Source organism: Thunnus thynnus, chromosome 21 (assembly GCF_963924715.1).
Source record: "Thunnus thynnus chromosome 21, fThuThy2.1, whole genome shotgun sequence".
NCBI classification, from domain to species: Eukaryota; Metazoa; Chordata; class Actinopteri; order Scombriformes; family Scombridae; genus Thunnus; species Thunnus thynnus.
The window spans coordinates 14,239,534-14,351,398 of NC_089537.1; the positions used below are offsets into that span (position 1 = coordinate 14,239,534).

General features: G+C 40.9%; 3 protein-coding genes across 4 annotated transcripts; all 3 read right to left on the bottom strand.

Annotated features, from left to right (window-relative positions):
- Positions 1-3,784: 3,784 nt before the first annotated feature.
- Positions 3,785-93,091, bottom strand: stau2 (staufen double-stranded RNA binding protein 2). 2 transcript variants are annotated; one of them, XM_067577654.1, is made up of 16 exons: positions 93,001-93,067; positions 91,620-91,671; positions 90,937-91,144; positions 89,653-89,783; positions 89,265-89,424; positions 86,191-86,326; positions 69,012-69,171; positions 64,685-64,792; positions 57,505-57,717; positions 56,892-57,029; positions 53,289-53,417; positions 50,786-50,843; positions 42,444-42,802; positions 31,193-31,306; positions 6,501-6,566; positions 3,785-5,263 (listed from the first exon to the last, which is right to left on the bottom strand). In XM_067577654.1, the coding sequence occupies exons 3-16, from the start codon at positions 91,133-91,135 to the stop codon at positions 5,228-5,230; spliced, it is 2,007 nt and encodes a 668-aa protein (XP_067433755.1). In that variant the 5' UTR covers positions 91,136-91,144; positions 91,620-91,671; positions 93,001-93,067; the 3' UTR covers positions 3,785-5,227. The 2 variants fall into 2 exon arrangements, with proteins under 2 accessions (XP_067433755.1, XP_067433754.1); XM_067577653.1 differs by lacking the exon at positions 91,620-91,671 and having other exon boundaries at positions 93,001-93,091.
- A 2,011-nt stretch (positions 93,092-95,102) lies between these two features.
- ube2wb (ubiquitin conjugating enzyme E2 Wb) lies at positions 95,103-104,281 on the bottom strand. The gene is made up of 6 exons (XM_067577983.1): positions 104,184-104,281; positions 103,175-103,266; positions 100,180-100,282; positions 97,757-97,912; positions 97,562-97,637; positions 95,103-97,474 (listed from the first exon to the last, which is right to left on the bottom strand). The coding sequence occupies exons 1-6, from the start codon at positions 104,196-104,198 to the stop codon at positions 97,461-97,463; spliced, it is 456 nt and encodes a 151-aa protein (XP_067434084.1). The 5' UTR covers positions 104,199-104,281; the 3' UTR covers positions 95,103-97,460.
- A 2,204-nt stretch (positions 104,282-106,485) lies between these two features.
- eloca (elongin C paralog a) lies at positions 106,486-109,300 on the bottom strand. Its single transcript, XM_067578204.1, has 4 exons — positions 109,192-109,300; positions 108,648-108,673; positions 108,259-108,402; positions 106,486-106,873 (listed from the first exon to the last, which is right to left on the bottom strand). The coding sequence occupies exons 2-4, from the start codon at positions 108,649-108,651 to the stop codon at positions 106,683-106,685; spliced, it is 339 nt and encodes a 112-aa protein (XP_067434305.1). The 5' UTR covers positions 108,652-108,673; positions 109,192-109,300; the 3' UTR covers positions 106,486-106,682.
- Positions 109,301-111,865: the final 2,565 nt, after the last annotated feature.

Below are 111,865 nucleotides of genomic sequence, written 5' to 3' on the forward strand. Positions count from 1 at the left end.
TGTCTCCTTCACTGTCTATTTTGCTGAAGTCCATTCTCAGTGTACGTGCACTGGAGGTTTCCTCACACTTGTGAATGTTTCATAATGGACCACAATTGTCCTCCAAACTAGTTGGGATGTCACAAAATCATGCTCATACACACGTCTTACCTTAAACCTGAGGTGAGCATGGAGAATCTTTCCATCTTCAGTAGTAAATGTGAAAACAGCTTTCTACTGTCACACTCTGAACATACATCATTGTGCACAGTGAAGCTCAATAATCCAAGTGAAGTAACAATAAACAAAACACATTTTTGAATCAAGGGTGAGTTTAAATTTTTTTTAGGCCAAGGAAAAAAAAACAAAAAAAAAACAATAAAGTGATTCATCTTCATCGTCTTTGCCAGAAATGTCTTTTTACTTGTGTGTAGAGGACTCCTAAACTCTGCAGGAAACTACTGCTTTTAAATGAATTATTCATGGGAATTAAATATAATAAATTAAATATTAAAAAAACTATTTTTGGAATCTGGACAAAATGTTTTGCAAGAGAGAGCGAGATGACAGTCTTTCCCTTGCAAAATTTTTTTAGAAATACCAAGGTCACGAGCCCAAGCATGACGGCTTGAACTTTGTATTCCTAAATCTGGGTCAGACTAACAGCAGTGTTTTTAAAACGTCCCATCTCGGGCCTTTCTTCATCACTTTCCTTCTCTCTGCAGTCAGTTAGCAGCTGATCAATTCTAGATGAGTCATGAAAGTTGACTCAGCCTCGAGTCCAAACACTGATAAAGGAGAAAAACAGAGTTTTAAGACTTAATAAATCTTAATAGGTCTCACAGTGGTAATCTTTTACCCAGAAAACTGAGCTTTCTAGAGGCTCAGACCACTCAGAAAATGAATTACCTAATGCAATTTAAATGTTTCTGGAATGAACTAATAAACTACTCAAACAAAATTTAGCAGTTAAAATATTAAAGCTGTTGAGTTCCAAAGTAGAGAGCAGACCAGTCTAGGAGTTAAAATGATCCTCCACACATCTATCAGTGTGATAGCAAGCACTCATCTCTCCACAGAACAAATTGATTTCCTGGTCAGTGACAGAGAATACACCCATTCTCCAGACGCTCTGATTGTTCTTCTCGAACCTCCTCGGTGCATTACAGAGAAGCGCGGAGATGTCAGTGCCTCAGCCCGCAGCACGCAGCGCTCCTCTGCCGTGACTAATCGGGGCTGGATAAAGTTGCTCAGTGGCAGATTAGCTCTAATATGAGGGAGAGTTGTACTGACAGTTTCGATCCCTCTGTGTACAGAAGCAATCAGCACCACTGCAGCCACTTCCAGCTACTGTTAGTAGCCATGTAGCTCAAAAAGACCCCATTGTGTGAAATAAGCCTTTATGTGGTCTGTTTAAGTACACATAAAAATGCTTTTGACGTATCCAAGAAAGAAAACTATTAGGATTTTGGCTTGAATCGTTGCTTAGACATTCATCAACATCTATAGGATTTCTCTCACTCTTTCATCTTCCTGTTAATACAGTTCTAATTTAGAGGACTTCAAGGGGGTCGATTGCACATAATTCAGATGGAAAAATCAATGACTCTAGCATTTGCTTTTGCATGCCATGGACAAGCTCCACAGCCCCATTGATTTTGTTCTATTTTGGGCTGTAAGGTTCACTTCCCATATTGGCTGGTCAGAGCAAAGCAATTCATCTTGGGCCTAACAGGGCCTCAAGCTGGTCTGCCACTACCTGAACAAGCTTCTGGAATAGAGATCTGCTGCTAATGTGTGTGAACAGCCTTGGCGCTTCTCAATGGCTAGCAGATGTAGCTGCCAGCTGAGTCCATTAGTCAGTGAAGCTGAATTAGACCACCGTCGTCCCGTTTCGTTCATTCATCTCGCTAATGGGAGAGAGCAGAGTTGGTGATGCAGAGGCGGTTTATGTGTTGGGAGGACAACACAGGTGATGGGATAACACGTAGAAAGCAAGTTAAGGTGCTGGAATGATGCAACAAGAAGTATGCGACAGATAAGCTGCAAACAATCTATCCTTGTGCTACCAGTCCAGCTGAGAGTCATAAAGACCAAGTTAAAGATTAAGTGTCTCTATTTGGAAAAAACACTAAGTGATGAAGACTATTACAGTCTCCAGTACAAATTAACCGAGTGTCGTAACATTAAAAAAACTGTAGTTATTCATTTGTAAAGCTAAACTTTCAAATAGCAAAGGTGAAGGACAACATGAAACAGCATATTTGTCCTCAGAAAGTGATTTGTTATTTTGGGTTGCATAGTTACAAATGAAACTGTTGGTTGAACCAGTGAGTCATCCTGAAAATACTGCAGATATTTTTTTTTTTTTATTGTCGTCAAACCTCATGAAAAGGCCAAAAACCACATTACAAATTTTATGTGAGCAAAAAATGGATATGCAATATGTGAATTAGTAAAAACTTTCTTGCCATCACCCAAACATTTACTCATGTCTGCCATGTTTCGGCATATATGACATCATCTTTCGGCAGGTTGTGTACCAAACTTTTTGCTGACTTTCCGAGTTGTTCCAACTTTGGGGGGGGCGTTCACTTGAATTTTCCCAGTCCGGAACTAATTTTTCTGATTATTCTGACAATACATGAATGCCACATAAATACTTTTTAGTGCATGACTGGTCTCCAACAAACACACTATTTACTCCTGTTTGAAAAAAAAATGCTAAAAACTACAATGTCCAGGTGTTTTAGAAAATTATTGAATCTTAAAAAAAAAAAATGAAACCATGTCACTCATTTTTAAAGACAGGCTTGAGGTGAGTACTATAGATATTCTGTCAACAGTAAGAAAAACATAGAATAGCCTTTTAAGTAAGAGACACTGTATGCAGCTACATAAACCGTGGCGAGCTTTGGTTCAGAAATCACCTGCTTGCTTGGAGAGTTACCAGATGATTTAGAAATCATAACCATGAGATAAAGCCACAGATGATAATGTGTTATGCAGAGAGGTAGAATAAAAACACATTATTATGATTTTAGCTTGGTTTTCTTTTCAAACACACCACGTTATCAAAGTTCCATACTTATACTAGGTTATGTAATGACAACTGTGTGAACTCCATCCTCTGACAAAAATTGCTTAGAAATTCAATTTAAAGCTGTGCAAAAAGCTAACAAGTAGACTTTAAAGGAGTGCTTAAACATTTTGGGAAATTTGCAAATTTTTACACTTCAGTATGTATTAAACAAGATATAACATGTTAATAGGTAGGCAGATTTTGTTTACTTTTAGACAGAACAAAGCTGATTCCCTGTTCCTAGTCTTTGTGCTAAGCTAAGCTAACCATCTCCTGCCTGTTGCTTCATATCCAACGAAAACTAAGCTGATCTTCGCATCTAACTCTCAGCTAAAAAAGCAAATAAACACTTTTTTGAAAATGTCAAACTATTACCTAATTTTGATTATTTTGTCAAATTGCCATTGGGAGTGTTCAATAGATGATGATGGCCTTTCACCATTCTCCAACACAATAGGTTGCACAACAGCCTATATCATCACCCTGTTTCTCACTTTCACTATGCCCTTAGAAAATGTGTGAAGAGGATTGTATTTAACAGCAACAAGATAAAACTGTGTTAATTGCAGTTGGACTAATAATTCAGAGTGAAATGTTGTGTTTACACCTGTTAGGAGAAGAGAAAGAAAGAGACAAAAAAACAGCTTTTTTCCACATGAACTGAGGTGTTTTTACTGCATTTCAGTAACAGAAACTGCCTTATTACACATTGCACTCACAGCGATGAGGAAGACATCCTCAATGTCAGTGAACAAGTGATTCAAAGTGGTCTTTAGGGGAGGGAGCCTGCGAATCGGAGGCAGGCTCTCTCCACTCCAAAGAAGCACTCCAGAATGCAGGCATTAAAAGCACCCAGTTGATGCCTTGGCGGGTCAATACAACACACACAATGGGTGTAGATGTGATCGACAAAACTGTGGTGGGTGGGGGTGGGAGGGAGGGAGGGGGGGGCGATCCACTGACACAAAATCACTGGAATGGAGAGGACATTTTTATTCACTGGAGGACATGCAGTCGGCATGACGCCCATTCAAAACTCTCTAGAGGGCGGACTCTACAAGTTTACTGGCAGAAATTGTGCTCAAAAAATAGCCACTGTTGAATGTAACTGGCCTCTTTTCCGGGTTAAAAAGCACAACTGTGGTGGCCCCTTTGCCTCCGCTGCTGCTGGTCATGTGATGCTCCAGTGATGCTATGCCAGTGTGGGGACATGTTAAAACGGGACAGGTAGACCCTTCAGGAAGTAAAGGTCGGTCCAACCTTCACTCCCGGTTGGTCACACTTCTACTGATTACTGCTAACACCAGTTTTGTCCTTTTTGTCCACATGAAAAAAACTTTTCTGTGTTATTTTTCGGAATATGATACTCTTGCAAGTCATACACATCCATATAGATAGATGAACTCTTTTTTTTTTTATGTCAGCATACAAGGTAAGCTGGGTGACTATATATGAAGACAACAACTACAACTTTCACAGCACTGGCATTGGTTAATTTTAAATACAGTACTCAAGCATTGTTAGATTAATAAAATAACAAAAGAAAATAAAACAAACGGAAACATAATACCCCCGAAAAAAATAAGCTACTGTACGCAAGTTGGTTTCTCCCCTAAAATGTTTCTTTTGTATTTCAATGGCATGATGTACATATTTGTTTTAACCATACCAACAGACATTTATCCAAAGGGAAAATTGTCTATGCAGTGTATCACTTTGGATTTCCCTTGATTTCATACAGTACCATGCATTTATCTCATTAGTTTGTATTTATTTTATCTTTTTGACCTCTAAATTTTGAAATCATCAATAAACGTGTTAAGATAGCGTTGTCTTCACATAGACTCAGGTAATGGTGTTTTAGTCGGTCATTTCTCGGTGCACATCCACCCTATTGCATGTTGACAGGTTTTGCAGGATACAGTGGCAATCGTGGGGTGGGGTTGGGTGGGTGGGTTGGGAGTTGTGGGGACACTGTGGGTTGTAGGTCATGGGGGATCAGGGTGAAGGGTGGGGAAGGGCGGAGGAGGAGGAGGGGGGGGGGGGGGGGGGGGGGGGGGGTTGTCAGGTTTGTGTATGCCGAAGGAGGGGTTCGGGGTTGTCAGCTCCTAGACGACAGCCTTTGAATCCTTGCAGACCTGAGTGGTGGTGCCTGAGTTAGTCTGTTTAATGTCCGTCCTCCCTCCCACATGCTTCGGTGCTCTGAAAAAGACAGATGAAACTGTGTTAGGGCGGATATGGTCTAAGGATTCAAGCAAGGTGTACAACACTGAAGTCCTGCTCTGGGGTAACCTGTCCTCGCTAATTTATGAGTCATTCTTTCAAAAGGGCGATAAGCAATTTTTGTAAATGAAAGCAAAAACGAAAAGGCTGCGTCTGTGACTCAAGACACTTGACAAGTCCTTGACCTCAATTTGTTTCACAATAACTGATCAGCTGTTACTCCTGTGATGTGGGTTTTTTTTTTTTTTTAGCAGGAAGGACTGTAAATACATTATGTCTGAGGGTTCAGGGAAGAATGGATGACATACACAAAGAGCTAAAAAAAATAAATAAAGGAGTGTATTTTCACTTTGATAACTGCAGTCATTTGAAACCTTATGACCAAGAATGTGAATGGGCAAGTTAATGAGTTTTAGAGACCAAGAGAAGGGAAAGACCACACTGAGAAATGAGTGATTAACTGCACAGGTGAAAGTGTAATTGCTGCCATATTTTCCTTTCTCCTCTGACGGTGACGTAAATGAAGCTGTTAGAACGCCGTGGTTGTCTTCCTCTCTTTGTTCCTTTCCTCTTTCTCTGTGAATGAGACATGGGGCTGCAAGAAAACAGCCCAGCCTAAACTTTTTTTTTCCCAGGACACACCTACTATGAAAATACTCCAGAAATGCTGGACAGTGATTTCCACCCTGGTTTAAAAAAAAAAAAAAAAAAAAAAAAAAAAAAAAAAAAAAAAAAAAGGCCCACGGTTTTCCTATTTCTTTCTCCGCTGTTGTCCTTCCTTCCTCATCCTGGAGGAGATATGGAATGAGGGGGAGGGAGGGGAGGGATGTGGAGAAAGTCCTATTTTCTATAGCAATCATGACTGAGCCTTAGCGGTGATAGCCATCATGCAAAGTATCGAGTGCTGACAGGATTGTAGTCCATGTAAATATATACGCCTACTGTTTCTTTTCGTATGGAAGAAAAATGTCGAGTGGAAATGTTGGACGTGTGTGTGTGGGTGGGTGGGGAGGGAAGCTGATGATGGGCCTGCCCACAGTGCTGAGGATTTGCAATAAGCCACATTGGCACACACACACACACACACACACACACATCTGGCTCCTGACTAGACAAGCCTCTGTCTACACTGATTGGTTGACTAGTAAAACATCCAACACTGAGTGAGTGTGGTGTGCCTGTCTGTGAGCTCGGCGTGATGCGCGTCCTGCCGTACCTTGATGGGGCCATCCACCGGGTCCAGTCCCTGCTCCGACAGCTGTTTCAAGGCACTTAGAGCAGCCTGAGAAGAGAGGGAACAACAGATGGTTGAGTGAAGGAGGGAGGAGGGAGAGAGGGAGGAGAGTGAGTGTCACCCTTCAGCTGCTTTTCAAATAACACTTACTCTGGGAAACCTGATGCCAGCAGGACACTTTCCCTTCGTTCTCTGTTGTCTTTGGCTTCTCCCCTCTGACTGTTTATCTAAAGTTATTGGGTTAACATTTCCACTTTATGTTTTGGCTGCTCTGCATATTCCTAAGTCAATATGAGTGACATCTGTATTCTCGATGACCACAGCTTAACGAATAGCAGCAGGTCTGAAATACCCATAAATCATAAAGATTTAGAAACACGGTATGCATAATAAGCCACACCAAATAACCATAAATGAACAAAAAACAACAAGTGACCGTGTAACATTTTTACTGTTAATTGCGTAATGACTTACTCATGCTCTGTGGTTGAGAGGGGAAGCGTTTAGTGCAAAATGACACGCTATCAAGGGAATATTTCGCTTTGAATTTACTGTGTTTGCCACATTCAGTTCCTAATCGCAACCAGACATGTGTAGCAATCTAACACCACACCGTTAAATAACTATGTCTTATCTGCGTTTCTGTGCATTCACACTATGCAGCTTGAGTGACTTGTTCCTTGTGCCAGGCGTGGATCAAAAATGCCATGAGGTCATTTCCTTCCTGTTCATCTCCCGCCTGTCTGTGCCAGCTATAAAGGCTGCTGGTGATGTGAGGAGGGTCGGCTTGCTATCATAATATATGCAACATGTGTGGGAGTCGGAGGGGTGCGGCGTAGACTACCACACATGCTCAGTTAAGTGAGACAGGGAGATAAAATTGATTGGAAGAGGTGTTTTAGTGATATTTTCTTGGGATTTGTATGGGAACTTTAACTTTAAAGTATTGATCCTCTCCTGTTGTGACAGTGTGCTGCTGGTTGGAGAAACACTGACAAAACCATCGTTACCAATTGCAATCAATGTAACAAACAGAAACCACTTGTTGACCACTTCTAGAAAAGGTGTGCCAAGATGAACTGGTCAATCTGATCTTAACCAGGTTGCGGGTCCAATCCTGACACGGATCCTTCCGCCATCCTAAGTATTGGCTCCAGATGTGCTCGCCATCTTTCCCCTTTTCTTTCTGTCTCTGTCTCCCAGTGTGGGCTGAGTTGGAGTAGAGGGGGTAGCTGGAGAATATATCTCCCAGCTGAGCTGACACCACTGGGTCTGGCTGTGCATAGTGGAACACATTTAACATCTCTCATCCTCCCCCTCTCTTCCTTCCATACCAACTATCACTGTGAGGAATGGGGTTTGTCTGCCTGTGCGTGCGCATGCACATGTGGGACCACTGTTGGAGTACTGTAGATACAAACACTACCTAAAGTACACACAACAGCCTCAGGAAATCTGTTCTCCTGCAGTACATTTGTCACTCAATATCTGTGACATAAGAACTCAATGTGTTATCATGCTGTCTAACAAGGATTTAATTATCCTTTAAAAGCACCACTGATGGCTTTAATTGCGTGCTTACTATTGTTTTGTCAATGTGGGTGTCACTGTTTTCAAATGGCCAGACAATTAATGATGATCATCAAACATTATGTACAAAAGCACAATAGCAAGACTTCAACACAAAAATGTTATTCAAGTTCTTTTCAGCAGCTGTAATTTAGTTTCTTGAATCCTAAAAAAATATTTTGCTTTCAAAAACTAATTGTAGACACATATCCTACAAAGAGCTCCTTTGTTAGTTTTGATTTGATGAGCATGAAAATGTCAAGTTTTCATGAATATTTAACATTGCAGAGTCATTTATCCAGTCTGTGGATTCTATGATATAACTTGCTGTAAATGCAAGCCATTATTATTGCAGTTGTTTCAGATTCTGCAGTAATTGTAGTGACACATTTACTTTTACACAACTGGGATGTGGTCCCTGATGCTTAGAATGTTTAAGCCTATAGTATTTCTTTTCTTCAAAATACTGCACATGGTAAATTAACATTGCTATGAAAAAATTAGGAAAAAAATTTCCCACAACTCCAGTTCATCATTTTGCACACATCTGGCTCAGTGGTCAGAACTAGCTTGGATCATTTACACTCCATCACTGTTTAATCAGAGTCAAGATAAGGCATTAGTGGCTCTGCTTAGTAGATGAGTGAGATGTGATGACTGGCTGGGTTTACCTCATTATGAAGCCCACCAACGTCAATCTGTACTTTATTCTTATTACTTATAACAATTATGTGGTGCTGACAAATTAACTATTCTCCTCACAAGTATCTTCAACTGGGAGACATTCTTCTGATATTCTCAGACACACAGACAGAGATGTCTCCGCATGAATAACAGCCTTTCTTTAAGTTCATATACACGGAGAGGAAACATTCATCACACTTTAATCCTGTGAAAATATAAATCCCACTGCATGGCGTATCAATGTGTCTCTATGGAATGCAATATGCAGAGGAGGATGTTAGAAGCTATTATCTGTACGCTTGCGTCCAAAATCATTTTCAAAGCGTTTAACTTCATATTATGAGAAACATAAACCAGGAATCATAATTTATGACTGACAGGTGCAAGGGTCAAAATCTGGTTTGTATCCATCAAATTGACGAAAAAAAAAAATCTCAGATGCATATACATACTGAAATATCTGCAACAATATAGTAGGACTAGTTTGAAAAATTGATACTGTTGGGTTATACTTAAGACCTTTCTCCAGAGACTCAGAAATCAACTGAAGCCCCTCTAAGTCTGTAACAGACAATTTATGGTGCAATGTGTTTTTTTTTCTCTGTGAAGATCTGACAGGCAACAAGATTTAGAGCTTGAATATACTTGCAGAGATTTAAGGTGACAACCCTGTAGAACATGACAGCTGAAGGAATGTTTTCACAATTACACTGTTAATAAACATAAATCATATCAGGGGACTCTTGATATAACAGTCAGATGCTTTTTTTTTTGTATGCATGTAGTACCATCATGTCATCTTACAATGACCAGGACTGTCCACACATACTGAAGCGGAAAAAGTCATTAAGATAAGGGTGAAACTTAACACAGCCAGATTAATCAAGGACACTTGATCAGCGTCACACCTGATAAACAACAGGCACAGATCAATCTCCCGTTTTCTCTGGTGACCTATAAATTGTAATCACAACCAACTTCCCCATAATTACTTCTTGTTTGTTGTATTTATTCAATCGGTTTGGGGGCCTTTCTCTCCTGAGTAAATAGCCAGAGCCCATCTGTTGGGGGGGGGGGGGTGACTGGAGATAAACAGCCATAAATCAGGGGCTTGACGGTGGCAGCGCTGCTGATATACGACAGGCAGGCGTAAGGGCCGAGACAGACAATCTCTGGGCCCTGCAGCTCAGCAAAGGACATGGAGCCTAAGACAAATACTGGGCCTATCTGTGGGAATGGCAGCCAGTGAAATCATTATTATTCTAATGAGATAAGTTGGCCATCGTTAGTGGCAGCCGCTACACTGATGCATCAACACCACAAGAGTATGTTTAGTCTGAGGCCGTGACACACAAGGTGGAGGTGTTCCATCTCTGTCATGGAATAAAGAGAGAGTAAGAGGTGGAAAAAGTGTGTTGTAGAAGAAAATGTGCAGAGAAGCTGCTGTGCGCTGAGTCATTTGAATATGACTTTGAAGTTGAAGCTTAAAACTGAAAGAAAAAAAAAAGGTTAAGTGGCTACCTCTTGAGCCGTGTTCAGACAAACACAAGCATTGCATCAAAAAACAGAGCCTCATTCTCTTCAATGAGATCAATGTGTACACACAGGGAGTGCTGTCGCAGAGGCCTCCAACAAAACACAGGGTAGTTCGGCTAAAATCATTTGATGCAACACAATGCACTGTCATCCAACAATGCAAACACTTACAAGTGCAACATTCTAGCTATAACACCTTGTAACAAGAACAGTGTAATACCCTTGATACCATGAAATTGTCAATTTAGACAAAGAAAACTACGTGATAGCTTTCCAGAGTTATAAAGTCCTGCTTCATAATATTATAAGCGACTGTGTAATGTTTTTGCATTTCATAATGCATCACTAAAACTGGACTTCCTTGATTGTATCATCTTTCATTGGTACCTGTGGCAATGCGCCCACACCAACGTAGCCCCTTGAATTTGCTACAGGACAGGTACTGAAGTCACCCTCATCACTCCCTCTTCACCTATCCTCTTTCCTCACCCCAACTTCAGAAAACAAACCAACCCTCACCATCAATCCAAGACTGGAAGCCAACCTGAATCACCCCACGGCCACTTCACACATGGACTTATTCATCTATCTATCTAGCTGTCCCTAGTTCAAAGGCTTGGCCAAACAGCGGTCGAATGTGATGGCGTCTGAGGAGGATCTGCGACCGTGGCCGAGCTCCTGATGTGGAGTGACAAGGGCGAATCATTTTTCTGGGCCTGCTGCGCTCTTAATGGCTTCCCCGACAGAGGCTTCGCTTCCATCAACGGCTTAGCCAAACAAAGGCCCAGTCCCTCAGGAGTCCGTGGCATCGGCCTGATGGATCTGATGGATCGTTGGATCACATTGACCCTGACAAATCAGACCCCTGTGTCAGCTCTCACTGCTGGACTACTGGGATCTAGTGAAACAATGAAGACATTTTTGGGAATGGGAAGCTGGCTGAGGAGAAAAGGTGTAAAAAAGAACAAAGGGAAGAGAGGGTAAGGCTGGAAAAGGGGCAGATAACAGAAGAAAGAAGTGGTTGTTGGGAAGGGAACCACAGAGAAGAGAGGATGGGAGACTTCTATCCTTCCATCTCCATTGCTTGGCCCTCTGGCCCTTAGTAGCCATCAAAGACACCAGGGAGGTCCTAATGAGGTGAAGACAACCAGCACATCATTCAGTCTCACATACTTGCATCTCTTTCTCTCCTCCTACTCTGAATCTTCAGAGTAGTAGAAGAAAGGGAGATGTTAGCCTAGTTTGCCTGTTCTCTTGACTTTATCAGGTCAGATCCAGCCAATGCTCTGTTGGAGGCCAGATGAAAGCGCAAACACCAGCTCAAAGTTTAACCCAATGACCCAGTCTCAGAGTACAGTGTGGTATTTCCCTTTTTACCGAGCAGATCCAGATTCCCAGGGCTTTCTCTGGCTCTATACAGTCCAGCTGGACGAATCAAAACCCTTCCCTAATCTTAAGTCCAGGCCAAGAGCCTCAGTGGCAGGCTCCCATCGTTGTTTTGATCCTGCGTCATCGTCTAAGTCATGTATTTGGACATCCACATCATCTAAGTGAGCCAGAGGCAAGAGAAAAGGAATGCTTGGTTTCTTCCTTGGACCGATTCTTCTTTTGATCCCTGAACGGTTCTGCAGGTGCATGAAAATGTATGCATGTGGGCATGTATACATAAAGGAAACAAAAAAAAAAAAACATTGGAGATAAAATTTTAAAGGCTCATGGTGGGGTGTTTGTTGTGTCATGCAGGCCTACACTAGACATTGTTGTCGGATGGACATTGCAATACCATGTCTGACATTTAATCATTTTTGTGTAGTCTTTTTTATGGGTAGATGGTGGAGGATTGCATCATATACAGGAATGTTATTAGGCGAGACGCACTTCCCCTCTTCTGCAAAGTACCATTCCACCAAAGATATATAGCACACCACAGCATTGTTTCATAACCACTGGCTGAACAGTTTCTTAGAACTCGAGACGACGCTGGGGTGGACTGCCTGTAACCCAAACTGCTGGCTTTTGTTGGTTCAATTGTACAATCACCATTCATGCTCTTATTCTGCAATAACATGCTTGCTGTCAGGTTTTAACAACGCCGGAAAGAGTCAGATTAACGTCGGGGGGACGGTTCTGGTGACACAGAGCTGCTGCAGAGTGGGAGGACTCCGAACATGAAGGGGATGCAGGATGGCTTCTGATGAGGATGATCTAAAGGATGTCCACTAGACTAAACAATGAGCAGAGTGGATTTCAAACAGGGTGTATTACAGGCAGCAGGCAGCACCTGGGAAGTTGGAAAAATGAGTGTATTGTCAGAGAAGTTCTGAAGCTGGATATATTGTTCTGCAGAAGGCTTGTTCTGTTTTCAAAAGGCCACATAAAACCCTGAAAGTGCTCCCTCTCTTGTGCTCACTCCCGAAAGCACAAAGAAATATGAGATACCAGGGAAGAGAAAAGCCCAGCCATCTTTCTGTCCTGTGTTAACCCTGTTGGCAGCACCATGTCATCACATCACATCTTTCTCTGATGTTCAATAAATTCTTTTAAATGTTATCTATTGCAGATTTTTTTTACTTCTGTCATCTACTCTCAAGCTTCTTCTCATCCCTTGGCTTTCATTTCCTCTGAATTCTTTTCCTTTCCTCCTACCCACATTAAAACCCTGGACAGGGATCACTGGAACATTCCCGAATAGCTCATGGAGAACACCTGTGTGTGCATGAGTGCTGGCAGTGTATGCGTCTATTTGTTAATGTGGTGTGATATGTACATGGATTCTTGAGTAACTACAGAGAAAATGTATTCAGATCCTCTGACCAAATCTCTTCCTCACTCTCGCTCCAGATTTCACATCCTCTTCCACATCAGAGGCATTGATAAAAGAGGCAGTGTGTGCCTGGCAGTTGCCTAGCTGTAGCCTGACATGACGTTAATTCCTCTGAAGTAGCACTTCATATGTACCGCTTCACTTCTTGTGTAACAGTGTAGCAACTGTGGCTGCTGTACAGCTAAATAAACTTCTTTATGAGGAAATGTATTTGATTTCAGCATACATCTCAGTTATGTGTGCATGCTGTCACATTATGGTGATCAGAATTCCTACAGCGGATGGAGTGTGTGTTTTTGTGTGTGTGTGTGTGTGTTTCAAGCTTGAGATGAGTGCTGAAGGCTGGCTGAGCTAAGTTAGTGGGTAACGTCCATGGGGCTCCCCAGGGGAGCAAGCCTCCGCTGACATGGGAAGCCATAAATAAGGGCCCGGGGCGCAGCACCATGTCATGCGTCATTTGGGCTGGAGAGGCCTGCTTTATCCCCTCCTATCACCGAGCTGCTGAGCATGGCACCTCCTAGGGCGTAATTCAAAACATATGGGCAGAGGGCGAGGGGCAGAAGCACCTCAGCATACCATACTCCTGCCTTGTCAGCAAAGGATCTCAGAGGAAACACAGATACATCTGAAGTCAGCCTCTATGATAACACTGCAGTATAGTGAAAGTATGCCACTTTGCAGAGAAAAAGTAATTTAATCTCTAACCTTAGTTTGACAAATCAGAATTATAAAATGACAAAAATGAAACATGAAGAACACTTAATTAGTGACACTTCATTTTAACACCACAATGTAGCTCTAAACATTATTGATATATTTGTCACCAACAACTTAAACTCCTCCTACAAAGCATTCATAACAATTGTAGAATTTAAGCGCTATTTAATGAATGCTAAATTAGGCAATACAGGACAGACAAATATCTTCGCCGGTGCATGATTTGTACATGTGTTAATAAGTAGGTAACAGTTAATAAGTAATGAGACAACATGTACATATCTTATAATTGGTTATTCATAACCCATATCAGTAGATTGTAAACATAAGGGCTGGGTCAAGAGAGACTGACACATTCTTTGACCAAGAGGAAGAAAGCATGACACTTTCATTTTTCATCAAGAATGGAGAAGATGACACATTTTCATTGAGAAAGAAATCTGCCACCCACAGGAAGTTACACAGGGGGTGGGGGTGGGGGTGGGGGTGGGGGTGGGAATCTTTGTCCATTCTCCATATTGCTAACTTATTCCAAGGTTTCTGCTAAATCAGTGACTACATAAAGCATGAGATGAGATACAAGGCATGAAGAATGCATTGGTGAAGGGACTACTGCGTGTGAAGATAAGGCCAGTGACTCACCAAAAAGACCACTGACTAAGCTGAATTGCTCAACAAAAAGAAGGGTCCTTGAATTTTCATGGACATACACCCCCCCACCAGACACTGGTGAGACATAGTCTAGGGTGGACAATTCCTTTTTGACTCATTCATTCACAACCTACAGTATGTTTCACTTGTGTGGATGACATACACAAAAAGTAATGTTGCTTCATCAACATTACTATGTCTTTAAGTCATCCAAAGGATTGAAAATGCTTCACAAATAAAGGGAACGAGATCATCAAATGTCAGACAGAAGATTCACCTCATGGGCTAATGCTTAAGTCATGGTGGGAGTTTCCCTTTTCACTGTCCTGTATAGTTTAACTTTCCATCAGGTTTCCCCAGTGACTCCAAAGCAGTTTTACATCACTTCATGTCCACCTGCAGAGATCCACCTTTCTATGCCGGAGGGAGAAGCTTTTATAATCTTGAACAATTGGACTCAAATTGCCCTGAGGGAGCCACGAAAAGCTGTGGGAAGAAAAGGCAGCCTTCAGACACTCGCTCTCTTATCAGCGTAGAGATACTGATCGGTCCCAAGGGGCGCCCCACTTCTCCTTTTTCTGCTCTTCTTTGCTTCTTAATCTCCCTTTCCCTTCCACTTTTCTCTATGTGTCAACTATCTACCATATAATGATTCTTATAACTGTTTTCCCATGCTTGTTTTCCTGCCAATTTTCATTGTCATGAATTCAAATGACTAAATCACCCTGTTTACTTGGCGATGAAGCGCACAGCCTAGTTAAAGTGGGCAGTGGTACAAGCAGTGGTTGGGTGGGGATGCAAATTTGATGGCTGCTGCTGTTGCCTGGCTGCTATACAACCAGAGGAAGAGACCTTTTCTATCCACAGCATGGAAGCATGGGCAGCCCACACCAGATGTAGGATCCAAGGTCTTAATCACTCCCTGTCATTTGCATAGATAATAAACTTAGTAAAGATACTGCAGTGGGCCGTATCAATCGCTAGTGAGGATATCAGCATGAGTGTCAAAGAGCATTACGGTCTGTTATCAGCCCTTCTCTTAAATTAGAATCCAATTATTTCTTCATTGTTGGGTGGGTGATAGAAGCCAAAATACTATTTTTATTAAAAATGGTCTGAGCAGATGTGGAGATGGGTCCAATGTGTCATCAGAGCAACTACTTATAACTTTCATTACTTTACATAAATTATAAAACCTACTGTTCCATCACAATGATATCTGCTGGTTGTCTTAAACTTCAGTTCTCATGCTTCAGAACTCTTCTCTTTCCAGGGTTTGCTTGAAATAAGTAGTTCCTGCGACGTTTCATCCAAACGTGTATGAAGCTGCATGTGTTTATACTTTTTCCGAACAGCCACACTCAAAAGGTGGGGTGAAAAAGTAGGCATACTTCTCAGATAGTCGGTTTAGAAAAGTAACTAAAACTATCGGACGCAGTCTTTACAATTTCAACGTTTGGGGCGGGGAAGGCGTTTCAAGGGCTGTTTGACGATCCAATAAGCGCTTTGTCTGAAGTGTTCTGACACCTTTAGACCCACAAAAAAAAGGGTGACAAGATTTACGGAAGACACTTACAGGTGTGGAAAGGCAAAAAAAAAAAAAAAGAAGAGAAACTTGGGAATGTAGTATATGAAAGGGTTACGATAAAGGGTGAGGGGGAGAGGGGCTAAGTGTCTTTCTGTGACAGCCGCCAGCTGCATGCAATAATCCGCAACCCTCCATCACAAAGCCCCTTACATTTTCATGCCAGAGACAGCAGTGTGTATGAGAGAGTTGATGTCTGGCGGACCATCACATCCGGTAACAAGAGAGGACACGCAGTCAGACGGCGTTTTACACCTTCTTCCTCTTGTCTCTTCCTCCCTGTAGCTCCCTCAGCTCCTTTCTGCGTTAACTTTTAATCACCTCATACACACAAGGGACACGCCTGTAAAACCTGTTGCAGTGTTTTATAATTTGCCATGGATCCCCGCAAGGCCTGTGACTGTTTCTCATTACCCAGCATGCTCGCTGGGCCTATAAGATGTGGATGGACGTTTCGTCTTATACCTAAATCCCAAGAAATACTGAGTGGGTCTGCAACTCACTGTGTGACAGGGGTCGATTGAGACCCATCATGCCTGAGGGAGCCCCTGAAGTGTTATGTAAACCCTACTATGTTCCTATGGCAACTGGCAGTGTGTACTGCAGACACAGATTATATATAAGGCATGTTTACTGAAAACAATAAATTCCAATATGCTTATATCAAGAGGCAGGCCTTGCTGGGTAAACCTCCTCCAACCAGGCTGGTTTCTGATGAATAGGTCCAGGGGCCACACTAACTAGCCAAAGATGGATCGCGATGGGGAAAAATGTAATGTAATGCACACTGAAAACATATGTCTTTCTTAAAATGTTAGCATAATGCCATTACCGTGTTGGTTTAAAGCAAGCAGGCCTGCCACAAAGTGTTCATAAACAAGAGGAACAAATCTCAACAGGAACAAAGCCGTGTTATGGATTCAGTCTGCAAACACTGATGTGAGCCAAGACCAGGCGCAGAGTGGCTGACGTGACGAGCAAACACAGACTGACGTAGGAGTGGTGGGCCTCACATGCAGAATAAAAACAGCATGATATGATCCTCTCTAAAGCTGGATATAAAGGCAATTAAATAAGTCTTGTATGCCACAATTTCGGCCAGATAAAATACTTTTAAAATATCGTATTTCCCAAAAGTGTCATGGACTAGACCAATTAAATGACTGGATCAGCATATCTCACTTCCAGTTTTCTCAGAAATAACTAGCCTTCCCTGAAGTGTTTAAAAGGTTTAATAGATGCAGCAATGTTAAACCCTTTCTACACTCAAGTACACTGGCATTACACTTTTTCTGGAATAACAAAGTTCAGAGGCTATAACCCATTATTTGTCAGTGATGCGGTGATTTTATCCACAAAAAGGAGCAAGTACTTAATCCTCGGTGGGCAAGCTTTTTACGAGCCACCTCACACATTTTTACAGCATGGCAAACAGACAGTAAACACCAGGAAGGCGCTGTGCTTTAACACGTGATTAAGACACAGCTAATTAGATTGCGGACAGTAAAACTGTGAGGAGAATCGTAAAAAGAGGGAGCAGGGGCAAGCCTGAGCGAGGGATCAGGTACAAGCAGCAGACGTTTAAGTCAGGACACCGCAGGCCGCTGACAAATGATCCGAGCTTGGGTTTCTCATTTCTGCTGCCTTCTCTGCGGTGAAAATGTAAATAGCAGACTTTCTATGTTATAAAAGAAAGACCCCCCCGACATACACATAAGCCCCCCATGTCCACCATCCATCCATCCCTCCATTCTTCTCCTCCCTCTCCTCCTATGCAGTGGTTGGTCCCATGAAACAGGGGTCAGGGTACTAATGGAGGACCTTGTGGCCTTGTGTGCCTCTGGAAACAACCCCCCTCCCCCCCCCCACACACCCTGCTCTCTTATAAATCAAACAGGCTTCATTGAGAGTGGCAGAGTCCTCTGATGTCCCAGCCATGTCTCATTTCAAAGTCCTCCTGAAGGCTCACACGGTTCCACGTTTACTCACTGGGCACAAGGGAGATATGTGTGTGTGTGTGTGTGTGTGTGTGTGTGTGGGTGGGGGGGGGAGCGGGATACTCAAAGAGGGAAAGACAGACAGAGAAACAGAGAGTGAAAGAAAAGAGAATGAGTTTTAGTTAGAGAGAAGTAGAGGGAGATTAGGAATAGAGACAATGTCCCGGAGGAAAAGGGGGCCTCTACAACAAATGTTTATTTAGTAACTATGCTGCATTAGACCTCTCAATTGAAAGCATGTACAATAAATCACATCATTTTGGGAAAGTCATTATGGCATCACTCTACAACAATGTTTGCTAGTGGGCTTATGTGAATGTAGCGCAGAAAAAAAAAAAAGCCTTCATCTGTTGCATGTGTGCAGTTGACGGTGCATCTATAGAAGTGCAATCAAACCATAATTCCCCTCTCTCCATGGCAAATTGAGGTTTGCCTTCTATAGAAGTATAAGTGATCGTTGAGATAATGACATTCTGTGGTTTGCTTGAGTCTATGCATTCATAACAAAGCCAGATGACTACAGGTTTTGTTGTTACATATATAGTCTCCCTACACCATCATCTGGATGGAGCAGATAGCACATCATCAAAACAGCGATGCATAAAGACACTCTTGAGGCATAAATGAAAAGGAAACAATATATTTCTCTGCAATCAATATATTTTTTAAAAGACAAAGAGTAGCAAAAGAAAAATATCAGGGACCCTTACACAAAACCTTGGGGGACACCTAAATAAATTACTTTTTTGTTACGAGAAGTCGAAATACAATTTAAAACTCACACTGTGCACCTGGGACTAGTATCATTTATCATTTCAGTGGATCAAATTCAGAATGAATGGTTGCTAAATCACTGCAAGCCTCCAAGCCTGTGATAGCTGTCATATTCAACAGGACTGAGCAAGACTGCTAGTTGTGCAGCTAGCTAAGACATGCAAAAGGACAGTGGATCTCCTTTTTCAAAAAAAAAAAAAAGAAAAAGAAAAAAAAAAAGGCTATGCATCTCCTGTTTCACTCATCACTGTGATTTCTTCCTCTCACATTTAGGTAGTGACAGTGCGGTTTGCTTAATCTGCCCTTATCTCCTTTAAATGCAAAGAGTTGGGCTGAATTTGCATGTGAAACAGAACACAAGGTGTCACTTGTGACTTTATTTATAGAGGAGATTCAGAAGATCCATGAAGATACTGTTATGAGTCAGGTAGGCAGGCAGACACACACACACACACACACACACACACACACACACACAGTGTTTACTTAAACCGCAGGAGTGTGTGACACCTCGGTCGTAACTGGTGTTAACCCCCAATGTGGCTGTTGTTTTGAGTGTTTCAAAATGTCTGCTGTTTGAGGCCTGAGAATGCGTTAACATCCAGATGAGAGGAAGGTGGTGCTGGGGGGGGGGAGGCTGGGAGCAGGGAGGGAGGGGGGGGGGGGGCTCAGACAGACAGAAAAACATTCCCCAGTCGCTACGCTCATCTCCATAACTCAGTACGCAGCCACAAAGCACTGATCCTAACATGGGACATTCACGACCTGACTCCCACCACTGGAAGCGTCGTTACCTGCTGCTGAACAATAAGGGTAATTTAGGGCCCGATTCATGACTGCAGACAGAAGGACTCATCTTTTTGACCCCTCCCCAAAAAAAATCTGTTTTATATCCTACGAGGCACATTTCCAGGCAGGAGGAGCCATGTCTTGTATGTCTGTGGACCTGTCGGTGAAATTTGAGTGATAGCCTATAATTTCAGAAAGACATACTGTGATCATATTGTGTATAATGGAAATCAAAAACAACTTTTACAAACAAATAACATCTAAGCATCTGGGAGATCCGATTTCATTAAGTCAGGAAAGCAACAAAAGAGGATAATTACAAGCAACAATACAGGCCATTGTGTAAAATGTGCGATTGTTGTTCTATGTATATGTGTGGTTGTATTTATGCCTGTGAGGTAAACGTGTGTGCCTGCAATTACTGTCAGTGTGTGATTTGCTTTTGGAGCACTTTATGATGATTAATTCTTAGAAGCTCTTAACCACAAGATGTGTGTCACATATCAAGTTAAAGGGCTTTTTTTTACATTCAGAGCTTTTCCATGGAGTGTTGTGATACAGTGGTTACACCATAGATGTTCAATGCATTGTGCAACTCTCCAAGCGTGGGACGTAACTAACAGCGTCAGTGTTGCTTTGTGGTCTTATGTTTTGTCCGTGTACTAGATTGGGGGGACTAGGAAGCAGTGGAACAGGAGTTTAGCCAGCCTTTATGGTGCTTTCACATCTAACCTGTGGATTTGGTTAAAATGAATTCTAGTGCCTTCTGTTTAGTTTGGTTCGTTTGGGCTGGTGGAAAAACTGTCAAGAACTCCGGATATGGGCTAAACTACCAGATTGAGACCACCTGAAAACCAGGGTCTCCAAATGGATTCTGGTGCGGTTTGTTTCAGATCTGAAATCAAACAGACCAACCACAGGATTTTATTATAGTGGCTATGTGATTAGCATTATTTCAAAAGCTAAGCAACTAATAAACCCATCTGCTGATTGTAAACTGTTCAGGAAGTGATCTTATAATAAGCTGTATAAGCCATGTGTGCCAATCATTTGATAACCACAGTAACATGTACCTGCGTATCAGCACGTGATTACAGGGATATTCTCTGATGATACTAATAATCTCTTATTTCTTTGTGAACTCTTTGTGACACCAAAGAATGTAAATGAACACATAAGAGGCATTTAAGTGCAGCATGACATTCTGTCTGTCACCACAATTTGATTTCCCCACAAGGGTCCATGTGGCGCTGATGATGCAGCATGACAGTCGCCAAAACTGTCCACTCAATGAATTACCTGTCAGTCTGTATAACTTCATGTTTACAGCTCTTGGTGCGTTTATAAAAAGCCAGTGTGAACGCAAACCGCACCAGAAATAAAAAGCAACGTTGTATAACATTTTTCCTTGGTCCAAACCAAATGAAAGTGTCCTTAAACACATCGCCTTAACAACTTTGTGTAAAGCTGATTCTTTCATGAGGGCAAATAAAGAAAATATTCATTCATGCTCACTTTCATGTCTTTGAAGCAGAGGCTGAGCATTTCAAAATATCTCCTTAATATCCCTCTGCTGCAATGCGGTTTGTATATTGGGACAACTACATACAATAGGAGACAATAAAACAGTTTGCATAATGCTGATTATGAAACAAAGGAGAAATGTTAACCTTTGGAGAGTGAAAACCTAACCGTGTTGGTGTTAGAAAAGGTGTTTTCTCCACAGGTGACACATCTCACACGTTGTCACAAGGAGATGGCAAAGCAGAGGAAAAGATTAAATACCTGGCCCTTATCTTGGGGACCTTTTCAGCGAGGCGAACTATCACTCAGTATCAAATGACATTACGTTAATGAGCCAAAGACGCCTCAAAGAGCGGTAGGTAGCGAATTAGCTTGCCTGGCTTGCTTATGCCTCCCATGGGGGTGATGAGTAAAGGGAGGTGTGATTGGTTTAGACCTTTAGCTGTGCCAAATTTGTGTGTGTGGGAAATCACACACACAGCCTAACGGCAGTGAAGGCTGCAAGGCCACTGCTAAAACATCTTGCTCCTCTTAGCACGGAGGTGATAATGAATCTAACACATTTGTTGCCTTAAAGCAATCACACTGGTCTGACAGGTATGAAACCAACAGGGAGGGAAAACAATTAATTTGTATCCACATAAAAACAGATATAATCCGCGAATTAAAAAACACTTCCTACTCACTTTCTTCCCCAAATGCTTAACAATAATATCTAATCACAATGATAACACTACTACAAGTACTAAAATACTACTTATACTACTACTAGTAATAAAAAAAACCCATTTACCATCACTTGTGGACAAGGCTTCAATGTTTTCAGCTCTCTGAATGTATCACATCAACAATTCAGCTGTCAGAGAAATTCCACATTATGGAATTTAATCTAAACTGGCAGGTAGGGTAACACTATCTGTCAGTGAAATAGCACTCATGCTCACCATATATTTAAGTGTCTGACAATTTTACACATCTCTGACAACTAAGACGGGTCAAGTTACTTTCCTAGCACATACTTTACAAACACATGCCAACAGCCTGGAGCTCAGACACAAGCATTTCAGTTTTGTTTTCATAAGGGCAGAACAGAAGTTATCATCTGTTATCATCTGGTTAGCCAGCACTTGTGGGTAAATAGTGAGAGAGGCCTGCTTAATCATCCCTCATAAATGGGTTATTTTTCTTAGATGCATCACTGCCAAGGCAACAGAATGTACTGTAGACTGCACAGCATGACTCTAGTAAGCAGTTTAGTTTTTGCAAAAACACTATTTTGTAACAGATTGTTTCTGTGTTCATTCAAGTCTTGATGACATGAGTCACATGCAAACCAGTTTTGAGGTAATGTCTTCACAGCGCTGCACAGGAGGTTTATGTCAGTGTTAATTCATACTGCTCATGCAACATGACCCAAGTTCGGCTGCTTTGTTACACGGTGTTAAAGGGTCGATTCACTTAAATTTTCTCACTCTTTACACACAGTATGTACTGTTTTCATCTGACTTTCATACTTTCTACCAAACAAAACAGTCCCTATGAAAGCTCTTGACAACATGTTTTGTGTGTTATCTTCATTAATGGGGGGTTTGTTTTAGAGAGAAGGAGATGTCACTGTTAAATATTTTGTAGTTTTTCATTGCTTTAAGCACTACAGACAAACCTCTATTCATCTCTGTTGTACTGATAGAAGCAGAAAATTCAAAGCCTGTGGTTATCTCAAAACCTATACTATCCTATCTATCCTATACTATTAAAGGTAAATATAATCTCTCAATGAATTTTGCTAGGCAGTTGTCTAGGTAATCAATTCAAAATACCAAATATTTGCTAGTTACAGATTTTTAAAAATGAGGATTTGATTGTTTTTCCCTTTTTTATATGATTGTAAGTTGAATATCTTATCTATCTTTTTAACTTTGTAAGAGGAAACAGATGAGCTTTTCCTGCATGGAAATTCAGTCAGGTGCTCTGCCTTTAAAAAAAGAACAGTCTATGTTCTCCAGAACAAAGTCAGGAAAAAGGCTGCACTCCGTAGATAAAAAACAGATTGGTTTTCACAATCAATGGCTCAGCCCATTGAAATTCAACTAAAAGAGCCCATTGACTGAGAATAAATGAATCTGAAAAACCAATACATGAGCTGATTTTTTTTGCTGTTTTTTTAATTATGGACTGTCGCCTTTTTTCCTGACATCTTTTTAACTGTTGATCAGACAAAAGAGGCATTATAACACATAACTCATGGTTTTTGGGGCAGTTTTGGACACTGATAATACAAGAGGTATTTCTCATTATTTGTTGATACAATGCCAGCCACACCATAGAATTTCATTTTTGGACTTTTCACCATTTTCCATCTTAGGCTGCATAAAGTGTGAACTATGTGAACAATGTGAGTTTGTTGCTCATCTTTCATACGTTTCAAAGTCAATCTGGCTCCATTCTACTTAAGTGTTTGCATGTGTGTAACCATATGTGTTTGTGTGTGTGTGCGTGTATGTTCAGTTCCACACCATGTCAACTCTTAATAGACATGCTAATGTTCCAAGGGGCCACTTGGAGCTATCAATGAGTCCCCTAATGGGCAAGTTCATGTTTATTCTCCCCCCACTGGCCACTGCTTCCTCTGGTGTGCAAAGAAAAAAAGACAGTCGCTTGTATCCCCAATTTTCTCATTCCCTGTCTCCATCAATCTCTCGCATCCCCACTCAATCAATTTCTCTCCAGCTCCTCTTCTCCGGTGCCCCCGTCTCTCCCCCCTTTTCCTCTCTCTCTCTCTCTCTCTCTCTCTACCTCTCTGAATCGTTTACCCCCTCTCCCTCCACCTCCTCCATCATTCTTTCACTGCTCCTCTCCTCTCCCGTCACACTCTAATCTCCTGGTCTGAAAGGTGTTTCCTGAGGAGGGCATGCGGGAAGACAGGTGGGAGTGATGGATCGTACCGTGGATGCTTTACTTTGTCTTCTCTCCGGGGCGGGAACAGGGTGGGGGAGCAGTAGGGGTCGGTTAGGTCTACGGTGGGAGTCCTGGGTGAGGTGGTGTTTGGGAGGGAGGCGAGGTACTAGCTCCTTTGAAAGGTGGTGTTGAGGGGAAGCAGGGGAGGTCTCTTTCACTGTTCCCCCTCTGGTTCTGTATGATGTGAGCTAATTATAGTGAAGAATGAGAGCTGTGCACGCATGTGCTTCCTGCTGCAAAGTCTGATCATGTCTTCTTATATATTCAATTAACTGTATTCAGGACCATGGATCATAGTCTGGGATCATCTTCATATTAAATTGATTTTACTTAAAATACTTAAATAAAAACACACACAAACTGCCAATGATTTATTTTAGAGCAAAAATGCAAGTTTGCACATCAGAACACATTTTTATATGTGCAGCAGTGATGTGATGAGTTCCATGTGCCTTACTGTCACCTATCTTACAGCATCAGTTTCAGACCACACCGGCCTGTGTTGAGTGAAATCAACATATCCGCCAGTACATATTTTTCCTCTGCACACAATAAAATAAAAATAAGTTATTCTTCTGCCATAACTTTCATCTGTACCACTAAGATCACTAATATGATCAATATGATTTTCATAGTTCTGACCACTTTCAAGAATGTCATTAAAACTGTTACTCCGACAAGCCCTCATAATACTTCCATTTCCTTTGATGAAACGGCGAGAGCATTGATGCATTTTCTCAGCTCAAACAAGAATTTTCTACCCTGCCAAAGGCCCCTCACAGCCACATTTTCTTTCCACCCAGCTTATATTAATAAAAGGTCTCAACTTTTTACAGTTAACATCTCTTGGTAATGTAGCATCTCTAAGAAATTGTGCAAAACTTAGCAGGTAAGCCTAATGTTATTCACACTGTTACTCTGAGTTGATGATGCAGGTGAGCTCTAAACATTTATAGTGGTGAGTATACTGTCTATAGTAGTTGTCCTGTATTAGATCTCAAACTTAACCAAGGAATTAGGTTTATCAATCTCTGTATCGATCTTGTAAATGCAAAAAAAAAAAAAAAAAGAAATATCTGCAATGAAATCTCACAAGCACAGCTCATGCCACTATTCAGAGTTAATAAGGAAAAAATTCAACCTTAATTTGAGTTCAAACAGCATAGATATTAAAAATAGATTAAAGTTCATCTCAAAGCCAATGCTTTGGCCAACATTCAGCAGTTTATAATCTGCATCATACTTGATATCCCACATTCATGTCACCCCTTCACCTGTTCAACCCAGTAATAGTGATTCCCCAACTCTATGAACCTTTTTGTGTACAGTTCAAGCTTGCAAAACTTTACTTTGCTCCAGAATGCACAGGATTTAACAGAAAGCTCTTCCACACCAAGTACACTTGTTTCATCACGTACACTGTGCCTTGCCTAGTCAAAACGAGAGTGGTCACCCTTGTATGTACTCTCGGTCATAACAGTACTTGCATTTTCTTTTATGACCTCTTGCAGTGTTGCAATGGAGTCTTTGGCCTGACAAAACTCATAGAAGCCACAGATGAACGCTTCTGCGGGCCAAAAATTTGAATCATCGTTACGCTCAGCTGTGACATGAAACTAGCCAAATATTTTTTATCTATTTTTCAAGCTTTTGGCATGTTGCATTTAACCCAACCCTTCAATGTGTCAACATCAGGTTCAAGGGAAAACAAAATAGCAAAAACACTCACCATTTTTGTCTTAATTACTTGTATAATGCTTGCTTTCCCACTCCCCACTCCTCCTATATTTTGAGATCATTTGCCTACAGAGAATATAATTCTGCTAACTTGACAATTACTGCATAACAGCAACCGCCTTCCACATAAGAGTCTGTGATTGAATGTTTTTGGCATTTTAGTATTGTCAGTGTCATTGCTTGCCACATTGTCAGAGGGACACTGGTCACAACTCTCAACATTTAAATCCTGTCAAGAGGGTTTCATCAGATTTCTCAGCTACAATGTCCTTAAATGACTGACTGAAAGCTCCCCGCCAGGTCAGCACGTTCAAACAACACCGGCAGAAGGTCATCAATGTAGTCAGAAGTCTAGAAATGTCTGCTTCACACTCATTCAAAACCTTGATGCAGATTAGGCCCCACTCCCTCCACACACACAGTGATTTAGGATACCTCCAGGTGCTGTGTTTGGTTACACAACACTAGCACATAAAGAGGAGACAGACAAGACAGATAAGCAGGGAGGAGAGGGTGTCCGACAGCTGCCTGCCTGGTTGGGTAACACTCCAGCGGGACCCCCTGAGAGGAGCCCAGCCTGGGGTAATGTCTGCGCTCCAGTCGGGAAGGAGGACTTCAAACACAAGCCCCGTGCAACCTCCACCCCTCTCCAGCTCCCTCTCCTGCTGTTCTCCTGAGCTCCACGGGGGATCTCTGAAGACCATCCCAGCAGTCACCACGCCATGAATCAGTTCGCTGCCACCACCTTCTCCAACTGTCACTCTTTTTTTTTTCTCCCCTCATTTGACCCATCTTCAACACATCCCTAAACAGATGAATGAAAGCAGGAATGTGTGCAACATCCTCACCACTGACCCTCATTATCACTGCCCCTATAGCCTTGTCCCTTCATCCTTTGTTTCCTCATTGCAAGCTCTGCTTGCAGCAAAAATCTGCTTACAAGGGACAAGGTCAGATGCCCAATTAATTTCAGCAGAACTGTCCAGTGTTTTGTTTGTGTAGGGAGTTTTGGATAACCTGATGGCATGAGATCTGTATGTGTTTGTGAAACTGGCGTAAGATAAAAGAGGCAGTCAAGAGAGCAAGCATGTGACCAAATGGTGTTGTGTTAAGGCGATGTAAGCTTAGTGAAAGGCCTTCTCACAAGGGGAGTCATAGTACTATGTCAATGAATAAGGTCTGTTCATAAACGGGCTGCGGAAGACTTAACCTTTACTTAGCTAGATGACAAACTACAAAGCGACGAGAGAAAAACAACATTTCCTGGGAGACTGAGGAAAACTGGCAAACTTCACAAAAAAAAAAAAAAAAAAAACGGGACAAAAATCAATCCAAAAAAGCGGACCTCATTACCTGAAAACACGTCTACAACACATTTTAATCCTGATTCACTATGTTCAACATGTCATATCAAATCAGCTAAAATGTGCTCTTGCTGCAGGAAACCCAAGCAGCCACAGCTGACAATCTGGCAGACAGGGCCCCTGGGACCGGGGTGGCTCAGCTGAGGACATTACTGCACGCAAACTAACCCCCTTCACCCCCTCGCCCCCCCACCCACCCACCCACACACACATACACACATACACACACACACACACAAATACACACACAGAGTCTGGTGGCAGACAACAGTCACCCTGTCATCTTCGATTGCGGCCCGCTCATGTTGGACCAGCGACACCTCAAATGCAGCTCAGTGGGTCTTGGCCCCCCTGGTGTCCTACTGCCGCCACAGAGGGACTGCCAAAGAGTTACTTCAGCTCTGGAGAACAAACACAGAAATCGGCCTCTCTAAAAAAGCATGTAGTCCTGTTGAAAAAGATGTCTAAATATATCCCTATGCCGTGGCCTTTAATTTGGCTTTGATATCAAGTGAGTGAGTGGCTTTAGCTGAACAAAATTGATATGACCTTGAGAGTGTTTGAGCAGACTCAAAGGCTGGAAGTTTGTTTTCACGGAGTAACTCGTGGTTGTAAGTTCAACTGCGCTTTAAACAAGAGGCCACCTAAAAATAATCCTGCAGCTGAGTATGGTAACTGAGAACAAGAGGCCAGGGTTAAACACTGTTTGTACAACACTTCTGTTCAGTCAAAAAGCTGTCAACAAGTGCAGTTTTTTTCTCCTTCTCATTTATGTGGCTCAAGATATTAATTAAACATCCTGTAACCTAAGGCTGAAACTATCAAAAAAAATAATCATTGAGAGCCAAAATGGAGGACATGTTGACAAACATCTTCGGCTCGAGGCGAGCCTCAGCTAGCGTAGCAGCCTATGGGCTCACATGTGTTTGGCAGATGGCACAGAGTGGATGGCACATAAGGTCAGAAAGAGCACTCAGCTGTATATCTCTCACACATACAGGCCCTCCGGGAATGTCTGCACAAGGCCAAGGATTATGGCACCTAAGCACAGCGGTGTGTGTTTATGTGTGTGTGTGTGTGTGTGTGCACTTGTTGATAAAGAGCAGACCGTTGTTAAAATTACACTGACAACACCGCTGCTTTCGATCATGAAGGTTTACTGTCCAACAGCAGGCTGTACAAACATTTTTACTAACTCTGCACCTTTTACAGGTAATTATCTTTCACAATTCACGTCTCTTTCAGTATGTTAAAGATACAATCCTCCCAAAAGCCCACATTTACTGTACATCTAAGCTCTTTGGGAGCATGACCTAGTGCACCAGGGGCAAAGAAAGTAGGAGGAGTACATAGTGGTGGGAGTCTTCAACCAAAAACAACAAAGTTTTGTCCCTTTAAGCATTATTTATAGTAAGCATTGCTACCACTATTACTACTGCTGCTTATCTACATTTGGCTGATTAACTGATGAGATTACATTTTTCATCTGTAAAAGGTTTTGTGACCATGTACTCCTCAAGGAATCGTTTAACAGCCATTTGATGGAGGCTAATTAAGTGTGGTAATCAGTAGCTGATGTCTCTCTTTCTGATTTAACATGCTTTGATGCTAACTCTTTTATAGCTCTCATCCTTTAAATATTAAGTCTGAAATGCCACCAAAATACACAATGAAATTAATTGAATAATCAGAAACGCATCTTAACACTCTAATCAATGTAGGCATGAGCAACAATTGCTTTTTTTGTGAAACAAAGTCACAAAGCTGTAAATCAAACTGATAAAAGAACGTTTCCAATCGGAATTAATTAACCCACTTCTTGCTTACGTTCCATCCGGTGCTGTCTTGCCCGAAGAAGGTGCGGTAATTTCCTCAGCCGCTCATCCATAACTGGAGTCCACATCCTACACATTTTTCCTTCATACATCACGGGCAGTGAGGTGTGGAGAGGACTTCCTTTGCCTGTTGATCTTTATCAATCGCTCTTGTCTATCTGACATAAACCTCCATGAGCGCGCAGATAACATAGCAGGAAATTCCCAGAGAGATGTATAATGAAATGGACTGGAGCCACCACGCGTTACTGTATCAGTTGTGTGTATGTGTGTGTATGTGTGTGTGTGTGTGTGTGTGTGTGTGTGTGTGTGTGTGTGTATGTGTGGCAGAGACGGTCTCCAGGAAAAGGTTTATCTCTTCTTTGCTAGGAGATCCCCTGTTCCGTCAGATTTACAATGTCTAATTACATAGATAAAAGTGAGTGTGTGTGCATCAAGGCCAACATGTGGCACTGGAAACACGTGGAACTCTACTGAGCTATTAATTGGCAACTTAAAGACATGACGATCCAAATATGTACAACAGGATGCCTGAGGTTCAGCAGGGCAGGAACCTATTCTACTCACTTACAGGTAGGACCTTATTAGTATGTCAACAACCGCCCCATCCTCACAGCAGCATGCATCACCATCATGGTAAACTCAACCTAGTGTATGACGCCTTCAGGCCTACTTTGTTCAAGTGTCGGAGTTTGGGGGGCTGCTGATGGTGACCCCTTATTGTTACATGCTCCCTTTGTGGTCACACTCCTCACTGTACTGAGAAGAGGGAAAAGAAAGGCCTTCTCTAACAGTCGGTCATGCCCCAATGCTCCTGGCAACAACAGGTCCTGAGGACGCAGACCTGCCTGGCCTATATTGGCTTGGCTCTCAGTTAGCGGTGGCGGCACTAGCCCCCTGTCAGCTGTCCCATTCAGGGCCGCGCCGGCCCTTTATTAAAAGCTTTGAAGACTGCTGAACAAAGGGGCGTCCTATGTTTAGATGATAGAATGTAAGCAACTGGTTTTCTGCTTGGGCAACACAAGACAAAGAGCCTCCTTCTGAATACGGAGAGTAAGCGAGAGAGTGAGTGAGAAAACTAGAGAGGGAGGGAGCGAGAGGAAAAAAAGGGTACGCCACAAGTTGTGAAGATACTCCATTAGATTACAGGATGGCGATTACTTTGATGGATTGAAAATCGTGGAAGACTGGCAGGTGTGTGGGAGGCATGTCAGAAAGAAATGCAGTGAGCGATTATTATCACAGGTGGTTTTGATGCCCTAGTGATTAATAATAAAGCCACAGAGCCAAGGCTTCTTTCTTAATTAAAGGATCAGACCCCTGCCAAAGTCTGCTCACAGTATGGTCCATATACTGTACTAACACTACATATACTATAGGCTTCACTTCACTGAAGCAGGGTAAGCAGAACCTAAAGGGTAGAGGCTGACCAATATTATTTCCATTTGCAGGTTATCACAGATATAATGGCATGTGTGTGTATGTCGGTAGATATGCTAAAGGAAATCGTAAAGCAGTTAAATGTAGCAATAAATGGTTTATTGGAAGCATTTTTATGTACAGTACCAGTCAAATGTTTGGACACACCTTCCCATTCACCTGAATGAGAAAGTGTGTCCAAACATTTGACTGATACTGTATATCTAACTTTTCTGAATGTGTCTTTAATTTAGGATTGTGTGTTTATTTCTTCACAATTTAAAATTCAATTCAAATGTATTATTATCTTAGTGACATCTTTAATAATAAAGTTTATTGTTGAAGTATACAATTTTTATGTTATTTTTTTTTAGGTAGAAAAAAAAATTAATGAAAAAATACAGCTTTAGGATACATTAACCTAAAACTGTATGAAGCGTTTTTAACCAGCTTCATTCAACAGCCTTTAAATATATTGCTGATCTATCATGTGACTTACAAATAAGTGCTGCTTATCAGCTGATGCCAAGACGACTCGGTTTAACTTCTTGATGTAAACTTTGATATACAGTATTTGATTCTCATGCACTGCTTCTATAGCACTAAGCATTCAACAGGTGTGACACCCACCTTCCTGTCACTTGCATACACACACACACCCACACACCCACACGCCCACACACACACACACACACACACAGTCACAAATACCTGGTCATGGCTGGCTTGGAGGGTGCTCCCGGTGCCGTGGAAAGTCATTTGCACAGGGGAGAGGGTCAGATAGGTCACAAAATCCTTACCACTCTGTGCATCACTGTACTGCACCTGGAAGAGAGGGCAAAGTTAGCCAAATGCAAATACAGGAAAGGATCAATCAAAGCAAAAAAGACCAGAGAACCTGAATCATCTCCAGTTTTCAGCGGGATACAGTCTTGTGTTTTTGGAAGTGGTTGCCTTGAGAGTAAATCTTGCATGTCTAATTGCCACCACAGAGCATTTGTGGACAATTACTCCACAACATACAGAGATGGCAATGGAGGGGGAATGAATTTAAGGGTGTGTATGTGTGATTGGGGGGGGGGTTGGGGTGGGGCGGTGGGTAGCGATGACATCACTAGCGACCCCTCATCATTGAGAGGTTAACACTGCAGGCATTCCTAAATGCTGTGCAATCAGGACTGTTATGACATGATGCTCCTTTGGGACAGTCTGCTCCTGAGATCCAAGGGCTTTGGTAATACTGCCTGCTTGTTTGCCCTAATTCTCACTGCCTCTCACTCTGTACACGCGTGTGTATTTGCATGTGTATGTCTTTGTATGTGTTTGCCTGGCCTACTTATGCCCAGGACAGCTGCAGGCATCTTAATAAATGGCACAAATAACTAGAGGAGAAGTATCCGACGGATGCAGAGAGACAAAGGGACAGACAAAAGAGAACATTATTGAATCAAAGTGGTTTAATACTTCAATGAGCAAATGCAAAAAGTAAGCTAGCAGGTATGGAAGACTGTAGCTTTTAACATGACAGAAGTACAAATGGACTGCACTTCAAACTCCTTAGATAAATCAGGCATAATAAAAAGGCTATTTCTAGCTTTCACAGTAATGGTGAGTGGAATTTCTTAAAACACCATACATCTAGGTCAATATATAATTTCCATAACAGCTAATATTATACAACACTGTGGTGAAAGCATGCTGATGTCAGTATCTGTTGGATTTATATACAATGTGTGTGTTGCTTTGTCTCTGTATATTTTTGTTGGCTGAGAGGTTTTAAAGTTATTGCCTTCTTTTAATCAGCAAAAAAATGTCGGAGTGTGTGTTTCAAAGTTTCAGCTTATCTAGCCTACAATTTGTTGGCCATACGTGCTGAACTTGTGTGTCTGTGTACGCACATGTATATGATCTGTGACTGAAAGCTTCCAGAGCGAGGCGTGTGTGTCTCTCTCTGAATGAGTTATGATCGTATGTGGAAAAGTGTGTGTGTGTGTGCGCGCTCCAGCCTAGCCAGACACATGGAAGTCTGCCTGTAAAGACGCAGACCCATCATAACATACACAAACACGCGAAGATATGAACATGTGTGCACACAGACGGATGAATAAACACGCAATATTACGTACGGTACATGAGAAGATGCACACTGGCGCGCATACACACACACCTGCTGATGAGGAGATGGGCCCACGGTGATAAATTGTGGAATGCTATCTGTTATGTGTATGAATGATGAATGTAGTAAAGTGAGCCGTGGAAAAAGCCCTCTCTGACAAGTTAATCTCTAATAAATTCTCCAGGCTTCATAAGGAGAGAGAAAAGAGAGAAACAAAAAAAGAGGAGGGGGCTTTGGTTTAACTAAATACATTTTGCCTCTCCTGGCGTCTCAGGATTAAGAAAATGATTGCTGGTAACAAGAACCCTGTTTCAGAAACTTGGAAATGTGTAAAAATATTCCTTAAAGTTACTATAATGGTCTTTCATTTTGTGTTGATTTTAGCGGCCCCTGTGGACAGAAGTGGTAGTGTTTTCCCAGAATGAAAACTGCATTTCCCATGAGCACCACTGCTTTGTGTCATAAAGATCTTGGCTAACATGTGCATTTGTTTTGGAAGTAAGTGAAAGAAAGAAGCTACTTATTTTTAATACTATTTTTCTTTGTTAAACACAGCTGTTTGCAGGATGCATAGCGATGAGTTTATGTGTCTATTTATGGCTGTGTAAGATTAATAATTGCAATATGATGATGGTGAAGCAAATTAAACTTTGTTTTAGTACACTTAGGTTACATGTAAGGCTGTATTCACCACCAAATCTGGCAATGCGCCACCTTCCCGCAGGGTTGTACAGAGGTTTGGGTCTGTTTATTTGTGCTTTGGAACATAACTGCTGTGAAACAATCAGAAAATGTTCTATTTCTCAGATTCACTCCTTTATTCTTGCTTCACTGCTGCTCCCTCTCTTCATTCACTCTCTAGCTTGCTTAACCACCGCTGCTGTCTCTGCCTCTGTCTCTCTCTGGCTCTCAGCTCCCTCGCATGCTCTCTGTTTCTCTCGTCTTTTTTTAAAATGAATCGGGAAGCCAACAACAAGTCCAATTGTACCTTTTTTTTTAACGTTATCAAGCGTGTCGTAAATCCATTCCTCTGATTTTAGAATCCGAACCAGTGGCAGGCATTTAGAATACAGAAATAGCCGATCTTTTCGCTGATGGTCTCATTTGCTTATGTAGGTCATAGAGGCATCAGAGGCATCATGAGACTGTTCCATAACCACTTAAAAGTTCCTTGTAGTAACTTTAAATCTTCTGAATTCAACCTGCGTGTGAAGAGGAACAGAACTGTGTGTCTGTACTCCAGGGAGTGTGTAGACGCAGATATGAATCTTTGTGTCTTTGTGTGTGTGTAATTGTCCAGTATGCTGCTTCATTTAGGCAGTATAAAGGCCTGTGGTTGGGAGCCTGTGATGTATGGTGTAATCATGCTGTCTGATCAGCAGGCACTCCACTTGCTTCATCTATTGCAAGCTGTCGGGACTCCAGCCGAGGGTGAGGCCCTGCAACGGTGCTGAAGGAAACAGACATGCAGTCTCCCTCTACCACTTTAAAGAGATTTATGCTCGACTATATCAAATTTCTAATAATTCCTTACTTTACCTATTGTCTGCATGTATGCACACATGCATGTTCAGTTGATGGAAACTACCAATTACAAAGCATCTTTGATCATAAGTCCCTAACACAGGGTAAAGCTTGTGTAACAAAATACCTTTGAAATTTACCAGAAACTATTTGACTCATTCTAATCTTTCTGTTCGATTATGATCACATTGTTTTTTGAATATCCATTAACTCTTACAAATTCTCTCGATTCTTTCTTATTGCTCCCCCGCCCCCCTCCACCCCGCCACCCCTCTTCTTACTCATAATGCATCCCTAGCTATCAGAGAAGGTGGAAACTCTTTGAATTTCCTTTGCTTTTAATTTGCCTATATCCTTATTTGCTAAATGTCTTCTCTTAGGAGTTTTTCTTTGTTAGAGATTTTGATCTGCATCTGGAAACATTGCTGTTGAGGGCCTATAATGCCAGTTGACACACTGTATGTGATGTTCGACTATATAAATAAACATCACTTACTCCAACCACCAGCCAAATTCTGGCTAAAACAGCGAATTTGGCAGGTCACCAATCATCACCTGGAGGTCTTTTTTTCTTGGTGGCTTGTTGATAAAACAGCGCAAGTGCCTGATTACTTTGAGGATTTACCAGCGACTCTGACTTGCAGGCAGGAAAGAAAGTTGCCCGGTCTGTCAGCATCAAAGAACATCTCGTTTGAGATGATTTGGCGGAAACTGAAATAACGAGCATCTTAAAAACAAACAGTCTATTCTCCTGTCCAGCACGTCTGTTTTGAGTGCATGTTTGTATGCATCTGTGAGTGCATGCATTCTAAACAGGCCTAACTAATCATCCCAGGTCCCAACTCAGAAAACAGCCTCTAATCCACTTCCTTTGGAGACAAAGAAGCAGGGGAGTTACGCAAGGCCTGCGATTGATCGGCGGCACTAATGTGGAACGACCTCTGACATCTGGCTTCTAAAGCTGGATGGCTCCTCTTCAAATGCTCCTCTTCATCCGAACAAACACGAACATGCACAAACTAAAAAAGCAATCACAGTCATAGCACCCATGTAGACAAGCTCAAAATTTATGTTAAGTGCAAAAATATGCATGCGCAGACCCACAAACTCAAAATGAAGGTTTCAATTTATACAGACATGAAAATGCAGGCGAAAATACACGTGCAAGGACAGAGATGCAAATGTCCATATCGTCAAGTTTGGGTTACACAATACTGTCAAGGTAACTGCAAAAACAAATACGTATTAGGTGTGTTGTTATGTCATTCCACTTAAAACCACAGAACACAAGCACTGCAGGACAAAGAGCTTGATTCCAGAATAAGCAAGAGTGCAAACTGTGGAGAGTCAAAAAGCACGGAAATAACTTCGACTTTACTATAATAAACAAGACCTCTCAGCTGAGGAACGCTGTCATTGTTGGTGAGAAGCAATTAGAGGTCCATGCCGAGCCACTTCAGTGGAGACCTCTGGGGTCAAGAGTGTTTTAAGCGCACTGTTGATATACCTTTCACTCCTCTGAATGGCAGGAGGATGGGGGCAAACAAAAGCCGCTACTCTACAAACTTTTGAGTGCACTTTGCTCGACTCACGGAGAGAAGTCACAAGACGATGAAACAAAGTGAGTCCCAAGTTCTATTGAAGTCAGATCATTATTGAGAGCTTCACAAATAGATTTCTCAGAGAAATACATGTTGGGAAATAACCTGAGTGACCGGAAAAACAGACACGCCTGTATAGTGTAATACAATCAAATTAAAATATAACTTTTGGAGACAAAAATATTTAAATGCTGACATTGTTACAAAGCTGATGATTCAGCTATATGACTTGACTATGACTATGACTCTGTGTAGAGTACTGCAATGTGCCTCATCAGTGGAAAAGGAACTCTCTTTTTTAAAGGAACGGTTCAATATTTTAAACCGTTCCACCTCCTTCTTGCTGAGATTTAGATGAGAAGATTGATACCACTCTCATATCTATACAAATGAAACTTGGAGCCAGCAGGCCATTAGCTTAGCTTAGCATAAAGACTGGAAGTGGGGGGGGGGGGACTGCTAGTGTGGCTCTGTCCAAAAGGTAAAATATTCTGCCTCCCAGCACCGCTAAAGCTCACTCATGAACGCATATCTTGTTTGTTTAATCTGTACAAAAACGAAAAGTGTAAAATCAACAATTAGGGGTTTTACGGGAAGTTATGTGCGGGACGATTTCTTTGTAGTGTGCGCTGACTTCCCAGAGTCTACCAGCACCTTAACACCAAAGCAAATCAAAAAAAAGTACACTGCTCGCCCATGACTTTGCAGTAGTAGAAAAACAAAATCTGGTTTTAGTGCAATGTTTGCTTTCTTAAGGAGAAACATTCAAGATTAAACATTACTATCAAACCTTGTCTTGTTTTCTGGACATCTTTGTTTTAGCTTCAGCACCATGTCCAGAGAGATTTGGGCACAGAAAACCCCACAAAAGGGCTTTTTCATTATGTTATTATCCATCATTAAATTATCATCAAAACACTCGGGACTCTGTTTGCAGTTTGTGAAAGAGCTCATTCAGTAGAGAAAGAGTTTAAACTGGTGGAAGAATGCAGACCAGAGTGTTTCTTACAACAGCGGCTAGTGTGCAGATAATGAAGAGAACTGTTTGGATTCCAAACAAAGTGCCAGGTTAACACACCCTCCATCTCCCCATGCTGGGATTGTGCTGGCACACAACTGCTATCTCTGCCTAGCATTGAGAATTACATGAAATATGATCAATAATATCAAAATACAAAGAACAAAAGCAAGCAAGCAAAAAAAAAAAAAAAGAAAGATTATGCTGCATATTCAAATTTGCAATATGTTGTTCTGGCACTTGAGGGTATTTGATTTAAAGGTTTGCAAATGGGCTTGATTGTGGTGTAAAAACATCATCACTCAGTTTTGCCAAACAGACACAGTTGCAGGCATACGCACCGACACGCACACAGAGGGCCACCATGTAAGCAGAGAGACTGTGCGCCGAGCCAGCACAGCATTAACAGTCTGATTTATACCACCGACAAAACTTGTTTTCGAAGATCGCTATTCACACAAATATGCCGCAGAGCGCAGCTGGAAGCCATCATGCTGCCGCAAAAATCAAACGTGGTGGGATTAGCCTCCCCAAAATGTATTTTCTATTGCAAATCCCAGAGTAAACAGAGAGTAGAGAAATGAGACGATGACAAGAAGGTTGGAAACAAACTGTTAGAGTCTTTGAACGCTTGGACCAGATCAGGCGTTTGATGTTGATACAGAGAGATGAGAGTCAGCAATGAAGATGAGGAAAGGAGGAGGAAAAAGAAGAAGAAGGTGGAAAAAAAAAAAGGAGAGCGAGAAGAAAAAAAAAAAGAGAGGGTAGAAACTGCCAGGCAGGGTACAAGGTGTAGTCGGCACTATTTGAAGTGGTTTTTTCTACACAGCCAAAGAAGGAAGCAGAGGGAGAGAAGAACAAACAACGTGAAAGTGTGAGAAATCCTGGGAACCGAACTGAATGGATATCAACACCAGCCACCCGCCAAGGATAGTGTTTTTATTAACATGGGATTTCCAACATTGAAGTTCTGATTCCAGCACAGCAAAGACCACAGGCCCTCCCCTCTTCTCTAAATCCATCTGCCAAGTTAAGCCAGTCATGGCTAGATAACATAACTCAGCTGATAGCTATCTCTGCTGTGTAATTGCGTACGGCTTTAGCAGGTGGACAGAACTGATAGATATAGTAGATACCATACAGCCCTTTCAGACATGTCCTGGGAATTTTATAGCACAGTATGCTGATCTCTGATTGCCATATGTGAGAGGAAATTAACATTTGCTAAAATGTTGCAATATCCTGTGTCACAATGCGTTAAGATCTGACCCGTATGAATGTGTAAATACTTTTTAACTTTTTATATCACACATGGGAGCGATCCCGTGGTGGCAAGTGCAGGCATCGCACTTTATATGCACCGCAACAGTACTAACTAATCTATCAGATTCTGCTTTATGCAGAGTTTTATTCCCACAATCAAAACTCTACAGGCGTAACTCCAAAACAAAAAGTGATTCTGTCATATTTTCCATTATTAAACTCACAACACAACCTCATGAGGGGTGTAATTTCAAATTCATGCTGAAAAGGTGCTACATTCACGATACCTGCCAGTTACTTAGGAATATGGCTTACTGTATTATGCACAGCAAAAAATAATGAGAGCTTGCTTAATGCATTGCGTCATATTGTTTTTTTTTATGCATCTCAGTAAGGTTAACCTGCTCTATATACAGTATTAAATAAAAGATCAATCCAACTTATGAGCGGAACTTTTTTGAAAACATTTGGTCTCCCAAGCAGACATGATTTAAAATGAGGGTTTTTCTGTTGTTAAACTAGCTACTGCACGTTGCTTTGAACGAGAGCATGATTTATAGCTCAAATGATATACAGATGTAAACAAATTAGGTCCACTCATCTCAAACTCATCATGAATCTGATCTGATTCTATCAGATTTATGTTTGGGCATGAGTGGACCTAATTTGTGATGTGCACATAGCAGGCTGAAAATCATTTCTGGATGGGAAGTTGAAAAAAAAACAAAAAAACATCATCATCATCGTCATCTTTAAAAAAAAACAAAAAAACATCATCATCATCGTCATCTTTAAAAAAAAAACAAAAAAAAAACAGGATGTGTAATCAATCCAAATTGCACACATGCCTGAACACTGGCCACTGATGTAAGTGGAGACGGGTTACACCTCTTTGCCGTCAGTGTCTGACAGATCATTCATTCGGAGTATTGGTCTGCAAATAAAACACAGCGTGTGATGACGCATACTAAAGCTGCTTTCACATGAAACTGGCTTTTCACACACACACACTTCCTCTCTCTCTGTTAATTTCTGCTCACTTTCCTCCTCCTCTTGAACTCTTCTTTGACTCAACCACAAATCACTCTGCTAGCCCGCATTAAGACATATACAGAAACGGAGAGAGCTGCTCTGTTAAAATAATTTCCAATATCCAAGAAGAGTATTGAAATGCAAATAGCATCCAACAGGTGTGCAGGAATGAGAGAATAAATCAGCACTGAGGCGACCGGTTTGTCCAGGTGTGTTTCGTGGCTTCATTTGAGTCTGATGGGTGGAAAAAAAAAATCATCAAATTTCCATCAATCATTGATCTTCCATTTAAAAATGTCTTGCTTGCTTCAAAAGGAGGTAACAGTTAATAATCTGAAGCGGTGGCAGTCTATTAAGTAATGTGATGGCAGAGTAAATGGGCAGCTGGTGACTGCAATGTCAGGATCAAACCCTTCAACATCTCCAAACTACACAAACAGCAAGAGATATTAGACATTTGTGAAGTAGTAATGGAAGCAATAAGGATGGAGGAAATGATTATGATGAAGGTGCAGAAAGACTGAAACATAACAATAATAAACCAGAGAAAGCAAAGAAAGAGAGAGAAGGCACAAAAAGAAAGAGGGGGAATCTGTTACGTGGCTCTTACTCAGTACTTCATCCTTGGTCCATGTGTTGTCTATTACCTCCTGCTTCTTTGTTTCTGCCCTACTTCCAGCGCTCATACCCGCCGTGCCAACAACACGCCAGCCAAATTAATAGGAAATACACACACACATACAAACACACTGGAATAAGTGCCAGCATCCTTGCTCCAAGTTGGCGTGAGTACAACACACTGTTGCTTATCCAGTCAGAGCTTCCACCAGAGGCTATTTTCCAATCAAATCAAAAGAAGGGGCTTAGCAGGTAGGCCCGGGCTTTTGTCTGTGGAGCTGGATGGATGAAACAGACACTATGAGAATGTCCTCAGTGCTTGCTTTAGTTGCTTTAATCCAGTTTTGGGTGGTCATTGTAATCCGCTCACTTGGATAACATAATTACAATACAAAAACAAAGTAACTAATCAGACCAGAAGATTATTATCAAATTACTACAAAAAAAAAAAAAAACCCATCTCACAGTGGATTTTACTTGTTTGTAGTTCGGTGTGGTCGACACAAAAGCCAGCCTGACACACAAAGCGGCACATGACGTGTCCAATGGAAAAGCAGACAAGTGCGCTTTTTGGCGAAAACATTTCAAATCTGTGTCGGTTTAGCCCGCAAAAACACATGAGAATACATAAGCCTTAAAAAGTCTGCCTAACATGGCTGTGTAGGCAACCAGAGGTTCTCATTACAAACCCACATGATACGAAACATCCCCTCAATGGAACACATATTGTCTGCATACTCGATTACAGCCTGAATTCTTTGCTTAAGCAACACACACATGGAAATATACAAATACACTAACGCTTGTGTGTCTATTTACTGACATAAACGCGAGTAAGGATGCATAGAAGAAAAATAAAGTCATATTTATGTAAAGTAGTTGTACAGTATGAGAACGACAAGGGTTTAAACTTCACACACGGGCTTATCCCGACTCTTCCATTCCACTAAACAGAACCTGCTGTGTCTGTATGTGTGTGTGTATGTGTGTGTGTGTGTGTGCATATGTACAAGTGTGTTTGGGCTTGGCCAGGCAGCAGAGCTCTCTCAGGTTACACACACACAGGAAGGCTCAGAGCAATAACAAAGGCCTTTCAAAGGAACCCTCAGCAGGTTAAGATAAAATGTTTTCGCTCAAACTGATAAAAAGCATCTGCAGCTTAAATGAACAGGCGCTGGTATTAGTGGCGTGGTATGCACCGCAGATTGGCCGGCTGATTAAAACGGACACCAGGTTGTCTCTCTTTCTCGCACACAAAGAAAAAGACGCACACGGAGCGCTAAGAGTGTGTGTTCTGTGTGTGTGTGTGTTCTCTGTGTGTGTGTGTCCAGTCCGGTAATGACAGAAGCACCTGTGAGGTTTAGTTCCAGCTCTTAATCCATAGCTTGCCAATAATGTCCACAGTTCTACACTGTAGACTCTTCACTTGAGGCCACTTGTCCTGGAGGAGGCTCTCATCTCACTTTCATCTCTTCCTGGAAAGGCTTTTTCTACACAATGTTACATGTGCACAATAACCCCCCCCCACAGCATCACCTGTAACTGCTGTGTATATGTTTGTGTATACGGCACACATGCTACATAATGTGTTTTGATACAGAAAGCTTGCATCTCTTCTGTGGAGAGGTTTCAAGTGATGTGTTAATGTGCAATTTTGTTTCTTTATAACCACACAAGTTGACCAAGACCACATGTGTATTTACAGCAGTGACCCAGAGGGAATAGAATCAGGGCATGAGTGTGTGTGGCAGGGCTTGTATTTATGCATGGTCACGCTCACATCTGTGCTGTCACTTTAGCGTGAGTACATACTCTATGACTGTACCACTGGGTGTCTAAAACTTTTTTTTACCAACTTTAAATGATGACTTTTAAGACCTAATTGATGACAGTTAAAATGAAACACGAGCCTACATTCCACCACTGAAATAAATGTGAAATTGGAAACAATTTATGTATCAAAATAGACGCTTCCATGATGGAAGTTCATGACTGAACTACTCTAAAGGAAAATTCCAAGTTTTTTACAACTTGAGTCTTATTTTTTTAATGTTAGCCATGTTATGATATCATTATAACCAGCAAAGTAACTGCAGATTACTCTGATGTGTACATCTTGAAACATGATGGTCAGACAGGCCATAAAGAAGAGGTAAAACCAAGAGTGACTGCATCAAAAATGTTGGTAATACTTGTATGTGTGCACAACTATAGAATTTTTAAAATTGTATTAGTTTATTTACCAGGGACTGTACAGGTAAACATTTTTACATACAGGTAAGCAATGCAGTAGATGTAATATATTACAGGGCATCTAGCTGAAGCTAATTTGCAGCCCCAGTCCCTGGTTAGGCTTTTAAAAAGAGATTCAATAGTATAGTAAGGAGTATATGTCAAAGTTGGACCAGTATGACAGTCTGCACAGAGTGATGGATGTTTACTATTGACAGTTTGGGTAATAATTTCACACTTTGCCTTTGCTTTGACCTTTAAATAAGTTTGGCTAAACTGTGAGATCATCTGACTGTTTCTATTTTTTGAGCTTTCTGACTTCCCAGATCTCAGCAATTAACTTGGTGAGCATGATTTTATTAAAACCAATAGGAAAGGATTGTAAAAACAATAAGTGTTGTTATTACTGCCCAGATCTATGAAAGAGCTAACTCACTAGAGAACCCAGGCTGCATGAAATTGGAACTTTCCCTCAAGATGCACGTTTTAACATTTTTCTGGATTTATAGATGTAGCATAGTAACATAGCAGCAGCACGTCCGCTCCTTTGTGTCTCACCTGGAAGCCCTGGATGCGAGCCAGGTAGTCCAGCTGCTGTGCGGGTTGCACCGAGACGCCGCAGGCCAGGGCCGAGTTCTTCCCTTTCATGGGCAGGGAGGCGTCGCCTGTGGGTGACTGGCCGTTTAGCAGCAGCTCCCTGGCCATGGTGGCTGTTGGGCTGGGTGAGGAGGCTGAGCCGCTGTAATATGGAGGGTGTCCTGGGGGCAGCGGGGCAGAGCAGGGCCCCATGTCTTTGGATGTCATGTAGTTGACGGAGCCACTGCTGCCGCCGGGGCCCGGAGCGCTGCCCCCCTGCTTCCTGCTGGCCTCCATCTCCTGGTAGACGTCGGGGCTGAGGTGGAGCAGACCCTTCTGGGCTGGAGGAGTCAAGGAGAAGGGGAGGGAAGAATGATTGTATGGATGGATGGGTGGAGGAGAAGAAGGTGAGGGTAGGAAATTGGGGAAAAGAGAAGAGAGAAAAAAAAAGGTTATCATGACTCTCATTTGCTGCTGAATTTATTTGCATACACATTCCTCTCTCCCTCTCACTACCACACAATGCCAGGGTGAGTTTGTGTATGCGTGTGTTCCTAACTGCCCGTTTGTGTGTGTACGAGCGTGTGTGTTGGCTCCCAAACTGGCATTCCATCATCGAACGTAGATGACAGTTTCATGTGGTTTGGCAGTTCCGAACACTATCAAAGCATCTGCTGGGAAACACACACACAGCCTCTGTCTTTCTCACTCTGTAACACAAACATCGAGACACAAACGGAGCATCTACCAATATCAACAGAGCAGTTATGATTTCATCTTTGATGAGAAACAGCACTGTCAGCCAACCAGCATCCAGCTTCACCTACACTGTCTCTTCGAACACAGACAATCGGATCTCGGAAGCTGTTTCAGTTTCAGAACGAGGTTCTTGTGAGAATATTTCAGTGGCTTAAGGAAACGTCCTGAGCGATTTGGATCGGAGAGGCTGAGGCACCTTTGTTGTCTGACCGGCTTTTATTTAACAGGACACAGCTCGATCCAGACATGCTGTGGTTCTAGCCAGCTGAGCGCAACAGCTCTCCAAGACTATGTTCCAATTCAGACCATTCGTTTATGTTGGCTTCCTGCACTCTGACATCACTGTCCCGAAATGGTCGTGACAGGTGGAAGGAGGAAACACCAGCGGGTTTAGGTTCAGTTCTTTCATCACTTTGTGGCTACGATGGAAGTGAGAGGAAAAGAATATGAGGCGTGAAAGACAAGAGAAGAGGAGATGTGAAGGGAGAGAAAGGATAAAAGAGAAGGATGAGTTGGGAGCCAGTTCAGATGGAAGAGGAGGTGGGGATGAGTGGATGTGAAAACCATGCAGAGCCTCCGAAGCCCAGCCAAGGTCACCAGAGACAGGAAGACCAGCTGTGTGTGTGTGCGTGTGTGTGTGTGTGTGTGTGTGTGTTCTTGTTTGTGTGCGTACGGACCAACAGCTGGGAGAAAGCACTGGACTGAGCGCATGACTGACAGGCCACTTCCTGTTTGAGTTAACATTACCATCACACATACACACACACACACACACACACGCACGCACACACACATACACACATGCATACACAAAGACGGAGAGTTTTACGCACTTGTAGCTTACTCTAGACTAAGGGTTCTGGGAACCTGCAGACAACATTTCCCATTATGAACAATGAAGTTTGCTTTCCAGAGGAACAGAGAAGCTGAAGGAAACCGCAATAAAATTCAGGACTTATTACTCAAACTACAACAAACTGCCCCATGCCAGCAATGACACAACTGCTAGGATTTTTTTTTCCCCCCTCCCAATCTTGATGACAACTTTAATCTGAATTTACACAAGTAAAACTCACAGGCCTGTGCATTCTGAATGTAGCATCATAAAAAAAGAAAGGTGTTAGCCAACATGACATCAGCTGTGGACAAAGAGTTTTGAGGGGGGAGGGGGTGAATGTAATCCATGTGAGTGTGTATGTTTGTCTGCTGAAGTGTGTGTGTATGTGTGTGTGTGTGCGCGTGTGCATGTGAGGATGTTTGCGTGTGATCGAGTGCTTGAAGCTGGTGTCAGATGGCAACCGAGAGCGTGAGAGCAAGAAAGAGCAAGAGTGAGACAAAGGAGGAGAGACGGCGAGAGTGAATAAATAAGAGTGACGGAGTGTATTTGTGCGTGAGGACGTCGGACGGAGATTGTGAAATTGTGTACATGAAGTGGGAGCAAGTTGGAGAAAGAGGAGAGCAGCGGGGTGGGGGTGGGGGGTGGGGATGGAGGGGGGGTGGGGGGAGCTGAGAAGTAGGGAATGAAAGAGTAAGGGAGAGAGTGTGTTTGCGGTGCTGGTTCCAGGCAGTTTCGGAGGGGTCCCACCCAGACTCGGCGTCCGGTGGGCCAGGGGAGCGCTGGAGGGAAGCCAGAGCCAAGCATGAGACTGATCGAAAACAGATAGGGCCGGAGCCCGCCGCTATAAATCACCACAGTGGAGCAAGACCTTCACATAGTTCACACATGCACACAATGCACAGACACACACACACACACGCGCACAGACACACACACACACACACACAGCAGGAAATGAAATGTGGCAACTCGAGTGAAAAGCCCTGCTGCAATACCCATGGGAATAGAAGGGAGAAAAATCACTCTCTTCTTACTTCTTTTTCTTCTTCTTCTTCTTTTCTTTTACGCTCCCTTCCTGTCTCTAAGCCACCCTGTTTGTTGTAGCAATGCATCCCACAGCTCACACAGGGCAAAAGACAGAACCACACACACACACAGACACAGACACACACACACACACACACAATGAGTGCTTGTGGTTGCCTGAGGTGTGAGTGTGGAAGAGCAAGAACGGAAGGACAGAGCAATAAATGAGCAGCCTGTGACATATTTACCTAATTTTCTCCCACTTTGCCTTACATAATTCAGCAATGCTCTTTATGTGGAGTATGTAAAGTATGACGACCGACCACATTGAGAGAATTAACTCCCTTTTTGGACGTCAACAAACCACACCCTTTAAAGTTGTAATCCTTAAGAGTTTTCTATCAAAACCATTTGTTGTACTATTCATGGGCTGGAGTTTTCCAGAAAAAGTCATTCAGTATTTCTGTAAGTGAATCTCAGTGCCTGCCTTGACTATGCAAGATTCAAATTACATACTAAATGCAAGGAACTCACAGGAAATGATGTACCGCTGTAACGAGTAGATTAATCAATTAGTCAATCGACAGACAATTAATTGGCAATTATTGTTGTTAATTGTTTAAGCAACTTTTTGAGCAAAACTGATAAACATTCAATGACTCCAGCTTCCCAAATGTGGATATTATCTGGTTTTCATACTCCTTTATGATAACAAACCGGTTATCTTTGGGTTTTTGACTATGGTCGGCATTTTCAGGAGTGACTATATGTTCTGGGAACTTGGGCTGGACATTCTTCACAATTTACTGGCATCTTACCAACCACATGAATAATCGGTGATGAAAATAATCATTAGCTGCAGCCCTGAAATGATGAATGCAGGTACTGGACATGATGTGGAAGATAAAAGAAGGTGCATGTGTGCAACTCACATAATACAGAACATTTGATCATGACTTCAGTATTACTGTGCTAGTAATGCTGCTGACTGTCTTCTTTGTGTCATATTCACATTATCGAGGCAAAACAGCTTTTGCAACAGTATCGTGCTGATTTATGCATTGTGCTGCAAGGACTCATGCTGCGCCAAATTTGTAACTTTGACCCATGCTGCACTGACCTTTGTGAGCATGTTTCTGACAAAGTATCTGTTCTAAGGTATGTTTGCTGCCCCCAGTGGTTAATACGATTGCTTTTTCAAACACACCTTTGGGACCTGGATTATTAAAATACACATGCCATTACTACCATTAATCACAGGTGTCGTCTAATCGACCAGGAGTGAAAGCTTGAGGATTGTAATCCTTGTAAAATTTTATTTAATAGTGAGAAGGAAGCTGTGAAAACAGCTCCTGTGATTTAAACACTTGTAAAGGCTGTCAAAAGCTGACTGGAAGAAGAAATTAGCTTTGAACTCTAATCATACACAAAGAGAACACATTCTCCGCTATGTTTGTCTTTCACAGCCAGAGTTTTCTCCATAAAACACACTTCAGCCCAAACTACAATTATCACTGTTTATCACATCAGAAATGTTACAAACATGCTTATGCCAGATCTTATTTTTACTGAGTATGCTCCAATTCTGTGAACTGATTTAGTTATTCCCACTTCTATTCAATAAACTGCATAGTCAATCAAAACAACGGACAAACCAGAAACATCTTCCATTCAACAATCATACACACACACACACACACACACACACACACAGAGAGAGAGAGAGAGAGAGAGAGAGAGAGAAAACTGGGACCAGCTGTATGTGTTTGAATGAGTTGTAAATGGTGTTTATGCAATAAAAATTATTCAGACATTAGCGTCATGTGAGTGTTGTGCGGTTTGGGGAACTTTAAAGACCTAATTAGCAGATAGTTAAGCCTCATGCTGAGTGTGAGATAAACTATGAGTGGGAATGGCACCGTACCAAGGGCCCGCTCCAAACCAACAATAGGAGTAATCACCAAATAAGAAAGACTTCGTTTCCCAGCGGGCTCTGCGCTGGAGGTATTGGGCAATGCCTGGAATTTGGAGTACCATAGAAACCACAACCACCAAAACAGTTTATATGAAAGAGCAATCATTTAGCCATAAACATAATTTAGACAATATATCTTTCAACAAATTGGACCGAATCACAGAAACGGATGCTATATAAGTTGTGGCGGCGGTTCAGTTCTCGTCTGAATACTGTATATGGAATTCGTACCAACAATGAGCAAACACAACAATTCTTCGGTGATCAGTCTTACTAGTCTGCTTTGTACTTTTCAACATGAGAAAGCTGAAACATCACATTCATTCCTCTCTCCAGACTGTAGCTGGATAGCCCGTGTCAGAGCACCGCAGCGCTGCCAAATGCCTCCATTAGATCCGAGTGACGACAGCACATTCAAATCTAATAAGGCTATCTGTTTGTTTTCCACTCTGCTGCTCAACATCGCACAGACTATTCATTTGTCCCCTAAACTGCTGTTTCTCAAGCTGCTGGCATTCACTTTGCTGGCATCCAGAGTGAAACTTCTTGCAGTGTGTCCTTTTATCAAGCTGGGACATCACTAGAAATTAAACCCAGATATTATAATGTACGTAAATCTGCTTAAGCAACACCACACTATGAATTCCTTGCATAACTTATTTCACCTGTAATAAATTAACTTCCTCCTTAGCTCCCACACTATGCGGAATAAACGGAAAAATAACTGCACTGCCAGACTCTGGAGACCAGGAAAAACAACTGAAAATAGAAAGTGAAGTCTTGAAATAGAGTTTTGACTTGAGTGAGCGGAAGGCTTTTTCTTTGTTTTTATTTTGATTACAGACAAGACAGCCAACTTCACAACAGATACAGCTGATACAGACCAGCTGTTTCCTACGAAATCGCATCCTGACGCTTCTCAGTGAAGGGTCCTTCGAGCTCTACCTCCCTCTGCGAAATGAAACAACCCTTAAGGCCATCGCATTCCCATGTAAATTCAGACATAAATCTTGTCATGAAAGTATTTTGTATTTGTCTACAGATGAAACTATCCATAAGTGGAGGATTTTTTCCAAATGAGGTGATGACTACAGCATCTGTCTTTTCCCTGTCTCTGCATTTGTTTCAGATCTGGTTCTAGATTAGGCAGAGACAAATGGATGGAAACTTTCGCTAATTCTATAGTTCTGCATTAAAGGACAGGTTCACGGTTTTTCAAGCCTGTCCTAAAACATAATCGTTCCTCCTGTTCATACTGACCATTAGAAGATCCCTTCCATGATGCATTTACAATGTAAGTGATGGGGACCAAAATCCACAGTCTTCTGTGCAAAAATGTATTTAAAAGTTGATCTGCAGCTAATATGAAGCTTCAGCCGTCCAAATTAGTCAAATCATGTAGACATCTTTCGACATCACATTATTTTTAGCGCCGAAGTTCCTCTTTTTGTTACTCAACTTCCACTGAAGCTCCAGATATCAGACATTTTTTGCACAATTATGGATTTTGGCCTCCATCACTTAGATTGAAAGTGCATTTTTGTTCTAAATTTAAAAACAAAAAATCAATGTGTGCATTTCACAAGAGCACAAACCACCGATGTTCCTACACCTATCCATACTCTAAATGGAGAACTAATTGACACAGTGCAGCATTATAAACACTTAAGACTTTAGTGAGACAGCAGATTGTCTACAAAACTCATGTCAAACATCTTGCACAAAAACTGAAAATTCAGATTGGATTTTTGTACCAGAACAGAGCTTGTTTCTCTTTTCAAAGCAGAGAAAACATTATACAATGTATCATCCTGTCCACATTGGATTATGGAGATATCCTGTATGCTCTTGCTGCTGCCACCACCCTTAAACCCCTGGACGCTATCTACCACAGTGCCATTCAAGTCATTACGGCACATAGCTATCACCTTCAACACTGTCGATTATATAAGATGGTTGGATGGCCGTCACTGGCGTCTGGAGGGCACCGGCATCCCTGTGTCTTCATTTTAAAGGCCTGCCGAGTTATTTAACATCTTTAGTTGAGCTCAGAGATAATAACCAGATCAGAGCAGGCTGCCTTTAAAAGTTTGTCTGAAGTGGGAATGACTGGTTAGAGACGCTTGTTCCTCTTGAGGGACTTTAAAGTTTTACTAGATGCTATTCCTCAGAATGTTTGTGATTGTTTTAAATAGTCTGAGTGCGACTGACGATTGTTATGTGATTGTGATGTCAATGAACCATCTTGTTGTGATCCTGTGTGTATACATAACCTGGTCTAAGGTCTCTCTTGCAAAAGAGATCTTGGCCTCAATGAGATTTCCTGAGTAAATAAAGCCTAATAATAATGATAATAATTCGCTGGGGATCTTTTGACAGCCAGTATGAACAATAGGCATGATTACAGCCAGGAAAACCTCTGTCAGTGTTCATATGAACACCTGACTGTTGTTTTAAGACAGACTTGAAAAATTGTAAACCTGTCCTTGTTTGAACTAAACAAAAGAGCAACAACAGCTACGGAGATAGCATGTGTGGACCACAAGGACTGTAATTGGTCAGCGTGGGTTGTTTGTGTTTTCTCCAAGTTTCAGATGAGAGTAGATATTGATCAGAGCGAATACAACATGAAGCATTTATTTTTTCCTTTTCAGTAACACGCATCTAGCAAGGCAATCTCCACTGCAAACCTCTTGCTCATGCAAATGAAACGTTAATATGCACCACATGGAGGTAGTCTCATATTCAGTAATGAATATCGCTCGTATCACAAAGTGAATGAAACGTTGTAAGCGCAGTTACCATGGGGAATATGATTAAAGCGCTGTGCAGCTCAATCATGTATGGTTCATCCGTTAAATGTTGCGGTGGTGATATCAGCGGGTGAAATCTGACGCTTAAGTACCGATCAAAACCTGCGACGTCGGCATCTGAGCAGGATTCCCATCAATCGCTTGTGCCAAGTATGAATCCACTTTTAGCTGCATGTTTATATGCAGTCGAAGGGACAAATGATTTAATAAAGGATCATCCTCTAAACTTGTGCCAAGCACAGATAAACTGCATCAACAGAAATGAACAGCAGTCACAAGCTGAGACTAACCAAAAGAGAAATGACAGAGATAAACAGTATGACGTACTACTTCTAACTGCTTAATATGAGCCTCCTTTGTAGCGCACAGTATGTAATATACATTATATTTTTTTATAATCTAGGTCTTTATCTTATTTTGTCTACAGCTGGTATGTAGAAGAGACGGAAAGCTTAGCAAGATACTGTCTGTAGTGTATTGTTTGCTGTGCAATCATCAAATCTTCACATATATTCTCATATCATATCATCATACATCCTGCGTGCATGTGCTTTTTGTCTCTGTGTGTGTAGGATTATGGGCATGTGTGTGTGTGTGTGCTCCTGTGTGCTTGTGTGTTAATCCTGAGTGAAAGGCTATGTTTTTTGCACAGGAAGGCAGTGGGGGGACTCCCCGGAGGGCCTCAGTGTGCCGGCCCTGTAAGCCGGTGTGAATGAGCCTGAATTCGCAGGCTCTCCACGAGGACGCACGGCCGATTAAGCTGACAGTCAGAGGCCCATTGACCAGTCACAGAGATTAAACGCCGGGCCATCTCGCCGGCTAAAACCACCTGCGGGATTGGAGGGAGCGACGGAGAGACGGAGAGGAGGAGGAGGAAATGGAAAGAGACACAGGGAGACGTGCGGATACTCACTGTTACTTGTCGCTTCGGTAAAAGACGCCTTTTGTCCGTTCCAGCCTTTGTTGTCCATCTGTAGTGATGCAGAGAGAAGGAGAGAAGGGGGAGGTAAGAGAGATGTAGATTCTTGAACAGACAGCTTCTTCACGCATGTCAGACAAGTTCCTTCCTACTGTTTGGGCCACAAAGAGACGAGCGCTCACAGGAGGGGATGCTTAAGGAGCCTAGTGTCTGTCTAGGCCAGCTACTTAATTAGGGGGGGTTTGTCAATGTTTAGTACCCTAAAAAAGGCTCCTATTCAGTGTGTTACTTCTTCTGTGGTATGCCAGCCACAAACACACGTGTATGAAACAGAGAAACAAATCATTTCTGATGTGTGTGACAGCTGTGGAGATGACATGGCTGTAAACAGTCTCTTCACTCTTCTGTCTCTTCGCGCTGATCACCCACAATCCCACGGTGGGAATGTAGCGCTACAGAGCTCCCAAAGAAGGGGAGGCAGGGAAGGATGGAGAGGGACAGAGACATAGCGAGAAAGAGAGAGAGAGAGAGAGAGAGAGAGAGATCTAGAGAAAGACAGCCTATCCTACAAAACAGGAGCTTGGCAAACACCGTTTAATCGTTCCATAGAGGTCGGGGTTGTCTAAGGATCTAGAGAGAAGTAGGCCGTCCAACTAATTCTAATAGAGATGTTTTTAGAGTTGTCAAGCCAGTGCGCAACCATGTATCAGCCGCTAACTCCATTCTGTCTAAATATTCTAGCTTGAGTATAACCAGAAAGGTCTCATCTACTGCTGGGAATTTGCCTGAGAACAGTGATACTAAATGCACTGCTTATATCCAATACAGAAGACCCCTCATTTATCTGAAAGATCAGAAATCAAAACATAGTAGTTTATGGGGCGAACAAAACAAACAAAAAAAGGCTTTTCATTGTTGACACATGCAACATGAACATTTTCAGGGTGTAGGGGGTTCAATGTTCAGTGCTTTTAGAGATTTGTCAGAGGTAACTCAACTACATAAAAGAAAACACTGAATAATGTCAGAGCTTGACTATTTAGTATGAGGATGAAGGCAAAGGGAAACATTGCAAACTGGGCTGGAGAATAACTGGAGTCATTCTGATAAGAGCAATGCACCATCCTTTAGCTACACTATACAGTATCGTGATAGTAAAATATATACAGCGGCAAATATCTACCTAATGAGATGTCTGGGGAAGGATGAATATTCTACAGTGAGAGCAGTTATGTAACATCATCTCTATCTGAATTGGCTCCCTTGAGCTTAAAACCCAACGAGGTGAATAAAGATGATGGTGATCAATGATGGCTTGCAAAACACGTTCGGATCAGATGAGCTGAACAGGTTACATAACAGGTCGACCATGTCAGCAGCACAGGGACTCATGATAAATCGGAGAAGCACCTGAGCATCAGTATTCCTTGAATTCTGCACAGGGTTGTATAAAAGAGATTCTGTACAGAAAAAAAATAATAAGAGTGTCTTTATGTAATCCTTCAGCGTGCTGCTGTATAAGTACCAATCGACCAACATCACCATCCCTAGAGCTCTGTTGCCAGTGTGGCTAGAATACCAATTGCAAGGCGTCCTATATAATAAATTCAGTGTGTGTGTGTGTGTGTGTGTGTCATTTGTAGGAAAAGGTACTTTCCTAGAAACAATCATGGAAACAGTTTATGTGGGGCTCAAATAGTGCCCTACTTACTATACATTTATATTTACCCCAAGATTGTCAGTACACAACAATTATGAATGTAATGTAAATCTCATTTGTGAGATATAATAAAACATGAATTCATCTTAAAACCACCTCTGGTGTAATCTTACACATCCGGGCATCAGGGCTAGGGGAAACAATTTTGATAATCGATTAATATTTTAAGTCATTTATCAAGAAAAATGCCAAACATTCTTTGGCACTGTTTGTTGGCAAAATAAGCGATGTGAAGGTGTCACATTGGGCATTTTTCATTGTTTTCTGTTGTTGTTTAAACTCTAATGATAATGAAAAGAATTGTTAGTTGCAGCCATATATTCTTTCCACAAGCACTGAAAAAGTAATTTAACACCCCCTGAAAATGTTTTTACTGACCTCCAGTGGTTTAACTTCTCACCTTGCTGCACTGATGTAGAAGCATACTCCAGAGCATGTCGATGCACTGTGACATCACTGTTGGATGTGGTTACAGGTACAAAAGAGCACCACACCCAACCACATCCATCAGTGATGCTCGGAGTGGTTAGGGGTGAAATAGACTTGACCTTCAATCAGAGCGGGTAGTGAAACACTTCTATTCAGCCTGGTGTTAAGTTACCCTTCCAGCACGTTTTCCTCAGTAGAGCTCTACCAGCTTACATGCAATAAGTTTAAAACTTGTGTCCACACTTACAGTTATCGGCCAATAAAATAAATGAACGGTTCCACATCCTAACAAAGCTGGAGGCATGTATATAAACTGGCTACAAAATATACAAGTGAACGATTTCATACCTCGGTGGCATTCTGAGGGACTGTGGAGGCCTTGTATCCCAGCTGCAGCAGCATGGCCTCGGCTGCGTTCCGCTTGGCCACCTTTTTGTTGGGTCCTGTTCCCGTGGCGACCTCGTTATTCACCTTCACCTGCATGAGCATAGAGGCCGAGGCGTGCACAGAAACACATGTAGATTAAAACATACAGACTGACAATATTTTCAGATTCACGACTGAGTATTATGGCTGCACTCTCAGGTGATAACGGATCACTTGATGTGTTAGTGAATACGGTATAAATGCACATTTCTCGTTGCGTTTCCTCTTCTTTTCACACTTCCATTCACTCTCGAGGATACTTTGCTTCGCTTTCTGGGCCGAGTCAGCCGTGCAATTTACATCGCACAAAAAAAGGATCCAAGTGAAGTGTTTGTTTTTCAGTGATCCCAAAACATTAAATCTGTCTACACAGAATGTAAGCAGATATTTCCAAGAGAATATCAGACGTCGTTATGTTATGCAAACAGACAATTACACTGTACAAATAACATTCTGGGAGCCAAAGCCTGTGAACAGCCAGGCCTCCGTGCACTTACTCAAAGTGGTCTGACATGCTCACTGAGTGCTCGTCTGAATGCATCAAGTAGGCTACACCATACAAAGAGAAGGAAAGCCTCAATAAATGGCTAAATTGCTTAAAATAAACACAATCGCTCTTTTTTAGTCAATTCTAAAAGATGATCAGCCCCTCAAAAGGCGTTTGACACAAGGTGGAGCCTTTTTTCTGTAACCGGTGATGGGTTCAAACAAAAGATGCAGAAAACAGAGACTCATTTGAGTCCCCGCTGCTTACCGAGGGAAACAATGTGGAAATTTTAGAAGAGTAAGTGGATTGCACAAAGGGAACACACATACACTCGCAAGGGCTTAATGTGTGTATCAAAGAGGCATGGAGAATAGATTTGAGGCTGAATTACTGCCCGATGCTAAGAGAAGCTCTGTTCTTATGAAAGAAGAGGATTATGTAAAGAGAGACAAAGAGTGAGAATTTGACTCGGAGACACGGAAAGACGGAGAGACTAATAAAAAGAAGGAGAGACAAGGAAAAAAGGGGAGAAACTGCAGTTAAAATGTTGAACATAAATTAAAACGGACTGGGGTACGCCAACTTTGCCAGTTGTTTGTCTCATACAAGAAACAGAGCTAAGGCTGACTGCTGTTGTTGGCTCCTGTAGATACACATTGATTGCAGCAACAACAATCAAAATGACAAGAAACAAACTAACTTTGTCCTCAGTTCAGTGTTTCCCATGTAGATCCAATAAATCTTCAACCTCAACATTTAAAAAGCTGATTGACATATTGTTCATAACTACAGTCCTGTCATTTTTCGCATATTTTCCCGTCTCTGACAGCGAGATTACGACGATAAAAACAACGAACAAGAACATTTTATTTATAGTCTTGTGATTCTGACCCATTCAAAATATTTACATGCATGCAATAACCTGATTACTGTGAGTAACTGGATTTCAGCCTGAGAGGACATGTGGTCGCTTAGAGGGAACTGCCCATTAAAGCATGAGTGTAAACACTTTAAATAGATAAAATAAATTACAAGTTCACATTTTTACTTTTTTTTTTTAATTAGGAAAGTTTATGCTTTGAGTGGTCATTAATGTATGTAGGCTTCTTAATCTTGTTATAACTGAATTATTTAGCATGTGCATGTGAGCGTACTGAGACTGGCAGAAATGGTAATGGAGAGCTGTAAAAGTTAAAGAGATAAAATAATTAGGCAACTCCAGTTTCTATTAAAAACTAAGCAGATCTATTTTAAGGCTGACTAAAAGTAACGTGTTGCTGCCAAATCTAAACCACCAATCGGCAGGTTTTCATAACCTGCAGACATAGCAATCTGTTTTCCTGTTATCTAGTAATGTGGCTTTTTATGCATCAGTTCAAACAGTCTAAATGACACTGAATAAGATTAAGTGTGGTATCTGATGAGGTTCCATACAAAGTCCTTGCTTCATTTACTGGATTAGTGATAAACAACAAATCATCCACAACTAGGTTAAAGATCATTCCTGCAGCAAGACTATGAAATTTTATTCTGTTAATGAATACTGTCTCCTTACCACAGCGCACATTCTGATATGCTTCTATAGTACACATGACTGTGTGTTTCTGTGTGTTTTCTTTATTTGCAACCAAAGCTTGAAATGGTGATTTAATAGCATAAAGTAGTTGGCTGCTCTATAGAGGAAAACAGGGCTGTAAAAATGGAAGTTCATCTATTCTGAGCTTTAACAGCCTGCTATAAATATAATGAATATTAAACAGAACTTTTCAGGAGGGAAAGGGGAGGATGAGAGAAAGGGGGAGAGAGAGAGGGAGTTAGAGGGATCCTAACAGTGTGCAGAGGAGACTCTCTAATTAAATTACATATTATCCACACATAAGTGGAGAAAAGCAGTACACAACTGCACTGCCAACTTTGGTGGCTTGACAATACTACAAAAAAGTATATTGGTTGTATGCAGGATTGGGCTGGGACTACACGCATGACAGAAATAGGAAACCAGATCATAGTCCCAGGAGAAAACTAAGAAACTCGTGTTCCAGTGTAAAAAGGTTATATAATTATGCTGGCTGCCTTCGGCCAGACAGAGAGGATTTGTTCTTGGTCTGCCATTGGCTTGTTCTCCTTCTTCATCAAAAATACAATGTGTATATATGATTTTTTGGTTCAGGACCATCCAGAACAAGATTATAGCCTCTTTTCTACCAAAAGTTCCAGAGGAACTAATCTCAGGAACTAAACTTGGAACTAAAAGTCCCTGTTGTGCAATCCTGTTTGTGTTTCCACCTGCATCTGAGGACCCAAGTAGATCATGCAAATTGGATCCATGACGAACAAAAAAAAAAAAAGACAGCGGTGCTTGAAATACAGTATTAACACATGAGGAAAAAACAACACAGATTTGTCCTGTTGTTCTTTGTTTGTACTGCTGCATGACTGATGTTTGAGTTTGATTTAATGAATGAATGAAAAGGAGGAATAATGGAAAAAGAAAAATGAAACTCAAGAACGCCTGTCTCCACAGTTAATCATCTGTTGCGTGTTTTATGGTTATTTATTTCTGCTTTAGAACATAAACGCCATGAAACAATCAGAAAATAATGTTTTATTTGTCTCATTAACTGGCTTTGCTTTCCTTACTGCCGCTCTCTCTCTTCATTCACTCTCGAACTCGCTCAACCGCCGTAGCTCTCTCTCTCGCTCGCCCACGCTTTCAACTTGTTCGCACTCTCTCGCTCTCTTGTTCTTTTCTTAAGACGAGTTGGGAAGATGACAACAACTTTATTTTTAACATTAACAAACTGTGAGAAGTGTCCTCCCCTCATCCTAATAAACCTATCCTTTGATTTATCTATTAGAATAAGATTCAGCAGATGATCATTAACCTCCTTTTCTTCTTGGGTATATATAACCCCTATCCTTCGCTATCTTAATCCTTCTTAAATGAGACTTCCAGTTTGTTGCAGCAGCATTTAATAAGAACCGTGCCAAAGGTGAAAAATGAAATGAAAAGAATATGAAACAAAACCAGTGTTTACCTGCATGATGAACTCCCGGCGTCGGGGCATCCCCCTCTCTGAAAGCAGCAGGTACTCGGGCTCCTTCTCCTTCTTGGCCTGCTGGATCTGGGCCAGACGGCTGATAGGGTTCATGCCCTGGCCATAGTCTGGTCCCGTCTGCGAGGTTGAGAGAGAGAGAGTGAGAGACACTATCAGTTCCAGTTATCACATTCATTTATGGTATTATCGCAATCATCAGTAGTCTACTGGGTTTAACTGAAAAGAGGAGAGTGTGTTTGTTTGTAATATACAGCACATGGGTGAACAAAATTAAATCAGATTCATCTGCAATTGATCAAGAAGCAGGAAATTATCAGTAGATCAATATCTCACTTTTTTTTTTAAATGTCTGTAACACTGAAGCTATCATGTTGTGAGTTTCCACATGTTAACTTTTACCCATTTACAAGTAAATGACTAAAACAATGAATATTGAGTTCTTCCATGCAAAAAGACATGATGACATGATGGGCTACTAATGTCACTTTTGAGATGAAAAACAAAGATGCCTTCAGATTTGAATCCACAGAATAAAATCATAGCATGCCTGTACACCCAGAACCCAGCTCCCCCCCCAGCCCAGCTGCAGTACCTTGAGGATGGTCTTGGTTCGTTTTTTGTAGTGTGTCTTGGGTTTCTCCACCGTGGGGATGAAGGGCAACTTCTTCAGGTCCTGCAGGATGGACAGAGCGGCGCGCTTCTTGGACAGCTTCTTGCTGTTGCCCTCGCCCTCGGCAGAGAACTCCCCTACGGTGACGCGGGTCAGGAAGCTTTTCATGTGCGGGGGGCCGCTTTCCTTCAACACCTGGGGAGATGCGAGATACAAGTTGGAAATTAAGGACTTGTGTAAATAAAATGTCCACAAAGTTCATTTTATTCCAGAGTTGTCAAAGATGTTTTACAGAAAACAGACAAAGAGATAACAAAGTAAGTACAAGAGACAAACAAAATGAAACCAGGCTTGTGTGTGTGTGTGTGTGTGTGTGTGTGTGTGTGTGTGTGTGTGTGTGTGTGAGCCTGCATGCACAGTGAGGGCTTCCGCACACTCCCATGAATATGTGTTTGTGTCTTTTTGTGCATGATATGTGTGAGGGGGTGTGTGCAGCGCACTCTGCAAGCAGCTACACCAGGTGGTCCACAACATCTGCTCTCAATGGTCACAGTGCTACCCACCCACATTCGCGCGTGTTACTCATATACAAAAACACACACACAGACACACACACATACACGCACAAACACACATAAGAAGAGTAACATGTTCCTAGATGACAGTCTCTAGTGATACGGGCTCAGTTTCCTTCCTCTAGCCTCTGGTCACCTGGGAGACCTAAAACAAACACCGGCTGGCGTTAGGTCATGCTTCTGCAATCACATCTACTTCCTGTGAAGTCCGAGAACAGTGCGTAAGTGTGTGCATGTGTGTGTTTGTGTGTGTAGCAGGTGGGGTTCTCCCAAACCTTATTTAGGAAAACACACTGGAGGAAGAATTAGGTTTCACACACTTACCGAGTCCAAAAGTACATGTTCAGCAAATGTGGACGCCTTTTCGATTCATAGCTCACCGACTTTCTCCCTTGCTCTCCCTCTAGAGTGTGTTTCCGCAGGCTGTCTCACCAACTCCCGCCTGTCTCCCCCCCCCCCCTCTCCCCGAACCCTCCCAACTCTCCTTTATTAGAGCTCAATTTGCGGTGCAGACAGCACAAATTGTAGCAATCAGATGCAATATAGAAACAGTTAATTTGAACCCAGTGACCGATAAAACAGATTAAACTGATAAGCGGAACCTTGAGCATTCCTCAAATACTTCACACATCAACACAGCCTAATACCAGACCATCAGGAGAACAAAGGATAATACCCCCCCTCTTCTCCCACACAAAATGTTTCCTTTCAATTAACAAATTAAAATGACGGTGCAAGTCTAGCGCATGAAAACCAAAACAAATAACTTCAAATATTAAATGTTAATCAATAAAACTTCACTGTTAGCGATAGTTACACCGATGACTTCTAGCACAGGGACAAAATACTCAGCAATTACTGCATTAACTTAGATAAAGCTGTTGATTTTTTTTTTTTTTTTTGCTGTAAAGTTGCATTTCAACTTGACTAAACGCTGACGAATCAACAGGCTCATACTTAGGTTTCCTCATCCTTACTATTCTATTGTGTAACTGCAGAACATTCATGTTAACATGGCTGACATTGACCTTGTGTTTGCTGTCAATGTACCTGTTAATCTGTCAGCATTCCTGCACGATGAGTGTAAGCATGTTTAAGGATGCGTGTTGAAGAGAAGCCTTGGAGACTAGCTGTCGGAGCTAACAGCCAAACTTACTCCCGCCCGGGGGATCCGCTCTGGTCTTGCTCATCACTACAAAACGGAAACGTAACATGGCAGCATTTTGTACATTACAACATTCAGTGGGACTAGATGCATCCCACTTCTGAATTTTAGAAACTCAGCTGATGATGTCGATGATGACACCGCACATCGCTGGCCTGCTGGTTCGGCCGGGATTATGTCACTTGGAAAAAAATAAATATGAGCTCTTAACAGAATGTAGATGTGGACGGAGCTTGGTTATGGACCAGCAGGCGCGAGTCCGATGCAAATGTAGTGAATAATGGAATGTGCAGGGCAGGAAGCTTCTTCAGCTGTCTCTGGACTCACTTTATCACGTACTCAAGCTCTCTTTCTCATCTTGTCCATCACAGGCTCCCTTAAACATGTGTAACTGTTCATCTTATGTGGTTGAGCAAGACTGTAAGCTACCCAAGAAATAAACACTTCTGCAACAGTGGTTGGATTTGCATAAAGGATAATTTTCCATACACAGATACAAGCACATACAGACAAGACATCTACCGTGTAACCTCGACATTCCTGCTTTGATTCTGGCCAGAAACATTTGTAGCATGTCATCACTATCTTTCTCTTCCTAAGTTTCCTGTCTCTCTGTACTGTCATGCTATCAAAATAACAAAGGAGGCACTTAAAAATCTTTTTAAATTGTTTAAGCATATATACTGTATATTGATTACTAAAGACTAAAGAAACTAATGCCACCCTTATCTAGTCTTTTGTCAAGGAGGCCTGTTTCTGAGTCACTACTTTTTTTCCCCCATCAGGATGTTTTTTGTTGTCTCCTCCTCTTGAGGCGACACACTTGGAACTTTCACAAATACCGCAGAATAAGTGTTGCACTGATAAGACTTAATTTATGCTATCTTAAGTGAAAACATGCAGTTACTAACAAAAAGCAAGAAATCAAATGTGGACTGAATAGGTATTAGGGCGCAGTCAACAAAGAATATGAGACAAAGTGTGCGTTTGTGAACACACATCGCACACTCCTGGCCCGGGATGGCGGCAGACGAGCTGCAGTCAGTCTCCTGGCAGACGACACGGGATCTGTGCCACACCGATGGTATTTCAGCGCTTTCATTCATTTACACGAACACACACACACACATACATGCTAACAAACACAAAAACACACCCGTCTGCCACCTAATGACAAGGATCAGGTTGTACACAGGAAACACTTGGTAATTCAAGGTTGATTTTTTTTTTCAATCCCCTTCTCTTCTTGTCTCTTCATCTCGTCTTTTTTTTTTTTTTTATATAACATGGGAGGCCTTCTCTTCGCCTTCTCAAAGAGACATTAATACCCTGAGCAGTCTGAGGATCTGTGCATGCGAGACCTCAGGTACTCTGGAAGAGGAGGCTATGGGAGAAGGGTAGGACAATGGTGAGGACTGGTAGAGGGAAGAAAAGCTCTTTTGTGATGAGTGGTGGATGGACAAGCCCTGAGGGAAGCTGCTTCTTGTAAGATGGGTGGTTCTTGGCCCAGACCCTCTTCTCTTGTGTCCTCCTTGGAAAGGGAGCCTCCGATCCAACACACAAGCTGTGATTTATAGATTGGTTCCTCTTTGATGCTGACATCTGTTTGATATTGCCTGACGGGGGGATTAAATGAGCCAACTGGCTCTCAGGGTGGCGGCGACCCTCATCGTTGCGGAGGGATGGGAAAGCAGACACTCGCTAGCGGTGACTCACGGGTAATTTCATGCCCCAGTGAGGGCAAGGATGAGATGATGTGAAAACATGGCTGCTGTGAAAGGCTTTCACATGAGAGATGACCGTTACGGTTTTGTGTCGGTTGCATGAATGCGTAACTGTGCGTGCATGTGTGTGAGTGGAGATGTGGGAGTGAACCATTTCTTCTCATTGCATCAAAGAAGACACGGTAAAGGAGATGTGACATGGCAGGGTAGGGGATGAAGCCAAACTTAGTCTAATGAGTTATAATGTAATGGACCCAATGGGCAAAGAGAGACCCGCAGAGACATGTGTAATTCACACTTGGTTTCGAGCCACAGCATAGTGGCAGTGTGAGAGCATATTGCATGCAACCCACTGATTGAGGATGAAAGTGAATCTGCTGGAGAGCCATCAGGGTTATGAGGGGGAGAAAAAGTTATATTATGCCAGGAGAGGAAGAGGATGATTGCCTCAATGCAGCCTGGCCTTCAGACAGTTTAGTTTAGACATGGCACAGGAAAATAAATGTGGTGTGACTGATATGCAGAGGAGGAGGTCAGCAGTCATCAACATCTTTATGCACAATTTTTGGGAGTAAAGAAAATAAAAAGAGAGCAGTCATGGAAAACAAACTGTTAGTCTGACCTGTCTCTATGTTCCCTCTCTACTTTAAATCATGAAATCTATTTATAGTACAGAAAATTCTGAACAAACCCAGCTTGACACCCCTGTCATCAAAAGGCACACAAATCAATAACTTGTGAAATAGGCAAATAATATTAGCTGATGAGAGAGAGAGATAGACAAAGTGGGAGAGAAAGCATGTGGAGGAGAAGTTACTGATTTACTGCTCATCAGACAGCAATAATGAACAGCCAGTCTCCAGACTGACAGCATGCAGAAGAGAGACTGTTTGAAGGAATGTGGCTGTGGTTGCTTTTAAAACCGCCACTCTCAGCTTCCAATTTTGAAAAGGGACTGAAAATGAAAGCGGTGTAATTGCTGACAGTGACAAAGACATGACAGATAATGAATCACATCAATCCAGATTTAGCTGGCTTAAATTATTAATAGCAGTTCCAGGAAGGATAGCCATGTCATGCTCTGATGAGCAAATGCATTTTAGAACAGAGAAGGGGAGAGAAAGGGGAGGATTGGACAGCTTTCCAGATAATTTTTCCAGTGTTGTGTAAACTCTTATTAGCAAGCGAAGTCAACGGAGTGAGAAGAGTCTCCCTCCCTTCCTTCCATCCTTGTCTCCATTTCCTCTCACCCCCATCCACCTTTCCCCCTAGCCTCAACACGCAACCGCCCTCTGTGTGATTTTTGGGAGTGATGGTAGGAGAGGTGGAAGGGAAGGATTCTGTGGAGGAAGGGAGGGGGCACACAGAGTAAACTGAGCCTCCCTTGTTTTTGGCACCTTGCAGAGTGCAGAAGAAGAAGAGGGGGCGATCAGGGAGAGAATATTGGATGAGTCAGCTGAGATATGGTGAAAGCCAAGGAGAACAGACCCAGCAGGTCATGTAAGGACACACAAAATTTCTTCATGGATTTTTAGAAAATTTTGGAGCAGTGGCAGTGTAATAGTTTAGGTGATGAGATTCCCTGGAATGTCTGGAGGAATCTTAACAGGAAAACCTTGAGCAAAGCAGTTAACACTCATCTTATCCTGTGGAAAACGACATTGGCAAACAGTGGAAAACTGTAGCAGCACCCAACTGAGTTTATCAAGGTCAGACTCTCTAATGTAAAACAATTCATCAGGAGCAGCTGTGAAAAAGTTCTGAAAATATGAACTGTTCAGCATAGCTGAACAAGTGCGGCAATGCAGAGGTGTCTTAAGATTTATTTCCTCTGATGGTCACTGCATGCTGGGTGTTAAATTGACTGAGGCTGACGTGACATGAAAGGGAAAATCCCCAGTAAGTTTATACATTTTTATCTTGACATTAATATCAAACATGCTCCAGGGTCTCCCACAGTTGAGGTGCTTTTCCCCATAGTGAAGGACATATAGTATATCACATAGGGAAGGCTTGTTGTGACTAAATAGATCACCAAAGATGAGATGCTGTCGGGATAGGCGAGACTCAGCAGGTGACAGTGACTGACTGATCAGGATCACACATCTTACGTTTGCTTCCTGGCAATTAATCAAGCACTTTGCAAGGTGCTTGAACAGGAAAACCTCTCCGGTCAGGTAATGATGGAAGAAAATGTCACCGTCAGCTGTATGAGGAATAACACACCACACATGTACAAGCAGCACTGCTGGTCAATCACTGAGCTGAAGTTAGCTCATTCTGATAATCACCAGCTGGAATCACTTTTTAGGCAATGCATTGAAATTAAGTTAATTTGATGCTTGATATTCCGCAGCTGGACCTGTATTTTATTTTCAATAGCTCTGTTTTAAATGCACCTTATTAGATTGGAATCATTTTGTAATTTTGGACCCACAGGCAGACTGTAAACTGAACAAGAAAAAGGCTCTTTGTATTGTACTGTGTAGTCTTTTTGCCTTCTTTGGGACATTGCTGGTGCATATCGGAAAGCAATGTTACAGACATTTTTTTCAGTGAATGGTTTACTTTCAACTGATTTAATGAATATAAGTTCGTAGTGATAAATCCAATAAAAGGTATGAAGGCATACATTAGATTAAATCTAAAATAATCTAATCTAATTTACTTTCCTATGCTTTCATACCTTTACTGGATTAATCACTACAAACTTATATTGGTTACATTGTGTAGGCAAGCACTCTTCCAAGTCAACAGAATTTAATTTTAAATTTTAGTCAAGATCTCAAGGCTCCAAAGACAACAAGAGTGTCATGTTGAAATATGCAAAATAATTCACAAGATATCTTGAATTTTCAATTTTAATAAACAGTGTGTTAGATCTGTATTTGAATCATAGGTGTGATATTTTGTCAGTGAAACACTGGAACCTTATGAGGTTCTGTCTTTGCTGAAACTGAGACCTTGGAAGATTTATTGGAGGGCTAATGTACTGATTGCTCATATGAGAGCACAGAATCAAACTTTGCAGCTAATAAATAAGAGGCAATTTAAGAGGAATACTGGTTCAAGAGAGAGTTGGAGAAAATAATCGGATAAATATAAGCTCATTTCATTTTGTTTTGCAGGACTGTATAGAGGGCTGACTACTACAGATTAATCTTACACAATCTTACTATTGCAGATGGGCCCACTATAATCAGAACCTTATCAGCTGAGTCACTTGCAAAGTCAAAGGGAATACGCCACTGATCCCATTCGATTTCCTTAAAAGGCAGTGATCCAACCAAAACTTCCCAGTCACACATTTTTCAAAACTCCGTTTCAGATAAATGAACTCAACACACGTCCTCACACAGTTCTTATTTCATTATCAGTAAGAAATAGAGAACTGCCAGTGTGATGACAGCACAGTACTCCTTCAGTTTTCTCATCGTTATCCGTTCGCAAAGCTAATGAGTTGTTTAAATTTTGTAATACTTGCCACGTACGACATACATCATGACTACTCACACATTCCCTAACTGCTTGACCTTACACCCATTTAATGACTTATCTCCTCTGTGATAACTTTGAGGCAGAAAAAGGCGCAGGAAACATGACTTGCAATTTAAAGCAGTGCCAATAATAATGCTATCACATGGTCATATTTTGTGAGTATTTGAGGATATTATGTCATTTTTCTGTCATGTTCTCACCTCAAAGTTGACTGACAGATTCCTCTTGAGGGCGATTTCATAGACCAGGCTGATTTCTGATTTGCTGGCATCAGTGCCTTCCTCAGTCTCTCCTTTTTCCTCCGGGCTCTGGAAAAAAAAAAAAAAAAAAAAAAAGGTTTACGAATATTCCTTCATGTTCAGATATTTCTGTAATTAAGTTGGAGCAATACACATTGTCTTTTGTTTTCTTTTAGATTACTTAATGATAATATGCAAATCTCTGAGTTCCTAAACTTTGGCAGCAAGTATTATGATAAATGAGCCACTGTTTAAAGTTGAGGTTTTCCAAAATAAATGGAAAGAAATATTATCTTTTGTTTTCCCCCGACTGTACCAAACATGTACAAAACCATGTCCCCGAAACTGTGGCACATCAAATTCACATCACATTTTGTGAATTACACACCTAGAAAGTGGATAGTGGCCAAGCTGTTGTCTGTTTTCTGGCAATGGCCCTTATCTGATGTGGAATTGAGAACTCAATATTCCAGATCATGACTGGTGGTCCCCTGTCTGTACAGGAAAGTCTCTTAAAAGGGGTGGTCCATTCAATTTAAGAATTACTGTACATCATCTCCCTGTTCTAGATAGTCAAATTATTATTTATGAACATCAAGAACTATATCCACGTCAAAACAGAAACTAGAGAGCAAGGACTCAAATTTGAGTCGTCATCAGCTACGAAGCGTGGAGATGATGAATAAGGAAAAGATTGTTGAGGTCGGTTGGAGAACACCACTACACTACGTGGGGATAATCATACTCTTTTAGGACCCAGACAGGCCTAACCACATCGGCATGTAACAAATTCAGAGAAAATGTTCTCAATCAACAAAGTTTGCCACCCATGAGTAGTCTATGAAGCAATTCTGGATTGATACCAGATGACTCGGGTGTCTTCAGTCATTGAGGTGTTTAAATATGTATCAGACTGACTAAATCTATAAGAATAACTTTCAGAGATTCCTAAATTGATTATTTTTCACCTCTGAATACAAGTCTTATAAATGGTCGCTTCTACTAATAAAGAAACAAGTTCAAGCAACAGGATCGTGTCAGGTGCCATACAACAAAGGGCTTTTCGGTGCCAATTGTCTATGGGAATTCAGAGTTGTGTCTCGATCTTTATCTTCTCATGTCCAGCTCTTTGTCTGATTAAGTCTGAATGGCTGTGGTCTTTCCCTTTGGGCTCCTTCTCATCTCCTGCCTCATTGTGTGACCTGATACAATGCATGATTCATACTGCTAGATCTCTTGTATTTCACAGGAAACAGTCACATGGTAAAATGCACCTACCGCACCAGGCATATATTTGTGCTCTGAGGCTTTGTTTTGCGTTCAAAGACATACATTATCTGTCTTTTACAGTATAGGCGGATGAAAATGAAAGAAACCCGAGAATGAGTGAGCCCAAAGGGCTTCAGTCCATTCTTCTTCCGTGGATTGTTTTCATTCCATTTCTATTATGCATTCATGGTTTTCATAGTTAGGTTTTCTTATGCCACTGTTTGAGGCTTTCTTGATATCAGTGATTAATAGTGTGAATTCCCTCTCTAAGGGCTGCATTTACTAGCAGCCGTGTGTTAAGAGTCTGCGTATGTCTGGGGGTGTATATTTGCATGCAAACTGGAATGACCAAGCAGATCAGCAACCTTGCTGTGACAAAGATGAATAGAACACCAAATGTGACTTTGGTGCTGCTTCTACTTATGGATCTACTGCACAGAGAGTCTTGGGAAAAGTACAACCAAGTGAAGACCCATATAGTGCTCGGAGACATTAACACCCGAAAGGAAATGTTTGAATGAACAGTGACCGTGGGCGAACAGAATGCTTCACATTCAAATCTATGCTCCTGGGATACTGGTTTCGTATTAAGGGAACAGACTCCTAGATCAAAGGATGGGATGAAGGGGATCTTTAATGGACAGAACAACATGACTCTGTCATAACTGTTTATTATCAATGACACAGTTTCCCCAGATGTAAATATATCTTTCTTCTAAGAGCACACCATCGATGCCATAAGCAAGTGACCTTTGCTCCTGGAAACTGATGATGCAGATTTCCTCTCGTAGTTATACAATTAAACCATTGATTGAGGGGTAAACAACCTGCTTTGTTCAAGATGGGAAGTGCATTTATTGAATCACAATTTTAACAGTATCACAAACATCTGAAACCACTGACAGGGATTTACAAGTAAGTCAGCAGTTTCATTATTCTGTTTTATTGCCTGAACTCCTTTGAAGTCTTTTTTTTTGTGTTTCCTAGGGTTACATCTTGTTGCTCTACCTGCGTGTAAACACTCTAATTAGAGAGTCACTGATATTTACCTGTGGTCTTCCTCAAAATAAAGGTATGACAGCCCTCGGTGAAAGAAACACTTCTAGCCTGAGGGCGTCCACACATTTACACGTGTAGGAACACACACACACACGCACGCAGAGACAGAATGAAAGACATATACTGTAGACACAATGTGCTTCAATTTGTAAAGCAAGACTCAGAAGCAGCAGCAAACAAAGAGCTCATTTATGGAGGCCGACGCCACAAGACAGTGAATCAGGCGAGTGAGAGGAGCCAAAGCGTTTTGAATAACTGCCGGGGATGCCAGGCTGTGAGGATATGGGGTAATTTGATTTCCGGTGGGAGATGATAACAACAGTTAACAGCTATGCCTGCGGGGAAACTCTGGAAAGGTACGGTGACATTGGGATTAAGCAGAAAGAAAAAAGAACATTAAAAAAAAAGTAATGGGCAAGACCCCTGGCAGGTGCAAACTAAAACTATGGAGATTGCAGGGCTTAAATTATACATTTGAGTAATTAGAGCTAAAGTGGATTTGGATTCAATCTGATGAAAGCTGGTTAAGCATTCCACTTAATAACTGCAAAAACCAGCCCAACACTCTTTATAGAGCCTCTCCAGGGAGAGAACCAGCAGATCGGCAGCACAAATCCTTTGACTTTCCATTAAGGGAAGAGTTTTCAAGTTGGAGGGGGTCGAGTGGAGAGTGGAGAGACAGTCATCTGAGGTGAACGCTGTCACAAGGTGGCAAAAATGCTGGAGAGATGAGGTTGCAATGATTGACAATTTGAGTGGAGAATGACCTTTTGTAAACTGAATGAATGAGCTTTGTGGGGGAAGAGGCAACGTTTCACAAGGTTGGGTGTGAAGGCAGCACAACTAGTCTCATGTCTAGTCTTATATAACCATTTCAGGTTCCTTATTAATAAATGTAGAATGTCCACAAACATATTAAACTACATTAAAAGATTTAATTTCATTGGGATACTCATTCAAGCAGTAAAGAATCAGGATGTTATGATAAGAATGATTTTGTTGTTTGATGTTTTGTTCCTTGATATATCAAGACTAAGTAAGAATGACTGATAATCAAGTATCAGTTGTGTAGACATACGATGCTTTTCACTAGAAATTCATTTAATATGCCCGAGTGCTGAGTGCAACTGCCGTCACTTGTAGTCAGCACTTGGCACCGTACGTGACATGAGTGGCCACTTGCACTGTTAGGATGAAGGATCCAAAGGGAGTGGAGCACTGAAAATGAAAAACACTTGCACTTATAGCGGGCCTAACACAGACATTGAGAATAATTAATAACAATTTTTCTTCCATTTATTATCACTGCACAGTACAAGTACTAATGCAATGAAGAGATTATTGCAGTTGTTCTCTAGTGCTCTTGTGCAAATAGAGCAGCATACAGTAATAAAACTATATTCATTTAGTTTACTAAACTGGACTGATGTAAAATGTACAAAGTGTGTCAAAAACAACCAAACAGTCATCGGTACAATACAGTGCATAGTTGGACAATTGTGGTTTTGTTCAGAAGCCAGAAAAGCCTATTTGAGTTTTATAGTAGTAGACTTGTATAGAGAGAAGAACTCCAGCAATTTAGTATGGTACTTCCATGAAGTTGGGGATATTTTTTTTAAAAAGAATGGTCAAAAGATTGGCCAACAAAGCTGAAAACATCTTAAGTTTTGGTCCCTAGTATGTGTCAAGATCCAAAAAAGCTGGATTGTACATTTCCTGTAATGCAACCCATATTTTTTCATCATTACGTTTGGCCCTCTCGGTCTAGTAAATGCCCAATTATAAAAGTGTTTTCACAGGCTGAGTAGTACTCCCCATGACAAGTAAACTGATCTTTATGCGTAAAATTGGTGCCCTTTTAATATGGCGGCGGGGATTCCCATGGGGGAAGTCAACAAATGCTTGTTAAACCACGCAATGCTAGTGTAAGCTTTTTTTATACGAGTTCGTGTGTGGTTACCTGTGGTGGCCGTTCAGGGATTGGTTCATTGCGGAGGGCTTGCAGGGCCTTCAAGGCAGCGTTGTGTCTGGCTGCTTGGCGGGTGCGCCCCTCGCCAATAAACTCATGACTCCCCACAGACAGCTGCACGTAGAAGATCTTAGGAACAGGATAATGGTACCTGGGAGGAATAAAAGCACAGAAAACAAGAGAGAGAGAGAAAGAAATATGTATTAGGAAAAATTATCCAAATTAGTGGATTGCTTACACCCCTTAGTGAACGTTTATATCTGACTTAAAAACACATGAAAAGCAAGCGAAGGGAGAGACTTGAACATTATGAGCAAAGCTATGAATTCACATCATTCATACCATTCCCAAATTAAAAGCTCACCACTTCATCAGGGTCAATTACTGCACAATAGCCTGTTGGCCAACCACTTGACTGATGTCTCATTGGATCTCAGCTTAGGGTTGCCAAACAAAGCACAGGAACATATATATTCTCTCCTCTTTCTTCTGGCCTTGAACATAGATTTTCCTCTCTTTCTTTGGGTCCTGACAGAGCGGGACTGAGCTGTCACCGAGCAGATTTAGAGGTCTGCAAGTCCGCGTGTGTGATACCCCCTCCTGGGTCAGGGGGAGAAAGGCTGAGAATGTCTGCCGAGTTGAGGACAAGGAAAGAGAAATAGTGGGAAAGCTAACAAGAAAAGGGAGGAATCCGGAGTTTTTAATATCCGTCTCCCTGTCTTGTTTCTTCTCTGACGGTATACACTTGAATTCACAAGGACACACAGCCACCATATGTGGCAGACACAAGCGGACAGCAGCAGCAGCAGCGGAGATGAATGAGTCTGGTGCCTCATTTATTCTGAGAAATGTAATATTTTCACGTTTGGCTGAGGCATTTAGCTTTTAATAAGAGAATGAAAATCAATATTTAGTGAACGTGTCATTAATTGCAGTACATGCCGAAGAAAATTAAAACAAGCTTTCCGAAAATTAAGCTATCCCTTCTGTCCGTGTATACATTTCTATTCATTTTCAGCTATTCCAGAACATCCTACTTGGCACTGCTGCGGCTGTGAGATGTGAGATTTAATACTTGACTGAGTACGTGTGGGAATTTGGGGAACCAGAGAAGCTCAAACATATAAGACAGGAAAACTGTGCACTGGAAGGCCAACCTAAGTTGTTGAAACTTTGGCACAGTCTCTTTCACAACCAATCACTCACACGCACATCACTAAATGTGGAGACGTCGAGTCGCAGCACCATATTCAAAAGCAGCTCAACATGTTTTTGGGGGATTTTTTTATGTTTGAAAACCACAAATACTCCCTACTCTTTTAAAATATGACAAGTCTAAGCATCTACAGCCGTGCTACGGACTCTGTGAGTCTGCTCAAAATGACAATGCTAACATGCTGGAGTTTAGCGGGTGTAATATTCACCATGTTAGTTTAGCGTGTTAGCATGCTACCGTTTGCTAATTACCACTAAACACAAAGTACAGTTCAGGCTTATCGGAGTGTCACTAAGTGTTGAAGACATTTGGTCATACACCAAAGTACTGGATAAAGTGAGATTTAGATCTAATGATGGTGCTAGAGAAAAGGTCAGAAGATCACCAAAGTAATTAGTATTTATTGTCTCAGAACCATGAGTATCCGTACCAAATTTGTGCCAAATCCGTCCAGTATATGTTGAGATAGTTCACTGAATAAATGAAAATTTTGACATGCTGAGGGCCCTGAAGGAAAAGTAACTGATATCAGTGGGATTCATCCTCTGGGGCCCACAGACATCTGTACCACATATCTTGGCAAATAGTCAAGTAGTTGTTGAGATATTTCACTCTGATCCAAAGTCAAGTCAAGTCAAAATTGATTTGTATAGCACATTTAAAACAATCACAGTCGACCAAAGTGGTGGACCAACCGACCAATCAGCATGGTTAAAAACATCTGTAGAAAAGTCACATGGAGTAAGACACACAAGCAATCAACCAATCATACAAGACCTTAAAGGACCATTTCACTGATTTTCAACCTCATCTCTAGCTATCCGACTTAGGGATATAGTGTGAAAAACGTGTGTTTCTCTGGGGCGCAGCTGCAAAATCTGTTGTTCTTCCGGCACCAACACCTCATTTGACATGTACAGGGATGTAGTTGGGGGCAAGGAAGAACTACGGGCTGTTTCAGCTTGGATTTCTCCTCTGGGTAGCCAGGGGGTGTGCTCTAGATGCCGCTCGAAAACAAAACGTCCTTGTTCACTTCTCTTCTTCTATTGCAAACCAGCTACATTTCCATGAGTGAAACTGGCATCCCAAAATATGAGTTCAGAGGATGTTATGAAGGAAGATACATTTTACAATGGATGTAAAATGGCTGACTTGGATATTTAGCCGCATTCATTCGAGCCAGAGTGGGTTTGCGGGTTGAACATCAGAAGCTTGTGCACAATGCATCCTGGTACATGTAGGCACGGTCGGCACAGCTCTGCGAGCAGGAAAACTCAGCTTTCTCAGTCAATATAGCATGCACTGAGGAATTTACTACTTCAATTGACTACATTTACCATCATGCTGATCGGACATCCACATAAAACATTTCACCACCAGATTAAGTGGTAAATAATTTAACTGAAGAGCTGGCTTGTTTATAACCTGACTGATCATCTGAAAGACCCTAATTCTTCCTTCGTCAGACTCTGTTGTAGCAATGTTTATTGTAACTAAGAAAAAACTATGGAAAAACTACACAAACAAGAGCCAAGCTGTAATAAACTAGAATTAACCTTGAACTTGGTAAAATTCTACTGAAGATAAAAGTTCCAAAAATACTGCCTCATTTCTAAGTTACTGGTGAAAAAAGATAATTATTTACAACACAATCTCGTTCCCAGCAATGAGTCAGCATTTTACTTCCAGAATTGCAGCAGGTCTTTTCTCCAGCCCCACAGCCCTCCTCTCATCCGTCTGCTCTCAGCTCCTCCTGGCCACGGGAGCCTTCCCTGGGCGGGGGCCTGCCTGGCCCTCGCACGTCAAGCGTGGCCCCAGGGTCTCAGAGGACATGCCAAGTGCAACATGGGCTCCGGCCAACAGCGCTGAGCCGAGATGGGAGCAGCTGGGGCTGGAGCACTGAGTACAGGTGCAGAGAGGAAGAGAGAGAGAGAGGGATAAGACGGAGAGCGGAGGGAGAGCGAAGGGGAGAGAAAGAGGGAAGGAAAGAGAGAGAGAGAGAGAGAGAAGAGAGAGGGACATGGAGGGAGGCCTGTGGGAGAACCTACTCTACAACGTGGGAAAGTAGTGGCTTACACACAAGCGAGTCAGCCAAGAACACAGGCGAGCACACGTACACACACACATCAAAATCATGCAGACAAAAAAGGCAGGAAGATCACGTCAGCGCACCATGGCCAGTACAAAAATCAGCACATGCTGGCTGGATCTGCCTGTTCTGTGTTATCAGTTATTATTTTTATTATTATTATTACTACAGAGAGGGAATTGGACCAGGACACCTGTAGGGAGGGTGTGGAGACTAGTGGAAGGGAGAGAAAAAAATAAAAATAATAAAAAAAAAAAAGCACCACTTTGCGTCTGTGTGTGTGATGACGTGTGTGTATATGTATCTAGTGTGACTCGTGGAAGAGTGACTGAGAGAGAGACAGAGAGAGAGAAAACATGCCATAACTCAATCAAATGATAACTCGTCAGCATTTAGCAGTGAGTAATGAATATGACTTTGAAGGCAGACGCTTCCCTGCAGCTCTCTTTAACATAGGCCACGTTTGTTAAGGTTTCTATTTCATGTTAATCATTCAAAGACTCACACACGAACACACACAGAGATAGACGCATTCAAAGATCCTGCCGTTTTTGAGCCCACACACAGTCAAACTGGAAAATAGGAGATACAGCATTGCAATTATTACTATAAATGGCAAGGTGACATTTCGGCTGGAAACTATTTTCTCCTGTGGCATGCAAAACTATTTTCCTTTTCAATGCCATGTAGAAAGAAAAAAAAAAAAACCTGCAGATTTTCTCTGCTGCTGGATATGGTACATTTGTTCTAAATTGAACAACCTACCTCTTATCCGCTTCCTCAAAACTTTCATTTTTTTAAAGCATAAGTGCGTTTGATACAGCCATATAAGTCGTATCTATCTAGTGATGTCAGTTAGACAATATTCAGTAAATATTTAATATCTAAAACAGCACGGAAAAGCACATTTAATAAAAATGTATCAGAGACATGCCTTAATATTCTCATAGCTGGCCTCTGGTTGTTTTTATATTTGGGTGTGACGTTTTCAGAAATCCTGTCTCATTTTCTGTCGTTACATACAGTAGCTCTGTGGAAGTAAAGTGAAATATGCTTCTTGTAACTCGACTCGTAACATTGTTGACCAGTTGCAGATGGCAGTGTATAGGGAGCAGTGAAAATTTCAACAGCTTTGGCTGGCAAACCCGCGTAGACCGCAGCAATCAAAACCAAAATGCAGAGTTTCCTTTTAGTCATAAATCTGTCTTTTTTGCTCATAAGAACACATCGAATGAAATTTCGTTTGGAATTTAACATCGCCCTTAACCAGCCCAGTCGACTGTAGTTGTTGTTAGAGCTCCTGTTGTCCTAGGAGAGCAACGTGTGTGCAACTGCGCCAGATTCAGACTATTTTTAACTGAGCAGGTGTCCCCAGTGGTGGCCACATAATACAACTTATTAGTCATTAAAAATTGCATAGGATATTAATTAAGTAATGCAAGACTGTTGATGCTGGCAACAGACTGCAATACTAGCAGGCTTATAATATAAATTTACTGCCTGTCACATCAGTCTAATAAAATCCTGTGTCAGACCACACAATTAGGGCTGCAACTAACGATTATTTTCGTTATTGATTAATCTGCTGATTATTTTCTCGATTAATCATTTAGTCTATAACATGTTAAAAAAAAATAGTGAAAAAATGGTGCTCAGAATTTCCCAGAGGCCACGGTGATGTATTTAATTTACTTGTTTTGTTTAAATAAGAACATAACATGTTAAGATATTCAATTTACTGTCTTACATGACAAGGAAAGACAGGATGTTGTTTCACTTGAGAAGCTGAATCCATCAAATATTTGGCGTTTTTGCTTGACTGAAACAATTAATTGATTATCAAAATAGCTGCCAATTGATTTTCTGACAATCAACTAGTGGATTAATCCTTGCAGCTCTATATGCGGTATGTTGTGGCGAGTCAGATGGTGAATTGTGGCTCTACAATGAACAGTGCCAGTCAAAAGTTTGGACATGCTTTCTCATTAAAGGGAGTAGGAAGGTGTAAAGCAGGTGCAAAGACATGTCATCAACTCACATCATCCATCTATGCCAAGGGGAGGAGGACAATGTGGACCTGGTCACCACCAGGAAAAACAGGGAAACATGAAATGCAGATTTTAAAAAGTTTTTTGGGGGGTAAAAAAAGTCTTTCTAATAAACACAATAGGATCTAAGAACACCTTTTTTGATTGACAACCATAGATTTCACCATGCTCCTCTCACAACTGTCATTAAGTGTTATTACTACCTGAAGAAGACCTACTACATTAGTTGCTGCCCCTTTAAAATCCCTTATTATTAACATGTGCTCCATATCTCACTTCTCCAGATCATAACTACCAGATTTCTTTATATTTTAGTGCAGTTTAGTTCATAGACCATCCACTTTAACAATATTAGAATAATCTAAGTATAGTAGCTTTAAAATAATTAAAGTATACTTGTGGGTTGCACTTGTATACAGCATGAAAACATATGTATTGGATTTCAGCAGAAAGCAGCAGGCAGGAAAGCAAACACAGACAAATAACACGACACGAATGAGGGAGCGTACTGGCCGTCTTTGTCTCCAAGCATCACTGAGCTTGACCACCAAGACATTTACTGGCCGCACATTCAAACACAAATAGTTGCATGCTTTAAACACAATTACACAAAAACATAAACACACACAACTGACACACACACACAAGAGCCTTGTAAAGGGGACAGGGCTACGCTGGGAGTAAAAAAAAAAAGGGTGACAGATTTTATTTTTTGGGGGGGAGGGGAAAAAAAAAAGAAAAAAAAAGCAGAAACTTGGACAGGCTTGCTCTTCCACCAGCTGCACTTTCTTCCAATCTCCTGCCAGACTTTTACTTGTTTTCCCTCCCTCCCTCCTTCCATACTTCATTCCTTGTGTCCATTATTGATTGCTTTTCTTCCCTTCTGCCTCACGCAACTGCTAATGTAGAAAATACATAGCAGTGTGACAAAACAGCCCATGTAGTCAAGTAAACATAGTGCTTAAACCGCCAACATCCTGGTGTTGAGGGGGGGTGTATTCAAAGCTCCTTGGACCGTGTCTGAGGTTAGAAACCATTAACCCACAAGAGAGAACCCAATGTGATGGTAGTGCAGCGGTTTCTCATGAAATTGCTTCTTTGTCAGTAATTGCTCATTAAGCAATATTTTTCCATGAAGCCCCATACATGAAACACAACAAGACAAATTAAGGCTGTTCCAAACCACAGATGTCTATGTTCAATGCCTTTACTGATATAATTCTAGTGGTGCTTTAAATTAATGAGAAGTAACATAAATAAGTAAATTGGATCGGAAGAGAACAATTTATTGTGCATAGCATCATAGTTAAGAGACCATGCGGGGGGATTTTTCCTTCCTTTATCAGTGTTTCTGGTCTGCAGAATCTATGAAATATTGTGTGGTGTTGTCATGTTATCCTTGTAGTTCCCTTTTTTAAAGTCCCCCCCCCCCTCTATGCAAAAATCCTTCACTTGGATATTTGATCTTCTCTGTGCAGAATGATGTATGTGCAGAGTTTTACACTGAGACTGTTAGTGTGAAACTGAAGGAGGAAAAGTTTCTCTGAGCTCACTTTAAATCTGAATTAAAACGCGTGATTTGTGACATCACAACTAGTTTGGAGCCAGTTTGGGTCCAGTATGCAACTTACACAAGAGTGATGTGGAAATTTGAAGCCTCCGGTGAAAATACACTGAGAATGGATTGTACGGGGAAGCAGAAGACATCTTGTGCTGGACGCAAAATGTCTCTTTTGAATATAAAAATGTTTGCATATTCATATATTCTGTTTTTTTCCAATGAGGGAGAAGGAGGAGATGCCATTTTTTTATGGAAAAACCATTTCAAACTCAAATTCTTATTCATAGCAGATTTTTTTTATGTCCTTAAATGTGTAGAGGGGATCACCTCGTTTATTTATACACATTAAAATATTTTGTATGTATTACTTCTGTCATTTCTATCACTTTTTACTATTTCAAGTTTTAGTAATGTATCTAAAGAGTTTTTTTTAATCATATCAGCAGGCTGTGATCAATTTTGTGCCTATATATTGTATGCTTGTTCTTTGTTATGCTAGTCAAAAGCCTGATAAGCCTTTTTTCAGTCTAATAAAGATTTTAAGCCAGTATACAGATACTCTCCATCTTTTCCAGAAAACACCATGATTGCCACCTCCCTGGGTCATAAGCATTTACTTCGCCTTCATACTGTCAACAGAGCTAAAAACCAGTAGTGCACACGCTCGCACAAAAGTGAAATTAAAAACTATATGCACTTTTAGTTGAAGACTACAAGTTAAAAAATGATTACAGTCGTAAACAGTTTAAGAAGGAGACAGTGAAAGTGTTCAGAGGTGTTGGTTTGATTTGCAAGTGCAAACAGACGGGCTTAGGGTGATAATGAAAAACTGTGTGTGTGAGAGTCCTGTAGCACTCTAAGAGAAGCAACACGCAGCATTATTCAATCAGACATCCCCTGGAGCAACTCTGACTCAGAGATGCTACATGCATTCACTGTGGAAGGTGGAAGATTAAAAGGGTTTATGTGTAGTCCTCTGTCAAAGTATCAGTGTTGCGCTATTTAAATGTGAATCTAAGGATTTTTACGGAGAAGCTTTAATGTAAAAACTCTAAATGTTCAAACACACATTGTGACCGACACACATCAAATCAGTTATTACGCTTAAGTCGCCGACAGCTCTTGCTCTTCAATTTAATATCACCGAACCTTTTCATTAAAGTCTGCCATGGGAGCAATCTTCTTACTCCCTCATATCCTTCTAGCGTAATCTTTTCGTTTCTCTGTGCTTCAGACAGCTGGTGTCTCATACTCATATCGCTGCCTTTACTGACAACAGCTATTTATCAAGAATGGCTAACAGACACCGTGCATAAAACAGAGGTTTCATAACTTATTTTAATTAAATTGTCCAGACTGACAGTGTTCATTGTTTTTGCTGTTTGTTGTGGTTTCAATTTTGAACAAGAGATTAAAGCGCTCTTTGTGCAAGCTCTGTAATTAGTCTTAGTGCCCTCCTACCATGCCTGGCTCACGAGAAGTCAGAGCCCCGTGTAAACCTACCCGAGCTCTCCTGTCACACTTTATTGCTGAGTCATAGTGGTACATCAAGTATAATTTCCAAATATAATAGATTTAGAGTACTGTAACTGACAGGTAGCATACTACAGGAAAAAAAAATGCAAATGGGCTCACTAGAAGAAGAACCAAAGAGCTGATTTTACCATTCTAGTAATAAAAGCAACTGCTGGAAAATAGTCTATTCTTTACTCATTTGACTGAAAACAGGCACCGTGTGAATAATTCTGTCTCCTTAAGCACAAAAAATATCTGAGTAATAGAAGACTTGCCAATGTGTGCAAAACAATTACACCATGTGTGCCTTTATGCGACATAGCAAAAAAAAACAAAAAAAAACAAACCCTGCTTCTTAACCCTTGTGCCCTTCGAGTGCCAACTGTTATGACTTGGCTGGCTGAGAGGATCGGCTGGCTGGGGATCAGTCTAAAATCAGACCCTGCTGTCCTCATTAAGAATATTACATTGTGACCTGCTGTTTTGTGTTCATTGTCGTTAAGAGGGAAAAACTAATTGCTTTGTTAAAAAAAAAAAAAAAAAGCCCTGGTGCCATTTTCTAAAAAGAAATCATATGAATCTGTTGTGACTTGGTTTCTATGCCAGCATACTGTGAAAGGAGCCCACTCACTGCCTTAATGACACAGCATTATAACCTGCGAATGGTTTTCTTTTATCTTTCAGTTCACCTCTAGTGTGACATGCAACTTATTTTACTGACTGATGATTGGTTTACTTAATTGACTGTTGTCATTCATTCAGTTGCAAATTACTCCTTGTGAAATGTATGAATATTGTCATACTAATTGTATAATCTATGAGTTACAAATGAGTTAATTGTGTGTATTCTAGCAGGTTTGATCTTTACTTCTTGAGTTTGATTCATTCAGTCAAGTGAGAACAATGCTGTTTAAACTTTAAACAACACTAACGCTATAAGGATTTGGATCTTTATGCTGAAGTGTGGTCTGCTTGTGCTGAGAACTCAAGACAAACCAATTACATGATGTAAAATACAGTTGCTCAGATTCCACCGTTTCCCTGTGAGCTCTCAACTGGTTAGACCACCAAAGAAGACCTGCAGCTTCACTTAACAGAACAAACTTTGTTTTGACTTTACACGCACCGAAAAGTATTAAAATTACTCGAGATGGCAAGTCCCCAAACAGTAATACGGGAGTGTGAGCCCTAAAAACAAAACTAGAAGCCTAATCCAACAGTATGTCTTCTACTGATGCAACTGAAACCAAAGTAAACCAAGTATAAATTTTGAGATTTTGTTGTATTCTTCATCACTCCTTCCAGTGATGCATCCAACCACAGAAGAATGATTAGTGACTGGAGTGTGTAGTGAAGACAACTCTCTGCTGTTCATTGCGGTAAGAGCTTAAGCATCTGTTTTCTCAGAAAAAAGAGCCCGTCCTCCCTGCCAGGATTACAGGAAGTGAGGTGGAGATAGTAGACTCATACAGTCACCAGTCACCTGTGTATTGCTGGATCATAAGCTTGACGGGAAAATGAATTAAGAAATTACAGAAAAGGCCAGAGAGTTTTCTTTGTAAGGACACATAAGCCACTCCCTAGTAAAAATAACACATTTACACTGCATGCAAAAAAGTGCACAGTTTTTGCCAAAAGCTGCATGAGATTAGCATAAAGTGGGCATGTCCGTAAAGGGGAGACTCATGGGTACCCACGGAATAGATTTTCATTCAGGTATCTTGAGGTGAGAGGTCAAGGGACCCCTTTGAAAATGACTATGCCAGTTTTTCCCTTGTCAAAATGTAGCCTAACTTTGGAGCGTTATTTTGCATGACATGGTTGGTACCAATGGACGCCTTGGGTCGTCTAGTGTCATGTGATACCAGTATCTGCGCTGTAGCTTTAAAACTGAGCCTGCTACAGCCTCTGAAAGAGAGTAATGTCGGCCGGTTAATGCACCACAGGTTGCTTCTTGTGTTTGCCGCTGTTTTTTGTTTTATGCCTGTGTAACCTGGGAGGGTACATCCTAAAGGGTGATCCCAAAATATGCCTCCAATATAGGAGTATGTCTGGAATTTCTTGAGGAGGCGTTTCGCAGACGGGTGGAGAAGAAGAAGAGCATCTGTTGATTTTTACTAACATGTTGTTCAGGTTTTTGGTGTATTTTTTTTAAGATCTGTACAATGTTAAGTGCATGTTTGACGCATGTTGGCATCTATCAGTATGTGATCACACCGTAAAGTGCAAAAAAAAAAAAAAAAAAATCGCTTTGAGTAATACAACAAAAGAAGGGGTCCGGTTTCCTACGAACATCCAGATGTGTGTTCTTGTAGGGAGGCTAACATCTCTCGCCTGACTCACCCTGCCAAACATAGTGAAAGGCAGTATTACGAAAGGTGTTTCTGCTGATGTAACCTGCTTGGTGAGTAGCGGTCACAGGATTGTTTCTACATTCAATACATCAAGGCGAAAGAGGAGAGGAGGACACGCCGTGATACACAAACATGAAACTCTACTCAGAGGGAAGGAGATGAAAGGAGAGCCCAGACTTCTGTGTCATTGGGTCTGTTGAGCACAAATCATTCCGAGCATTTGTTTATGTTGGACCTGTATTCCACTCCTCCACCCCCAGTCCCCTCTATAAAACATTGCTTTATGAGTTTACACCCATTTGTAAAATTTGAACAGATTATCCTTTGTTCCTGGCGTGTTGCCCATAGTAATTTATTTTGTCTCTGACTGAATGCATCTGATTTACTGATCTACGCAGATGCGTGATGATTTAAAAAAAAATAATAAAAAAAACCTAATGCAATAAAAAGTTATTCCTCTGAAGTCTTTACCTTGTGGGCTTTGGCAGCTCCCTTTTGTTTCTGGGTAGCTATGGTGATGGGATGGATAAGAGAAACCATATCTGTGGAATGCCTGAGTGGACGAAAGAGCACACAGTGTCCCGATTAGGCTATATGAGATTGTAAAGCCCAACAGGCCAGTGAGCTTTATAAAAAAAATAATAAACTTAAGTGGGAGAAAGTAAGCAAAAAAAAAAAAGTGTGAAGATGACCTCAGAGGATAAACACTCACCAGCCGCTTCATTAGGTACACCTGTGCAATCTAATGCAATCCAATACAACAGCTCTGAGCAGATTTGCATTTTCAGCGAGCCAGGTTGGCCCAATTAGAGATGTAGATGACAAAGTATACCTGTGTATGTGTGTGTGCTCTTTGTGTCTCTGCTGCAATTTTGCTGTCTGATGTTATTCTAATGGCCTGCAGGAATGAGAAGGCTATTCATTTTTCAAGGATAAATGTCTTTCCATCACAACTTTCTCTTTACATTTCTTACATGTGCATGTACACACTCACACACACTTTGAACCTGAGGCATGTGTCATTGATTTTTACAAGGACACTGCCACATAGCAATAAGGCAAGTCTTTGAACACAGCCATAATGCATTTTAACCCTTAATGTGCAACATACAACAGTCAAGGAGGTCAGTAAACTACTGATATCTATATTTAATGGTTAAGGCTCAATGTTTTTTTACAGCTTTCCATTAAAAAAAATACCCAGTTGTATCTTTTAAAAAAAGAGTGTGTCAGTTTTCACTGATTCTCCTGAGATTTCATGTAAAACAGCATCCAAAACTCATTTGACTTCCTGTTACAAAATACACTGAGGAGGCAGTCCTCTCACAACAGGGACAGCTCAGTTTTTAAACCCAAATTTCACCAGTTCCAGTCATTCCAGTGTTTTCCTATATTTCAACAGCGGCGCAGCACTGCTGCTAAATGATGAGCGCCACCGCTGAAATTTCCCTTTGTACATAATAATCATGACGAACGCAAACCACGCACACTTTCTCCACTTCCAGCAGCTGACTGGAGCAAGCGGGAAGAGAATGGGAACTGGTGTCCTGTACGGTCGTACAGCAGCCTCTGCTATCTGTACTCCCTTCTGCTCTCTGTGTCAGCGCGGGGGCTCAGCTCCTCCACACACACAAACACACACACACACAGAGCGGAGAGGCTGCAGTGGAGACAGTAAATCAGGTGAAGTGAAAAAAAGTTTTACTCAAGTTGACGACAAGTACACTCTTCACTGTAAATGCAATAAAACCTTTGCGAGTAAAAAGCCAAGATGTGATATAGTGATATATCAAACCACCTGTTCAACAAGCATAAACAAGCAATATGTTAATTGTTTTGTCCACCGCCGGCATGTTCAACCACAGCGCACCTGTTAACCTGATATAAAGTGTTATAAACAAGCTAAAACAAAAGCTGTCTGTATGTAGCTGCTGTAAATGTTTAGTTGATTTTGCCACGTATATTAAAACTTGTCAAATTCCTGTAAACTTAGCCACTGGCTGAAACGGCAGCCCCCCTCCCTCTATAAGCGGTACCTATTGACAGTAAATCACATCAGCAGCAGAGGAAGTAGGGCAGAGGAAAGGGTGAATCACTGATACTGACTGCTGTCTGTGTTCATTCTTTCTAAACTTCACTCAGGAATTAATTATATTTGTTTCCGGTGAGATATTATTGAGTTTATTTGAGTAACTTCGCTGTTGTACATATTATTTTTGATGCTCTCGAAAACAATATTTAGTTATATTAAATCAATTCTAATCTTGTTCTGAATTAGGATTATTTCCGGACAAAGCGCTTACCTCATCAGTGGGCATATTTGTTTCACTTCTCTTCTTGCTGATGTCTGAGTGTACTGTGAACAACAAACAAACTACAACCTGTGTTGGTTTTTTTTATAAATATTGTAATGATAATGGTCCAAAATGATGTGAAAATGCATTGTTTTTAGTCAAAGGACATCAAATGACTATGTTGATGCATTTCATTTTTTAACATTTATTACAAAAACTCATCTGAACCTCCAGAGCCCTTCTGGTGTCAAATGCTCCTGTAAATGATGACATACATGACTCTGAGGACATAGATAAACCTATCTGGAACAATTCTAAGGTAGTTTTAAGTTATTCCACTGCTGGTGTGTGCAAATATGAGTCCTGGCATCATGGGCAGCACTGCTGCTGAAAAAAATCTCTCAGATATGAATATTTGCTGGTTCTCTTAGTCTGTTATGATGGTCATTTGAATATCTTTGGGTTTAAGCAATTTAAAAAGGTTAACTTGGGCTTTGGAAAACTGTGATGGGCATTTTCTGATGTTTTTAAGACCAAATGATTGAGAAAATCATTGGCAGATTAATCGATCATGTAAATTATATTTATAGCCATATAGAAAAAACGCAATTGTGCAGCTGAATAAGCACCAGCATCCCATAAAGTAAGTAAAAAAGGCACAACTAATGGTTAAACTACAGTGTTTGCAATGCAAATCTAATGCCCACAGAGATTTTTTTCTAAATCTGATTCGATTTTTGCATGGATTTAATATTAAAAACCCAAACCAGTGATAAATTCAAGGATGCTTTTCCTTTTTAGATTAAAAATCAAAAATAAAGAGCTCTATTTAAGCTCCTGTTAGAGTATGTTTCCAGACTGGCCGATAAGACATACTATGCAGTATGGAAAAATCTGGAAGTAGTGTCTGGAAGCATACACTACTGAATCCTCTGCAGCACAGGTGATCCACTCTTCCTCTCCCTGTCCTACAGAGAAAGCAGCAACAGCCAGCCACGATATCTGAACATCATCACAAAAGGAAATGTCACAGAGCAAAGCACCCCCAGTCATTCAGCCCACTATTCTTCCAGCTGACATAATGTTACTGTCATAATCAAATGAGGGTTGGGAGGAGGTGGGTGGCCTCAGACTGTGCAGCGTTGCTCCAACAGGGAAAGTCCTATCCAAATTCCAAATTCTGACAGAACACAGGATGCGGGCGTCCCCGCCCCCTTGGGAAAAGAGGAACAGGAGGAAAATTGGGAGCGCCATGGATAGACTGGAAAGCCTGGAATGACTCATAGGAATCAGGTGTTCCAATGATAACACGGCAGTCGGGGATTAACCATGAAAAAGGTTGATGTAACCACATTTCTTGATAACAAAAATATTTTTCCTCATTCGATGATCGTTTATGTGAATCACTTGGGCTGAATTTCCATACAATGTTTCATAGCAGCTCATTGATTGATTGAATCAGGTGAAAAACATGTATCATGTTCTTAGATTCAGTGTTTGGGAATGAACAATGGTGTGGTTACGACTGCATGATAACAGAGATGAATGGCTGATTTAAACGTGGGCTTTGATGGTAAGAAATTATGCACGGGCCCTTCGCCATAAATAAGATTCATTTGGACGCTGATAAATGCACATTACATATTATCGCCATTTTTTCTCATCAGGGCACTTTCTGAATGAATCAATACTGGTCTTTGTGGTGATTAGAGCGCTGATGGATCAGAGCCAGGTTGCCCTTTTAATGGTGAGATTTTCCATCAACATGACTCCGGATCACTCTTATTCATCATAATAGGTGAGGACATGGGCATATGGAAACCTTCGCTACACTGCAGCGTCGTTAAGGTGACTGATAGTGGATATGGCCTGTCACTCCGCCACATAGTCAGTCAACGGATGAAGAGAATTCATATTCAGAAGGTCTCGTTTTCATTAATCCGGGGCTCAACTCCACTGAAAGAAAGAGACCTCGTGAAAACATAAGTGACCTTGAGATAATACATGCTCTTAAGTCTTTTCTGTGTTTCAGGCGAGCACACATCCACTCCCCCCCCCCCCCCCCCTCCCCCTCTCTCTCTTACTCTCACGCTTACAAAGTGGCATAAGAAACAGAACAGACCATGAGGGATGCTGCCTGTCTCTTAGAAACTCATCACGGTGACATATGACATTGACAGACAGATGCTGGAAAACAGATTTTCTCCTCTACCCCACAGACATTTGTCTTTCACCCCCTGTTTGTTCCTGCATGGATCAAGTAGAAGATGTGAGCCAGATGCTAGACTGTCTGCTGACTAGACTCGGTTACCCAACACTGAGACTGATTCAATGACTTTTTCTGGCAATCTATCCAGATTTACTAAATAAATACCATACATGTGGCGCCACAACACGTTACCATAAGACTTTAATGAGCTAAAGTTTATGTAAACAGTAAAACAGACGTGCGTTTCTCAGTTACCCTTTTCTGCATTTGCTGTTTTAATATGCACAAGATATGCAAATCCTAGATATTACACTGCAGAGATGCATGAAACGGATGAAAACCTATATTAATTCACTACATTCCTATCTTGCATGTTACAAAATGGGTGCTCAATCACCTTACAAAATGCACTGCTGTAAGGTTTTAAAAATGAGGACACACTGCCATCTGGAGGGACTCCCAATGTCTCCTCAAAGTGACTTAGTGTAACTAACTTTAGTTGGCTTTAACTTGGTTTTATCAAAATGTGTCAAATGTACTCAGGAACAGAGCTCTCTCTGGAGCCACATAACTCAACTTCTGTCAAGATGTAAGCACCACCTATATCACCTTGTTGCCATATTTAAAAAGATACCATAATATTTAGAACTCTAATAACACCATAAATACTATGGCAGAATAATATTTAGATTAAGGTGACATTTCAGTTAAACAGGATAAGCCAACCACAAAATGTAAGCCTTGGTTTTAACAAGAGCAATAAGAACTGTACCAATTGCTCTTTCACAATTTGCTTTACAATGATGATTTATCTGTTCTATCTTAAAAGTTGTGCCCTGTTCTTTCCTAACTGAAAGTACCACGGTGTACCTGGATTTCAAGGCAGGCAAGCAAACACATTCACTAGCCTAAATAACTCCTTCACTGAGGGAGATGGGATCATTAATTGCATCTCTGTGGCATTTTATAGAGGTCTGAAAATGACTAGATTGCTCCAGTAAAGGGGGGAAAAAAGCAAAACAAATGGAAAAACAGAGAGCTGACAGAGACTGAGTGCAAAGGGACCCATGAGGGCACCACATTACATCGGTTTAGAAAACATATGGAGTGGAAGGCCATGTCTGACACACATCTGAGCCAGTGGGATCAAAGGCATAACGCACTTCCGAAACATATCAAGACCACATCCAAACTAGCTATCCATCCGCCTTTTATCTGCACCCAAAAGCTGAAAAAAAACCTTGCCAGTGCACTCTCCGGAGAGGATAAATCCAAATACGCTGGTGTCTTGCTTTAGTGTGGATGGAAAAACCGAGCTTACGGTGTCCTCAGGCCACCTTAGACATAGCTGTACACTGTGCGGCAGTAATGTATGAGGACAACTTCCTGCCGCCACTAACTTTTTCTGTTATCAGTCATTTTGAATACCAATACAGTCGATCACACAGTGCAGGTGTGTTCCCATGGTTATGTTCAGGTTTTCAGAGAGATGTGAAGCATTAAATTGAAGCTTAATCGACTGTTTAACAGCTATGTACTTACAATTAAAACATCTCAACTCTCATAATGCAGAGCAGGAAGCGACACAACAGAACAGCTGAGACTCAGCAGAGTAACCAGATGATGGCTGTAATGCACAACTCTGGTATTTGCCAACAGAAAGATGCAGAAAAAGGAGAGATTTTTCTGTTTGTCTACTGCAAAATGACCTAAAAATACTAATTTTTCACATTTTACTTTAATAACTTGTCTTCAACAATATATTTTGACTTGATTTCACTTTGGAATATCTCAAGGATTATCGTACCAAAAGCCAACTGTTGAAGCAATTCACCAGCGTCACCCACATAGCTGTGGGACTGAAACAGTTAACAGTTTATTCACCTTTGGTTGAACATCCCTCTGAAGTTGTAGTTAGCTCTGTAGTTGGGCATGGGCTTGGGATCCAAAGGCCTGTAGATAGCTGGTTCCCCTCTCTTCATGGCCAGACCATTCAGCTCCACTGTGGGTGTTATACTGCCTGTTTGAGTGAGCGTGCATAGAAAAGGACAGAAAATGAAATACGGAAGATTAAAAACAAGGCAGTGAAAATATGCAAATCATGAAAGATTGTCAAAATATTAAATATTACTATCTGACATTTGAAAAAGCTTTAAAATTGCAAAAAATAAAAAAATAGGACTCTGAAGATAGATTGCGTCAAATTCAGTTTTAAGAATATACCACAGGTGTACCGACTGATTTTACGAGCTGTACTCTTCACCCTTTCAAGTCTCCATTCTAACCCAAAACTGCAGAACTTTCCTACCTGACTGATTTTGTATGATGCTTGCACTGCTAATCCCACAGCTCCCAACTGATGTTGCATAATCTATCACAGGGCATTCCTAATCCCATTAAGAGCTGGCTATGAGGCCTTTCACTACTACAATGCCGCAGAGGGCAGGAGAGGTAAGACAAGGCTAGTGGTATTAATTTGGCCGGTGAAACATAAGGCTGCACTTAGAGAGAGACTTTACCGGCTTTGCTCTGAACATGGATATTTTAAATGTGGTTTGAGAGCTGCACCTGGAAGCCAAACTCTTCCAGGTGAAAATTCAAACAAACACTGAAACTTAACACAAATAGTGGAGAGAGAGAGAAAGAAATTGCAATGTTTTGTAGTATTTCCTTCCTTCTTTAACCACAGCCTTCATGATTACATGTGAAATGTAAAACAATGCTCTGTAAAGTGACTTTCCCATCTCCCTCCAATTGGACATACTGTATTCCACCACCTTTCACTAACAACAGTAGAGGGCAGCAATGCAACAATAAAGTGGTGGTTCAGATTGTTTGATATGAGGTAGTGTGAGTAGCTGACTCTATTTACATGCTCATTAATATTCCACTATTATTCCAAATATGACAATATTCCGAATTTGATACTTGTCATGTAAATAGCATGTATGTTTGGATATTCTGAATGAGGCCATATTCCGAATGTATCATTTTATGATTAAGACATGTGGGATATGTGAATATCATTCTGGTTTTAGGAGCATTCTTTGGACATGTATACAGCACATTCAGAATGTGTGTCTAAAATGGGGTTTTTACCACAGTCTGCGACACATTGCCCTCTTGCCTATTTACCCCTGCGCAGCCAAAATGAGGGGAAGGCAGACAGAAGGGAGGAATGAGAGGAGAGTGGAGAGCTGTTCAGGGTGGGCTGGAAAAGTAGAGCACGCCTTCACCACGACAGGGACAGAAGGGATTGGTTATTATTGTGACATGTAGCCATGGACTGACAGTGACGACTCGGTGTGATGCACCAGAAACACTCAGCAGTGTAGTAAAAATGGTACAACATAGGTACTAGATGTGCCTGTAACTATATATTTATAATGTCAGCCATGTCAGTATCACTTATACTGTCAATATCAGCAGCTCACTAATGTTTTTCACCTTGCTGGTTTACTTCACTGCCTGCAGAGATCTTGTGATTCCCGCTCCCACTGGAGCAGAGGAAAACCCTGAAAACCCTCTGCATGTAAACGGGAATATTAGTAGAATATTCATTTTCATTAGCCATGTAAAAAGCTTAGTAGGAATATTGTCTTTTTCGGAATAAGGGCAAAAACTGGAATATTTTGTGCATGTAAATGCATGTAAAATGTCACTGACTTTGTGGTAATGGTATCAATGCATGGACATTAGCTCAGGCTATGAGTCATGTGAGCACAAGGTGCCTGCTTGTCAGCCAGAAATGAACAGCAGAAACTTTAAAATAAAAAATGTAACCACAACATGGCGTGCAAAAAAACCACAAAATAAATTAAACATATTTAGTGTGTATCAGCTACTTTGGTGAATAGTTACATAATAATCTATCTATAAGCAGAGGTCAGAGAAGAATTTAGCATTGAAACTACACTACAAATGTTGCATTTTATGGTGGATGGTCAAATACGTATTTGAAAACTGTGTGTTGGCTTAAGATGTCATTGTTAACTGCAATTTATTTCTGATTTCTGTTATTAACATCCAGTAACTCATAGCATTTGTTTCCGAAAATCTGAACTACCTCTTTAAACCTGATGCATCCTGCCGCTAAACCACATAAGGAGAAGTAGAGAAAAGATGACCCATCCATAACCTCACTATCAAATCTAATAGTGGGTTCTGTTACGTTATGTAATGAGTAATGTAAAGTTCTATGGCTGAATAACCACTCTCAAACTTTCAATTTGGAATAACATTTGAGAAAAAAACACTTCCAAACTACTTTCAGTGAGATAGAAACATGCTGTAGAATCCTACTACTGGCATTTAGAGGAAATGAAACTGGTTGCGATGCTTCAGATCAACATATTGAGCAAGAAAACAAGTTTAGCATGAGAGCAAATTTGACATTATAAACACTTGCTTACTACAAATATGAGGCTTAATATACAGTGCAGCTAGTAGGAGCTACAATTGGTGGTTGACAACCTTATTGAGAAGATATTTCTAAAATGTTTTTTTTTTTTGACACGGGTCATAATTCCACTTTATTTTGTCTGGCTGGTGCAGCCAGTATCTGTTATCTGCTATCTGTTGCTGCATGTGAGGCACAGACCAAGTAAAATATTTTTAGATGATATTCGGTTTCAAAGTCTCAACAGTATTAAACACATATTAGACATACTGTAGATTAGTCTGAGCACTAAGTGCTGCCTCCATTTTCTTGAAATGTTTCAGTTAGAGAAAAAAAACACACTTCCCCGCATTGAGAGTGATGCTGATGACAAGTATTAACTTGCTTTGCAGCTTTTTCCAATTTAATCTGCCTCAGTTAGAAAAGCCTTTTTGTATCTGGATAAAAGCAGCTGTTCCAGACATATCACATTAGCAGTAATGGAGAAAAGGGGGTAATTCTTCAAAGACACATTCCTACATAGTACTATAGATACTGTGTGTTATTGCGTTTGCAGTACCTGGGTTGCTGTTGATGTCCACTTTGGGGGAGCGGGGCGCTGGCCTGGGAAGGACACTCTCATCCAGCGCTTTGGCGGCTGTGGAGTGTTGGGCCTTTTTAATGCTGGTGCCCTCTGCCTCCCACACCTGCTCCCCAAGAGTCAGCTGCACTGTGAAGATCTGGAACAGTGACACACGGAGTGAAAGACATTACCCGACAGCGACTGAATTTTTACCAACGTCCATCTGGGACCATATGGTAGGAGCTCCGTGTATTTTACATAATCAACATTCATTCATGAAAAGTGCTGAAAAGTCACGAAGCATCATCACAAGAGATAAATAAACAAGCGCGCATTATCACAGAGTAACAGTAGGTTTAACTAAAAATGTTGTCGAGCCAGTCACCTTAGCATGTGCAGGGCCTCTCTCATTGAGGAGCTTGTACTGTGGTTGGATCCTATTGAAACGGGCTAACTCATTCACCAAACACATTGGAGTTTTCTCTTTAGGGTTTGCCATGTTCTCCTGGGGCGGGCCTGAAAACAGAGCAAAGCAGAATACATGGTATACTGAGCAATGTGGTTACAATATCAGACAGAGAACTATACGCAGGAATCGTTATCATGTATTGACACATAATTTGATTGCCTGACAGATCACAGGACTGGCATGGGATATTTACATATTATAGCATGCGTCTTGTGCAGCATTCACAGGTCAGGAAGTATAATTATAATTTCTTATGCACAAGAAACAAAATTAACAGATCACTGAAGACATAAATGAGTCGATTTGTAGGAGAGATGTGAGTGTTAATTAAAGATATTTTCGTCACACAGCACAGGGGCTCAGGTGTGTTTTGATCTGTCTAAACAGGATTTTACATCCTTGTGAATAAACAACTGCTTTCAATGGAGTCGATTTAATGATGAGGGATATTATCAGTAATTTAGTTCCTATCCGGTTAACATAATCATGTGGCAAGTCTGGAACACAAGAAGTGTTAAATATTCTGTTCCTGTTCAGAATAGGATTGGAAAAATTTGTATTCAGGTTGGGTTATCTGGTCAATACCATAAGATTTTAACAAGCAGTGGAGAGAACTGGTGCTGCAGCCCTATATGTCAGTTGCTCATCCCATGCCAACCTTTGTTTGTACTCTTTACACATAACTACAGCTTTAATCTTCAACTAGGTTGTCTATATTGTGTTGTTGACGGACAGTGCAACCCTTTTCCACTGACAATCAACCTGCATCCAAAGCGGGGCCTCAAAAGATGTGTGTGTGTGTGTATCTAGTGATTAGAATCCAATAATGCACAGAATCAGTGTTCGCTGCTGTATTTCAGACTGTTGTAACTGGTTTATCCTGGATTTGATTGCCTTTGTTTTATATTTTTTCCTCTTGTCATGTGTTGGCATATAGTGAATATTGTAGTTTCAATAAAGTATATGTATCTATCTATCTACAATTAATATTCTTATATAAATTACTCTAACATATAAACTTTGACTGTACAATGCTGGCAAATCTGCACTGAAACCTGTTGCGATACAAAATAAAAGATGCTGATGACGAGCAAATAGTCTGTAATTTGCTGGTAATTACAGAAACTAATTATCATGAATAATATTTAAGACCACAATGTACTGCAAAAATGATGGTAAGCTATTCTATAGACAGTCTACCTGGCGGTGAGGCACACACAGGGGCGTCCCCATATCCGACTGCAGGAGCAGGGCAGGCGGGTGTGGGGGCCGGGCCTGTGCCGTTGACGGAGGGCTGCAGACCCAGTGATCCTGGGCTGGCCATGGCCGTCGGGGGGACTCCGGGGGAGAGGCCAGGACCAGCCAGGGGTGCTGAGGTCTGTACTTTCACTTGAGCCATGCTCTATTCCTGCAAACAGACAAAAACATCAACAACTTTAAAGTTTGTTAGGAACAAAATGATCATGACAGACTAATCATATCACTTTAAACAGACTAGTGCTGGGAAGAATAAGTTGTTTAATGAAAAAGATCAAAATTAATAATGATTTTTTTTTTTTTTTTAATCAGATCACAGGTCTACACACAAATGCACTCATGAATTCAGTTTTTGCACAATTTAAAACTGTTGAGTGTCATTTGACAGATTTATGCAGGCAAAGCTAGGAGAACAGACTTCAAACTGAGCAGCCCTAGCCCTATCTCACATTCTGATCCGCTGGCAGCTAATACACCCAGACAATGAACCTTTATTTGAAGGAGCTTTGCTCATGTTACTGCTGCTAAGCTCCCCGGAAAAAGGAAGGGAATCCTGTGATATCAGCCTGAACAAGACAATGGACATTTGATCAAGTTTATTTGAGACTAAAGAGACGTAAGCAGACCTTCATTAAGTAGACATAGATTAATATGACCAGCAGAGAGGGACCACCAATCCTGTGAAAGTTAACAAAACACACATTAACTTCTTTATCTTGTATGCATGCAACATTTTAGTGAATGCAATTACACACAGGTCATGGCCTATGGGTATGCATGAGTAACATAGTATACAACCATCTATTTTTCATCAATGAGAGATGAAGATTGGGCAGGTAAATAACATCTTGCCAAGAGGGCTCTACTACTGGTTCACATTAATATGTGAGGGGAAATGAGAGAAATTCTTTACATGTCCCCGCAGAGGGCAGAGCAAAGGGGCAGCAACAGGGCTGAACTCCTGGAGTGTGGAGACAATTCACTGTCTGCCGCTTTATGAAATGCTGGCTATGAACCTGGCATCTCTAGGTGATGGACAGTATCTTTAATCATCATGTCACCCTGAAATAATCTATAAGATCATTGAACTGAGTATGTAAAAAAAACAAAACATTGGTATCTTTATCATCTTTAATTAATAGATCAAACTGAAGACAGGTTTTAGATATCACATGGGTAAATGGAGAAGTATTGCAGGTTTTCAAATGTCAACTCTTGTATGTGTTTCCCCCTGGGATCATGATCACAGGTGTTATCCGTGTTTACTGTTTACAATTGAGGGCCATGGCTGGACTGGGGTAAACAACACAGCAATGACCATATCCCGAAAACAACTGATATCGACTGTATTCACAGGATTAAATGCTATTTTCTACTCTGACGTGTGACCACAATTCATTCCGTTGCAATCAATATTTTCCTCTTTATATCTCCGGTGCATCTTGGAGTGCCCCTGAAGTTCTCGGGGTCACTTTTTTTTTCTTGCTTTTCTTTTAACACTCTCGCAGCAACATGCACAAATATAAATGAGAAATCAGCAACCTGAATGCATGGTTGTCTTGCACAGTAACTTGAACATGGAGGTGGTGTTAGGGTCGACTGGCTGTCTGCAACCCCTGAACCTACATTACAGCCTCGACTGTGTCCAGCTTAGCAGGAAGCTAACGTAACCAACAAGCAAACGGCGTTTCCTGCAAATGTCAGCTCCCCAAAACGCGCCAACGGAATGGGCAAGCATGCATGCTGTCATTATTAGGTCACTGTGATTTCTCTTAATGAATATACACCATCTAGCCGCCTCCTGTTACGGTAGTTTAGCCGGTTTAAAGCTCATCATGGCTGATCGGCCGAGCACCCCTCTAGCTAGCATCTCCACACCGCCCCATCCTTCCACGAAAGTGTGGGGAATTTCAGTCCGCCGCAACGTATACGGACTGACGACAGCGTGGCGAATAATCCTGACACTATCTGACAACACAGGGACAAATATTTTAGGGTATATTTTACCTTTGTCCAGGGCCAGACCCCAGTTACACCTCCAACATTGGCAAACACTAAAGAGAACTGGATGGAAGTGGGAACAGACCACCTTATTTGTCTGGGTAAAAAATGAAAATACGTCCAGTTAGAGGCAAATGACTGTTCGTTTTAATATTTTATGTGTATAGTTTGTGTTTTGTTTCTTTTGCCAGTGTTAAATATTGCACATCGCTGTCTTACCATCATTCGAGTTCGAGTTGAATCTTGAATGAATCGGCCACCCCCGCGGTGAGCACAGTGGTTTAGTCCTAGTTTGCTTCCTCAGAGACTGAAACAACTTTGATTCAAAACCTCAATGAATCTTTTCTAACTTGTTTTCTTCAAAGTGTATCAATGTTGCGGATCAGTTTGATTCAATAACATATAACTGTGTGATGCATATTTCTAGACACAACTATTATAGTTACTTGAAATTACCCTTTATGTTTTTATCTTTTTAAAAAATGGCCTATTTTTCCTCAGAAAAACCTATAGAGTAAGCTTAATTATGGAGTTAATTATAAAGCTTAGACCTAGGCTGTTCTGCCCAGAGGAGAACAGCACTTCCTGCACCTAGCAGGATTAAATGCCTCTGCTCATGGGCACTTCGGCAAGACAGGTGTTCACCTCAGGCTTGAATGAGGAGACCTGTCTCATAGTAAACCACCAGATCTGTCAGCAGGCTCCTCAGACAAGATACCACGTCCCGTCCTGGCAGTGAGGCTCCTGCTACAAGATGATATGACGGTGGTCATGGATGTTATTATGTAGGTGGTGATGATTCTGGGGCCTCACAGCTGGAGAGGACCCACATAAATCCCAGTGGGAACCATTTATTCAGGTGTACTATCAAAGGGCCTATCATTCCTAGCTACAACTCTGTATGCACATGTTCTATTCTGTTAAACTTTGAGTTTTTTAGTTTAGGACACGAAGTGAGAAAATTAAAACAGACTCAACAAAATATTATATGACTAACCTGCTGCTACTATATGAGCATTAGTCAAAAAGCAAGAATGTGAGCTGTAGATAGTCACAGGCACATCTGACAAGAATACTGCTGTGGTGTGCCCAGTAGATGGTGCTACTAAACCACTTTTTCTAGTGTTATGGCAGTCAGCTGTGTGTCACAGACAAGTATGCTCTCTTGTACAAAGGTAAAATTCTTCAGTGTGACACGCTGTTAGGGATTCTTTGTCTGCTTCTGCTCTCTCCCACACAAGCACAGTTACATAATGTCAAGCAGTCTAATGTCTGGTACTGCGAAGGACACAACTTGTGCAAAACTGTGACTGATTTGTGCTTGAATAAATATTTCAAGCATTTAGGGGAAAGGGGCTCACCATTCAATATTTGCCCCCAGTTTATTTAAGGTGCTACACACTTAATTTAATAACAAAAAAATAAACAAAACTGAATGAAAGTTCATGAGGAGTAATTGATAATGAACACCTTTTCAAATTTGGCCAACATTAGTGCACACAATAAGGAAGAAGAATACATGTAGTTAGGGGTTGAATAAAATTTAAAGACCAAACAGGATATATTAATCCATCCAAAGGCTTGCAATGTAAGATTTTACATTTCTGCAATACATTATTCCCCAATTTGGTTCAGCCTGCCATGTTTTTGACATTTATGGTTTGACAGATGTAAATTCACATAGCTGATAATGTGCAAAATATACTTTAAACGGGAAGTTTTGCAATGAAAAGACTGCTTAAACGATGTGACTGACCATGTGTCACTTTCATCAACACCTTTTTGTCTCTGCTCTCAAAGTGTCACTGTAGACATCCTTAATGTGATGTATTTTTAGCAAATACTACAGGATTCCAACACAAGAGTCTCCATCTCTCTTCTTCTCTTTGTATAAACCGATTACTATACAGGATTTGATTGAACTTACTTTTCAATGAAACTGAGCTTTAAAAAGGATAGAGGGGTAGGAACCAAGTGATCACATCTACATTTTTTATGACACTATACCTCCCACACACATCAATGTAAGAGAGAGAGACTATATTTTGTTTTAATGACTTCCATCATAAAATCCATTACAGACGCTTTACATATTGTGCAAACCAGGGTTGAATAAAAGTGATCTTTGCTTTTATTATTGATTATGAAAATGAACAGGCACCTATTACATGGAGCTTGCACATCCCAGAACAAATTTTCAAATATAAATAACACACCCTCATTAGTGTTGATCACTCACAACAACCTGCAAGCTAAGAGTTCAAACCACATTAAAAAGAGGAAAAAAAAAAAAAAAACCTAAGAAAAAAAAAAAAAAAAAAGAACATGTCACATCCAAACCCTTGTAACATAGTCACTCGCAAGTTTTTTTTTCAAATCTCTACTGATCTACTGCCCACTGGGTGGAGGCTTTTTGTCCCCACGCTAATGCTGTCGTGACTGCATTTTACACAATCGTTTCAGTCCTACTGTCTTTTTTTCCTCACAGCACGTTGACAGCAGATAAGACCGTTTACAATGAAGCTAATAAAATAAAATAAAAATCATTGGTTAAATAGATGTCTTTTTAAGTTATCAATATAAGTTTTGAGATAGCGGTGTGCTGTGGTAATCTCCTCTAAAGTATAGAGTATCATCACATTCACTCAAGTTTATTCAAGAAACTCAGCTAGACCCTGGGAAAAAAAAATAAAAATAATAATAAGCAAATGGAATACAAACCCAAGATGGAAAATTCAAGTATCTCTGACTGGATGGCGATAAACATTTCTTTAGGAATGGAGTGATTACAGTCGGAAATGACAAAAGAGCCACGTAGCCTCTGGAGGTGAGGTTTGTAATACCCCATAAACCATTACCTAAAGTTATGGAAAGACTCGTAGCTGTCACAATGTCTGATGCCAATAAGAAAGAGTAGGGTTTTAAAATTGCATGCACCCCCACTGTAAAACTACTAAACTTTTTTTTTTTTTTTTTAAACCAACAGTTGTGTTTGCTGCTGACTGTACACATCCTAATTAGCAAAAAGATGCAGACTAACTTCCAATGAAAGCACTCCTATTATCATTCTGCTATAAAGTAAACGCATCACTTGCTAATGTCTTTCACATCATCCAACAATTTAAAGACTTATATACAATAGTTTCAGACATGTTATAATTTTACAACATAACAGTCTCTTTTGGTGAAAATATAGTTAAAATATCTGATAGGTATCTTTTTAGAGGTGATCTCTTTATTGAAAAAAGTACCTGAGCCAAAACTCTGACCAGGGGGAATCACAAAAGCCTCGCCTTTTACGACTTCTATAAAGACTCTCCTTTTCGTCATTCACTACCATTGTGGAGATCGAACCAAAATTTAAATAATATAAAAAAAAAAAAAAAAAAACATACTGACCCATCAAAAACACCCTGCCCTCCCCTTTTCAAAGTATCAGCTAGTTGAAAAACAGTACAAAAAAAGAACTCAAGACATTTAAAAATCAGACATTTTAGAAGATTAAAGCATGATATTAAAAAATAAATGTATCGTACAAATAAAAATGGATCATGCGACAATGTTCTCTTGCAGACATTCTTTAAATGGAAGAGAGAGGCCGCCGCACATCTTCCGAGGCTGGACTAGCGAACACTACACGAGTTCAGCCCAACTTTACGGGGAGATGTACGCTGAGGTCATCGGAGATCTAATATCACGCCCTGTTTTATTCCCGTCTGTACCAACATTCTGGCCGACAGCAGGAAGAACTGCAAACCAAGTCTCAGGTTGGAAGATGAAGAGGAATACTGTGTTCACTCTTGATAAAATGGTTACAAACTAAAAAAAAAAACCTTTAACTTGATAAACAAGTGGAGGACTGCTTACAGCACAACTGCAAGTTGGGAATAATGTACTAATAGTGCCTTTTTAACTAGATACTTTCACAGTGCATATAATAATAATAATAATAAAAAAAAGAAAAGAAAACAAACAGATGAAGCATTTTCTTGGGGTTATGATGGTCAGATCCCTTCCAGAAAACGATTAGATTTGGATTTCTCTTTGTAGGCCCAAGCATGCATCCATCGGTTATTATTGCACAACACAAGGACCTTAAAATGCACCCACACACAAACGAAAAAGTAACAATAATAATAATCTGAAAACAGGAAATATAATTATCTCACTACAAATCCACCTTGCTTGCCTGCTTGCTGCATTACTACCCTTTTGCCTAAAACGATCCATCTTGGGTGCATCAAAATGTTCCATTGTTTTTCGTTCTCTATATTACAACCGACTAAAACATGCATCCAACTGCCCAGGGGAGGGAGGGAGGGGGGGGGGAATGCAGTCAAGAGCCTCCAGCGCATGGTGTCCATTGTTCCAGTCAAAGGTCAGAGTTCAAAGACTGAATGATTAAAAAGTGCTTTATGTAGGTCAGTAGGACTTCTTTCTTCTACGATTATTACAAAGTTTGTACATTAGCATGTATCATCTGTGAAAGCAAATGATAACCAAAGATTATTAAATTACATTACGTGACAATTCTCTTTACTTGTGCCTCTTGTGTTGAAATACTCACCGTGATACCACCATTTTGTCTTCTTTGGATTTTTGTTACACGTTCTTACATAAAAGGAGTTATCAGGCGGTCGTCTCTGCAAGAAGAGAAACGGGATTCCATTAATACTTTGACTGAACACGTGACAGAGATCACCGTTTAGTTTACATCAATCAAAACATTTGTCCTCCGAAAGCGTCATTCCAGGTAACATACCTTTTCTTTGCAGCTGGACAACATGCTGATAATGCTAAGACAAACTGATTGCACTGAGAGGGCTGGCGACCAATCTTCCGTTAGAATAGACAGACAGATGTGACCGTTGCTATACACATGAGGGTGGACAGGTATATTCTCTCCTGTGAACATTACCTGTGACAGTGAAAATAGAGAAAAACAAAACAGTGGTTATTAAGATAATTCATTGAATGTAGGCTTGAGTTTGTATTTGTCGCTTGCAACTAGATACATATATAACTGAGTTACAAATGAAAGTAGTGTATTTTGATGTGTTTTCAACATACATACGGCAGGAGTTGTTTGAGAAGACTCTATTGGCCGCATTTTAAGCCTGAAGGTGGTGAGTATTTTATGCTAAAAAAAAGTTTAATAACCTCTAACATATTTCATACTGAATTGAGGGCATTTTGGTGGTCAGAGATACAAATTAAAAAGGAATAGTTGTATGGAAAAACTTTCATTAACGACAGAAAATAATGAGACTTGCTGTATAAGCTCAGGCTTAGCTCTCTACAGGGAAATGAGGCTCTGGGATTAGGACAGAGGGGCCGAGATGGGGTGAGAGAGGGGAAGAGCGAATAGAGACTGGAGACTAGGAGAGGAGACGTGTTTTGTGAAATAAAAAATAAAAACTTTAAAAAAAATGGGGACATGTTCTATAAAAAGGATGGGAGCGTATTAGCCATTAAAAGGGTGCGAGAGTCGAGGCTGGACAGGAAGATACAGGAAGTGTGATGAGAAGAGAGGGACTTAAGATCGTGGTGCTGAAGTAGAGAGAAAGGGGGTCTGAGTGGGTAAAGAGACTAATGGAGAGTAACAATGGGTTGAGGCAGTCTGGCACCAGACAGGGCCTCACAGGAGAGTAGAGGCTCTACATTACAGGGCTGGGTGGGAGAGGAGGGGAGGAGGGGGGGGATAGGAGCTGACACTAATGTGAAACCATAAAAGATAAAAATGTAATATATTTACTGGCTATATACAAAGAAAAGTGTGCAGAGGATGAACATATGAGTGGCTGCAGGACATCATGCAGGCAACATATTTCAAGGTCAGTATTCAGAGCACGAGCTTAGAGCGAACAGGTACTGCAGGCAATATACTGTTGATTTCCTGTCTCAATACCCATCTACTTGTGTTTTTGTATCCTGTTCTGTGCTGCTTTTGTTGATCTGTATGCAACAAAAGCTTATAAATATAATTAACATTAATAAATATGTTCACTTTTGCAAGCAAGCTGCACATTTTCTTTCGGGTGTAACTCTTGGATCTCTTATTTTCCACACTCTGATTTAAATGTATTATCAACAAAATCAATTTGACTTATTAACTTTAATTGCCTTAAACTTAATAAATATTTGCACAGCCAGGGATAAACTCAAAGAATCAATTGGAAGTAAGGGAGACATATGGTGGGAAAACCAGAAAAAACAGCCCAAAAAAGACAAAAGTTGCAACCGATCGCCTGACATTGTCAAAAAAAAAACTGCAGATGAAAGAGTTTCGTAAGCAGCTGGATGAGGCCGTGAGAAAATTTCAACAAATTCAGCCAGTCAGCTTACCCACAGTGTGGAAAACAAACCTGGCATCAATTTTTTTTGGTAGCCGACACATTTTTTTTTCCTGATAATGATAGCGTTCAGCATGGGGGTTTTCCAAAATGAAGCACACATCTTCAGCGCTGTCAGAATGCAATACACAGTAACAACTAAAGCCCCTCACATAACCAATAATGCATTTCAGCAGTTATCGCTCAAGTTCCCTCAGGGGCCCCCCCGAGAAGAGTCCAACAGAGGCCCACTTTGACAGCCTGGCCTTCCTTTTGAGATGAGAGGATGGCAGCTAAGTAGCTATGTTTATCTAATTTTCTCTACACTGGCTTGTTCTCTATTTTTAGGTGGGCCGCCTCCCGATAAGTGAAATAAGATTGGTGAGTTAAACTAATCCCCTCAAACACGGCTTCGGTGCTGTGTCTCTGTCAGTGATTCCTGGCTCCAGTGTTTCCAAGCCGAGATTCATTCCACTAACAACTGCAGAGCTGATGTGTTTCATGTGATTATTTGCAGGCATGCACGGTGGATATACAGGATTGTTTACACAGGTCTTCGGTTCTTTTATTTTATTAGGAAAAGTGACACCTCTGTACGCTGTACCTTCACACCTTGAGTTAACTTCATTATTTAAACAATCGATCACTGAGAATGGTTGTCTCACATTTACACAGGAACAGTGTAGTCAAAACTAAACTGAACCGGACTGTATGTCAGTTGGTTTATTTGCATCCAGCGAAGACAGGACTTTCTAGCTCCTGAAGACAAGATGGTAAATAGACTGCACATTTACCCACATCCACATACTCACTCACTCACTCACACACTGACGACCAAGCCACTGGTTCTTACCTGAGGTGAATCAAAAGGATATCGACTACTAAATTTGAAAAGCAGCTGAAATTTCTCTCCTTCATACAGTGTGCCAGGTGCTCCCTCCATGTCTACAATCCACCTAAGAGAAGGCACAACATTGACATATGTTAAACATCTCATTTAAACAAAATAAGTCAATACCTTTAAACATCGATTAGTCAAAAACAAATGTTAAACTGGCAACAGATCATTGAGAGGTCTCATTTCGTGCCCTAAAACCTCGATTGGAGGCGACATACCAAGAGGGTTCAAACTGTTTCTAGTACTACCACTTCTTCACTCTAAATTTTTATACTTATTTCAAACAATGTGACAACCTTCGTGTTAAAGTGTTATAAAATGTAACAAACTACATTCCTCCTGTCAAGTCATAGTATTAGATTTAACACTCAACAAACGTTTACTGTTCCTGAGAGGGAATGGTTTTGGCTATGCTTTAACTGTGTTTTTTTTTTTTTAAACTAATGGTTAATAATGTACTCTGTGTTCTCATCATTTTGGAGTACATTAGTTGGGAACATGCACTGAATAACTTGCATGGATCCTATCTCATTATCATTAAAAAAGAATCAAACCTAATGCGAGCTGCCAATGCTGCAGCAAGTGTGTAATCAAAAGCTTTCAGTCTGACTCATTCCAGTGACATTCAATATTCAGCTGGGTTATGACAGGGGTTTAGTAATAATGTGATACTCTATTGATCCAGTGGACTAAATCTATTTTCGCTTCTGTAGCCTGGCGACGGAACTGTGCTGACTGAGCTGGTGGGGATTCAATGTCTTGAATTGGCTCTGGATGGCAGATTATTGAAAACACAAGGGCTTGATCCAGGAACCTTAGAGTGAAGGACAGTCTAGCTTCTCAGTATTCCTCTATGCCTGAATCCCGGAGGATGCGTGTAGCTTCACTGGCAAAAAAAAAAGCCAAATATTAATGTCTCGAAAAATTTATGGGGATTGCCTGCTCACAGAAGAAACCTCAAAAGGAGACGAAAAAGGAACACTGATGGCAGCATCACAATCTCTGACCTAATTTCTTCCAGGCAAGCAGTGCAGATAGGACACTGAGGAGACTTGTGGCTGTTGTTCGGATTTATAGCCTTGTGTCAAATGTAGCCTGGGGCGCATGATCATTTAGGCCAGCATATGAGGTCAGTCCTGTTTTAAACTTCACCCTTAGAAAGTCCAATGGTTCAGAGCATCTGAAAGGGGCCCTTCAAGAAGTAAAGCTTAGAAAGGGATGCAGTATCACTGTACGTTGCGCCTGAGCTACACCTGATGCAACCCACGCTGACAACAGGAAAGGACTCCAAGGACACTGGGCTCATCTTGCTCAGATTCCCCACAGTCAGGTGATAATATGATCCAGACAACGAAAATAACACTGAGCCCCAGTGAAAGTAGGGAAAAGGGACAATCTGAACACATACAGTACATGAGTGACTCTGCAGTGCTTTGAAGCAGGAGTTTCCCCTGTTCGCGATGGTTGACTCATTGCACTATCGAGCAAAAACATCTGCACGATTACACGGAAAGACGGCGTACTTTATAAACAAAAGCTATAAAACTGAAAACACATGGACACCTTATCACCATCACACACACACAGTATTGACACATACAGATGTTTGTTTATGAAAGAGGTTAAGGTTAGCTTGACTTTCAAGCAGGAACAGAGTATTTGTGTCTTACTCGATTAGGACTCACTGGATAAAAAGGGAAAATCCCTACTAATGTCAGTCATCATAACATAAACATACCCAGGCTCCACTGTTTGTCATCAGAGTTGAGAAAATAAGACACACCCATACGAACCGTCTCAAACCATGACGCACAGTGAACACAGAAGCCAGCTGAACTGGTTGGGAGACTTGAGTCAGTCAAGCAAAACACAGAACATTTGTTGATTTGACCGGGTGATTGTTATCAGATGAGGATGAAGCCAACATAATAGATCTTTCGTTGTTACAAGATTTTCCTAAACTTTTAAGAACCAAAGCACTGTCCACATATTCCATCTTTCTAGACAACGCTTGTGTCTGAAATCATCCCCTTATTCACTCATTCACTACTCCCTTTATAATAGACAATATAATAGACAAGATTTTGGACACTAACTAATCATTGGCATTGTGTGCAGCTGTACTGTACATGCCATGGACACTACTTTTTTTGTACTATTGTGGAATTTTTGAAGGCGCTATAATGCACACTCAGCATTCAGACACTCAAATAAAATAGCAGAGAGTGAATGTAGTGCACTATTTAGTAAATAGGGGATGATTTCGGACAGAGCCAACGATGCTAGAAGACATTCTGAACAGCACAACAACTTCCAAAGTCAATGTTGTGAGCCTGCCGCCTAAGGACATTTGAATGACAGCCAGAAATCCGTCTCGAATCATTTTTCAGGACCACAACCCAGTTCATCCTTACTGCTTATCAGACACAATTTGACTCACACAGACAGTATTCATGGGCGTTTAAAGGATCACCACGACACCCAGACAGAAAGGTCAGCTAAGTAGCCTTGGTTCCTTGCTATCCTAGTCCAACTCCTGCATGCCAACCGTTAAATATTTTATGAGGACGAATAAGTGACACTGTGCATTAGAGACACTCTACTGAGGGGGCCAGAGCTGCCAGTCACTAGAATGACCCTGATTCCTCCTCAACAGTCGCTGCTGAGGCTACAAGAGCTTTGTGTCTTCATACCAACTACAACAGCCATCTTTACTACATGTGTGGCACCAAGCATGCCCACCACACTGCTCTTTCAGAGTGATGAGTGATCCCATTTGCACAACCGCATGGGATTTGTGGCATTTATTGACTATGTGTAAACCCCATTCAATGACTATTAAGCATAGGTGATAGTGTCATTAAGTGTACTCTGTTTGAAAGGCACCTTTAATGCTGACATGCTGGAAAAATACATTTTTAATTTAGAAAAAGACGAGGAAAATACTTACTGTGTTATGGTGTTCTGTACACTTTTTTCATTGAGCGTCATTCCTGGGGGTGGATCATTTTGCAGGGCTAATAATTCCTTTTGTAGCCTTTTCTGTTAAAAAAAAGAATGTATTGTGGGTTTCTACCACACTCATAAACGTTGATATATTGCGCCACAACAATATAAAGACCATAATGAAGTATTAGCAAAAGTAAATCGATTATAAACAAATTTACTTATGGAAAATACTGCCCACTTGTTCTCTCACTTTATTAAAAGACACATAAACAACCCACCTTAAAATATCTATATGGAGATATACAATATAATTCAATAGTAGTGCGATTATAGTCATGTAAGTGTTAATCAAAAAAAGCAATACCATCCAGGGAGGATGCTGAAGAAATGACTCATTTGCACTCGCTAAGAGCAGCTTGTATACTGCCAAAAATGAACGACTAGTGGCAGATAAAACAATAAGTGGAAACAAGCAACAAACCCATTTGTGAACTCAGATAATAGGCAAATCTCCCTCGACTCGACACACAGTTAACTATCGTTATACAAGCGATGCACCTGTTCACCCCAAGAGGAAACTGCTCAATCTGCGCACTGCCTCGTTAGCAAGCTAACGTAAACGTCGGCCAAATAACAGCCAGTACACATTTAAAAAGAATACAAATACAATTCAACTAGGGAACATTACATTCCTTGAATTATCATTGATGTCTTCCTAAGAAAACAAAAATAATTAGTCATCAACATTTAGCTCCAGGAAGTGGTTTCTACGCCTAGCCTCCTCGACTTGGTTGCTGTTGATGATGATGGGCTAGTTGTGTTGCTAGCTAACACCAAGCGCTGAGCCTTTTACAGTTTAGGACAAATATCATCGCTTTTTACTTTAATGTCATCACTACTTCGAACAAATACATGTACGTTAATGAAGTGGTTAATAAAATGCCAGGAAAAGACCGCGCTGAAGGTCAGGTACATTGTAAATTTGCGATCGCTGTCAATTGTATTCTTACCTGCATCGACGCCATGATGGAAACCCCCCCTGCATCAGTGCAGAGTGGAGGAGGAAACGTCAGCTGGTCACGTGACAGGAGAAGTTGTTTTTGACAGAAGAAAACAATCCACCGACGTGCTCCCTTCAGAGGCAGGACCCCAGTCACCCCTACCTCTTTTTTTGCCGACTATTTGGAATCTCTACAACTAATTTTAATAAAATAGATAAAATCTGATGTTAAATCCACACAGGACATTAGGGAGGGTGAATACATCACATCCCTGATCCAGGGTCACACTAAATATTGTCTGATGTGCAATATTAAAAACATACTGCTGATTACAAACATTATATATTCTTCCTAAATTACATTATAAAGCACAGAAAACTTTCCACTTTCAGCAGATGAATGTGAAAACAGTCTTCCAGTGTCAAACCCTGCATATACATCATTTTGCACAGCGAAGCTCAAACATCCAACTGTAGGAACAAGGAAAAAAACACATTTTTAAGTGGAGAGTGACTTTAAGTAAAAGTACTCATTATGCAGTCTGGCTTCTTTTAGAGTGTTATATTATTTTTAGTATAATATATTGTTTGTTTTTATCACTAATAAATAAAAAACTAATAAATACATGTATTTATATAAAGCATTTTAATGCTGTAGTTCATCAACGTGGAGCCAATTTTAGATACTTTTGGGTACTTTTGGGATTGATAGTAATAATACTGCATCATATTACTGTATCATGTTTTTATAATGATAACAATAATACTTACTATATATATACTATATAACACCATTCACACAGTAATGCAGCTCAAAGTGCATAAAAGGCTTTTTTTTAAAAAGAACAATTACAATATTAAATTATTTTATTTTATATAAAATCTTAACCTGAAAAGTAACTATAAGTGGCAAATAAATGTAGTGGACTAGAAGTACAAAGTAACATAAAACAGAAATACTTAAGTAAATGTACTTACTGTAGTTACATTCCACCACTGTTGCTGTTATCTTATTAGAATTTTAAGTCCCAGCTGTGATATCCAAAAATCATATTAATACCTGGCAAGGTGTGTATAAAGAATAACAAAGGGCAAATTGTCTAAAGCACAGGAATATATAATATATTCATTTATCAGTGTCAGCAAAGTTTGGCACATTTGATTAAAGTGAGCTGTAATATGACTAAGCCCCATTACATTTCCCATAAAAAATAAAGCATCGCTCTGCAGCCAGTGTTGAAGTGTGGTGGTGGTGATGTGAGCTCTTATCTGATATGGTTCGCCCAAGGAGTAATTTAATAAAACAGATAATAGCTCAAAATACTCTCCATATTTCTCATTATCATTTAGCATTACAGTATATTATGCAGCAATATGTTAACACATTGAAAATTTTTTGGTATTTGAGGCCATATATGTTGAAAGCAACTGCATTTGATCCCACTTGATGATCCCATTTACACTTTATCTAGTGTGAATAAGAACATGCATATTGTAAATATCATACTATACAGCCATAACTTTCCTCCTGAACATGTATCATGCATTTGCTTATCCGGCCAAACACTTATCTGTTGATTAGGTCACAATGTACTCACATTATGAACTACCCCCTTCATCATCCAGGAAAAATCAGACACATCTTTCGCTTGGTGACACATTAGTGGTTCACTGGAACAGCGCAGGAACAAATTAAGTCTTTCCAGGAAAATGTTCTGCTAAATTAGATTACTGTCAGTCTCCTAAAATCAATTTTCATCTCACAGTTGGCATTCTGTTTGGAAGCACCTACACTAATTTGACCCTACTGTATGAACTGACCACATTTGAGATGCAACATATTTTCATAATGCAATTTCAATGGTTATAACCTCTTACAATGAAAACATCAACCACTGTGGTTCCCCCATTACAAGAGAATACAGGGTATAACGATACATTACTCATTTTGTAACAGCTTGTGAATTTTAATTACATTTCCTCACTGTTATTACATTAATGTCCTAGATAATTAAACAAATCTACTAGGTTTCCCTAATCTGCTGCGAACTGCTTTGCAAGGCTCTTTGCAGTCAAATATTTTTCTATTGTTTTACTAGTACTACACTAAAATACATAAAATATGGTGCAAGCGCTATTTGAAAGTGGTATTACAAGTCAGATATACTTCTCATGAAATAAGGTAGCGACAGGAATCAAAGTGCTCACCAAACAAGTCTTTATTAGGATGGAGAGGCGAGGAAAGATTTTGGGGGCAAGGGGACACATTTGTCACATTCTGGGCAAGTGATGCAGCCTGCCATATTCATTCATTATATTAAAATGAAATCCTTTAATACTAAAATTATGAAAGAAATACAGGTGCAAAAAAAAAAAAAAAGAAGAAGAAATTAAGAAACATCTTCTGGTGGCATACACATTTTTGTTTTATATGGTTTACATAGCAAAACAAGTTAAATAGTCAAAATAATCTAAAAGTATTTTAAGCTGCTACATTATCTCTGTAACTTTAGCAATCCAAAAAGTTTGCAGCCATGAGCAGTTCCAGTGCGATCTCCGGAGCTATGGGAAATTCAGGTATTTCTGTAGAGCTGTTGGTGTAACGGACCTTGTAGGTGAAGTACATGCAGACCTTGGACAGGACATGGGATGGGATTTCCCTAAAGTTGACTTCATTGGTTTCATTCTCAGCAAACTGACCTGCATGGAGGGTTACAGAAGGTGCCATCAGTAATGAAAACAAAAACTGAAACATATACAATTATGAACTCAGGCAATTAGTGACTTATATCTTTGAATATCCTATTCTGCTGAGCAGCTATTATAGATAATTCTGCAAGATACTCCCCCCTCCAAAAAGAAAAGAAACAAGAGCATGGCAGCGTTAACAGTATCTGGTATGTTTAACAGCAGGTAACAAAACCACTATATAAAAAGGAACATAGTGCCACCAACTGGAGAACAAATTAATTTGAAGTATAGCAGACTCAATCTCCTGTCTTACCAAATCACAAGTAAGTAAGCAAGCAAGCAAAGTATCACCAGTAGACTATACAAATCCTTTTACACGCACACACTTTGAAGGGAGACAGGCCAGTACTGCAGTTAAGAGGGTGACAATGTGGTTGCACAGTTATGATCCTGGTATCCCACACCATATATGTAAATGTCAGCATAGGCTGACAAACCTTGTTCCTACTTCACATTGCCAGAAGAGCTGCTCTGGTTGTAATCTGGCCCGTTGGACATGTCAGTAATTTTTACAGACTGTGCACTTCTGCACCAATAAAGATTCCATTATATTTTAGCTACTTTTAAATGGCCAGTAAAAATAATCTCAGGTTACACTGCTCCATGGGACATACAGTACAGTGTGCTGTGATTAAGACAGTGCCGCCTGAAGATCTTCAATCTTCTTGTGGAACAGTTTTGTTCTACAGTACCTCTATAGCTGTAATAACTTTCAGTGTTGTATCTACAGTTTACAGTAAAGTCATATGTATCTGAGCCGAACCAATAATTACAAAAAGCACAACTCCCTCAATGTCAAAGTTGAAACTCTTCTCCAAAACCTCCAGTTCCTGGTTTAGTTTCTTGTCTCCCATTGGGGCTCTTGGAAGAATAAATCTTGCTTAACCTCCAACATTTATCATATCTCCAATCAACCAAAGACAACTTCCCACCTCTCCTGGCTGGTATAATCAAGTCTTTAATCCCAAAGGCATATTCAACCTTAGTACTGAGAAATGTCTTGTAATGTCTTGTCTTGTAATGCACAAACAGATTAAAGAATGGCTGCTATCTAGCAGTCTAGATAGAAAACACCATGACCTAATCTAAAATGTCAAAAGTGAGACATATTGTTGTATTATATCTTATTTCATATCAAATTTGACTGCTGCATCAGAGGTCCACAGGATATAATACAATTAAAAAAAAATAATGCTAGAAATTTGCTAAGCATTGATGTAAATTTCTGGGAATGACAGGTTATTACTAATTGCTATTAAAACTTAAGTGGCTCCAGTTAAAATCAGCTCGAAGATCATTGAACTTTTCCATATGTAATCTGCCTGAATCCTCACCTGGCCCGCTCAGCATGGCTTTGATAGTCCCAGACGTCAAGGCATGTTCTCTTTTCACGATGAATTCATGGCCATCTGAAGATATCAACTTCACGTACATGGCATCTGGCCCTTCGCAGCCACCGTAGGTTCTCTCTTCACCATCTGTGAAGCACACACTGACAGTCTCAAACAGGTGTAAGACAAAGCTTAAGGCGCAACTCACACATCTGACCAGCTGTACTAACAGCAGCAGGACATTTTGTAATTTCTGTAAGAAACCCTCACTGTGTCAATTCACATACAATTTTTCTGACATTTTCTGAATATGAACATGACATTTTAGGCGAACAAGCAACATTAATTTCTGGAAAGGTTCAGGATAAAATATAAGTCAGTTAATAACTCACCCATCCTGTTCCGGCTATTTCTGTTCCTAGAGAAGAGCACAGAAACATACACAAAAATCAGTTAATAGGGCAATTAGCAGCTCGGAAATAAAATACAGAGTATTATAGGCTGGACACTGTAATGACATTGTGTAAAATAATCACACTTGCGTTAAGGTTTCCGTTAGCTAGGCCTTAAAACATTTTAAGCTTATTTCTAACAACACCAGATAAAATAACTAACAATAACGTAACGTTACCAGAAAACATATTGTTCAGAGAAACCAGAATATATAAAGTATAATTTCTCTGCTCTAATCCAATTTTACAACAAATCACGGATGTGTCATGTCTTTCATTAAATCAAATGTTTTTAACTGAGTTCGCAGCCGTCGGTGTTAGCTAACGTCGGCTAAATTACGTTGCTAACAAGCTAACGCCTCGACAGACGAACGGTTTAATTTCTTTAATCGGTTGTTCAGTCTTTAAAAACACCTATCATACGAACTGCCAAAGACATACTAAACACAAGAGCGTGTAATCGACACGTAACAGTGTTTCTTACCACTCTTCAACTGGATGTGGAGTGGAGATTGCGTTTCTGCTAACGGTAGCCACTAGGCTGTCGATACCCGGAACCAGTTTGTAAGAACACCCGTCCGTTTTAAAATGTATTCCGTAGAATTTCACTTGCAGAGAGAAACGATCCTCCTATCCTTTTATGGCAAACTGAATTGGCATAAAAATGTGGTTAAAAGGTAATAGATAATAATAAGGTTAATAATAAAGTAAGTGAGGTCTCTTTTAGATTGCACCGAATAGAGACTGTAAAGCTTGACTGGATATTGAAAATGTCTGTGTATCAGAAAAAGAAACCATTTATATCTCTTTATTTCATGGTATTTGCACAAAAAATATTCTGGACAAACATAGAGAATTTTAATATACACTCACTAGCCACTTCATTAGACACACCTGTACAATGCAATACAATCCAAGTTGGTATCTCAATTATTCTGGCAAGTATAATATAGTAGATGCTATCTCTGGATAATGAACATTTACACTTCTGCTGTCCAATATAAGTCTGTGTCACCAGATAATAAGTTTAGATAAGAGAGGGGAAATAAGGATATTCATTTTTAATTTGAATAAAGAGCTGAGATGACTTGCCGAATTTACACTAGTGTACAGGCCATCCTTGAGGAGATGAGATTGTGCTCTTTAGCCTATAGGGGGCGCTTGTGTTTCAGGATACTCCTTTTTACTGTCTCCTCTGGCTGTGATGAGGGAGAGCAGGTGCTTACTGAACATGACAGAGACATTTTACAGGGCCATAAATCTAGATTCAAGAAAGAATAAGAGAGAGAAAAAGCATGTGCTCTGCACTAGCACACACTTTCCAAAGTCCAGTCAGTGGAAATGAATCAATTCTGCCTATTGTCACAACAATATTCAGGCTTTGACTATAATCTGAGTGTATGAACAGTATTATAACAGTATTATTATCTTGCAGAGCTATGAAAAAGACAGAAAATATTCTAAGTAGATTCACAACTATAACTAGTGATAAAAAAAACTTTTAGAGCTCACAAAGTCTGTTTGAATGGATAAAGGGGTGTTGGTCATGGATCAGAGACAATTTAGAAGTGGGGGGATGGTCATGGTCAGGTTCAGAATATGACTTTGCCCCAATCCTGCCTGGAGTTCTTTCAAGCAGGAAAACTGATGACTGTTGAAATCTGAGGCCTCTAAATGGACGCAGAGTTATCTGAGCTGTGACAAGAGTAGACTACTGGGTGTTCATGTAAATCGTGTTGTGTGACCCAGAGGTGCTTTCTGGGGGAGCATAATGCTTCTCATTGAAGATGGACAAATTTTTACATTTTCTTTCCCTGTACTCATATCCTTTCACACCAAGATATTAGGTTCACAAATGACTCAGAGGTGGAACAAAGGTGACCGTTCCTCCAGACTTTCCAGGACAGTATTCTTTTATTGGCCGTGCTTATTGCTACCACAGATGTCAGTGGGGACTTCTGCAGAGGTGACACCTGACTTGGTATTTGTCTTACAGTAATACCAGGTTTAGCTATGCTGTCAGTGTGTGTTCCAGAAAGTTCTAGTAGTCTCCTGCCTGTTGGCAGACATGAAGAGAGCTCAGACTCTCTCTCTCTCTCTCTCTCTCTCTCTCTCTCTCTCTCTCTCTCTCTCTCTCTCTCTCTCTCTCTCTCTGTCCCTCTCTTTCTCTCTCTCTCTCTCTCACACACACACATATACACACACACACACACATACGTACACACACACACAACTAAAAACAATCACTGACCTTCCAGTCCCCCATTACACCATTAGTGCTTATGATCAGAGCGAGCGGGTGGCGGTAACCGCTTTGATGTCCCCCTGATACGACCCACCCCACTGCAGCTGCTCTCAGCTCTATTTTGGGGAGGCTGCTGTGGGCCCTTAGAACAGAGCTTCCTTAACACATACACACACACACACACACACACACACACACACACACAATACATGCAAACTCTCATGTCATGCCAAGTGACATCATCCATCCCTTTAACACGACAACTCATATGCTTTCTCAGATCACACTTTCTCGCATATACACACACAGCCCATTCTGGAAATGGAAATGGTGGGACACAGTTAATTTGGTAGAGAAGGCACTTGTCTATCCTTATGCTTAGTCTATTTAAATGTTTGCCTGACCTCTTTTAGACAGTCAAATATGCCATACTCAGCATGGTTAATCTCATAAACTAGAATATGTGCAGATACAGAGACATTCACCTGGTTCAAAAATGGCCTACAAATATGTGGGTTAAACATTTTTTTCCCTTCTGCTCATTATAAAAAAAAAAACATTATGCAAGAGTGGGTATAGTATGCCTCACAATGACTTGGACAACATATATTATTCTCCACCTCTTAATGCCACCAGTTTCATTACCACAGAGTCGGTCAAATGTCAATACATAGGATCATTTATGAACGGCACAATGGCTTTGTTAAAGAAGCCCTGAATAAAACCAGGTCAGAATTTTAGTCATGATAGGGAAAGATGGGGGAGGAATGTCTTTGGGCATTTCTTCCCTGAAAAGAGGGAAAGACTTGTCACAATGTATTTGAGGGTACTGTCCCTTTTGCCTGCAGGGAGTCACAGCGCCCTGTAATTCTCATGTTGGTCTTAATCTCATGAAGCTTTTTTCTGGAGCTGG

Coding starts and splice junctions, on each gene's coding strand:
- stau2 (XM_067577653.1), bottom strand. CDS start 91,135: ATGGCTCAAGTGAAAGTACAGACCTCAGCACCCCTGGCTGGTCCTGGC. Junction 64,793..69,011: donor TCCCTGAACGGCCACCACAG/GTAACCACACAC, acceptor TTTTTTTTCCAG/AGCCCGGAGGAAAAAGGAGA. Junction 5,264..6,500: donor CGGTGGATGGCCCCATCAAG/GTACGGCAGGAC, acceptor TGTCTTTTTCAG/AGCACCGAAGCATGTGGGAG.
- ube2wb (XM_067577983.1), bottom strand. Junction 100,283..103,174: donor GTACAGAACACCATAACACA/GTAAGTATTTTC, acceptor GCCTTCTCTTAG/GTGGATTGTAGACATGGAGG. Junction 97,913..100,179: donor ATCCTTTTGATTCACCTCAG/GTAAGAACCAGT, acceptor TCACTGTCACAG/GTAATGTTCACAGGAGAGAA.
- eloca (XM_067578204.1), bottom strand. Junction 106,874..108,258: donor AGCCATGCTGAGCGGGCCAG/GTGAGGATTCAG, acceptor CCCTCCATGCAG/GTCAGTTTGCTGAGAATGAA.